This window comes from Ranitomeya variabilis, chromosome 4 (assembly GCF_051348905.1).
Source record: "Ranitomeya variabilis isolate aRanVar5 chromosome 4, aRanVar5.hap1, whole genome shotgun sequence".
Classification (NCBI taxonomy): Eukaryota; Metazoa; Chordata; class Amphibia; order Anura; family Dendrobatidae; genus Ranitomeya; species Ranitomeya variabilis.
The window spans coordinates 472,100,922-472,245,100 of NC_135235.1; the positions used below are offsets into that span (position 1 = coordinate 472,100,922).

Here is a 144,179-nt window from a genome sequence, read left to right on the forward strand (position 1 = left end):
AGCACTGTGGGTACCTGCTTGCCAAGGCCGGAACTGTCGAGGCTGCATCCTGTTTCCGGGGGAAGCAATAGCAAGCCGGACCTTCCTCCTGACTGTGCGGGCAGGGGCATATAAAGGTGAAAGTGCGCGCAGCAGATGGCAGTTTGGTGACAACCTGGGACAGCGCGCACTCAGGTGAACAGCGCATCCTGTCCTCCCCACAGGGTACCGGCGCTGCGACAGGCTGCATTGAGGGGGTTCCCTGCCTGCAGAGGGACCGCTGCGCTGAGGGGAGCCGTGCGCTCAGCAGCAGCTAAGAGAGAGACTTAGTGGGAACAGACAGTGGGCAGCAGGGACCAGTGAGTGCTGCGGTCCCGGAGCATCCGTACAGCGCAGGCCCGCGCCCAAGACCCGCTGACAAAGACTGTGAGGAGAGATGTGCAGGGTGCCCGTTGGTCACTACGGAGGTGTTGAACGTTCCGTGCTAGTGAGTACTGTGTGCATGCTGCCAGAGAGATCGGGTGCAGCACCCTACCGGAGAAGCAGCGCGCCAGTGGTTTTCCGCTGCGAAAACGCATACACAACACAGGTTAAAAATAATAAATAAATCGCAATATTCTTACCTTCCGGCATCTCGCGCGTTACCGATGCTCGCGATGATCCCGGCAGCTGGCGTTCCCAGTAATGCCTTGCGTGCAATGACCTCTGATGACGTCGTGGTCTTGCGAGACCGCGAAGTCATCGGGTCATTTCGCAATGCATCCATGGGAACGCTAGCTGCTGGGAGCATCGATAATGCTGAGAAGGATGCCGGAAGGTAAGAATATTGTGGTTTTTTTTTTTTTTGTAAATTATTTTTAACATTATATCTTGTTACTATTGATGCTGCATAGGCAGCATCAATAGTAAAAAGAGAGAGAGAGAGCGAGAGAGAATTTCCCTGATGGGAAATTCTTCCGCACATGCTCAGTTTCAAAAGACGGCATCCGTCGCTGTATTCCTGCTTTTCACAGTCAGCGACGGATCCTGCGTCCATAGGCTTCCATTATAGCCAATGACGGGCAGCGCAGGACCCGTCTATGAGCGATTTTCCGACGTGCAGAAAAAACGTTCCTCTGAACATTTTCTCCGCCCGACGGACAGCAGTTTTCCGACGGATCCAGTGCACGACGGATGAAACGGATGGCCATCCGTCACTAATACAAGTCTGTGAGAAAAAACAGGATCCAGCAGAAAAATTTGCTGGATCCTGTTTTTTCAAAAATCGACAGATTGTGACGGGAGCTCAAAGACGGAAGTGTGAAAGAGGCCTTAGGCTACTTTCACACTAGCGTCATTTGCAATATGTCGCAATGCGTCGTTTAGGAGAAATAACGCATCCTGCAAAGTTGTCTGCAGGATACGTTTTTCCCCATAGACTTACATTACCGACGCATTGTGACGTATGGCCACACGTCACATCTGTCGTGCGACAGTTGTGTCGTGTTTTGGCGGACCGTCGGCACAAAAAAGTTACATGTAATTTTTTGCGCGTCTTGTCCACCATTTTCGACCGCGCATGCGCGGCCGAAACTCCGCCCCCTCCTCCCTGGACCTTACAATGGGGCAGCGGAAGCGTCGTAAGACTACTTCGGCTGCCCACGTCGGGCATTATTTTCACAATGCACGTCGGGCCGACGCATAGCGACGGCCCCGTGCCGACGCTAGTGTGAAAGCAGCCTTTTAGAGAGCGAGGTGCCGTGTGCTTCATGACCGTGAGTACAGCGCATGTGCCGCAAAGAGAGAACTGAGTACTGGATAGACTTGTGTGACCCACCTTACCAGCACAGACTTTCCCACCCACAGGAGACCCTGACTTTGCCCGTGTATATTTGCAGAGCCACGTTGGGCTTGTACAGGACTGTGGCCCACACCTTTGCAGGCACTGTAGAATATTGACTAGGGGTAGCGGAAGGTACCGGAGACCGACCGCTGCTGCCAGAAGACGAGGTATTGTTGTTTTCACAGAATATCACTGGAAAAGACACCGCGCCTGCCATTGTCGGCGCCATTGACTTCATAGTCTTAGGAACCACTGACTTTCATCTGAGCTGCCGTTATCCAAGCCGTTGTTCTTCAACTCTGCATATCCTTTTGCCATTTGAACTGTTTAACCCTTTTCCTCCCTGCGGAGTATTCCCGTTATTAAACTTGTTAACCCTTGCTCTGCCTCCTGTCCATCACTGCATTCCGCAACCCGCTTACAGCAGTGCCGGGTATTGAGGCGAGTTTCTCTCATTGCACTGGCAAGAGTGACCCTGGCCTTCTACACAGAATACGCTTAATTCAGATTTTGGGTGATGACAACATTACTGCAGACCACAAATTGCTGCAAAATCTGTATGACGACCCCCCTGATCCCACAGTTGCCACGTGTCACACACAAGAGCTGCAGTGGTGAGAGACTATCACGGACATGCGATCACTAGCACAGCCACACACAGACTTCAGCTATACTAGTACTGCAGCCTTTCCTAAAGCCAGACGGAGCACAAATTCTTCCCTAAACTACAACTCCCATGACGCCGCGCGGCACCCGCCTCCCTCGTCTCAGCTAGGTATTTATTGCGCGATGCGCCCTCTAGCGCTGAGCCACTCGCACTCCACAGCATTCCCTCAGTGCCTCGGAAGCACTTCTCATTTCCTTTCATGGCGGCCGCGCAGGCGCATTTGGCCTCCACCGCGGCGTTCCGCGTAGACCCAGCGATAAAAGGAACGGAGGAGGGAGGCCAAAGGATGTCTAAGGGCCCTGTCCCAAGTTCCCCGTCCGCCTCGGCTAGCTCCCCGGCAGCGGCGGCAGGCGGGGCGCTCCAGGCGCAGCCCGAGAAGCCTCAGCACTACACGTACGTAAAAAAAAAAAACAGCTCGAGACGGCTGACGTCAGCGGGGAGGCGTGAGTCACGCGTAGTGCCCCGCGCCTAGGCCGGCGGGAACCGGTCAAAGCTGGCTAGTGGAGGGGGCGGGGCCGGGGCCGCTGGGGCGATGCCTGCTCTGTGCCGCCCGCCTCACCAGTGTGCCGCCCGCCTCACCAGTGTGCCGCCCGCCTCACCAGTGTGCCGCCCGCCTCACCAGTGTGCCGCCCGCCTCACCAGTGTGCCGCCCGCCTCACCAGTGTGCCGCCGCAGGGCTGCGCACAGTAACACCTGTGTAGGCACCAGGAGCTGCTCTGCTGGTTTTACCACTGCTTATTTATTAAAGAGAGAATGCATGGAAAATGGTGGAGGCTCCTGCCACCTGAGAGCCTGCGGGACGGACCAATTTTTGGGCCATTAGAAATGAATAAACTTGATTACTGTTTTGTGTATGCAGGCCCTCTGCAGTCCAATGTGTCGCTATGGTACGGCCTATACGATATTTGCCAGGCTAAAGTGTATAAAGGAGTTGTGTCTTTTAGTTTTTAATCCCCCTGGATGCACCGCTCCTCCATGCAAATGAGCCCAGTGTTGTCCGTCACAGGGGTCCCAAAATCAGCCCCCTCTCTAATCACACTGGTCCTAAGGGGCCGGTAACCTGCATCACCAGATACCCGCTTTAACCCTGCAGACGATTTTTGTCTTTACGGTTGCATTTTTGCCTCCCTTTCCCCCCAAAAAAACATAAATTCTCTTTCTCCATCATCACAGCCATGCGACGGCTTGGTATTTTTTATTATTTTATTTTGTGGGGCGAGTTGTAGTTTTGAGTGACATCATTAATCTTACCATATAATGTACTGAAAAGTGGGGGAAAATCCTAAGTGGAATAAAATGCTGGTAAAAACATTGGCATTTATTTATTTTTTTTAGATTGTCTTTAATACGTTGATTGTGTGGTCAAAATGACCTGATGATATGGGTGTAGCGACAAGAAACTTGAATAGATTTTTTGAAATTTTTTTTTTTACATGTTAAAAAAAAAAAAAAAAAAAAAGCCAATTTTCCAAAGTACTGTAACAACATTTTTATTTTTCCATGTACTGACCTGTGTGGGGTCTTGTTTTGTGTGGTGTTATAGTGCTATGGATTTGGAACACACATGACATTTTGGTCACTGTGGCTTTTTTTTTTTCAGGGCAGTATAGTGACCAAACGGCCCCATTTTTTTAATGAGGGGGATAAAGAGGGTAATTACAATTTTTATATTTTAGCAATTTTTTTTGTTGCATTAAAGTGATCACTAGTTCAGGTCCCCTATCGAAAATACCGTATAGAGTGGTATATGTAAGTTTAGTTACCTCTGGGCAACATTACTCTGTTATTGTCAACAGTTAAGCAAGTTGATGATGAAATGATCTTTGAAAGGCCTAAAGTTAAAGATGACACATTTCCTTTGTATTTTAGGGAAAAAAAATATATCTATGTTTTCATCTTTTACTTAAAAAAAAAAGAAAAAAAAATTACAAAAAGGAAAATTGGCTAATGCAAAAGTTTTGGCACCCTTGGAGATTTGTGTGCTCAGATAACTTTGACCAAGTTTTCTGACCTTAAGTAGCCTGTTAGTACACAAGCCATAACCCTATCATTGTTAGGAAAGGCCAGGTGATGCAAATTTCCCAGCTTTATAACCTTGTTCGGAAAAAAAAAAAAAAGTAAAAAACCAGCTGTTTAGCACTATGAAAACGGTGGAGGCCCACAAAGCAGGAGAAGGCTATAAGAAGATAGCAAAGCGTTTTAAAGTTACCCTTTCCTCAATTAGGAATGCAAATTAAGAAATGGCAGTTAACAGGAACAGTGGAGGTCAAGATAAGATCTGGAAGACCAAGCAAAATTGCAGTGAGAGCTGCTCATAGGATTGCTAGAGAGCCAAATTACGCAAAAGAGCAGAAAAAAGACATCATATAGCAATGAGCACACGTAAGTGTAAGGGGCAATGGTTACACACGGCGAGACACGTCACTACCCCACATGGGTAAGAAAGAAAAAGCTCTTTTTTTAATCTGCACTATTATCGGCACTTTAGGAATCTTGCATGCATGATGACACAGAGTTTTGGCCGCATGTACACAGTGCATTTTTTGTTTTCTGCTCACATAGACAAGTAGCAGTCTCTGGACCTAATTGGGCTCCGTTTCAAAAGTAATCAATGCTATTTCTTGGTGCGTATTTTCTGAGGGACATGTCAACCCCGTAGTGCACCTATCCTCTGTTTCCTTCCCTTCTATGTACTCATCCTGTGTATTGGATTTAGGGTCATTGGTACCCGATATTTTATCTTGATGCGAGCTAATAAAATTTATATTTGATTATTTACAAAATGTTGTCTCACTATATTGAATCTTTGAGTAATTGAGCTCCATTTTTGTAGGTTTATATGTTATATAGGAGCTACTCTTTCTGCTTTTTGCAGGTCATTATCGTTGGTTATGTGTATCTGCAAAGTCAGTTTATGCTAAGTAAGTAAAGTATGCAAAAGTTTATTGAGAAGCATAGGCAAACATCAAAAACCCTTTAAAACCAAGCAATATTAGTAACATCCCCCTAGGCTATAATGTGCCAGTTATTCACACCACAATATATAACAAGCAATAATAGAGAGCAAGTATTATAAACAGGTTCCATTTGTTACCATAATATCAATTAAAGCCAGTAATAGTACAATTCATGTAATTATTAATGATCATATATACAGCTCTGACAAAAAGTAAGAGACCACTGCAAAATGTTCAGTTTGTCTGATTTTTCTCTTTATAGGTATATTTTTGAGTAAAATGTAAATTGTTCTTTTATTCTATAAACTACTGACAACATGTCTCCGAAGTTCCAAGCAATAGGTTTTGTATTTATTTTCTGAAAAGGAGAAATGGTCAAAATAACAACAAAAAAAACCCCAGTGCTTTCAGACCTCAAATAATGCAAAGAAAACAAGTTCATAATAATACAATAATACTAATATTTTGACTCAGGAAGAGTTCAGAAATCAATCTTTTGTGGAATAACCATGATTTTTAATCACAGCTTTCATGCGTCTTGGCATGCTTTCCACCAGTCTTTCACACTGCGTCTGGCACAAAAATGTAAACAGTTCTTCTTTCTTTGATGGCTTGTGACTATCCATCATCCTCTTGATTACATTCCAGAGGTATTCAATAGGGTTCAGGTCTGGAGATTGGGCTGCCCATGACAGGGTTTTGGTGTGGTGGTCTCTTTTTTATGCCAGAGCTGTAGAAGTACATGCCTGGTGCAATACCAAATAAATAAATAGCGACTCGTGTCTCTCTGCACCTTATGAGCTGCACATGTGGGTTATCAGATATCGGCAGATGAATAATTGGCACATTATTGCCTAGGGGTTTTTTACATTGTTACTTCTTGATTTTTACTGATTTTAGATGTTTGTCTATGCTGCTCTATAAACTTTTGCATATTTTACTTTATATTTAGCAGTGTGCATCATTATGTGGTGTCTTTTTTTTTTTTTTTGCCTCAAAAAAAAATCAGAGTCAGAAGTATACAAGCCTTATGCATTTTGGAAACAAGTCCTGTGGACCTATGAGGTTAAATTAAAACTATTTGGCCACAAAAATCAAAGGTGTGTGTGGAGAAAATGGGCACAGAGTTTCAGGAAAACATCGCACCAACCATTAAGCATGGAGGTGGATCAATCATTCGATGGGGTTGTGTTGCAGCCAATAGCACGGGGAACATTTCACGGGTAGAGGAAAAAATGGAGTCAATGAAATTTCAAGAAATTATTGATGCAAACATAACATCATCTGTTTAAAAAAGGATATGTTGTACAAAAGCCCATCAAAATCCACAATTGACTACCTCAAAAGGTGCAAGCTGAAGGTTTTACAATGGCCCTCACAGTCCTCTGATCTGAACATCATTGAAAATCTGTGACTAGACCTCAAACTAGCAGTGCATGCAAGACGACCAAGGAATCTCACAGGACTGGAAGAATATTCCAAGTAAAATTGATAAAAAATCCCTCAAACAAGAAATTAAAGACTCTTGACTGGCTACAAAAAGCGTTTACAAGCTGTGCTACTTGATACTAGCCATAGATGGTGTCCAAACTTTTGCATCTGCCCATTTTCTGTTTTGAAATGTAAAAGATGAAAATATATTATGTATATATATTTTTCTCCTAAAATACAAATGAAATGTCATCTTTTACTTTAGCCCTTTAACCCCTTCCCGACCTTTGACGCCACGTAGGCGTCATGAAAACCCGTGCCAATCCGACCTATGACGCCTATGTGGCGTCATGGAAAGATCGCATCCCTGCAGATCGGGTGAAAGGGTTAACTCCTATTTTACCCGATCTGCAGGGAGAGGGGGAGTTGTACTTCAGCCCAGGGGGGGTGGCTTCACCCCCCCGTGGCTACGATCGCTCTGATTGGCTGTTGAAAGTGAAACAGCCAATCAGAGCGATTTGTAATATTTCACCTATGAAAATGGTGAAATATTACAATCCAGCCATGGCCGATGCTGCAATAGCATCTGCCATGGCTGGAGACCCCGATCTGCCCCCCCCCCACCCCACCGATCGCCCCCCCAGTCGTCCTTTCTGCCCCGATCTCCTGTCCGCTCCCCTCCTCCCTCCTGTCCGCTCCCCCGGTCCTCTTGTCCGCTCCCCCGGTCCTCCGATTTCCCCCCCCCCCCCCCCCGTGTTCCGATCCCACCCCCCCATACTTACCTAGCTTCCATGTCCCTCCCGGTGTCCGGCCGTCTTCTCCATGGGCGCCGCCATCTTGGAAAATTCATTACAGATTCATTACAAGTACATTTTGATCGCTGTGGTAGGTTCTATCACAGCGATCAAAATAAAAAAATAATAAATAACCCCCCCCCCCCTTTATCACCCCCATAGGTAGGGACAATAATAAAATAAAGAAAATATTTTTTTTTCTTTTTCCACTAGGGTTAGGGTTAGAACTAGGGTTAGAACTAGGGGTAGGGTTAGGGGTAGGGTTAGGGTTACGGGTAGGGTTAGGGGTAGGGTTATGGCATGTGCACACAGAGCGGATCGGCCGCGGATCCGCAGCGGATCCGCAGCGGATTGGCCGCGGATCCGCAGCGGATTGGTCGCGGATCCGCAGCGGATTGGCCGCGGATCCGCAGCGGATTGGCCGCGGATCCGCAGCGGATTGGCCGCGGATCCGCAGCGGATTGGCCGCTGCGAATTCGAAGCAGTTTTCCATCAGGTTTACAGTACCATGTACACCTAAGGAAAACCAAATCCGCTGTGCCCATGGTGCGGAAAATTCCGTGCAGAAACGCTGCGTTGTATTTTCCGCAGCATGTCAATTCTTTGTGCAGATTCCGCAGCGTTTTACACCTGTTCCTCAATAGGAATCCGCAGGTGAAATCCGCACAAAAAAACACTGGAAATCTGCTGTAAATCCGCAGGTAAAACGCAGTGCCTTTTACCTGCAGATTTTTCAAAAATCGTGCGGAAAAATCTCTCACGAATCCGCAACGTGGGCACATAGCCTTAGGGTTAGGGTTGGAATTAGAGTTAGGGTTGGAATTAGGGCTAGGGTTTGATATAGGGTTAAGATTAGGCTTGTGGTTAGGGTTACGGATAGGGTTAGGGGTGTGTTGGGGTTACAGTTGTGGTTAGGGTTGGGATTAGGGTTACGGTTGGGATTAGGGTTAGGATTAGGGTTAGGGTTGGAATTAGGGTTACGGGTGTGTTGCGGTTAGGGTTGTGGTTAGGGGTGTGTTGGGGTTAGGGTTGTGATTAGGGTTATGGCTACAGTTGGGATTAGGATTAGGGGTGTGTTGGGGTTAGTGTTGAAGTTAGAATTGAGGGGATTCCACTGTTTGGGCACATCAGGGGTCTCCAAACGCAACATGGCGCCACCATTGATTCCAGCCAATCTTGCGTTCAAAAAGTCAAATGGTGCTCCCGCCCTTCCAAGCCCCGACGTGCGCCCAAACGGTGGTTTACCCCCACATTTGGGGTACCAGCGTACTCAGGACAAACTGGGCAACAACTGTTGGGGTCCAATTTCTCCTGTTACCCTTGCAAAAATAAAAAATTACTTGCTAAAACATAATTTTTGAGGAAAGAACAATTATTTTTTATTTTCACGGCTCTGCGTTATAAACTTCTGTGAAGCACTTGGGGGTTGAAAGTGCTCACCACACATCTAGATAAGTTCCTTCGGGGGTCTAGTTTCCAAAATGGGGTCACTTGTGGGGTGTTTCTACTGTTTAGGCACATCAGGGGCTCTGCAAATGCAATGTGACGCCCGCAGACCATTCCATCAAAGTCTGCATTTCAAATGTCACTACTTCCCTTCCGAGCCCTGACGTGTGCCCAAACAGTGGTTTACCCCCACATATGGGGTATCAGCGTACTCACAACAAACTGGGCAACAAATATTGGGGTCCAAATTCTCCTGTTACCCTTGTGAAAATAAAAAATTGCTTGCTAAAACATCTTTTTTGAGGAAAGAAAAATGATTTTTTATTTTCACGGCTCTGCGTTGTAAACTTCTGTGAAGCATTTGGGGGTTGAACGTGCTCACCACACATCTAGATAAGTTCCATGGGGGGTCTAGTTTCCAAAATGGAGTCACTTGTGGGGAGTTCCTACTGTTTAGGCACATCAGGGGCTCTGCAAACGCAACCTGACGCCCGCAGAGCATTCCATCAAAGTCTGCATTTCAAAACGTCACTACTTCCCTTCCGAACCCCGACGTGTGCCAAAACAGTGGTTTACCCCCACATATGGGGTATCATCGTACTCAGGACAAACTGGACAACAACATTTGGGGTCCAATTTCTCCTATTACCCTTGGGAAAATAAAAAATTCTGGGCTAAAAATCATTTTTGAGGAAAGAAAAATTATTTTTTTATTTTCACGGCTCTGCGTTATAAACTTCTGTGAAGCACCTGGGGGTTATAAGTGCTCACTATGCATCTAGATAAGTTCCTTGGGGAGTCTAGTTTCCAAAATGGGGTCACTTGTAGGGGAGCTCCAATGTTTAGGCACACAGGGGCTCTCCAAACGCGACATGGTGTCCGCTAACGATTGGAGCTAATTTTCCATTCAAAAAGTCAAATGGCACACCTCCCCTTCCGAGCCTTGCCGTGCACCCAAACAGTGGTTTACCCCCACATATGAGGTATCGGCATACTCAGGAGAAATTGCCCAACAAATTTTAGGATCCATTTTATCCTGTTGCCCATGTGAAAATGAAAGAATTGAGGCTAAAAGAAATTTTGTGTGAAAAAAAAGTACTTTTTCATTTTTGCGGATCAATTTGTGAAGCACCTGGGGGTTTAAAGTGCTCACTATGCCTCTAGATGAGTTCCTTGGGGGTCTAGTTTCCAAAATGGGGTCACTTGTGGAGGAGCTCCAATGTTTAGGCACACGGGGGCTCTCCAAACGCGACATGGTGTCCGCTAAAGATTGGAGCCAAATTTTCATTGAAAAAGTCAAATGGCGCTCCTTCCCTTCCGAGCCCTGCCGTGCGCCCAAACAGTGGTTTACCCCCACATATGAGGTATCAGCGTACTCAGGACAAATTGGACAACAACGTCCGTGGTCCAGTTTCTCCTTTTACCCTTGGGAAAATAAAAAAATTGTTGCTAAAAGATCATTTTTGTGACTAAAAAGTTAAATGTTCATTTTTTACTTCCATGTTGCTTCTGCTGCTGTGAAACACCTGAAGGGTTAATAAACTTCTTGAATGTGGTTTTGAGCACCTTGAGGGGTGCAGTTTTTAGAATGGTGTCACTTTTGGGTATTTTCAGCCATATAGAACCCTCAAAATGACTTAAAATGTGAGGTGGTCCCTAAAAAAAATGGTTTTGTAAATTTTGTTGTAAAAATGAGAAATCACTGGTCAAATTTTAACCCTTATAACTTCCTAGCAAAAAAAAAAATTGTTTCCAAAATTGTGCTGATGTAAAGTAGACATGTGGGAAACGTTATTTATTAACTATTTTGTGTCACATAACTCTCTGGTTTAACAGAATAAAAATTCAAAATGTGAAAATTGCGAAATTTTCAAAATTTTCGCCAAATTTCCGTTTTTTTCACAAATAAACTCAGAAATTATCGACCTAAATTTACCACTAACATGAAGCCCAATATGTCACGAAAAAACAATCTCAGAATCGCTAGGATCCGTTGAAGCGTTCCTGAGTTATTACCTCATAAAGGGACACTGGTCAGAATTGCAAAAAACGGCAAGGTCATTAAGGCCAAAATAGGCTGGGTCATGAAGGGGTTAAGAGGTCATTTAATCTTCAACTTTCTTAACTGTTCACAATAACAATAATATTGACCATGGGTGCCCAAACTTTTACATGCCACTGTACTGTGATACCACAATATTGCAGTATATAATGAAAATCTAAGTCTCCTTTGAGGCTGAGCTACCAAGATGGCAGCAACTGGGGCCCTCAGCTGCCATGGTATGCCATCGGTTCCCCACGACGATGTTGAGGGGGGCTGATGGGAGAGAGTGCTCACAAACATTTGCAACCAAACCATCTAAAGGGGGTTATACAGGATTTAACACGTTAATCAGACACTAATGGAGAAGTTAACTGTGTTAGGAGGTTAAAAAAAAACACATTACGTTTCCGCCTAAAACTTTGCCCAATTTGCGATTATTTCCTTGTAAATTCGCGCTCCTTTAATTTATCAATATCAAAACTCAAACATGAGCAGAACAGAGGGCGTAGAGCAGGACATGATTGTTAAGAATCGAAACACAAAGTACCGTATATAAACTTTCTTTCCGTAAGACTGGAAATCCCCTTTATGATCATTGTCTCATGACTCTGGTATTATGTTGGTGCATTGCTGATTTTTGGCTTGGAGAAAAGAGGCTTGTAGACTGACCTCTTTGCACCCTTTATGTCTTATTTCGGGCTGCCAATCCTTTTGTTTTCAGTGAGATAAGTTGGTATCAGTAGTCTGCCAGCATCTCTCCTAGGGAACGCAGGAGCGCTCAGCAGAGTGAGCCGACCGTTATCTATTGTGTATGGGGTCCCTTAGACCAGTGATTTTCAACCTTTTTTGAGCCGCGGCACACTTTTTATACTTAAAAAATCCCGAGGCACACCACCAACCAAAATGGCACAAAATGGTGCGTCCAGGTTTGAGATGAAAGTCTGCAGTCATTCTATGTGACTGCAGGCTTCTGAATTCTCACAGCGCAAGCACTGCACACTTTCAGGATTCTCCCTTGCCGGTGGCCAGAGTGGACGGTCATGACAGCACAAGTATGTGATTTGGATACTTCTGGTCACATTCTAACTAGACGTGTCCGGGCCTCAGTCAATTCATTTTCATTGAATGAGGCCACACATGTCTAGTCAGCACGTGACCGCATGTATGTAAATCACCAACATCAGAGAATTATGATAGCAGTGTGCACTGTGAGAATTCAGAAGTCTGCAGTCACATAGTATGACTGCAGACTCATCACAACCTTGGACATCCCCTTTAATGTTCCTAACAAATAAAAATGAGAATTAGTATCACAAAAAAAACACATTTACATCCATGTACCTGATAGATGACGTTGTTTGTGGAGTCGCCTCTTTCTTTTCATCTTCACCTTGTCCAGATGCCATGATGACTCTTCTCATCCACCGGCAGAGCTCGTTTCTGCAGACTTCCATCTTCTCCTGTCTTCTGCAGCACATCCCGACACAACACCCTTAAAGATAGCAGTGTTATTATAATGCTCCGGAATAACAATATCTGCCCTAGGCTGAGCCTCTGAGTAAATAATTGCCCCTCACTTTATTCCCAGCACATAATATGACCCTCACTGTCCCTCTTATGGTACATGCCATCCACACTACCCTCTCTCTCTTTCCCATACTTCACACTGCCTTCTCATACGGTGTCCCTCATAGAGAGCCCAGTCTCTCTACTGTGCCCCTTCATTACACTCCTCCTACTTGGCATACTGTCTCCTCCTGGCTGTTACCCTCACACTACTCAGTATCTATTATGTGTCCACTCACACTTTCATCCCCCCATACTGTCTGCACACATTTCTAATAGCCTCCTCCTGTACATCCCCCCCCCCTGCTAACATACCCCTTTGCTCTCTCCATATTTCCTCCTCACACATTCCCCCCTCACACATTCCCCCGACTCCCCATACTGTCCTCACACATCCCATCACCGTTGCTTCCAGTACTGTCAGCACACATTTTTCCCCTCGCTACTGTGTCCACCCCCATCTCCCCACTCACCCCCACAGAATATATCCACTGCCCTTCCGATAGAATAAATCCATCCCCTTCCATAGAATAAATGCACCCTGCCCCACACATGCTAAATAAATTCCAGCCCCCCCCCCCCACGTACACACTGAATAAATCCCCCACACACCCTGAATAAATCCCCCCACACACTGAATAAATCCCCCCCCACACTGAATAAATCCCCCCACACACTGAATAAATCCCCCCCCCACACTGAATAAATCCCCCCCACACACACTGAATAAATCCCCCCCCCACACTGAATAAATCTCCCCCCCCCCACACTGAATAAATCCCCCCACACTTAATAAATCCCCCCACATACTCCCCATAAACCCACCCCACGCTGAATCTTCGGTGTCTTCAGCTCCACAGCAAAGGAGCACTTACCACCAAGTCTCTTCTTTCTCCTGCGCGCCGGATAGTGACGTCAGCAGCGTGATCACATGACTTGATCACGCTGCTGGCGTCGCTCTGACCCGGCAGTCAGAGCCTCAATTGTACTCGCAGCTGGTAGATGTCTGCGAGTACAATTGATCTCCGGGAGCCGGCGCGCTGCAGCTTCTCTGTGCCGGCTGTCAGCTTGACAGTCGGCACAGAGAACAGCTGACTCCCGTTCCCCGCGGCACACCCGACCATGTGTCGCGGCACACTAGTGTGCCGCGGCACACTGGTTGAAAAACACTGCCTTAGACGAAGGCTAACTGGTGATATTTGGCATTGCATCTAATTCTTTGGAGTTGCATTGTGACCTAGTGTGACTGCAATGAAGAGTTACAATTGTTTTCGTAAGTGTTGTTTGCAAGTCACACATGATATACTGGCCATAGACCAGGGGTCTCAAACTCAGTTGGGTATATGGACTTCACATAGAAAAAATGTGAATTTAAAGGCCCACATTCTTTGCAAGGCCAGATTACATTTTTAGTGATACCATGTTATTTTTTTCTATGCACTTTTGATCATTGTATTTATTTATTTATTTTTTTATGGCTTTGATCGTATGGGTCATGGAACAGTTTTATAGCTTGGGTCACTTAGGCTAAGTGCACACGTTGCAGAATTGCCGCGGAAATTTCCGCGGCAATTCTGCAACTCCTGCTGCGGGTATATTGCATGCGGAATTGGCATGCATATTCCCGCTAAAAACTAGCGTTTTACAAGCATAATTAGCTTGCAGAATGCTAGCGTTTTCCGATCTGTAGCATCGCTTGGAAAACTAATTGACAGGTTGGTCACACTTGTCAAACATAGTGCTTGACAAGTGTGACCAACTTTTTACTATTGATGCAGCCTATGCAGCATCAATAGTAAAAGATAGAATGTTAAAAATAATTAAAAAAATGGTTATTTTCACCTTCCGCAGACAGCCAATCTCCTCAGCGGCTTCCGTTCCTATAGATGCTTTGTGTGCAGGACCTTCGATGACGTCACATGACCGCGACGTCATCGCAGGTCCTTCACACAAAGCATCTATAGGAACGGAAGCGGCCCCGTGCACCGCTGAGAGGCGGGAAGACTCCGGGGCCATCAGAGGGTGAGTATATCACGATTTTTTATTGTAATTCTTTTTTTTTTTTTTTTTTTACAATTATATTGTGCCCAGTCCGTGGAGGAGAGTCTCCTCTCTTCCACCCTGGGTACCAACCGCACATGATCTGCTTACTTCCCCCATGGTGGGCATAGCCCCATGCGGGAAGTAAGCAGATCAATGCATTCCTAGGTGTGCGGAATCCACGCGATTCCGCAAATTTAATGAACATGCTGCGTTTTTTTCTGGAACGCGATTCCGCTCAGGAAAACAGCGCAGCATGTGCACAAAAAATGCGGATTGCATTCTATTAAATAGGATGCTTAATGTGAGCAGTTTTTTTTCGCGGTTTTATAGCGTTTTTATAGCGAAAAAACGCACAAAATCTGCTACGTGTGCACACAGCCTAAGAGTGCGGCATAACAAACATGCACTTTTTTTTGTTTACTTTAGTTTATATATAAAAACAGCATTTTTATTGTAAATAATATTTACATACTTTATATTTTTAAAAAATCCTTCTCAACTGACCTTCGCTCTCTTGGCAAATGTCGTTCTCTTCTCTTCCTCCAGCCTACCGACGTCAGCTGCCAGCCTCCGATTGGCCACCGGCTCATATTGGTATTGCGGCACAAAGAGCTGGTGTCTGCACCATGATAGATTTCCAAGGATGCACATTCAATGAAAACAAAAAATCACTGACATCAACAGCCCACAGGACTGGGCCGTGGTCAACACTGGAGCTCTGTTGCCTGTGGGCTGCACGCGCCCCCCAGCTCACGTGTTTGAGACCCCTGCCATAGACTATGCAAGTCACATGCAACTTGTTAGCTGCTTTGTTTTCGATACTTCCTGGTATTTGGCTTTGAAATAACTTTGATATGTTTGATAATGGGCTCCGACTCCATGACTCCGACTCCACAGCCTGTTTTTTACCAGTGGAATTTCCACATCTAATGCACTTTTATGGGGAAAAGCCACACAAAACTATACCCACAAAATAAATTGACATGTTGCGGATTTAAAAAAAAAAACAAAAAAAAAAAAAACACACACACTGCGGGTGAGTTTTATGCAGCTTTAAATTTTTTTAAAAAAAGCACAGGGTGCATGATGTTTCTATAAATCTCATCCACTTTGCTGGAACGTTAAGATGCTGTGTCTTTTGCACAGTGAAAATACAAAGTGAAAAATTAATTGTGGGAATTTGCAAAAATTCTTCATACTAGTAGACCACTGCATCTACCTTGCAGGTCACTACTTAATAAAACAAGGAGTAAAATCCAGCGCTATGAAGTGAAAGTGCCAAATAGTGATGACCAAGTATACTCGTTACTCGGGTTTTCCCGTGCATGCTCGAGTGGTCTCCGAGTATTTGGATGTGCTCGGAGATTTAGGCTATGTGCACACGTTGCAGATTTCCTGCAGAACTGCAGCGGATTTTTCTGCGCAGAAAAGGTGCAGTTCCGCACTGTGATTTACAGTACAATGTAAATCAATGGTAAAATAAAAAAAGCTGTGCAGATGGTGCAGAAAAATCAGTGCGGAAGTGCATGTCACTTCTTTTGTGCAGTTCTGCAGCGTTTCTGCACCCCTCCATGATAAAAATCCACAGTGGTAAAATCTGCACAAAAACTGCACAAAATCCGCAACAAAAACGCACAAAAACTGCAGAAAATCTGCACCTGTGGATTCTGCCAGGAGATGTAGATTTAGTGCAGAAAATTCTGCACCACATTTCCTACGTGTGCACATAGCCTTAGTTTTTGTTCACACAGCTGCATGATTTACGGCTGCTAGACAGGCTGAATACATGTGGCAACTCCCTAACAAACAGGCAATCCCCACATGTGTTCAAGCTGTCTAGCAGTCGCAAATCATGCAGCTGCAGCGAGGAAAACCAAGGGTATGTGTCCACGTTGCGGATTCTGCTGTGGATTTTTCCACAGCGGATTTGGAAAATCCGCAGTGCAAAACCACTGCGGTTTTCACTGCGGATTTTCTCGCGGTTTCTTCTGCGGATTCCTCTGCGGGTTTTCAACTGCACTTTCCTATTAGTGCTGGTTGAAAACCGCTGCGGAATCCGCACAAAGAATTGACATGCTGCGGAAAATAATCCGCTGCTTTTCCACGCGGATTTTTCCACAGCATGTGCACAGCGGTTTTTTTTTCCCATAGGTTTACATGGTACTGTAAACTTTGGGAAAACTGCTGCGGATCCGCAGCGTCAAATCCGCTGCGGATCCGCAGCGTGTGCACATACCCTTAGTCTTCCAGCATGCCAAAATACTCAGAGACCACCCGAGTAACAAGTATACTCGCTCATCACTAGTGCCAAATCTATTGTTCCCCACACTAATTACCATTTTAATGCTATCATTAATGGCCAATTATTAGTAATACCAGAGTTACTGTAGTGAAAAGGTTAACATCACTGTTATTTAATGCTGGAGTCACTACATTTTTACTGATTTTTTTGCTCAACAACCCAAGTAAGAGCCCCGACATGTCGCGTCATCTGATACATCAGACACGTACAATATTACAACATGATATTTAGGGTAGCTCTATCCATTTCCTTTTTTACCTGTTTGGTGATTTCTTCTAACTATCTGCTCTATACTGCACCATAAAGTTGACGGCTAATTAAAGGGGCTTTCCTGTAAGGGTATGTTTACACAGACTGACCGGCAGCATATGACCGCTGATCCGTAAACTTTTTTGCCGATTTGGAGGTCATTTCACATACCAAAGTAAAGTCTGCACACTGAGTATACTATACTAGTATATCCCTCAGGGCTGTCCCACACGTCCAGATAATTCCGGTACCGGAATAAATCGGTACCGGAGTTATCCGTGTCCGTGTGCCTGGGAACTCACGGAGGCCATACCTGCGGCACACGTGTGCCGCCCGTATGGCGAGTGGGTACCACACGGAGCGTGTGGTACCCACTCTGCATGGTGCTGAAGCTGCGATTCATATCATCCCTGCAGCAACGTTTGCTGCAGGGAAAATATGAAGAATAGTGTTTAAAATAAAGATCCATGTGTCCGCCGCCCCCCCACCCCCTGTGCGCCCCCCCCGCTGGTCAGAAAATACTCACCCGGATCCCCCGTCGGCAGTCGCTCCTTCCTGGTCTGGCCGCGGCTTACTGTATGCGGTCACGTGGGGCCGCTCATTTACACTCATGAATAGGCGGCTCCGCCCCTATTGGAGGTGGAGCCACATATTCATGAGTGTAATCGGCCGCATACAGTAGGAGGCGCGGCCAGACCAGGAAGGAGCGACAGCCGACGGGGGACCCGGATAAGTATTTTCTGACCAGCGGGGGGGGGCGCACAGGGGGTGGGGGGGCGGCGGACACATGGATCTTTAGTTTAAACACTATCATTCATATTTTCTCTGTAGCAAACGGTGCTACAGGGAACATATGAATACCGGCTTCAGCACCATGTGGGGGGGACAGCGCTTACTGTAGCGCTGTCTCCGGCACGCCACACGGACCCCAGACGGAGAATGTCCGTGTGAGGTGCGTGTTTTACACGGACCCATTGACTCTATTGGGTCCGTGTAATCCGTGCGCTCCCACGAACACTGACATGTCTCCGTGTTTGGCACACGGAGACACGGTCCGCACACGGTCCGCACAAAATCAATGACATCTGAACAGATGCATTGATTTTTATGGGTCTACGTGTGTCAGTGTCTCCGGTACGGGAGGAAACTGTCACCTCACGTACCGGAGCCACTGACGTGTGAAACCGGCCTCAGTGTGTATGGGCTGCCATAGTTCTACCCAGTTTAGACAAGAATGATGCACCATCGAGAACGATGATCTTTTTGTGTTGCAGAGTGTCTTGCTCGTCGTTTGATCATCTGGGAATTCGACAGCCCGGTTTACACAGCAAGATAATCGTGATACAGGCGTCATACACAACTGTCTTGCAGTATAAATGCTCCTTAAGTAACATTTGTGTTTCAAGAATTTTTATTGAGTACCGTATTTACATTTTTATATGGGGAAGGAAAAGGGGAGAGGGAAGAAAAGGAAAGAAGGGGAAGGAAATATTTATTAACTGCTTCATGACCCAGCCTATTTTGACTTTAATGACCTGGCCATTTTTTGCAATTTTGACCAGTGTCCCTTTATGTGGTAATAACTCTGGAACGCTTCAACGGATCCTAGCGATTCTGAGATTGTTTTTTCGGGACATATTGGGCTTCATGTAGTAGTAAATTTAGGTAAATAATTATTGCATTTATTTGTGAAACAATCGGAAATTTGGCGAAAATGGCAATTTTGGAATTTTTATTTTGTTAAACCAGAGAGTTATGTGACACAAAATAGTTAATAAATAACATTACCCACATGTCTACTTTACATCAGCACAATTTTGGAAACAAAATTTTTTTTTTGCTAGGAAGTTATAAGGGTTAAAATTTAGCCAGCAATTTCTCATTTTTACAACAAAATTTACAAAACCATTTTTTCTTAGGGACCACCTCACATTTGAAGTTAGTTTGAGGGGTCTATCTGGCTGAAAATACCAAAAGTGACACCATTCTAAAAACTGCACCCCTCAAGGTGCTCAAAATCACATTCAAGAAGTTTATTAACCCTTCAGGTGCTTCACAGCAGCAGAAGCAACATGAAAGGGAAAAATGAACATTAACTTTTTAGTCACAAAAATGATCTTTTAGCAACAATTTTTTTTATTTCCCCAAGGGTAAAAGGAGAAACTGGACCCCAAAAGTTATTGTACAATTTGCCCTGAGTATGCCGATACCCCATATGTGGGGGGGGAACCACTATTTGGGCGCACGGCAAGGCTCGGATGGAAAGGAGCGCCTTTGACTTTTTGAATGAAAAATTAGCTCCAATCGTTAGCGGACACCATGTCGTGTTTGGAGAGCCCCTGTGTGTCTATACATTGGAGCTCCCCCACAAGTGACCCCATTTTGGAAACTAGACCCCCCCCCAAGGAACTTATCTAGATGTGTGGTGAGCACTTTGAACCCCCAGGTGCTTCACAAATTGATCCGTAAAAATGAAAAAGTACTTTTTTTTTCACAAAAAATTTCTTTTAGCCTCAATTTTTTCATTTTCCCATGGGCAACAGGATAAAATGGATCCTAAAATTTGTTGGGCAATTTCTTCTGAGTACAACGATACCTCACATGGGGGGGGTAAACCACTGTTTGGGCACACGGCAAGGCTCGGAAGGGAAGGAGCGCCATTTGACTTTTTGAATGAAAAATTAGCTCCAATCGTTAGCGGACACCATGTCGCGTTTGGAGAGCCCCTGTGTGCCTAAACATTGGAGCTCCCCCACAACTGACCCCATTTTGGAAACTAGACCCCCAAGGAACTTATCTAGATGTGTGGTGAGCACTTTGAACCCCCAAGTGCTTCACAGAAGTTTATAACGCAGAGCCACAGCCGTAACCCTAGTTCTAACCCTAACCCTAGTGGAAAAATAAAAGTATGTTTTTTCTTTATTTTATTATTGTCCCTACCTATGGGGGTGATAAAGGGGGGGTTTATTTATAATTTTTTTAAATTTTGATCACTGTGATAGCACCTATCACAGCGATCAAAATGTACCTGGAACGAATCTGCCGGCCGGCAGATTCGGCAGGCGCACTGCGCATGTGCCCGCCATTTTGGAAGATGGCGCCCATGGAGCGGACTGACACCGGAGGTCGGCAAGTAAGGGGGGGGGGGGATCGGACAGCGGGGGGGGGGAGATCGGACTGCGGGGGGAGAGGACAGAGGGGAGCAGAGGACAGCAGATGTCAGGACCGAGGACAGATAGGAGGAGATCGGTGGCGGGGGGCAGATTGCGATCTCCAGCCATGGCTGATGCTATTGCAGCATTGGCCATGGCTGGATTGTAATATTTCACCAATTTTCATTGGTGAAATATTATTACTATCGCTCTGTTTGAAAGTGAAACGTCAGTTTCAACAGCCAATCAGAGCGATCGTAGCCCCTTGGGCTCAAGTACCACTCCCCCTGTCCCTGCAGGTCGGGTGAAATTACAGTTAACCTTTTCACCCGGCCTGCAGGTCGGATTGGCACAGGTTTTCATGATGCATACGCTGTTTCAAAGGTCGGAAAGGGGTTAAGGAGTGAAAATCAAGGGAAATAAATGGAGAACTCAGATTATATAGTGATATTTGGTACAACTTGAAACAGAGTACAAATATGAAGAAAAGTTACAAATAAAAGCATTATTGCAATGTTTCAGGATAACAAAGCCATAATAACACAATGATCTAAAATAAATATCTTAAGGAAATGCTTGGTTCCGGAAATCCCATTTTTTAAATATTTTTTCAAACATGTTCACAATGACAAATTTTACCCATGTGGTAGGGGATGAAATGTAATCAATCACTGAGACCCCAATGATCATGTACATGGGTCTCCCTAATGAATAGAGAGGATGATGCACAGCTCTGGTCAGAAAGTAGGAAACACTTTGTATACATGACTTTTTTGTTGTGTGTTTTTTTTTGTTTTTTTTTTGTGATTTTTTTTTGTTTTTTTTTATTTTTTTTTTTAGATTGCAGAATGCCATAGAATTGCATTTTTATATTTTCTCATGGATCTGGTTTTTAATCCTGCTATAGGACAAATATATGCATGTGACTTGTGTTTTAACATTCCATCATGTAGTTTTTTGAAGACTCTTAGGATGACATGATCAATGAATCATATGATGCTTGAATCACAAGTATTGAAATAAAAAAAAAAAATGCAGGTACTTAAGCTAAGCAATAAAACCCATAGGAAAAATGACAAAAACAATAATATAGAAAAATGCTTCATTTTTTTTTTTTTTGCTTTTGAGTTTTTTTTGCATCCAAAGTACGAAGGTACAGCTGCTCCTCACAAAATTAGAATATCTTCAAAAAGTTAATTTATTTCAGTTCTTCAATACAAAAAATGATACTCGTATATTATATAGAGTCATAACAAACAGTGATCTATTTCAAGTGTTTATAAAAGCCCAAAAGTCATTATGTCAGTAAGTTAGAATAATTAACAAACTACACCTGCAAAGGTACCCTCGCTTAAAGGGAGAACTCTTCAGGGCCTCCAGGACTAGATTGAGATCCCAGGGATCCACGGGAACCCAGTACGGAGGAGCTGCATGCGCTACTCCCTGAAGGAAGGTCTTGACCTGCGGTCGGGAGGATAACGTCTTATGAAAAAGAATGGAAAGCGCTGATACTTGACCCTTTAGAGAACTAAGGGCAAGACCTGCGTCCAGTCCCGCCTGCAGAAACACCAAAATAGAAGGGAGAGAAAAGGACATAGGTGGGATGTGATTGGACTCACACCAGTTGAAATAGGCCCTCCAAGTTCAATAGTAGATCCTGGAGGACGGTGTGAATCACCCGATCTGAAAAACCGGATGCTTTCAGAACCGCGGTTTCAATAGCCATGCCATCAAAATGAGCGACCGAGAATTCGGGTGGCAGATCTGACCTTAAGACAGCAGATCAGATCTGTCTGGAAGCCACCAGGGAGCGCCCGCAAGAAGGTTGACGATCTCCGCAATCCAAGACCTGGGCGAATCCGGTGCGATCAGAATGACTGGCACCCCCTTCACCTTGAGGAAGGGGAGGGAACAGATACGGAAGCACGAACTGCGACCAAGGAATGGCCAGAGCATCGGTGCCCACCGCGAGAGGATTGCGCGACCTGGAGATGAACCGAGGAACCTTCCTGTTCAGTCTGGATGCCACATCCGGAGTAACCCCATCAAAGGCAAATCTGATGGAAGACCTCCTGATGCAGGGACCATTCCCCTGCCATGAGGCTCTCGCAGCTGAGAAAATCGGCGGCCCAGTTGTCCACACCCGGGATATGCACCGCGCATATCGCCGGAACTGTCACCTCTGCCCAAAGGAGGATCTTGGATACCTTGGCCAATGCCAAGGAACTCTGAGTCCCTCCCTGGTATTTGACATTTGCCACTGCCGTGGCATTGTCCGTCTGAATTCGGATTGGCAGACCCTTGAGAAGCATTTCCCAGTGAAGGAGGGACAGAAAGATGGCCCATATCTCAAGGACGTTGATCGGCAGAGCAGACTCCTGTGCCAACCAACGACCCTGGACAGTCAGGTGGCGAAAAACTGCCCCCCAGTTGAGAAGGCTGGCGTTTGTCGTCACCACCTGCCAGTGAACGGGAAGGAAGGACTGGCCCTGGAAGATGAGGGGTGATGTCAGCCACCAATTGAGGGACCGTTTGACCCGGGACGGGAGCTGAATCGGACGATCTAGAGAAAAGACAAACTTGTCCCACTGCCCAAGGATGGCTTGCTGAAGTGGTTTCAAGTGGAATTGCGCGAAGGGGATCACCTCCGATGTTGACACCATCCTCCCTAGGACCTTCATGGCTGATCGGAAGGATGGAAGCCGAGGGCTCTGAAACAAGTGAAATTCCCGCTAGAGAATTGTTCTTTTCTCTTCGGGGAGGAAAACCCATCACTGACGGGTGTCGAACAGCATGCCTAGGAACACGAGTTGCTGAGTTGGAACAAGGCAGGACTTCTTCCTGTTGACAAGCCACCCGAAGCAGTACAGGGTATCGAGAACGATGGTCAGACTTTCGTGACCCTGGGAAAAAGACGGAGCCTTGATGAGGATGTTGTCAAGGTACGGGAAGAGCATTAGACCTCTGATCCTCAAAATGGCCATCAACGCTGCCATGATCTTTGTGAAAACCCTGGGAGCGGTTGCGAGACCGTACGGCAGGGCGACAAACTGGAAATGCTCCTGATGTATCGCAAAACGCAGGACTTTGTGATGTCCCAGGAATATAGGGACATGAAGATAGGCATCCTGAATGTCTATGGAGCACAGAAATTCCTGCACCTCCATGGACGCGATTACTGAACGAAGGGATTCCATCCTGAAATGTCGCAGGCAAACTCTTTTGTTCAGTAACTTGGGGTCCAGAATGGGATGAACCGCGCTGTTTTTTTTTCGGCACCACAAACAGGTTTGAATAGAAACCTGTGAATCGTTGTCTTTCCGGAACGGGAACGATTACCCCCGAACTGAGGAGAGAGGCGATGGATGCAAAGAAACCCGGGACCAGAGCAGGGCCTCTTGGAGGGCAGGATTCAAAGAATCGATTCCGGGACCGAGAAACAAATTCTATTTTGTATCCTGAGTAGTGATGAGCGAGTGTACTCGTTGCTCGGGTTTTCCTGAGCATGCTCGGGTGGTCTCCGAGTATTTATGACTGCTCGGAGATAAAGTTTTCATTGCCTCAGCAGCATGATTTACAGCTAATAGCCAGCTTGATTACATGTGGGGATTACCTAGAAACCAGGCAACCCCCACATGTACTTAGCCTGGCTAGTAGCGGTAAATCATTCAGCTGCCGTGATGAAAACTAAATCTCCGAACACTAACAAATACTCGGAGGTCACCCGAGTGTGCTCGGGAAAACCCAAGCAACGAGTACACTCGCTCATCACTAATCCTGAAGACACAACCTCCCTGACCCATGCGTCTCTGAAGGAAAGGAGACGGCCGCCCAGCTTGAGAGATGCGCTGGGGTCTCAGTGCGAGTCATGCCGAGGTAGATCTTCCAGGTCTAGACCTGGTGGATCTACCTTGGGTGTAGCGGGAGCGCCAAGAAGGTGTGAGCCTAAAGGAGACCTTCCTATCCTGGCGAGCCTGCGGCCTCTGCTGTTGGGAGAAGGACTCTATCGCTGTGATACGTTCAAAGGACCGAAACTGCCGCTCCCGAAGAGAACGGTGAGATTTGGACTGGGGGAGAAGGGAGCTTGTACACCTGGTGACGTAATCCTTGAAAAGACAGGCTAGTGAGGGACTTCTTTGAAGACAAGTCCACCTTCCAGGCCTTAAGCCAAAAAGTTTGCCGGATAGCAACAACATTACTGGACGCCTGAGCTGCACAAGACGCGACATCCAGGGAGGCAGAAACCAAATACTTCCCTGCGTGAGAAATCTGGTTGGCGAGATCCGCAAGCTGTTCTGGTTGAGCTCCGGCCAGAATTCCTTGACGGAGTTGTTTGGTTCATTTGGCTACGGACTTTGAAACCCAAGTGGCATTGAAGGCAGGACAAAGAGTAGACGCAGCCGCTTCAGAAGCTGACCTTGCAAAGGATTCTATAATTCTGTCATTAGAATCCTTCAAAGATACTCAATCAGTAAGAGGGAGGACCGTGTTGGTAGACAGTCTAGAAACTGGCGGGTGCACGGAGGGAGAAGCTGTCCAGTTAGCGGTAAGTTCAAGAGAAAAGGTATATAACACGCCAAGGCGCTTCCCTCTTTGAAAGAGTCTGGTCGTCTTCTTTCTTCTTTTCTTCTTATCCTCTTCACCAGCACCTGGGGGGAAAAGTACCTCCCCGTCCAGGAAAAAAATCAGATGTCCGAAGATCTTACGATGTGGGACATTTGCATCTCCTCCAACCGACAGGCTCTGATGGGCGAGTGGGTGGGAGGGTAATGCAGGTCTGGGTCCGGATCACCTCAACACGCTTCTGTGTTAGGGGCTGGGGTCCTGTCGACTAGACATATGAGGATACGGGGTGGCAGTGCACGCCGTACTCATAGTCTTTGTGGGAGTACAGTTGTGACTATTCACACTGTATCCCTCCGGGTACCTGAAAAGAAACGATGCACACTGAGGTAGATATGGGTCTAGTGAAAGACCCATGTCCACCTCCTACTGACACTAAGCTAAACTGATTATAAGAATACCAGTCGGTGGGGTGTACACTGCAGAGGAGGAGCTAACCTTTTTTTGTGCATAGTGTCAGCCTCTTGTGGCAGCAGCATACACCCAAGCGATAGAGAAAAAAACCCTGTCTGTCTCCAGAAAGAAGGTTTTGTTTTTTTTGTCTTTGTTTTATTAATAAAACCACACCTTTTGCTTGACTCGCCGTTCCTGGGCCCAGCACAAAACCACTTCTGCTCCTGGTGTCTGTTTTTGGCTTTAGCGCTGACGTCACATTGATGGAGCTGAAGCTCAGTAGCCCATGCTGTCTACTCTGCCAGAGCTCTGCTGTTGGTTGCAGCGCTGACCTCATCAGCCCTCCAGACAATAACAGACAGCCGGGGCTGTGGCAGAAACTCAGTGCTGGACCTTGGAATGGTGAGTCAAGTAATGTTTGTTTTCATTTTTTAAAACACAATCTGGAGATGGGTTTCTGAAATCGAGGAAAGAAAATCAATTTTCTGAGACCTATAGCTTAATCTTGCCATCAATTAATCTGTGTGAGGGCTCGTTTTAGTGAGCAGAGACAATGTTTTTAGTGATCGTGTGAAGTACATATGATATTTTGATTGAATTTTTGGGAGTACCGTATATGCACTGCCTAAAATTGTAAATGTGTGGGTTTTTTTAGATTTGAATTCGTCACCATTTGATCACTTTTACTATATACTTCAGAATGGCAATGTTTAGCTAAATTGGTAACCCATTGGCCCCCTGCAGTCATGTCACAGCCAGTGATTGATAGCAGCATTCAAATGGATAATCAGCAGTGATCAGAACTAGCTTCATTGGCTGCTGTGTTAGTCAGATGCTGACTGTGTAACACAGCTGGCATCTGCTCCTTAAAGGGGTTGTCCGGTCCAAATCAATAAGTCTGCAGTCACTCTGTGTGACTGCAAACTTGTGAATTCCCCCAGCGCAATCTTAATGTAGTGGTTCTCCTCACTATTTATTTGCTTGTTTTCTCAGGTACCTGAAAGAGTTCCGGACTGAGCAGTGCCCACTCTTTGTGCAACACAAATGCACCCAGCATCGACCCTACACCTGTTTCCATTGGCACTTTGTTAACCAACGACGGAGAAGATCTGTAAGACGTAGAGATGGGACATTTAACTACAGCCCGGATATTTACTGCACAAAATATGATGAAACGTCAGGGCTATGTCCTGAAGGAGATGAGTAAGCTTCCTTACGGCTGCAGCATTTTAATATTTGCCAGAAGCCAAAAGTTCTTCAGCAGTAGTAGTTAAAGGGACTTCATGATGGCAAATACCTTTTTGAGCCACTGGACAGGCAGACTTTAGTTAAAGGGGTTTTCCCATCTCCAAGATCCAATATGTAGAAGGTGTAATAATATAAGCAAATACCTCCAATTAGAAATGTAGTATAGTTTTTCTGATTCACTATGTCTCTTTCCTCGTGCAGGGCATTGCAGGACCTTAGGTATGATTTGGACCTGCCTAGCACCTTTAGTATGCCGTATGTATCCCAAACTGTTGTCAACAAAAGCGTCAGTTCGTTACTCAAAAAAAGCCCTTATACAGCTGCATCTGTTGAAAAATAAAACAAATAATGTATGGGTCCCGGAAATTAGTAAAACAAATTAATTGTGTTTATTTTTTTTCATACGTCCAATTTTTTTTTCTTTCATTAGTTAAATGTTTGTTACTGGCATTACATTCTTTTTTTTTTTTTTACTATTGCATCGCATTTTCATTATTATATGGTAAAGTGAATAGTCTGCTAAAACTATAACTCATGCCGAAAAAAAAAAAAAAGTTATGGCTCTTGGAAGAAAAGGAGGCAAATATGAAGTCGCAAAAATAAAAAATAGTGTCATTAAGGGGTTCATAAAGATTAGATGTTAAACTAATACAAACAGAATTATATCTGAACTTCGAGTAGATAAATATTTGTTTGCAGAACAATGTGTGCTTTTCTAGTAAAGAATAAAATAACAAGCAATATGGTCAGACTTCCTGCTGCTGACTAAAACGTCTAGTTAGAGTAGTAGTAGTATGCCGGCTGCCGTCTTCTCGTGGGCGTGCAGTAGTAGTAGTATGCCGGCTGCTGTCTTCTCCTGGGCTCACCTTCCTGACCAGGCCTCAGAAATTTGGCAAATACTTTGCAATTTTCAAACTATTTAATTTTTGTGCCCTTAAGTAAGAGAGTTATGTCACACAAAATAGTTAATAAATGACATGTCACGTATGTCTACTTTGCATGAGCACAATTTTTGAAACATACAGTAATTTTTTTGTTAGGAAGTTAGGATAGGAAGTTGATCAGCAGTTTCTAATTTTTCCAGAAAAATTTACAAAACCAATTTTTTTTAGGGAGCTCATCACGTATGAAGTGACTTTGAGGGGTCTATATGACAGAAAATACCCAAAAGTTACACCATTTTAAAAACATCAGCCCTCAGTCTGCTCAAAAACCACATTAAAGAAGTGTATTAACCCTTCAAGTGCTTCACCGGAACTAAAGCAATGTGGAAGAAAAAATTAAAGTTTGACTTTTTCCCACAAAAATATTACTTTAGTCCCAATTTGTTTTTACTTTCACAAGGGTAACAGGAGAAAACGCAACATAAAATTTGTTGTTCAATTTGTCCTAAGTACACAGATACCCCATAAGTGGGGGGAAAACTACTGTTTGGGCACACGGCAGAGCTTGGAAGGGAAGGAGCACCATTTGACTTTTGGAATGCAAAAATTGGTTGGAATTGATAGCGGGCACAATGTCACGTTTGGAGAGCCCCTGATGTGCCTAAACAGTGGAAACCCCTGACAAGTAACATTTTGGAAGCTAGACCCCTTAAAGAATTTATGTAGATGTATAGTGAGCACCTTGACCCCCCCCCAGGGGCTTTTCAGAGTTTTATAATATTGATCTGTGAAAATTAAAAAACACATTTTTCGGATATCGCTGGATCATAGGCCAGATGGCGTCTCATTGTAGGGAATCTTGGGTTTTGTAAAATTCTTGAAAAAATTAGAATTACTGCTAAAATTTTAACCCTTCTAACATCCTAAAAAAATAAAATGACGTTTGAAAAATTGTGCAGATGTAAAGTAGACATATATGGGAAATGCTGTTTATTATTTTGTATAGCGTGACTAACTGGTCTAAGGATATGTAAAGTGAAAGTTTGAAAATTGCATGTTTTTTTCAGAATTCTTGCAAAAATGATGAGATTTAATAAAAAAATATTGACCTATATTTACCACTAGCATAAAGTATAATGTGTCACGAAATGACAGTCTCAACATCACTGGGATATGTTGAAGCGTTCCCTAGTTATTACCACATAATATAACACTGGTCAGATTTCTAAAATTTGGCCTGGTCATTGAGGTCAAAAGTTTAGCTGTGGCTAAGTTTAAGTTGTTCACTATGAATAGCCCCTGTATAATTATATTAAAAATAAGGGAACTTATTTTATTGTTAGGTGTGTTATTATGAATGTTTACTTTGCTTTTAGTTTGTTAGGGCGTGTCTATGAACATCTGGATTTCAGGTCTAAAATCCAATTTAATTATATCCTTTTGTATTTGTCCAGTTGCCCCTTCCTACACAGAACAACAGGTGACACAGAAAGAAGATACCACCTGCGCTATTACAAAACAGGCATCTGCATCCATGAGACAGACTCTAAGGGTCATTGTACCAAAAATGGTCAGCACTGCGCCTTTGCCCATGGTCCCCATGATCTCCGCTCACCAGTATATGACATAAGGTAGACATATGGATTCCCTTAGTGCCTTCAGTACTACACCTGTGTGATAACATGTTCCAGACTTTGTACTGTATTTCTGAATGCCAGAACTGTCTTACGAACTGTTGTTGGAGAGACCGTAATTACAGAATATTTGTCTCCTACTTCTCTACCATAGAGAGCTTCAGGCCATGGAGGCCTTGCAGAATGGACAACCAACTCTGGATGGAAGCTTAGAAGGACAAACTGCAGTGGCCGCAAGTCATGCCATGATTGAGAAAATTTTGGGAGAGGAACCCCGCTGGCAGGGTGAGGGGCTTTGTACAATATGTAAAGCATGAGTGATGTCTAAATTCAGTACAGGGAGCAAAATGAACCTTTCTTTGGCACATTTTTGCAGTCATACATTCAAAATGGATTTTACATCTTTGTATATCAGAATTAGAATCCAAAGACTTGCATTAACATATTGTCAACAGGTAGTAGCCAAGATTGATATGTAGCAGGTAGCCTTGGAATTAGCCATCTCTTTTGTGATCTCAATTTGGGAGTTGCATTACATGTGCAGAAGCAACTGGGTACCTTGGACCATTCACTCCTCATGACGTGATCATTTATTTGTGCCATCTTGCTTTTTTTTTTGTTTGTTTGTTTTTTTTACTTTTATTTGACTGTAGATGGTGGGTATATATAGTGGATGCAAAAAGTCTACACACCCCTATTAAAATGCCAGGTTTTTGTTATGTAAAAAAATTACACCAAGAAGAATAATTTCAGAATTTTTTCCACCTTTAGGCCATGTTCACACTTTGCGGGTTTTACCGCGGATCCGCGGCGATTTTGATGCTGCGGGTCCGCAGCAGTTTCCATAGCGTTTACATTTACATGTAAACCCTATGGAAACCGCAATCCGCTGTGCACATGCTGCGGGAAAAACCGCACAGAAACGCAGCGGTTTACATTCCGCAGCATGTCACTTCTTTGTGCAGAATCGCTGCGATTCTGCACACATAGGAATGCATTGATCCACTAACTTCCCACATGGGGCTGTGCCCACGATGCGGGAAGTAAGCGGATAATGTGCAGATGGTACCCAGGGTGGAGGGGAGGAGACTCTCCTCCAGGCCCTGGGAACCATATTAGTGTAAAAAAAATAAATAATTAAAATAAAAAATAATGATATACTCACCTCTCAGCGCTGCACGCGGCCGTCAGGTATCAGGGTTGGTGTGCGAGCAGGGCCTGAGATGACGTCGCGGTCACATGACCGTGACGTCACGGAGGTCCTTCTCGCACAGCATCTTTGGAACCGGGCCGCCGCGTGCAGCGCCGAGGAGATCGGGGCGTCAGAGGGTGAGTATAACCATTTTTTATTATTTTTAACATTACTATTGATGCTGCATATTGCTGCATATGCAGCATCAATAGTATAGGAGTAAACCCGCAGCGGAAACCGCAAAACAAACCGCGATAAATCTGCAGGGATGACCGCAGCGGTTTTGCCCTGCAGATTTATCAAATCCGCTGCGGGAGAACCCGCAGAGGACCCCGCAAAGTGTGCACATAGCCTTAATGTCATCTATTATCTGTACAATTCAATTAAAAATAGACTGAGGGTGGAAAAATAAAGAACTAAAATAAAGTGGTTGCATAAATATGCACATCTTTAAACTAATACGTTATTGAAGTACCTTTTGAATTTGACTGCATTCATTTTTTTTGGATAGGACTCTATCAGCATGGCACTTCTAGAATTGGCAATCTTTGCCCACTCTTTCTTGTAGGAGCGCTCAGTCTGTCAGATTGTGAGGGCATCTCCTGTGTTAAGTCCTCTTCAGGTCAACCCGCAGGTTTTCATTTGGATTCAGGTCTTGCCTTCAGCTGGGCCATTCCAAAACTCTGATCTTTAGTCAAAGCCAATTTTTGTTGACTTGGAGGTGTGCTTAGGGTTTTTGTCATGCAGAATGATTAAAGTCCTCTTCATCATCATCTTTTTAGCAGAAGCTTGAAGGTTTTGATGCAGAATTGACTGATATTTAGAACTGTTCATAATTCCCTCCACATTATCTAAAACCCCAATGAATGCTGCCTCCACCATGCTTCACTGTGGGTTTGGTGTTCTCTTAGTGATGCACAGTGTTGGCTTTGCACCAAACATACCTTTTGAAATGATGGCAAAAAAGTTGAAGTCATCAGACTATAACACATTTTCCCACATGCTTTGGCAGACTTCATGTAGGTTTTGGCAAAACATAGCCGGGCTTGGATGTTTTTCTTTGTAGGAAAAGGCTTTCATGTTGCCACTCTACTCCACAGACCAGATATTTAAAGAATACAGAAGATTGTCACATGCAGTATACAACCAGTACTTGACAAATTCTTGCAGCTGCTTTAATGTTGTTGTACACTTATTAAATAGCAGCCTCCTGGATCAATGTTCTCCTTGTCTTTTCATCAATATTTGTGAGACGTTCAGTCCTAGGTAATGTCACTGTTGTGCCAAATTTAAGTTACCGTACTTCTTGATGACCGTCTTCACAATGTTCCATGGTATTTCTAATGCCTTGGAACTTTTTGTTGTACCCTTCTCCAGACTGATAGTGTTCAACAATCAGATCCCTTTGCTGTGTTGTAAGCTGTTTACAGACCATGGGTTTTGCTGTAAAATGAAACTAAGACAATGTCAGGAAAATCCTACTATAAAAGCTTAACTTTATATGGGCTTAATCAGAAGCACTGCAAATGATGGCATCTGTGTACTGACTACTATTTAACATGAGTTTAAACGTAATTGGCTAATTCTGAACACAACCACATCCACAATTATAAGAGGGTGTTCACACTTTAGCAACCACATTATTTTAGTTTTGTTTTTATTTTCTTCCTCAAAATGATTTTTCTTTCTAAAACTATTTAAACAGTTTATAGATGATTTTAAAGGTTGAAAAAGTTCTGAAATTATTCTTTTTGTTACGATTTTTTTTTTTTTTTTTTCACAACAAAAACCTGGCAATTATTACCAATGTATATTTGCCATATACACTAACTGTAGTACTTGGCATAAGGTAAGTCAGCTAAAATGGAGAATTTTGAGCATTTTGGTCAACCATCAATTCAAAATCATACAGCAACATTTGCATCAATGGCCGAAGACAGGCTAGTGTTTGCCAAAAATTGTGATCTATCAGATTTTTTTTGTGCCTAATATTGGCTGAAGCTACACTTTTTTTCTTTTGTGATTTGTCAAATCATTTGCAACCTTGCTCAATCCCACTCTGTTGTTTTGCAGAGCAGATCTCGCTGATATGCCAGATTAGTCTAGCATGTTAGCGATCTGACGTCCCAATTGATTTGCCACATTTATTGTGATCCTTCTTTTATGTGTATGGCTAGCTGTAGCCGCTATTTACACTAGAATCATAGAATGTTAGAGTTGGAAGGGATCTCCAGGGTCATCGTGTCCAACCCCCTGCTCAATGCAGGATTCCATTCGCTAAATCATCCCAGACAGGTGACTGTCCAGCCTCTGTTTGAAGACTTCCAAGGAGAACTCACCACCTCTTGTGGCTGCCTGTTCCACTCATTGATCACCCTAACTGTCAAAAAGTTTTTTCTAATATCTAATCTGTGTCTCCTCCTGTTCATTTTCATTCCATTGCTTATAGTCTTTCCTTGTGCAAATGAGAATAAAGATGATCCCTCTACACTGTGACATCTCTTTGTAAAGAGCTATTAAGTCTCCCCTTCTCTTCTTTTTTGCAAGGTAAACATTCCTAGATCCTTTAACCATTCTTCGTAGGACATACTTTGCAGTCTGCTAACCATCCTGATAGCTCTTCCCTGAACTTCCTCCACTTTTTTTAATCTGGGCACAGTATTCCAGATGAGTCCTGATGAAAGGAGTAGAGGGGGATAATTACTTCACGTAATCTAGACTCAGTTCTTCTCATAATACATACTAGAACTTTTTTGCCTTTTTTGCTGCTGTGTCACACTGGTGACTCATGTACAGTCTGTGATCTATTAGTACGCCCAAGTCTTTTTCATGTATGCTGTTGCTTAGTTTCTATTCCTCCCATTCTGTACATGTAATTTTCGTTTTTTATTGCCCAGATGTAGAATCTTACTTTTCTCCCTGTTAAATACCATTCTATTAGCGGCTGCCCATTGTTCAAGCTTATCTAGAGCCTTCTGAATCCTTTCTCTGTCTTTTCTAGTGTTAGCTATCCCCCCTAGCTTTGCATCTTCTGCAAATATGATTAGTTTACCTTCAGTTCCCTTATCTTGATCATTTATAAAAAATATTGACCAACACTGGGGCCAGGACATAGCTTTGTGGTACCCCACTTGAATCACTCTTCCAATTAGATGCGTGTGTTATGAATCCACCTAACCGTAGCCTTGACAGTCCCCATACTTAGTATTTTTTTCAGGATGGTATGAGATACTTTATCAAAAGCTTTGCTCAAGTCGAGATATACATTATCTTCTGCATTTCGCTGAACTTCCCAGTCAGTGATTCCATCATAGAAGGAAATTAGATTAGTCTGGCATGACTTGTTTGCAAAAAAAAAAACATGTAAGCTCTGGTTTATTACTAGAGAACATACGGAAAAAAACATGGAGTTTTCACATTCCCCAATAAAAGCTAGTGAAAATATAATAATGTATGCCTAGACAAATTACTATAAAAATATAACACTCTTTATTAATTATATAGAAAAGACAAGGCACACAAATATATGGAAAAATCACATAAGGTATACAAAAAAGATACTACAACTATTGGACAGGTCTAAAAGCAAATGATGCAAAAAATCTGGCGTGGCAGGCTATCCATTACATGAGAGCATTCCCAATACCCACAAATATATATGTAAACCAGGGGGGAACCTCAAGGAATGAACCTATGAAGCTGGGTAAAGACCATGCTGGGCTTATCGATATAATGAACAAGCCATAAGGCTAGAACTAAGGTGCAATTATTATATGTGAAAAAATCCACCAGCCTGTCTTACCCATAGGATGCCAAATGCCACAGCTCAGGTACCCCAATGCGCGTTTCGCCGCTGCTTCCCTGGTTTATTACTGTATTCTTATCCAAGTACTTACATACATGCTGTCTAACCCCTTTCTGACCTCGGACGGGATAGTACGTCCGAGGTCAGATACCCCTCTTTGATGCAGGGCTCCGGCGGTGAGCCCGCATCAAAGCCAGGACATGTCAGCTGTTTTGACAGCGGCACGTAACCGGCGCATCCGGCCGGGCGGCCGGAAATGAGCGCATCGCCGACCCCCGTCACATGATCGGAGGTCAGCGATGCTTCTGTATAGTAACCATAGAGGTCCTTGAGGTGTTTGGATTAGGGTTTCAGTTATAATTGGGGGGTTTCCACTGTTTAGGCACATCAGGGGCTCTCCAAACGCGACATTGCGTCCGATCTCAATTCCAGCCAATTCTACGTTGAAAAAGTAAAACAGTGCTCCTTCCCTTCCGAGCTCTCCCGTGTGCACAAACAGGGGTTTACCCCAACATATGGGGTATCAGCGTACTCGGGACACATTGGACAACAACTTTTGGGGTCCAATTTCTCCTGTTACCCTTGTGAAAATACAAAACTGTGGGCTAAAAAATAATTTTTGTGGGAAAAAAAAGAATTTTTATTTTCACGGCTCTGCGTTATAAACTGTAGTGAAACACTTGGGGGTTCAAAGTTCTCACAACACATCTAGATAAGTTCCTTGGGGGGTCTAGTTTCCAATATGGGGTCACTTATGGGGGGTTTCTACTGTTTAGTTACATCAGGGGCTCTGCAAATGCAACGTGACGCCTGCAGACCAATCCATCTAAGTCTGCATTCCAAATGGCGCTCCTTCCCTTCCGAGCTCTGCTATGCGCCCAAAAGGTGGTTCCCCCCCCCCACATATTGGGTATCAGTGTACTCAGGACAAATTGGACAACAACTTTTGGGGTCCAATTTCTCCTGTTACCCTTGGGAAAATACAAAACTGGGGGCTAAAAAATAATTTTTGTGGGAAAAAAGAATTTTTATTTTCACGGCTCTGCGTTATAAACTGTAGTGAAACACTTGGGGGTTCAAATGTCTCACAACACATCTAGATGAGTTCCTTAGGGTGTCTACTTTCCAAAATGGTGTCACTTGTGGGGGGTTTCAATGTTTAGGCACATCAGGGGCTCTCCAAACGCAACATGGCGTCCCATCTCAATTCCAGTCAATTTTGCATTGAAAAGTCAAATGGCGCTCCTTCCCTTCCGAGCTCTGCCATGCACCCAAACAGTGGTTTACCCCCACATATGGGGTATCGGCATACTCAGGACAAATTGTACAACAACTTTTGGGGTCCATTTTCTCCTGTTAACTAAATTTTTTGTGTAAAAAAGTTAAATGTTCATTTTTATTTAAACATTCCAAAAATTCCTGTGAAACACCTGAAGGGTTAATAAACTTCCTGAATGTGGTTTTGAGCACCTTGAGGGGTGTAGTTTTTAGAGTGGTGTCACACTTGGGTATTTTCTATCATATAGACCCCTCAAAATGACTTCAAATGAGATGTGGTCCCTAAAAAAAAAATGGTGTTGTAAAAATGAGAAATTGCTGGTCAATTTTTAACCCTTATAACTCCCTAACAAAAAAAAATGTTGGTTCCAAAATTGTGCTGATGTAAAGTAGACATGTGGGAAATGTTACTTATTAAGTATTTTGTGTGACATATCTCTGTGATTTAATTGTATAAAAATTCAAAGTTAAAAAATTGCGAAATTTTCAAAATTTTCGCCAAATTTCCATTTTTTTCAAAAATAAACGCAGGTAATATCAAAGAAATTTTACCACTATCATGAAGTACAATATGTCATGAGAAAACAATGTCAGAATCACCGGGATCCGTTGAAGCGTTCCAGAGTTATAACCTCATAAAAGGACAGTGGTCAGAATTGTAAAAATTGGCCCGGTCATTAACGTGCAAACCACCCTTGGGGGTAAAGGGGTTAATAGCACCAAATCGCATATATTATGCTTCTTGCTGCATCTTCGAAGTTATGATCACCAACTGTAGAAGTGACAAAAGGATAATCGGGCACCAGAACACGCGTATCTTATTCCCCCATCCTGTAAATTCTGGAACTATCATCAGTGGAGTTTGCGAACTGTCTGTTACATTAGTGATTTCCCTACAAATCTAAAGGGCTCCCATACACATTAGACCAGGGGTCTCAAACTCGGCTGGGTATATGGGCAGCACATGGAAAAACATTTAATTATGGGGGCCGCATTATTTGCATGACAAAATGACATTTTTAGTGATGCCATGCCCTACGCCGGTCCCTATCTTGTAGTAATGCCCCATGCTGGTCCCTATCTTGTAGTAATGCCCCATGCTGGTCCCTATCTTGTAGTAATGCCCCATGCTGGTCCCAATCTTGCAGTAATGCCCCAAGCTGGTCCCCATCTTGTTGTAATGTGCCCCATCCAGGTCCCCATCTTGTAGATATGGCCCCATCCTGGTCCTCATCTGGTAGTAACGTCCCCATCCTGGTCCCATTCTTGCCGTTATGTCCCCCATCCACGTACCCATATTGCAGACATGTCCCCCATCCAGGTTCCCCCATATATTGCAGACATGTCCCCCATCCAGGTCCCCCCCCATATATTGCAGGTACATGTCCCCCATCCAGGTCCCCCCCATATATTGCAGGTACATGTCCCCCCATATACTACAGATATGTCCCCCATCCAGGTTCTCCCATATATTGCAGACATGTCCCCCATCCAGGTTCCCCCCCCATATTGCAGACAGGTCCCCCATCCAGGTTCCTCCATATATTGCAGACATGTCCCCCATCCAGGTCCCCCCCATATATTGCAGACAGGTCCCCCATCCAGGTTCCCCCCATATATTGCAGACATATGCCCCATCCAGGTCCCCCCATATATTGCAGACAGGTCCCCCATCCAGGTCCCCCCATATATTGCAGACATATGCCCCATCCAGGTCCCCCCATATATTGCAGACAGGTCCCCCATCTAGGTCCCCCCATATATTGCAGACATGTCCCCCATCCAGGTCTCCCCATATATTGCAGACATATGCCCCATCCAGGTCCCCCCATATTGCAGACAGGTCCCCCCATATATTGCAGACATGTCCCCCATCCTGGTCCCCCCATATTGCAGACATGTCCTTCATCCAGGTCCCCCCATATATTGCAGACATATGCCCCATCCAGGTCCCCCCATATTGCAGATAGGTCCCCCATCCAGGTCCCCCCATATATTGCAGACATGTCCCCCATCCTGGTCCCCCCCATATTGCAGACATGTCCTTCATCCAGGTCCCCCCATATATTGCAGACATGTCCCCATCCAGGTCCCCCCATATTGCAGATAGGTCCCCCATCCAGGTCCCCCCATATATTGCAGACATGTCCCCCATCCTGGTCCCCCCATATTGCAGACATGTCCTTCATCCACGTCCCCCCATATATTGCAGACATATGCCCCATCCAGGTCCCCCCATATTGCAGATAGGTCCCCCCATATATTGCAGACATGTCCCTCATCCTGGTCCCCCCATATTGCAGACAGGTCCCCTATTTTCACATAGACATAACAGAGAAGAAAAAAAAAGATTCTTCTCACCTGTCCTCCATTCACTCGGCGTCCTTTCTGCTCCTGTGGCCCGCAGGCACATAGACCCCTTGATGATCGCAGCCCGGTCCAGCTACTGAAGACATCCTCGCTGTAGTGCAGTGTATTGCCGCGCAGAGACCGGCTCTCGGCACAGCAATACTAGTGTCAGCCACCGGCCTATCAGAGGCCACCAGCTGACATCTGCATCCCGGCGCAACGGCGTATGACGTCACTGCCATGCGCGGATGTCAGCTGCTGGGCTCTGATAGGCCGGCGGCTGACACTAGTATTGCTGTGCCGAGAGCCGGTCTCTGCGCGGCAATACACTACACTACAGCGCGCGTGTCGGCGGCAGCTGGAGCGAGTGCGATTGTTATGGGGTCTATGTGCCTGGGGGCCGCATGCTGCCCCGCTGGCCACGTGTTTGAGACCCCTGCATTAGACTAATGTCAGCTACACCTGTGATATATGAAGGCCTTCCATCTAACTTCTCCTGCCTAAAACTAGCTAATTGGCCTTCTTCCTGCCTCCCTCTTCTTCATCTGCCCTTTTTTTTTTCCTCTTGCCCTCTGCTTCTTCCTTATCCTCCCGCCCTCTGCTTCTTTCTTTTCCTCACTCTTCTTCCTCCTCCCTCCCTCTTCTTCCTCTTTTTTTTTATTCTTTTTAATATGTAAACTTTTTAACATTTTTCTACCTAATCTATAGATGTAATTGTCTAAGGTCCACTTCCGTCTGTTTGTCTGTCACGGAAATCCCGTGTCGCTGATTTTGTCACGGCCGGCTGGGCGCAACCAATCAGCGACAGGCAGTCCGGCCGCGAATTGGCCCCTCCCTACTCCCCTCCAGTCAGTGCCCCCTCCATACTCCCCTCCAGTCAGCACCCACATAGCGTTTTAGCAGTCCATTAAACGCTGCCATTAACCCTGTTACCGGGCGCGTCGCCAGCGCATGCCATACTGGGCATGCGCCGTCATTCTTGATGGACCCGGAAACGCTGCCTGCAGTATTTCCGGGTCCGTCACCGCTTTTGACAAGTGTGACCAACTTTTTACTACAGTATTGATGCTGCTTATGCAGCATCAATAGTAAAAACATATAATGTTAAAAATAATTTAAAAAAATTTGTGATATTCTCACCTTCCGGCGTTCCCGGCAGCTTTTCCCGCTCCTCGCGATGCTCCGGTCCCTGTAATGCTTTGCGGTAATGACCCCAGATGACGTAGCGGTCTAGAGAGACCGCTACATCATCACTGGTTATTGCCACAAAGCATCACTGGGAACGGACCTGGCAGGAGCATCGCTAAAGGCCTGGGCTGGATCCGGGGGCCGCCGGAAGGTGAGTATATAACTATTTTTCATTTTAATTCTTTTTTTTAACAGGGATATGGTGCCCACACTGCTATATACTATGTGGGCTGTGTTATATACTTCGTGGGCTGTGTTATATACTTCGTGGGCTGTGTTATATACTACGTGGGCTGTGTATATACTACGTGGGCTGTGCTATATACTACATGGGCTGTGCTATATACTCCGTGGGCTGTGTTATATACTGAAAAAAACAAGATGGCCTAGGTCTAGTATCAAGAGAAAAAACAAAGCAGTGTCCCATCCCGATGTGTTTCTCCCCAAAGGAGATCCCAAGGGATTCATCAGGGGAATGCCTATTACTGGCATTCCCCTGATGAACCCCTTGGGATCTCCTTTGGGGAGAAACGCGTTGGGATGGGACACTGCTTCCCTAAGATAAGTGTACCGTGACCACACACTTGTGCTGTTGAACTGGCTGCCTGCCATTATGTCTGTGCTGCACCATTTTAGCTATGTACATTACTATATGGCCTCCTTACTCATTTGATTCATATGCTATTGCTTGGTGATTATATATATATATATATATATATATATATTACTCTTCTGGCGGGGATGCCATCATCTATCTATATTGACGGATCATTATATCTCTGGTTGTGATGCCATCACTTATATATAATTATTGAATATGGTACCAAAACATCTGAGTTTTTGGTAACCTCACCACTATCAATGTATATGCCATCATGTGTATGTAACTATTGGAACATCATAATAATGGTTCTATTCTGGCGATGATGCCCATATGATTCTGGCGGTGATGCCGATACTTGTCTTGATGACTAAGCATCTGAGGTATTGGTAATTTTACCATGATGAGTGTACATTACCCATGCTACCAATATAAGGTATGATTTCTGAACAGGTGATTATATCCTTTATTTATAAACTCTATCAGTAGCGAAGGTTTACAGTATCATATAAGATGTGTCTCCTGTTGAAGTGACAATATTTTCCTCTACCGTCTCAGACAATCTGCTAATGACGGAGACCCCAATCTTTTTCTTTTTCTATGATTATTCACTGCTGTATTTATAAATAATAATGTTAAAAAGGGAGTATTATTTATTGTTTAATATATACATCCTTCTAAATCACTCATCCTTCCAGATTTGATATCACTCATAGTTAATACATTTCCTCAGATGGAATTTAACAAGGCTTACTAACGTCATTTTGCATTGACAGCCATTAGCAGCAACAGCACATAAGTGTATCAATTCATCTTGTGTTTTTGTTTTTTGTGGTGTGTTTTTTGGGTGGTGGCTTTGGTAGGGATACCTTTTAGGGTTAGTCGACGTTGAGCTTGGGCGCCATATCGTATCCCAGGGTGCCAACCTCCGCTGCAAGGAAGGGATTCCAGTAGGGTGAGGCACGTCTATCTTCCCTAGCCCTTTCCCTATTAGTAATTATATCTATTTGATTATCTGTATTCAACGACTATCTGATCCTATTTTTGGGTTCCCTGCCATTGGTTGTTTGCTATGTGTGGTTTCTAGTCCAATATTTTAATTATTGCTATTAAAGAGTATTTTTTAGGTCTTTTTTGTAATTTATTGTTTTTTTCACTGTGTTATATACTGCATGGGCTGTGTTATATACTACGTGGGCTGTGCTATATACTACGTGGCTGTGCAGTATACTACGGGGCTGTGTTATATACTACGTGGCTGTGCTATACACTACGTGGACTGTGTTATATGCTACATGGGCTGTGCAATATACTTCGTGGCTGTGTTATATGCTACGTGGCTGTGCTATATGCTACTTGGGCTGTGTTTTATACTACGTGGGCTGTGTTATATGCTACGTGGCTGTGCTATGTGCTACTTGGGTTGTGTTATATACTACGTGGGTTGTGTTATATGCTATGTGGCTGTGCTATATTTTTCTGCTGTATCTGTGCATCATGAATCGAGGTATGTGTTAAAGGGGGGGATAAGATTCTTTCGCCCGGGGCCCTCAAAAACCTGTAGCCGGCCCTGGCTTCACTGATTGGTCGCACCCGGCCGGGCACGACCAATAAATCAGCGACAGGCGCAGTCCTGCCACGAATTGGCTTGGGATTTGAACCACACTTCACTGATTGGTCGCACCCGGCTTGCCGAATCCTGTGTATTCATTGCATTATTCTTAAATCTTCATAAATAAACTACATACAGATTCTAGAATACCCGATGCTTTAGAATCGGGCCACCATCTAGTATATAATATATGGAGGAGTCTGATTAGTATTCGTGCATATAAAATAATTATAAATAACACAATATAGAAATATCAAGAAATTCTTATTCTGGGTACCATGTCCTCTTGCATGTAGATACCACCTATGTGCTTGGGCACTACAAGACAGAACAGTGCAAAAAGCCTCCCCGTCTCTGCCGTCAAGGATATGCGTGTCCCTATTACCACAATAGTAAGGACCGCAGGAGGAGTCCACGCCAAAATAAATACAGGTATGTATAAGGAAATATATGATTGCAAAGTATGTGCACTAAACTCTGAAGTTCTTTCATCTTCTATGGATTACTGACATGAGAAAGACTTTATTTCCTAAATGTTCTCATACACATTAGACTAAAGTCATCCGCACCCACCGATATTGAGACCTACACTCTAATAAGTATGGGGGTGCAGGCCAAAAGAGTGTCAGTAGAGATGTCAATCAGGCATGTCCAATTATGAAATGCCTATTGCTTTGTTCTCCTGGGGATGAGCTGCTGGCTAACATGTCTGCCAACAGCTTTCTTATAGAAAATACAGGAGTGCTTAGCTGAACGAGCGCACGCGTGTTTGGGAGAGACGGCCCAGATGGCTGTTGGCTGAAGCATCGTTCATCCGACAGCCATCTAATGTATATTGTTGGCTTTAGTGTCGGGGAAAAACATTTGCCTGGGCCATGATGATACTGTTCTTCTGTCTTCTAAAAAGAATATGTTCACCTTGTACGCATTAGTCTACATTATTTGCATTAGTCTAGATTATACACATTTTGAATTACAGTGAATTGTGTTCTTCACTTGGTTCACTAAAGAACCGGAGAATCCGCCTTGCCGTCAGCTTTCTAGTACAGTATCGATGCTCAGGCACATTGTGATCCTACGGCTTCAGCACTCATCACTGACACGTCTGCATTACTTGCTGCTGGTATTTATCGCTTAGGTCATTTCACCTCTCATTCTTATGATAACCTGACACACATCATCAGAGTTTACAATGCAGTTAATTAAAAGTGCACATAGGCTTCTGTAAAGCTGTTTAGATAACACAGGCCAACAAAAAACAACTTTTTTTATGTTTCTTTGATGAAAATAGGCAAATATTACTAATTTTGGGTCGAGAAACTCAAATATACCCACAGAATTGTTTAATTAGCTCTCGTTTTTTAGATACACGCCATGGAAGTATGTGCTGTAGGTAGCGAGAAGAATTCATTACAAGAGTATAAATTGCACAGTACAGTACACATATTTAGTATCGCCGCGTCCGTAACGACCCAACCTATAAAACTGTCCCACTAGTTAACCCCTTCAGTAAACACCGTAAGAAAAAAAAAAAAAAAAAAACGAGGCAAAAAACAACGCTTTATTACCATACCGCCGAACAAAAAGTGGAATAACACGCGATCAAAAAGATGGATATAAATAACCATGGTACCGCTGAAAACGTCATCTTGTCCCGCAAAAAACAAGCCGCCATACAGCATCATCAGCAAAAAAATAAAAAAGTTATAGTCCTCAGAATAAAGCGATGCCAAAATAATTATTTTTTCTATAAAATAGTTTTTATCGTATAAAAGCGCCAAAACATTAAAAAATGATATAAATGAGGTATCGCTGTAATCGTACTGACCCGACGAATAAAACTGCTTTATCAATTTTACCAAACGCAGAACGGTATAAAGAAATTCATGAATAGCTGGTTTTTGGTTATTCTGCCTCACAAAAAACGGAATAAAAAGTGATAAAAAATGGTCACGTGTCCGAAAATGTTACCAATAAAAACGTCAACTCGTCCCGCAAAAAACAAGACCTCACATGACTCTGTGGACCAAAATGTGGAAAAATTATAGGTCTCAAAATGCCACGTATATAAGTGCCACGTATTTAAGTGCCACGTATAAGTGCCACGTATTTAAGTGCCACGTATAAGCAAAGTAATGATGGTAAGCAGTCTTCACAAGTGGAGTAATTGGTCTTCTTTGGTTGGCAAATGTCACATAACCACACACGTAACAAAAATTGTTAACAATATTTGCACATTTACGAGGCATTTTCAAAGTGTAAATTCTCTCCACAAAATTACTGCAACAAGAGAAAGAGACTTCAATTAGTACAAACTATGCAGACACAATTTATAAAATGGCTGACATTGGTTCAACAGGTCTGTAATCAGGTTTACCAATACACATTTGTTGAAAATTCAAAATTTCCCTATTTTCCTGCATAATAATCTTAAATGACCTGTATCTCAGCAACAAGAGCTAATAATGATTTTTAAGTAACATATTCGTTTTTAGGATGCTAAAATTATTACAAACCAGCTATTTTCATTTCAGAAACATTTTCACTGTTGGCCAGTGTAATTTAATCTGATGAGCCCAAAGTGTCTATTGTATACTTTCTTCTACACCTAGAGCTGTTAAGAGGAAAACGTTAGACTTCCCTTTTAAGATGTTTCCACCAGTTTCTGTGTTTTTGATGGTCGTTTTCTTCTGCTGCAGTGAATATTTTTTGTTCATGCTTTCAAGTGAATTTAGTTTTCTTTAATATGACTGTATGTTGTAGGTCTTCCCCTTGTCCAAGCGTGAAACACGGAGATGAATGGGGAGACCCGAGCAAGTGTGAAAGTGGGGACTCCTGTCAATATTGCCACACCAGAACAGAACAGCAATTTCATCCAGAGGTAATTGCCTTTCTTGTCTCGTTTCCATTGTTGCCCTGATTCTAGATGGTGTGATTGGTAATCTCCTGCCATCCCCTACAGATCTACAAATCCACGAAATGCAATGACATGCAGCAGTCTGGAAGCTGCCCACGTGGGCCCTTCTGTGCCTTTGCACACATTGAACGTACGTTGTTCTACTTAAATTGACACTATACCCTGGAGTCCTTCATATACAAATTAGGACATGTGATCATTTTTTAATGCAATGAATCTCTTTGAAATTTTTACATTTGTTTCTTCTTTGTCCCAATCCTCCTAATAATGTGCCAATCTTGTTACAGAATCTCTTCTTTGTGATGATCTTCAGTCTTCTTCATCTGTGTCGAGCCCTACACAGTCCGGACCTATCATGTATATGCCATCTGCGGCAGGAGACTCTGTCCCTGTGAGCCCATCTAGTCCACATGCACCAGACTTCAGCAGTGTATGTCTTCTATTCTCTATATGCCAGCATGACCTATTCAGTGTATAGTGCACGGATTTTGCCAGTTTTGCTGTAAATAGTCATTTGTCTTAATTATTTCTTGTTACTTTGCGCTTGTCATTTTTGTTTGAAGGGCTTCTTTGTTGTAAGTTGATCAATGGATATTCTGCTGCTGGAGCCCTCAGTGATCAGCTGTAGACTAAGGCTACTTTCACACTGGCGTTTTCTGCAATACGTCGCAATGCGTCATTTTGCCGAAAAAACGCATCCTGCAAAAGTGCTTGCAGGATGCGTTTTTTTTTTGCATTGACTTACATTAGCGACGCATTTGCGACGCATTGCCACACGTCGCAACCGTCGTGCGACGGTTGCGCCGTGTTGTGGCGGACCGTCGGGACCAAAAAACGTTACATGTAACGTTTTTTGCTCCCGACGGTCCGCTTTTTCCGACCGCGCATGCGCGGCCGGAACTCCGCCCCCACCTCCCTGCACTTCCCCGCACCTCACAATGGGGCAGCGGATGCGCTGGAAAAATGCATCCGCTGCCCCCGTTGTGCGGCGGAGACAACGCTAGCGTCGGGGACCTCGGCCCGACGCACTGCGACGGACCGAGCCCGACGCTAGTGTGAAAGAAGCCTAAGGAGATCACACATTGGCATTCACTTGAACAGGAGCTGAGCTGCCATACCCAGGGGCCACTACAGTGGACAAAGTTGTGCCATTCTAGCTCCATTCACAGTTTACATCTGACCGCCACTGGAGCTGGTAACAACGGATTGGTTAGGGTCCAACAGCTGGTTTCTCCAATAATCTGATAGTGATGACCTATTCTAAGGATGGGTCATAAATTGTAAAATTAGTGGACAACCCCTCTAGTTTCAAAAGTTTTGATGTACAATCTTCAGGGGAAAGATGTAGTCAGTTATAATGCAGTGCGCTAATCTCAACAATTCCCATGCATGGGGTCAAACAATAAAAAAAAAAAAAAAAAAAGATGTACATGGGAAAAAAAAGAGTGAAAATAGATGAGCAGGAGCAAAGAGCCCAATTGCATTGTATTTATTTTGAAGGCCACTAAGGGCCCTAGGAGAGTGTTTTTGTCAATTCAAGAGTATTTTAGAGTCTTGGAAACAAATTTAAAGGTTCTCTGTAGCGCAAATTGATTGGTATATCTGATGCATGATGCCCAGATAGCACCAAAAAGATTTTTGATGTCATGTTTGGTTTCTTCACTGTGTTCATAGATCATAAGGTTACTTAATAGCCAGGAAGTAGAGAGAGAGATTGGATGATCTCCACTTGAGTGCAATATGAGTCTTTGCCTCCATAATCTAGAATTGAATCAATCAATGTGTTTTATAACTAATCTACTTGATAAATAACATGCTCAAAACAGTTCTTTTATTAGCGGACTGGTCCACTATATATGTGTCACCAACAGAGTCCCAACCCCTGAAACATCTGTTAGACAAAATCCTAATAGATCAGCGGTCCAAGCCCCAAAGTACGTGTTTCCCCATACAACTTCACCGCCGCTTAAAAGAGAATGTATACATATATAATTACAGTATACCACTGTTGCGAAGCTAAAATATACTATAAAAAGACCAATATTACCAAATTACTACTACATAAGGCCAAAATAATACTGCTACACAATGTCCTCTACCATCACCACTGCACAGTGAGTACCTAGTATTATATGACCATTTCCTCTACATAACACACACTGTACAAAGACCAATATTCTTTATTTTTATATAGCGCTAACCTATTCCACAGCGCTTTACAGTTTGCACACATTATCATCGCTGTCCCCATTGAGGCTCACAATCTAAATTCCCTATCAGCATGTCTTTGGAATGTAGGAGGAAACCGGAGTACCCAGAGGAAACCCACGCAAACACGGAGAGAACATACAATCTCTTTGCAGATGTTTTCCTTGTTGGGATTTGAACCCAGGACTCCAGCGCTGCAAGGCTACAGTGCTAACCACTGAGCCACCGTGCTGCCCAGTAATGCTGCCAATAATGCGGCCATACACCTATCACTGCATAACTGAAATGCATTAAGAGGTTACTAAATAAAAAAAGAAAAAACGCTATTGAAAAGACCGATATTAACGCCGTACGGTGACCATATAGTGACAGATACCAGTCCTGAGAAGAATATTAGAGATTACAGTACAGATATATACAGTATAGGGACTTACAGATGATCTTTCTGACGGAGTCATTTTCTTTTCGCATCTTTTTTATTTGGCCCAGACCGTCATGACAACTTCTTCCTGCCAGCACTCGGATGCACAGATTACAGCAAAAACTCTTTTGACTACTCACATTTCCAGCACCGTCCCCATCTATTCCTAACCTGCACAAACTCCCCAACTTGTCTGCTCTTCCAGCGTGAAGCAGTGACCGCAATACTTCAAATATTATGTCATATCCATGATTACCCCTCCACAAATTAATGCTACAAAGATAATGTGCCAGATAGAGGGGCCTATAAAAATAATAGTGTCTCAGAGAAACACTGTGCTACCGAACAAATAATAATGCCAGATATGCGCTTCTATAATATCAGAATTGTCGCCTCCAAGCAACAAGTACCTTTGAGTATCCCCTTTAAGTAATGATGCCCCTCTCCAAAAGTAATAAAACCCCCTCAAAGCCACAATCAAACTAATAATATACCCATTTTAAAATAATGTCCTGAGGGCCCCCACATACCCCTTACATACTGTATGATGGTCCCTAATGTAAGTTCCCTGCCTCCAGTCTTATACTTACCAGCCGCCGAGTTCAGCTCTTCCCGATTCAGCTCCTGTCCTCTATCTTGTGACCGCGACATCAGACTGGCCTTAAAGGGAACCTGTCACCCCCAAAATCGAGGGTGAGCTAAGCCCACCGGCATCAGGGGCTTATCTGCAGCATTCTGTAATGCTGTAGATAAGACTCCAATGTCACCTGAAAGAGAAGAAAAAGAGGTTAGATTATACTCACGTGGGTGGTCCGATACGGTGGGCGTCGCGGTCCGGTCCGGGGCCTCCCATCTTCTTACGATGACGTCCTCTTCTAGTCTTCACGCTGCGACGCAGGCGTTCTTTGTTTGCCCTGTTGAGGGCAGAGCAAAGTACTGCAGTGCGCAGGCGCCGGAAAAGGTCAGAGAGGCCCGGCACCTGCGCACTGCAGTACTTTGCTCTGCCCTCAACAGGGCAAACAAAGAACGCCGGAGCCGCAGCCTGAAGACCACAAGAGGACGTCATCTGATGAAGATGGGATGCCCCAGACCGCAACTCCCATTGGACCGGACCGCCCCCGCGTGAGTATAATATAACCTCTTTTTCTTATCTTTCAGGTTACATCAGGGGCTTATCTACAGCATTACAGAATGCTGTTGATAAGTCCCTGATGCCGGTGGGGTTAGCTCACCCTTGATTTTGGGGGTGACAGGTTCCCTTTAAGTCAGCGGTGACAGTCACAGGGGCTCAATATAAGTCTACGGGATTCTTATTGTGGCCTTGTTCTGCCTCTTGTAGATTTACAATAAGTTGTGACCTCCGGATCGGCCATCAAATACTGCAGCGATCCAGCAGGTCACAAACTGCTGGAGACCGACCGGAGCAGTGCTGGGAACAGATGATGGTATCAGCTGGTAAGTATAAGGCCACAGTCACACGTTCAGTATTTGGTCAGTATTTTACATCAGTATTTGTAAGGCAACACCAGGAGTGGGACAATCCGAGGAAAAGTATAATAGAAACACGTCACCACTTCTGCATTTATCACCCACTCCTGGTTTAGGCTTACAAATTCTGAGGTAAAATACTGACCAAATACTGCTAGTGTGAATGTGGCCTAAGACTAGGGTCAGGGAACTTAGATTAGTGGCACCACTCCAGCTCTGCACTAAAAATGTACTGTATTTATTAGCCCCCTTAGGTGACCTAAACCTGTGTTTGTGTGATCGCTTGTCCTATGTACTGTTTGAAGCCCAGACACAGCGAGTTTCAAAAGAGCTCTGTGATGGCAGGCATGGGGGCTTCAACAGACTCCCTGCTGTCATTGTAAGTCATTAGAGCCTCTGCAGTCACTGTATGCGACTGAGACTTCCGAATCATTTTATCACATGTGGGGATTCTCCGGTGTTCACCGTAAGAGTGGGTGGTCATGTGACCACAAATACTTGATCTCCGCACTTCTGGCCATATTCAGGCTAGACGTGTGTGGCCTCGCTCAATAACCTCTAGCTGGAATATGGCCGGAAGTATAGAAATCACATACTTATGGTCACATGACCACCCACTCTTGTCATCAACAGCAGAGCAAGCCTCACAGCATGACTGCAGACCTTTAGCATAAGACTGGATAACTTCTACAACTGGACTGAGCCTGCAGAATAATGCTGAACTATAATGCGGGCTCAGCCTGTGAGCACACTCCATGCACCCGCCCCCAACTTGCACTGTACATGTACGACGAATGTCGGGAAGGGGTTAAAGTGATCATGATGCTTGATAATAGATGTGAGCGGGGGCTGATTTTGTGCTTTTTAGTGGTGAAGCAGCTATTTGATTTTTGTGCTGATTTATTTATTTATTTTTCATTTTATTTAACTTCTTTTTACCATTTCACCTAGTCCCACTCTGTGACATGAATATTTTTTACTTTGATCGCCGGACTCATACACTGCAGGACTTTTGTACTGCAATGCCTGAGATCTCTCCATTCTGCACTGATTCAGCCTGATAGAACCGATTTATAGTTGGGTCTAATAAGCTGCTGTAGTCTGTGGTCATCAGATGACCTCGGGGTACCATGGAAACGATCAGCACTCACGAGTAAGATCGCGGGGAACTATGGTGTTAAAGGAGGTGTTTTCATCCCTTTTTAACCACTTGGATGTTGCTGTCGCAATTAAGAGCTATATACAGCTGTCACCATGGGATTTTCGCCCACTGGGGGCGCGTTACATGTAATCCTAGGCGCCTTGAGAAAGCGGCGCTGAGAATTAAGGTCCCTTAATGACCACCGTAATAAGACATATCGGTGGTCATTAAGGACTGGTGCTTATACATATATCATGTGCTCCTGCCTATTACATGCTAAAAGTCGGTTTCTATAAGTCTTTGCACACGAGTATTATTGGGAACATGTGTTTTTTTGATAATTTAACTCTTGGTATTTCCTGAATAATATGTATTGCGGATTAATCTATCCAGTTGTTTTAGTATACAGGTTTTGGTAACTCCTGGAATAATATTTAATTGCAGATTAATCCATTTAGTTGTGTCAGCACACAGTTGAGTGTGAATTAGTGTGTTCAATTAATTGTTTGTCAGGTGTTATTATTCAACACCATTTTTTAAATACAATTTATTAAAAGTTAAATTTTAACTTATTGGTCCCACCCTGCTTTTCTCACATATTTTGGATCGGTGGTCACAGCTACAGTATATCTGCCTATTACATGCTACCATAAATCCACACACTCGCACGTAGAAACACACATTAACATATAAAAATATAAATAATATACACACAGTGATATACACACACACCAGAGTATACACTCATATACACTCAATGATATATACACACAGTCACACCAGTATATATACTCATATACTTACACAATGATATACACACACCAGTGTATACATTCATATACACGCACAATGATATATACCCACAATGAGACACATTCACACATACTGATATACAAACCAACACACATCAGGATATACACACAATGAGAAAATAAATATATATATATATATATATAATTTATTAGTACAGACCAAAAGATACAGACCAAAAGATTGGACACACCTTCTCATTTAAAGATTTTTCTGTATTTTCATGACTATGAAAATTGTACATTCACTGAAGGCATTAAAACTATGAATTAACACATGTGGAATTATATACTTAACAAAAAAGTGTGAAACAACTGAAATTATGTCTTATAGTCTAGGTTCTTCAAAGTAACCACCTTTTGCTTTGATGTCTGCTTTGCACATTCTTGGCATTCTCTTGATTAGCTTCAAGAGGTAGTCACCGGGAATGGTCTTCCAACTATCTTGAAGGAGTTCCCAGAGATGCTTAGCACTTGTTGGCCCTTTTGCCTTCACTCTGCGGTCCAGCTCACCCCAAACCATCTTGATTAGGTTCAGGTCTGGTAACTGTGGAGGCCAGGTCATCTGGTGTAGCACCCCATCACTCTCCTTCTTGGTCAAATAGCCACTACACAGCCTGGAGGTCTGTTTGGGGTCATTGTCCTGTTGAAAAATAAATGATGGTCTAACTAAACGCAAACCGGATGGAATAGCATGCCGCTGCAAGATGCTGTGGTAGCCATGCTGGTTCAGTATGCCTTCAGTTTTGAATAAATCCCCAACAGTGTCACCAGCAAAGCACCCCCACAGCATCACACCTCCTCCTCCATGCTTCACGATGGGAACCAGGCATGTAGAGTCCATCCGTTCACCTTTTCTGTGTCGCACAAAGACACGGTGGTTGGAACCAAAGATCTCAAATTTGGACTCATCAGACGAAAGCACAGATTTCCACTGGTCTAATATCCATTCCTTGTGTTCTTTAGCCCAAACAAGTCTCTTCTGTTGCCTGTCCTTAGCAGTGGTTTCCTAGCAGCTATTTTACTATGAAGGCCTGCTTCACAAAGTCTCCTCTTAACAGTTGTTGTAGAGATGTGTCTGCTGCTAGAACTCTGTGTGGCATTGACCTGGTCTCTAATCTGAGCTGCTGTTAACCTGCGATTTCTGAGGCTGGTGACTCGGATAAACTTATCCTCAGAAGCAGAGGTGACTCTTGGTCTTCCTTTCCTGGGGCGGTCCTCATGTGAGCCAGTTTCTTTGTATCGCTTGATGGTTTTTGCCACTGCACTTGGGGACACTTTCAAAGTTTTCCCAATTTTTTGGACTGACTGACCTTCATTTCTTAAAGTAATGATGGTCACTCGTTTTTCTTTACTTAGCTGCTTTTTTTCTTGCCATAATACAAATTCTAACAGTCTATTCAGTAGGATTATCAGCAGCTGTGTATCCACCTGACTTCTGCACAACACAACTGATGGTCCCAACCTCAATTTATAAGGCAAGAAATCCCACTTATTAAACCTGACAGGGCACACCTGTGAAGAGAAAACCATTTCCGGTGACTACCTCTTGAAGCTCATCAAGAGTGTGCAAAGCAGTCATCAAAGCAAAAGGTGGATACTTTGAAGAACCTAGAATATAAGACATAATTTCAGTTGTTTCACACTTTTTTGTTAAGTATATAATTCCACATGTGTTAATTCATAGTTTTGATGCCTTCAGTGTGAATGTACAATTTTCATAGTCATGAAAATACAGAAAAATCTTTAAATGAGGTGTGTCCAAACTTTTGGTCTGTGCTGTATACACTCATATACACATCCACCCACAATAATATACACACTAATACACAAGCGCATACACTCATATACATACACACACACTCATAGAGTCACACTCACACACTCACCTAAATCAGATGTCATGCTGGGCAGATCAGTTTCCTGTCTCATCCTCCTGAGCTCTGTTCTCCTGTGACTTCTGCCCCGTCCCCTCCTGAGCCAACACTAGAGGCTGCCCTGATTACTGAGACAGGAGGATACAATGTCCGGCAATGTCCTGTGTGCAGCCGGGCACCTCTTCTCACAGCGAGGAGAGGTAACAGGCAGGGATTACGGTATTGGGGTGGCAACGTTCAGTGCACAGGCAGCGCAACTTTCACCTGACTCGCTGTCTCCCCCACTGTGACTGGAGATTCGTGGCTCTGAGCAAAACATTCGGGGCAGGAGCCCCGGCTGTTTGACCCTAGTGACATCCCTGCATTTGAGCATATTCTATGGAGGAGTGTGGAGATTTAATGTATATTATGTAGTAATCAAACTGAAGTTTCCACTAAAGAGACTTGTTGCCTACCTTTTAGATAATACCTACAAAGAACGAACTATAGAGTAGCTGAAAAATCTATGTAATATTGTAATAATTATAGGGGATAACTCAGGAGACTCTTTGCGTGGAACAAGACAACTACAGGACACAGTTTTATAAGTGGTAAAATCTATATTATCACACGGTGATTCAAACAGGTGCAGAGGGAAATTCAAGTCCACAACACTTGGTGCAAATATCATATGCAGCTCAGCAGTCTATAGGAAACTTAAGAGGAAAATGCAATCACGCAGAAAGTCTATGAAGCACAATTATTCTTGAGGATACTTGACACGAATAAGTCCTTGCTTAGTCCAAAACACAGATAGATATGCTTATAAGGCAGTTCAAATAATATCTTAGCTCAACCAAGGAGGTCTGGGTAATAGTCTCAGGTTCTTGCAGAGCAGAAACAGCTTACATGTCCAGCAAATGCAGATGGAAGCAAACACGAGCAGCAGATGAAGGAGGATTGCTGGAACTGGTGTATGCAGCAGGAACTCAGAGTAGAGTAGTAGGATAACCCCACAGGTTCACAGGAGCAGGTATATAGCCAGGGAGTCACCAGAGGTCAGCAGCTGGATGCAAGGCAGAATACTCTAGCACAGACTGAAGGCTGGGGTGGAGTTTTATAGCAGGAAGACAGGGTGCACATGAGACCAAAGACGCCATCTTGGAAAAGGGCAGTAATGCTCAAAAAGGTAATAAAAAAATGTTCAGAGTCCTGACATTTATATAAGAAAAACATGATGTTTATGAAATGCCATTAAAACATTACTTATACAATAAGAGATCAATGAAAGCAGAATTCAAGTAAAGGAAGGAGGAAAGTTTCACAGCAATCAAATAACACGATCAAGCTCACGTAAGATAAATAGTAAAATCCATCCATCCATACATTTACCAATGCTGACACCATTCATATATAATGACCCTAAAGTAGAACTAAATGTAACTGATACAGTGAGGGAAATAATTATTTGATCCCTTGCTGATTTTGTAAGTTTGCCCAGTGACAAAAACTCAAACAGTCTATAATTTTAAGGGTAGGTTAATTTTAACATTGAGAGATATAATATCAAAAATATATTCCAGAAAATCACATTGTATAAATTATATAAATTTATTTACATTTTGCAGTGAGAAATAAGTATTTGATTACCTACCAACCATTAAGAGTTCTGGCTCCTACAGACCAGTTGCACACTCCTAATCAACTCGTTACCGGCATTAAAGACAGCTGTATTACAATAGTCACCTTTATAAAAGACTCCTGTCCACAGACTCAATTAATCAGTCAGACTCTAACCTCTACAACATGGGCAAGACCAAAGAGCTTTATAAGGATGTCAGGGACAAGATCATAGACTTGCACAAAGCTGGAATGGGCTACAAAACCATAAGTAAGAAGCTGGGTGAGAAGGAGACAACTTTTGGTGCAATAGTAAGAAAATGGAAGAAATACAAAATGACTGTCAATCGACATCAATCTGGGGCACCATTCAAAATGTCACTTCGTGGGGTATCCTTGATCATGAGGAAGGTAAGAGATCAGCCTAAAACTACACGGTGGGAACTTGTTAATGATCTCAAGGCAGCTGGGACTACAGTCACCAAGAAAACCATTGGTAACACATTACGCCGCAAAAGGTTTAAAATCCTGCAGTGCCTGCAAGGTCCCCCTGCTCAAGAAGGCACATGTGCAGGCCCATCTGAAGTTTGCCAACGAACACCTGAATGATTCTGTGAGTGATTGGGAGAAGGTGCGGTGGTCAGATGAGACAAACATTGAGTCCTTTAGCATTAACTAAACTCGCCATGTTTGGAAGAAGAGAAATGCTGCTTATGACCCAAAGAAACAGTCCCCACTGTCAAGAATGTAGGTGGAAACATTATGTTTTGGGGGTGATTCTCTGCTAAGGGCACAGGACTACACAGCATCAACGGGAGAATGGATGGAGCCATGTACCGTAAAATCCTGAGTGACACACTCCTTCCCTCCACCAGGACATTAAAAATGGGTCATGACTGGGTTTCCTGCAAGACAATGACCCAAAACACACAGCCAAGGCAAAAAAGGAGTGGCTCAAAAAGAAGCACATTAAGTTCATGGAGTGGCCTAGCCAGTCTCCAGACCTTAATCCCATAGAAAACTTATGGAGGGAGTTAAAGCTCCGAGTTGCCAAATGACCGCCTCATAATCTTAATGATTTAGAGATGATCTGCAAAGAGGAGTGGACCAAAATTCCTCCTGACATGTGCGCAAACCTCATCAACTACAAAAAAAGTCTGACTGCTGTGCTTGCCAACAAGGGTTTTGCCACCAAGTAATAAGTCTTGTTTGGCAGAAGGATCAAATACTTATTTCTCTCTGCAAAATGCAAATACATTTATATACCGTATATACTCGTGTATAAGCCTAGTTTTTCAGCACATTTTTTTTTGTGCTGAAAATAACCACTTTGGCTTATACACGAGTCATTGTCCCAGTTTATGGAGGGGGAGTGACGGAGCAGTGGGTCACAGGAGGTAGGAGCCAACTGCTGCGGCTAAAGCCTATGCCCACTGCTAAAGAGAAATGTTATTCATTTCTCTTATAAGCGTGAGCACAGTTCTAGCTGCAGCCGCCGGCTTCCAGCAGCTGCAGGGCTCCCTCGGGTGCGTTCTCTTTAAGGTAATGAATATTCACTTCTCTCCACTCCTATAGGCTGGAGAGAGGTGACTATTCATTCCCTTAATGAGCGGGAACATGTGATCGCACGGCCGCAGGAGCTGCTGGAAGCCGGAAGGAGATTCTGCGAGGGCGCGAAGGGAATGTGTGGGATTCTTTTTTTGTTTTGTTTTTTATATGCTTTTCTCATGGGAGCCATACATACATGTATGGGGATGAGGAGCCATGCATACAAGTATGGGATTAAAGAGCCATGCATACAAGGATGGGGATGAGGAGCCGTGCAGACAAGGATGGGGAATAAGGAGCCGTGCAGACAAGGATGGGGAATAAGGAGCTGTGCAGACAAGGATGGGGAATAAGGAGCCATGCAGACAAGGATGGGGAATAGGGAGCTGTGCAGACAAGGATGGGGAATAGGGAGCCGTGAAGACAAGGATGGGGAATAGGGAGCCGTGCAGACAAGGATGGGGAATAGGGAGCCGTGCAGACAAGGATGGGGAATAGGGAGCCGTGCAGACAAGGATGGGGAATAGGGAGCCGTGCAGACAAGGATGGGAAATGAGGAGCCGTGCAGACAAGGATGGGGAATGAGGAGCCGTGCAGACAAGGATGGGGAATGAGGAGCCGTGCAGACAAGGATGGGGAATAAGGAGCCGTGCAGACAAGGATGGGGAATAAGGAGCCGTGCAGACAAGGATGGGGAATAAGGAGCCGTGCAGACAAGGATGGGGAATAAGGAGCCGTGCAGACAAGGATGGGGAATAAGGAGCCGTGCAGACAAGGATGGGGAATAAGGAGCCGTGCAGACAAGGATGGGGAATAAGGAGCCGTGCAGACAAGATTGGGGATGAGGAGCCACGCAGACAAGGATGGGATGAGGAGCCATGCATACCAGGATATGGGGATGAGGGGACAATGCATACCAGGCTTATACTTGAGTCAATAAGTTTTCCCAGTTTTTCAAGGCAAAATTAGGTGCCTCGGGTTGACGTATATACGGTAATTTATACAATGTGATTTTCTGGATTTTATTTTTGATATTCTATCTCTCAATGTTAAAATTAACCTACCCTTAAAATTATAGATTGTTCATGTCTTTGTCAATGGGAAAACTGAGGAAATCAGCAAGGGATCAAATGCTTATTTCCTTCACTGTATATGGCAATATTTATTATATAACAATCATGGACTAGTGTACAGTTCAGTACTTACCCATGATGGCAGTGATTGCTGTGCCCTTAACACTACCCTGACCTGCTTCAATACATTGGTAACCTATTAAATTGTCAGGGGACAGGAGCAGAATTGGGGAAATTATCAGACATTGTATATAAATCCATTTAAACTCAAAATAACTTATAAATCGCACAAAATTAAACATTGCATTTTTGGATATTGAGCTACAGATTGAGGAAGATGGGCTGATTCACATAGATTTATTTAGATAAATACTGTGGTTAACTCACTGCTACATACTCCTTCAGCCCGCACATCATCTACTGTAAGAGCTAAAAAAAAGCTGAGCTAAATACAGTGTACAAATCCCTGACCCCCATCAATTATTATTATGCTTTTTTTTGTTTTTGACTGAGTCGCTTTATTACAGAGATACTCACATTAGTTGCTTTTGAAGCACAATATGTGAAATCTCTACTTGTAGTGCAACTGGGGGGGGGGGCATGTGCTAGGCTGATAGATTAGCTTCTGTGCTGTGATTGGCAGAGACAGGGAGAGTTGAAAGAACATGCCTGCATAGAATCTCTAAAGAAATCTCTGCTTGTAGAGCAACAAGAGATTTCACATACTGCTTTTGAAAATCAACAAATGTGAATATCTTTGCAGTCGCACAATGCAGCTTAAAATGCAAAAAAAAACAAAAAGCTGTAGAATCAGTTGAGCACAGATTTGTTTTTTTTTACAAGGTATTTAACTCAGATTTCTTTTTGAGGAATTGACAGGTCCTCTTTGAATAGTTAAATCAAAAGGCAAGCCTTATTTCAAGAGTGTGGCAAGTGGAACAAGGCGAGATATGCTATCAAAAGCTTTTTCGATGTCAAGGGATAGCAAAGTGAGAGGTGATTTTGATATATTGAATGGCCTATTAATAAATTACTCGTAATAGATATTAATTAATACAATGTGTAGTGTATTAATATTTTCTTACAATTGACACAAGACCTAATAAAATAAAAGAATACGAAAACAAAGGCGGATGGAGAATTAGATACAATGCATTACTGTGATGAAACACCAGATAGCTGCAAAGTTGATGTATCAATATTAACATAAGAAAAGCTAAATATCTAGGAGGCAGTGTAATGTAATACTGTAAAAAAAAACAGTTTGTAATCATGAAGTGCATAAGTCTGTTACTGTTTTGTCATTAATGTTTGTTTAAAGCAGAACTGTATCATTAAATAGGAAAAAAATCATAAACCATATTTGATGATTTTTTTTTTTTACAAATTGTTGTATGAATGTACAGAGTTAAACAGAAATGTATAAGGTATCATAATGACAATGTTTATTCCAGTGCTAATTACTGATTACAACAATCTCAATGTCTTTATTTTGGTGAAAATCTTTAATAAAAATAGTTACATAAAATAATGAGCAAGCACTAAAAATGTCTGGCAAGAGTAAAAAGCATTCTTGAAGCAGAAGGTTTTGGTGCTCAGTGTCTTTAACATCATCTCTCCTCTCATTTTATTTTGAAGGTATGGGGCAAAATGAGCCATCTTCCCACAAGTCCAACGTCAGCAACTGTAAGTATTACTGTAGTTATTTTTTTATTTTTATTTTTTTTACGTTAAAGTGAGGGCAGGGAATTATTTAAAGTGAATGAAATTTTGGGCATATTTTCATAATTGGTAAAATTGGTCCAGCCAGTGCCATTGGACAGAGTCAAATTTGTAAGTTATGTCAATTCTCTGTACACTATATACAGCGGGGAAAATAAGTATTTGATACTCTGCCGATTTAGCAAGTTTTCCCACCTACAAAGACTGGAGAGGTCTGTAATTTTTATTGTATGTACACTTCAACTGTGAGAGACAGAATCTAAACAAAAAAAAACAGAAAATCACATTGTATGATTTTTGCTTATTTAATTTGCTTTTTATTGCATGGAATAAGTATTTGATACAATATAAAATCAGAACTGAATATTTTGGTACAGAAACCTTTGTTTGCAATTACAGAGCTTAGATGTTTCCTGTAATTCTTGACCAAGTTTGCACACACTGCAACAGGAATTTTGGCCCACACCTCCATACAGATCTTTTCCAGATCTTTCAGGCTTTGGGTCTGTCGCTGTGCAACATTGAGATTTAGCTCCCTCCAAAGATTTTCTGTTTTGTTTAGGTCTGGAGACTGGCTAGGCCAGTCCAGGACCTTTAAATACTTCTTATGGAGCCACTCCATAGTTGCCCTGGCTGTGTGTTTTGTCATTGTCATGCTGGAAGACCCAGCAATGACCCATATTCAATACTCTTACTGAGGGAGAAGGTTGTTGGCCAATTTTTGTGATACATGACCCAATCCATCCTCCCTTCAATACAGTGCAGTCGTTTGTCCCCTTATCAGAAAAGCACCCCCAAAGTATGATGTTTCCCCCACCATGCTTCAAGGTTGGGACAGTATTTTTGGCGTTATACTCTTCTTCTTCTTCCTCCAAACTCGGTGAGTGGAGTTGATACCAAAAAGTTCTATTTTGAGCTCATTTGACCACATGACCTTCTCCCATGGTTACTCTGAATCGTCCAGATGGTGTCACCAGTATGTCACACCAACCTGGGAGTTCTGGGGGTAGAAGATCACTGCGTGTTGTGAATTGCAGGTCTTCCATTTTTCCTGTTTTGTCTGAATCCCATATTAAATTAATTTGGTTTCCTTTGGTGCTGAAGAGGTTAACGACCCTTTGTATGCTGGTCAGAAACATGCCACTCCATTTCAGCTGCTTCTGATCTGGTTGTTAACTTTTCCTATAAAACCTGGCCAGATCCTCTCTGTCTTGCCAGTGAAAGCGCTGCTTCCTTGCACTGAGGAGACGCTATGCTGAATAGGAGTTCCTTCAACCTCTCACTCTCAACAGATGTCTTCTCCTCATCCTTCAAACATGCCAAGATCACACCCATCCTCAAAAAGCTCTCCCTCGACCCATCCTCTGTGTCTAGCTATCGCCCGATATCTCTTCTCCCTTATGCCTCAAAATTACTGGAACATCACATCCATCTTGAACTGTCCTCCCACCTTTCCTCCTGCTCCCTCTTTGACTGGTTAAAATCTGGCTTCCGACCCCATCACTCAACTGAAACTGCCCTAACTAAAGTCACCAATGACCTGCTAACTGCCAAGAGCAAGCGACACTACTGTCCTCCTCCTGTACCTGTCTTCTGCCTTTGACACTGCGGACCACTCCCTTCTGCTACAGATCCTCTCATCTCTTGGCATCACAGACTTGGCCCTATCGTGGATCTCGTCATATCTGACAGACCGAACATTCAGTGTCTCCCTCCCCCACACCACCTCCTCACTTCGCCCTTTGTCTGTCGGTGTTCCTCAGGGCTCTGTTCTAGGACCCCTACTCTTCTCCAGCTACACCTTCGACCTGGGACAGCTCATAGAATCCCACGGTATGCAGTATCCTCTCTACGCCGATGACACGCAGATCTACCTATCCGGACCTGACCTCACCTCCTTACTTACCAAAATCCCACACGGTCTGTCTGCTATCTCGGCCTTCTTTTCTGCTTGCTTTCTAAAACTAAACATGGACAAAACAGAATTCATCATCTTTCCCCCTTCTCACTCTACCCCTCCACCAGACCTATCCATCAATGTCAATGGCTGCTCACTTCCCCAGGCACACACGCCCGGTGTCTCGGGGTGATCCTCGACTCTGCCCTCTCTTTCAAACCACATATCCAAGCCCTTGCCTCCTCCTTCTGTCTCAATCTCAAAAATATTTCCCGGATCCGCGCATTCCTTGACCGCGACTCCACAAAAATACTAGTGCATGCCCTTATCATCTCCCGCCTTGACTACTGCAACCTCCTACTCTCTGGCCTCCCCTCTAGCACTCTGGCATCACTCAAATCCATTCTACACTCTGCTGCCCGACTAATCTACCTGTCTCCTCGCTATTCCCCAGCCTCTCCCCTATGCCAAGCCTTTTACTGACTTTCTGTTGCCCAGAGACTGCAGTTCAAAACCCTTACAATGACATACAAAGCCATTCACAACCTGTGTCCTCCATACATCTGTGACCTTGTCTCCCAGTACTTACCTATACGCAACCTCCGATCCTCACAAGATCTCCTTCTCTACTCCCCTCTCATCTCTTCTTCCCACAACCGCATCCAAGACTTCTCCCGTGCTTCCCTCATACTCTGGAACTCTCTACCCGAATTCATCAGACTCTCGCCTACCATAGAAACCTTCAAAAAGAACCTGAAGACTCACTTCTTCTGACAAGCCTACAGCCTGCAGTGATCCTCAACCTACTTAACTGCCACACAACCAGCTTTACCCTCTCCTAGTGTATCCTCACCCATCCCCTGCAGACTGTGAGCCCTCGCGGGCAGCGTCCTCCCTCCTTATGTACCTGTGTGCCTTTTTCTTTGCTCATGTTTATATTTGCCCCCTTTTTCACATGTAAAGTGCCATGAAATAAATGACGCTATAAAAATGTATAATAATAATATAAATAAACACGGTACTGCTGAAAACGTCATCTTGTCCCGCAAAAAACAAGCCACCATACACAGCGTCATCAGCAAAAAAATGAAAAAGTCATAGCCCTCAGAATAAAGCGATGCAAAAATAATTATTTTTTATAAAAAGTAGTTTTCATTGTATAAAAACGCCAAAACATAAAAAAGATATAAATGAGGTATCGCTGTACCCGAATAATAAAACTGCTTTACCAATTTTACCACAACCAGAACGGTATAAACGTCCCACCCAAAAGAAATTCATGAATTGCTGGTTTTTGTTAATTCTGCCTCCCAAAAATCGTAATAAAAAGCGATCAAAAAAGGTCATGTGTCCCAAAATGGTACCAATAAAAAGTCAACTCGTCCCACAAAAAACAAGACCTCACATGACTCTGTGGGCCAAAATATGGAAAAATTATAGTTCTCAAAATATGGTGATGCAAAAACTATTTTTTGCAATAAAAAGCGTCTTTTAGTGTGTGACAGCTGCCAAACAAAAACCCCCTATAAATAGTAAATCAAACCCCCCTTCATCACCCCTTAATTAGGGAAAAATAAAAAAAAAATGTATTTATTTCTGTTTTTCCGTTAGGGTTGGGGCTGAAGTTAGGGTTAGGGTTGGGGATAAAGTTAGGGTTAGGGATGGGGATAAAGTTAGGGTTGGGGCTAGAGATTGGGTTAGGGTTTGGATTACGTTTACGGTTGGGATTAGGGTTAGGGGTGTGTCAGGGTCAGGTGTCTGGTTGGGGTTGGGATTAGGGTTAGGGGTGTGTTGGAATTGGGGTAAGGGGCGTGTTGGGATTAGGGTTGGAGTTAGAATTGGGGGGTTTCCACTGTTTAGGCACATCAGGGGCTCTCCAAATGCGACATGGCGTCCGATCTCAATTCCAGCCAATTCTGGAAAAGTAAAACTGTGCTCCTTCCATTCTGAGCTCTGCCGTGCGCCCAAACAGTGTTTTACCCCCCACATATGGGGTATCAGCGTAATCAGGATAAATTGGACAACAGCATTTGCTGTCCAATTTCTCCTGTAACCCTTATGAAAATAAAAATTTGGGGGCTAAAAAATCATTTTTGTGGGAGAAAAAATGATTTTTTATTTTCACGGTTCTGCGTTATAAACTGTAGTGAAACACTTGGGGGTTCAAAGTTCTCACAACACATCTAGATAAGTTCCTTGGTGGGTCTAGTTTCCAATATGGGGTCACTTATGGGGGGTTTCTATTGTTTAGGTACATCAGGGCCTCTGCAAACGAAATTTGACGCTCGCAGACCATTCCATCTAAGTCTGCATTCCAAACGGCGCTCCTTCCCTTCCGAGCTCTGCCGTGCGCCCAAACGGTGGTTCCCCCCCACATATGGGGTATCAGCATACTCAGAACAAATTGGACAACAACTTTTGGTGTCCAATTTCTCCTGTTACCCTTAGGAAAATACAAAACTGGGGGCTAAAATATCATTTTTGTGGGGGAAAAAAATGATTTTTTTATTTTCACGGCTCTGCGTTATAAACTGTAGTGAAACACTTGGGGGTTCAAAGTTCTCACAACACATCTAGATAAGTTCCTGGGTGGGTCTAGTTTCCATTATGGGGTCACTTATGGGGGGTTTCCACTGTTTAGGCACATCAGGGGCTCTCCAAACGCGACATGACATCCGATCTCAATTGCAGTCAATTTTGCGTTGAGAAGTCAAACGGCGCTCCTTCCCTTCCGAGCTCTGCCATGCGCCCAAACAGTGGTTTACCCCCACATATGGGGTATCAGCGTACCCAGGACAAATTGCACAACAACCTTTGGTGTCCAATTTCTCCTGTTACCCTTGGAAAAATAAAACAAATTGGATCTGAAATATTTTTTTTGTGGAAAAAAAGTTAAATGTTCAATTTTTTTAAACATTCCAAAAATTCCTGTGAAGGGTTAATAAACTTCTTGAATGTGGTTTTGAGCAGCTTGAGGGGTGCAGTTTTTAGAATGGTGTCACTTTTGGGTATTTTCTATCATATAGACCCCCTCAAAGTGACTTTAAATGTGATGTGGTACCTAAAAAAAAAAAAAAATGGTGTTATAAAATCGCTGTTCAACTTTTAACCCTTAAAACTCCCTAACAAAAAAAAATGTTGGTTCCAAAATTGTGCTGATGTAAAGTAAACATGTGGGAAATGTTACTTATTAAGTATTTTATGTGACATATCTCTGTGAGTTAAGGGCATGAAAATTCAAAGTTGGAAAATTGCGAAATTTTCGGCAAATTTCCATTTTTTTCACAAACAAAGGCAAGTTATATAAATTTTTTTTACCACTACCATGAAGTACATGGTGACAATCCAACAGCTGTAACTGACAACTTGCTGCATTAGCCACGATCCGCATTAAGCACCATCCATATCTGTTTAACCCCTTAGATGCTGCTTTCAAAAGTGATTGCATCATATAAATGGTTAACAGAGTGTGGGGAGTTCCTATTTAACCCCATCGGCACCCAGAGATCATGATTGTGTGATCCTGATGTTTGTGATGGCAATTCATGGCGAAATAGCGGCCTTAGAGTCCTCTGGCTACAGCGGCCTCATTCCTGTCATGTCACTTTGCATTAATTCCTGAAAATCACCTGAAGGGTGAATAAACTACCTGACAGAAGGTTTCAATATGTCGGGGGTGCTGTTTTAAAAATGGTATTACTTTTGGTGTTTTTCCAATATACAGGACCACGAAAGTCACTTCAAACCTGGATAGGTCGCTAAACAAATACATTTTGTACATTTTCCTTGAAAAAGTGCAAAATTACTTTTACATTTTTATCCCCTTCATGACCTTGGGATTTTCCGTTTTTCCGTGTTCGTTTTTCACTCCCCTCCTTCCCAGAGCTATAACTTTATTTTTCCGTCAATTTGGCCATGAGAGGGCTTATTTTTTGCGGGACGAGTTGTACTTTTGAACGACATCATTGGTTTTAGCATGTCGTGTACTAGAAAACGGTAAAAAAATTCCAAGTGCAGTGAAATTGCAAAAAAAGTGCAGTCCCACACACGTTTTTTGGTTGCTAAAACTGACCTGCCATAATGATTCTCCAGGTCAGTACGAGTTCATAGACACCTAACATGACTAGGTTATTTTTTACCTAAGTAATGAAAAAAAATTCCAAAGTTTGCTTTAAAAAAAGAAAAAAAAAATCGCGCTATTTTCCGATACTCGTAGCGTCTCCATTTTTCATGATCTGGGGTCGGTTGAGGGCTTATTTTTTTCCGTGCCGAGCTGACGTTTTTAATAGCATTTTGGTGCAGATACGTTCTTTTGATCGCCCGTTATTGCATTTTAATGCAATGTCGTGGCGACCAAAAAAACTTTTTTCTCGCTACGCCGTTTAGCGATCAGGTTAATGCTTTTTTTTTATTGATCAGGCGATTCTGAACGCGGCGATACCAAATATGTGTAGGTGTGATTTTTTTTAATTTTTTTATTGATTTATTTTGATTGGGGCGAAAGGGGGGTGATTTAAACTTTTATATTTTTTTTATTTTTTTCACATTTTTTTTAACTTTTTTTCTTTACTTTTGCCATGCTTCAATAGCCTCCATGGGAGGCTAGAAGCAGGCACAGCACGATCGGCTCTGCTACATAGCAGCGATCTGCTGTTTGCTGCTATGTAGCAGAAAATCAGGTGTGCTGTGAGCGCCGACCACAGGGTGGCGCTCACAGCTGCCGGAGATCAGTAACCATAGAGGTCTAAAGGACCTCTATGGTTACTATTCTGAAGCATCGCCGACCTCCGATCATGTGACGGGGGTCGGCAATGCCATCATTTCTGGCCGCCCGGCCGGATGCGGTAGTTAAATGCCGCTGTCTGCGTTTGACAGCGGCATTTAACTAGTTAATAGGCACGGGCGGATCGCGATTCTGCCCGCGCCTATTACGGGCACATATCAGCTGTTCAAAACAGCTGACATGTCCCGGCTTTGATGCGGGCTCACCGCTGGAGCCCGCATCAAAGTCCCAGGTCAGAAAGGGGTTAAACCTCCTAAAATGCAAACAAAATAAAATAACATTTTACAAATGGTGACAATGTAACGGAGACATGTGGCAAATGTTATTTATTAATGTTTTTCTGTGGTATATCTACCTGGATTAAAGGGATAATCATTTAAAGTTTTGAATTTTAAAAATTTTTTTTTGTCAAATTTGTGATTTTTTTTTTTTTTTTAATAGATAAATACAAAACATATTGACCTAAATTTACCATTATTATAAATTATAATGTATCATGATAAAAACAATCTTAAAATCAATGGGATTTGTTGAAGAATTTCAGAGTTATTACCACACAAAGTGACACTGGTCAGATTTAAAAAATGTGGCCCGGTCACTAAGGGGTTAAATTACTTGTAAATAATGTAATATATTATTTACATATAATTTATTATTATTTACATGAAATATACTAATAATAATGTTTTCAGTAACCTATGAAAATGTGCCCAGAATCTGACTGAAAGGCTATCTACACATTTGTAAAAAGTTACAAATCAGTCAGGGCTCCTGCTTGCTGCTCTAGCCCTCCCTTTCTATTTTGTTAGAGATAGCAGCAGGGAGTTGTAGACAGATTTCCACACACTGGCCTGGGGAGAATGCACGTACACTCTTGAGCGGGGTTCCGAAAGCCATGTTGGAAATTGGGCAAGTTGAGACCACAAATTGCGGACGTGACTGACTTGGTGTGAAACTCCGAATTCTTGTTTGCATTGCAGATGGGTGCAGTAGCCGCCTTTACATTGCATGCATTACTCTGGTCCATGAATTATAGACCAAAGTAATGCATGTTGTGATTAGTGTTCCATGCAAATTGTCAGTCCACATGGAAAATCTGCAGACTGGGTATAACGGTTCCATACAGATGTCTGAACATGCTCTAGGGACAACCCCTACTCAGTCCCTATGTTTGACCCAGTAAAATAATAATACTTACACTTGCCTCTGTTGTTTGGCACCATTCCAGCATTATCAGTACTGGTTTTCCCGGGAATCACAAAGATCTCTTTGACCAATCGGCACAGAATTTACTCTCCCCACCTTCAGACGTGTCACATACATTTTGCAGTTTAGGACAGGTTTTGAGTATTTTTTTAACATAGAAGCTTGTGCATGAAATTTCCCATTGTAAATGATGGTGTGTGACTGCATCATCAGACTACACATATTCTGTTACTATGGATGCACATATTTCCATATAGGGTGTAGTGCAGCGGTAGCACCCTATGCAGTGATGAGGCAGTGACCCAGCAATGTTCAAAGCAAAACCTGTTTTAATATCCAACTTCCAGTAATACGCAGTACACGATATCCTCTTGATCGCAGACGGGAACCATATCCCCCAGTTTGCAGCCGATAAACATGCAAGTCCACCTCCGAGACCAGTTGCCGTGGACGACTGCACCGCTGTGTACTCTGTGGGTGCCAGGCCTTTCAACTGCCTTAGCTGTTTGGCTTCGCTTGCCTGTGTTGCCTCACACAGGTTGAGCTCTGTAGAGCCTTCTGCTCTGTACCCCAGCAAACACCAGACTGACTCTGACCCTGCTACACCTAAACCCTTTACTGCAGGGTTTTTAACTGGAATCTGTGGCCTTCAGCCACATGGAAAACCTGGCCAGGAAGTAAACGGACTGCCCCAGTACCATCTTGAAGTCCAGTTAAAAAATAAAAGCCCAACTAAGGACGGTTGAAGGGACTGAGATAGTGGACACAGAGGGCATTCTGGGGGAGTTTAGAAGGTTTTATGAACAATTGTATGCATCTGGACTGAGGGCCACATCAGGGGATATAGAAGGCTTCCTGGGAGCGGCGGGACTTCCCAATATTAAGGACTGTGATAGGAGGAGGTTGGAAGAACCTATAACGGAAGAAGAGATTAAAATTGCTATCATGTCAATGACAAATATTAGGGCCCCTGGAGCTGATGGACTCCCAGTTGAGATATATAAAAACTTGATGGATGTATCGGTGGCTAAATTAAAGGTAGTCTTTGAGGAGGTGTTAAAGGAAGGGGAGCTGCCGGCGTCCATGAGAGAGGCAGTAGTGGTGGTTATTCCGAAGGAAGGTAAGGACCCAGGGTTGGCAGAATCTTATAGGACCATTTCGTTGCTGACTGCAAATGTTAAGATATTGGCCAAGGTAGTGGCTAACCGCTTGGCGAGTGTGGTCCAAGACTTGGCCATCCTGATCAATCCGTTTTTATGCCAAATAAGTCTACAGCGATTAATTTGCATTTTGCACAGACTCTTTCTGAACTTGCAGCTGCCATCGGATAAGGAGGATAGTAGGGTTGTGGTATCGCTGGATGAGCGTAAAGCGTTTGACAGTGTTGAATGGCGTTATCTTTGGGAGGTAATAAGAGTTTTTGGATTTGGGCCGACTTTTATATTGTGGGTGCGACTATTATATACATCCCCTACTGCTAGGGTTGGAGTTAAAGGGAACCTGTCACCCCCAAAATGGAAGTTGAGCTAAGCCCACCACCATCAGAGCTTATCTACAGTATTCTGGAATGCTGTAGATAAGCCCCTGATGTAACCTGAAAGATGAGAAAAAGAGGTTAGATTATACTCACCCAAGGGCGGTCCCGGTCCGGTTCTGGTCTGATGGGCGTCACGGTCCGGTCCGGGGCCTCTCATCGTCTTACGATAACATCCTCTTCTTGTCTTCACGCTGCGGCTCCGGCGCAGGTGTACTTTGTCTGCCCTGTTGAGGGCAGAGCAAAGTACTGCAGTGCGCAGGCGCCGGACCTCTCTGACCTTTCCCGGCGCCTGCACACTGCAGTACTTTGCTCTGCCCTCAACAGGTGGGCTTAGCTCAACTTCCATTATGGGGGTGATAGGTTCCCTTTAATGGACAGTTGTCTGAAAGTTGTCAGAAAGTCTAAATCTTTATAGGGGGACCAGGCAGGTGTGCCCACTGTCCCTGCTACTTTTGCATTGGCAGTGGAGCCCCTGGTGCAGACAATTAGAAATGAGGTCTGTCAGTGGGTTTAGGTATGGCCTAGTAGAAGAGAAAATAGCCTTATATGCTGATGATGTGTTACTTTTCTTGGAGGACTCTGGGGAGTCATTGTTGGGAGCGATGAACATCCTTAGGACGGGGGGCGTGTCCTAGCTGGCCATGTGAGCGGACGCATAGGAGAGCGCTCCCGCTGCCATTAATGCTGTAATCCTGTGCAGACACTGCTATCTGCCTCAAATTGTGCCGTACCGGTTGGCTGAAGATTCCGGGAGCGGAGGAGCACTGTGGGGACCCCCGGTGGAGGAAAAGATGACTCGGAGGATGCAGAAAGACGTGGGCGCTGGAGTGGCTGGCGTGATCCAAGATGGCGCTGCGGACAGAGAGGACGCTGAAAAAGCAAACGCCGCATGTCAGCGACGCTTGGATGCTGCTGCAAAGTTAAGAAAGTTTGCTCGGGTGGACGGAGGGGAGGAGGCACAGGCACCTGCTGAAGAAGGATCTGAAGGAGAGGAGGATGAGACGATTCATAGAGTGAAGGAGGTACAGAAGGGGGAGGGAGAAGGTGGCATGGCTGCAGGCGCAGAGACTCAACAAGAAGTGGAATTGGGAGAACCGACCCCGAGGGATATTTTTATACTTGTATCCTCATGTAAACAGTCCCTAAATGGTTTGACCCTTCAGATGCAGGAGGTTAAAGGGGAGATTACACAAATAAAAGCTGCCCTACAGAAGATGGACAAACGCATGGGGGAGATGGAAGAGAGGGTGAGCACTGCAGAGGATCATGTTGTAAAGTTACAAAAGGCAGATAAAGTTTGCTCAAAAGATTTCAGAACTGGCGGCAAAAAATGAGGATCTGGAAAATAGATCCAGAAGAAACAATCTCCGAATAGTGGGACTGCCTGAAAAAACCCAGAGGGGAGAAATCCTACTGAGTTTATTGAGAACTGGCTGAGGGAGAAGATTGGTGTCGAGGTTCTGACAAAAGTTTTTGCCATGGAAAGAGCTCACAGAGTTCCACCGCAGCCCCGTCCCCTGGAGCTAACCCCCGTACCATGTTGGCCAAGATATTAAACTATAGGGACAGAGACGTTGTTAGGAAGGCCAGAGAAATGGAGAATCTCACGGTTGGCGGACAGAGGATTGCCATCTATTCGGATTACTCTGCTGTGGTCCAGAAACAGAGAATGCAGTTTACTGGTTTCAAGAGGTGACTGAAAGAGTTGGGGGTGCAATACTCCATGTTTTTTCCAGCGAGGTTAAGAGTGGTGGCTTTTGACAGAGTTCATTTCTTCACGCTACCCAGTGGATTGATGTTAATGTTAAGAAACTGCAGGCTAAGGCTGCTTTCACACTAGCATCGGCCCGATGAGCCGACGCGCGTTGTTAAAATAATGCCCGACGTGGGCAGCGGAAGCAGTCTTACGACGCTTCCGCTGCCCCATTGTAAGGTCCAGGGAGAAGGGGGCGGAGTTTCGGCCGCGCATGCGCGGTCAAAAATGGCGGACACGACGCGCAAAAAAACATTACATGTAACTTTTTTTGTGCCGACGGTCCGCCAAAACACGACGCAACCGTCGCATGACGGTTGCGACGTGTGGCCATACGTCGCAATGCTTCGCTAATGTTAGTCTATGGGGAAAAAACGCATCCTGCAGACAACTTTGCAGGATGCGTTTTTTCTCCTAAACGACGCATTGCGACGTATTCAAAACGACGCTAGTGTGAAAGTAGCCTAAAGGAGACTGAGAATCCATTGAGACATGGGATATGATATGTGCTTATTTTTGAAAGAGGAGAATTGGGTTAATTATATGTTTGCTTACCGCTTATGTTACTTTCAATTCTGGTGGAGTTGAGTCTGGCCAGTCCGGTTATTTTGCCAGTGTTGGGATAGATAATATGGAGGGTGGTGGGGTAGTTAAAAGGGTGTTCTGTGACTGTGTTTTGTAATCTCTTTATCTTGTTGTATGCTTTGAAATGTTTTTGATAAATGTAAAGAGGTGTGGTTTTAATGGTAGCGGAAGGAGAAGGTAACCTAAGGGAGAGTGTCTCTAATGGGCAGAGGAGCCCAACTCTCGATGAGAGGAAGAAGCTTTAATTTGGGGGGGAGTGGGGAGTTTAAAGGGTGGGGGGGAGGGGTTAGACAGCTCAGGCTAGGGAGGAAGGAATCTTGGAAGGATCATGAGCACTGTGATGAGGGACCGTATTAAAATACTGAGTTGGACGAGCGGCGATTTTACAGTATGCTCGAGATCAAAGGGCTTCATTGATATGTCTGCTAGAGACACAATTGGTGCGCGAGAAGGTCGATGTCTTGTGTAGGCGCTGGTTACAGAAAACGTATCACTCTACCTTCTCTACGTACTCAAGGGGAGTTTCGGTATTGGTCTGCGGGTGTGCGTTATGAGGAGGTGAAGGTTGATGTGGATGGGCAGTATGTGGTGGTGAAATGCAAATTCTTTGGGGTATTGATGTGTGTGTGGTGGCTATGTACCGTATTTTTCGGACCATAAGATGCACTTTTTTCCTCCAAATTTGGGAGGAAAGTGTGTGTGTGTGTCTTATTGTCCGGATGTAACATGTGGGGAGGGGGGGCAGTGGGAGTGGAATCCACTATCCCACTCACAGGAGGCAGAAAAATGTCCTGGCTGCAGTGCTGGGGAAACCATGTGATCCCGATGATTAAAGTGCAGTGAATATTCATTAGCCGCTTCCCCGCCCACCTGTCAGCTCAGAGCAGAGAGTGGGGAGCAGCAAATGAATAGTCCTTTACTTACACAGGGACACACATGGTTTCCCCAGCACCGGATTCCTGCAGCAGCTGGGAAGATCTGTGTGTCCAGTGGAGGAGGGGGCAGCAGCAGGGGCCAGAGGAGACAAGATCGCTGCATACCTGACAGGCTGTGCAGGATGCTAAGGCATAAGGACATGTGTGATGTCATGAAGTGGGCAGGCTGGAGCATCACATGGCAGCACAGAGCCCTCCCTCTTCTGATGTCATCACAGGTCCTTCAGACACCTCACTAGAATCTGCAAGCTTCCTCTTATGACCTGTGCTGTGGAGAGGCAACAAGAGGGAGGGCTCCGTGCGGTCATGGGTTGCTCACAGCCTGAACAACTAAGAAATACTTAGAAGGTTAGTCAATACAACACACAATAAAGCACTCTGACACTCCTGTGGTGAACTATAACTCCCAGCATGTCATAGGATCTGCAGGACAGGCTGGGATTTATAGTTCTCCCATGGGTTCTTCAGGCAGCACTCCAGTGCTATTTTTCAGTGCTGGAGTGGTGCTTTAACCCCTTCCCGACCTGTGACGCCACGTAGGCGTCATGAAAGTCGGTGCCAATCCGACCTGTGACGCCTATGTATAGCCTTTTCAGAAATGACCGTACAGATAAGCGAGGGGGAGGGGTGTGTCTGTATGTAAAATCCACCTTAAAACCCATCCTGCGTGATAATATAGGTGAATCTAATGAAAATGTAGAGTCCCTGTGGGTGGAGATAAGGGGAGGGGGAAAAAATAATAAATTACTGATAGGGGTTTGTTATAAATCTCCAAAAATAATGGAAGCAATGGAGAATATCCTCGTAAAGCAAATAGATGAAGCTGCGACTCAAGGAGAAGTCATTATTATGGGGGACTTCAACTACCCTGAAATAGATTGGGGAACAGAAACCTGCAGTTCCAGTAAAGGTAATCGGTTTTTGACAACTATGAGAGACAATTACCTTTCACAACTGGTTCAGGACCCAACAAGGAGGGGGGCACTGCTAGACCTAATATTAACCAACAGGCCAGACCGCATATCAAATATAAGGGTTGGGGGTCACTTGGGGAATAGTGATCACAAAATAATAAGTTTTCAGGTCTCCTTTAATAAGATGTGTAGTAGAGGGGTAACAAGGACACTAAACTTCAGGAGGGCAAATTTCCAACGGATGAGAGAGGATCTTGGTGCAATTAACTGGGACTATATCCTGAGACATAAAAGTACACAAAGAAAATGGGAGACGTTTATTAGCATCCTGGATAGGACATGTGCACAGTATATACCGTATGGGAATAAACATACTAGAAATAGGAGGAAACCAATATGGCTAAATAGAGCTGTAAGGGGCGCAATAAGTGACAAAAAGAAAGCATTTAGAGAATTAAAGGAAGTAGGTAGTGATGAGGCATTAAATAAATATAGAAAATTAAATAAATTCTGTAAAAAGCAAATCAAGGTAGCAAAGATTGAGACAGAGAGACTCATTGCCAGAGAGAGCAAAAATAACCCCAAAATATTATTTAACTACATAAATGGTAAGAAACTAAAAAATGACAGTGTTGGCCCCCTTAAAAATAGTCTGGGTGAAATGGTGGATGAGGATGAGGAAAAAGCCAATATGCTAAATGACTTTTTTTCATCAGTATTTACAAAAGAAAATCCCATGGCAGCCAATATGACTAGTGATAAAAATTCCCAATTAAATGTTACCTACTTAACCCAGCAGGAAGTACGGCGGCGTCTAAAAATCACTAAAATTGACAAATCTTCGGGCCCGGATGGGATACACCCCCGAGTACTGCAGGAACTAAGTACAGTCATTGATAGACCGTTATTTTTAATCTTTAAAGAGTCCATAATAACAGGGTCTGTACCACAGGACTGGCGTATAGCAAATGTGGTGCCAATATTCAAAAATGGGACAAAAACTGAACTCGGTAATTATAGGCCAGTAAGCTTAACCTCTACTGTGGGTAAAATCCTGGAGGGCATTCTAAGGGATGCTATACTGGAGTATCTGAAGAGGAATAACCTCATGACCCAGTATCAGCACGGGTTTACTAGGGACCGTTCATGTCAGACTAATTTGATCAGCTTCTATGAAGAGGTAAGTTCCGGACTGGACCAAGGGAGCCCAGTGGATGTAGTGTATATGGACTTTTCAAAAGCTTTTGATACGGTGCCACACAAAAGGTTGATACATAAAATGAGAATAATGGGGATAGGGGAAAATATGTGCAAGTGGGTTGAGAGCTGGCTCAGGGATAGGAAACAAAGGGTGGTTATTAATGGAGCACACTCGGACCGGTGTCGCGGTTAGCAGTGGGGTACCACAGGGGTCAGTATTGGGCCCTCTTCTTTTTAACATATTTATTAATGACCTTGTAGGGGGCATTCAGAGTAGAATTTCAATATTTGCAGATGATACTAAACTCTGCAGGGTAATCAAGACAGAGGAGGACAATTTTGTATTACAGGATGATTTATGTAAACTAGAAGCTTGGGCTGATAAATGGCAAATGAGCTTTAATGGGGATAAATGTAAGGTCATGCACTTGGGTAGAAGTAATAAGATGTATAACTATGTGCTTAATTCTAAAACTCTGGGTAAAACTGTCAATGAAAAGGACCTGGGTGTATGGGTGGATGACAAACTCATATTCAGTGGCCAGTGTCAGGCAGCTGCTACAAAGGCAAATAAAATAATGGGATGTATTAAAAGAGGCATAGATGCTCATGAGGAGAACATAATTTTACCTCTATACAAGTCACTAGTTCGACCACACTTAGAATACTGTGCACAGTTCTGGTCTCCGGTGTATAAGAAAGACATAGCTGAACTAGAGCGGGTGCAGAGAAGAGCGACCAAGGTTATTAGAGGACTGGGAGGTCTGCAATACCAAGATAGGTTATTACACTTGGGGCTATTTAGTTTGGAAAAACGAAGGCTAAGGGGTGATCTTATGTTAATGTATAAATATATGAGGGGACAGTACAAAGACCTTTCTGATGATCTTTTTAATCATAGACCGGTGACAGGGACAAGGGGGCATCCTCTACGTCTGGAGGAAAAAAGGTTTAAGCATAATAACAGACGCGGGTTCTTTACTGTAAGAGCAGTGAGACTATGGAACTCTCTGCCGTATGATGTTGTAATGAGTGATTCATTACTTAAATTTAAGAGGGGACTGGATGCCTTTCTGGAAAAGTATAATGTTACAGGGTATATACACTAGATTCCTTGATAGGGCGTTGATCCAGGGAACTAGTCTGATTGCCGTATGTGGGGTCGGGAAGGAATTTTTTTCCCCATGGTGGAGCTTACTCTTACCACATGGGTTTTTCAACCTTAATAACTATGACTATGACTATGTGGCGTCATGGAGGGATCGCGTCCCTGCAGATCGGGTGAAAGGGTTAACTCCAATTTCACTGCAGGGACAGGGGGAGTGGTACTTCAGCCCAAGGGGGTCTTCACCCCCCGTGGCTACGATCGCTCTGATTGGCTGTTGAAAGTGAAACAGCCAGTCAGAGCGATTGTAATATTTCACCTATGAAAATGGTGCAATATCATCGGCCATGGCTGGAAACCCTGATCTGCCCCACCGCCACCGATCGCCTCCCCAGGCCTCCGTCCTGTGCTCCGCTCCCCTCCGTCCTCCTGTCTGCTCCCCGTCCTCCTGTCTGCTCCCCCCGTGCTCCGATCCCACCCCCCCCGTGCTCTGATCCCCCCCGTGCTCCGATCCCCCCCCCTCATACTTACCGAGCCTCCTGGTGTCCGTCCGTCTGCTCCATGGGCGCCGCCATCTCCCGGCCGGCAGATTCGTTCCAGGTACATTTTGATCACTGTGATAAAACCTATTACAGTGATCAAAATAAAAAAAATAGTAAGTGAACCCCCTCTTTATCACCCCCATAGGTAGGGACAATAATAAAAATAAAGAAAATATATTTACTTTTATTTTTCCACTAGGGTTAGGGTTAGAACTAGGGTTAGAACTAGGGTTAGGGCTAGGGTTAGGGTTGGAGCTAGGGTTAGGGTTAGAATTAGGCTATGTGCACACGGTGCGGATTTGGCTGCGGATCCGCTGCGGATTGGCCGCTGCGAATTCGTAGCAGTTTTCCATCAGGTTTACAGTACCATGTAAACCTATGGATAACCAAATCTGCTGTGCCCATGGTGCGGAAAATACCATGCGGAAACGCCACATTGTATTTTCCGCAGCATGTCAATTCTTTGTGCGGATTCCGCAGCGTTTTACACCTGTTCCTCAATAGGAATCCGCAGGTGAAATCCGCACAAAAAAACACTGGAAATCCGCGGTAAATCCGCAGGTAAAACGCAGTGCATTTTACCTGCGGATTTTTCAAAAATGGTGCGGAAAAATCTCACACGAATCCGCAACGTGGGCACATAGCCTTAGGGTTAGGGTTGGAATTAGAGTTAGGGTTGTAATTAGTGCTAGGGTTGGAAATGGGGTTAAGATTAGGCTTGTGGTTAGGGTTAGGGGTGTGTTGGGGTTAGGGTTGTGGTTAGGGGTGTGTTGGGGTTAGGGTTGTGATTAGGGTTATGGCTAGAGTTGGGATTAGGGTTAGGGGTGTGTTGGGGTTAGTGTTTGAGTTAGAATTGAGGGGTTTTCACTGTTTAGGCACATCAGGGGTCTCCAAACGCAACATGGCGCCACTATTGATTCCAGCCAATCTTGCGTTCAAAAAGTCAAATGGTGCTCCCTCCCTTCCGAGTCCTGACGTGCGCCCAAACAGTGGTTTACCCCCACATATGGGGTACCAACATACTCAGGACAAACTGGGCAACAACTATTGGGGTCCAATTTCTCCTGTTACCCTTGCGAAAATAAAAAATTGCTTGCTAAAACATAATTTTTTAAGAAAAAAAATGATTTTTTATTTTCACGGCTCTGCGTTATAAACTTCTGTGAAGCATTTGGGGGTTCAAAGTGCTCACCACACATCTGGATAAGTTCCTTGGGGGGTCTAGTTTCCAAAATGGGGTCACTTGTTGGGGGTTTCTACTGTTTAGGCACATCAGGGGCTCTGCAAACGTAACATGATGCCCGCAGACCATTCCATCTAAGTCTGCATTCCAAAGCGTCACTACTTCCCTTTCTGAGCCCCGACGTGTGCCCAAACAGTGGTTTCCCCCCACATATGGGGTATCGGCTTACTCAGGACAAACTGGACAACAACTTTTTGGGTCCAATTTCTCCTGTTACTCTTGTGAAAATAAAAAATTGAGGGCTAAAAACTAATTTTTGAGGAAAGAAAAATGATTTTTTATTTTCACGGCTCTGCGTTATAAACTTCTGTGAAGCACTTGGGGGTTTAAAGTGGTCACCGCACCTCTAGATTAGTTCCATGGGAGGTCTAGTTTCCAAAATGGGGTCACATGTGGGGGAGCTCCAATGTTTAGGCACACAGGGGCTCTCCAAACACGACATGGTGTCCGCTAACGATTGGAGCTAATTTTTCATTCAAAAAGTCAAATGGCGCTCCTTCCCTTCCGAGCCCTGCCGTGTGCCCAAACAGTGGTTTACCCCCACACGTGAGGTATCAGTGTACTCAGGAGAAATTGCCCAATAAATTTTAGGATCCATTTATCATGTTGCCCATGTGGAAATGAACAAATTGAGGCTAAAAGAAAAGTTTTTGTGAAAAAAAAAATAAAGTACTTTTTCATTTTTACGGATCAATTTGTGAAGCACTTGGGGGTTCAAAGTGCTCACTATGCATCTAGATAAGTTCCTTGAGGGGTCTGGTTTCCAAAATGGGGTCACTTGTGGGGGAGCTCCAATCTTTAGGTACACAGGGGCTCTCCAAACGCGACATGGTGTCCGCTAACGATTGGAGCTAATTTTTCTTTCAAAAGTCAAATGGCGCTCCTTCCCTTCCGAGCCCTGTCGTGCGCCCAAACAGTGGTCCCCCCCCATATGGGGTATCGGCGTACTCAGGACAAATTGTATAATAACTTTTGGGGTACAGTTTCTCTTTTTACCCTTGGGAAAATAAAAAAATTGTTGCTAAAAGATCATTTTTGTGACTAAAAAGCTAAATGTTCATTTTTTCCTTCCGTGTTGCTTCTGCTGCTGTGAAGCATCTGAAGGGTTAATAAACTTTTTGAATGTGGTTTTGAGCACCTTGAGGGGTGCAGTTTTTAGAATGGTGTCACTTTTGGGTATTTTCAGCCATATAGACCCCTCAAACTGACTTCAAATGTGAGGTGGTTCCCCAAAAAAAATGGTTTTGTAAATTTTGTTGTAAAAATGAGAAATCGCTGGTCAAATTTTAACCCTTGTAACTTCCTAGCAAAAAAAAATTTGTTTCCAAAATTGTGGTGATGTAAAGTAGACATGTGGGTAATGTTATTTATTAACTATTTTGTGTCACATAACTCTCGTTTAACAGAATAAAAGTTAAAAATTTGAAAATTGCGAAATTTTCAAAATTTTCGCCAAATTTCCATTTTTTTCACAAATAAACGCAAAAATTATCGACCTAAATTTACCACTAACATGAAGCCCAATATGTCACGAAAAAACAATCTCAGAACCGCTAGGATCCGTTGAAGCGTTCCTGAGTTATTACCTCATAAAGGGACACTGGTCAGAATTGCAAAAAACGGCCAGGTCATTAAGGTCAAAATAGGCTGGGTCATGAAGGGGTTAAATATAAGCCCTGTGCCCCCATTCTTATACTCGCCCTCCAGCGTCTTCATATAGTACTTTACCGACACCCACATTGGTCCCGCAGCACCATCTTCTACCCGTAGCTGCCAACATAATAACCGACTATTATATATAATAGCAATACATATAATAGTATGTTATTTATGTTATTAAATATTTTACCACATTTTTTTGCTTCAAATATTTTTTTTCCTATTTTTCACCTCTAAAACCTGGGTGCGTCTTATAGTTCGGTGCGTCTTATAGTCCGAAAAATACTGTCTATTCCAGCAAGAAAATTAGAGAAGTTTTGGAGCTGGTTGTACGGGAGAACTCAATAATATATGTGATGACTTTTGGGACAGAAATAAAAACACACAGTATAGGTCTGAAGGCCATACTACTGTGTTTGGAACATATGTCCCGGAAATTGGTGTGATTGTTTTGTGGAGAGTACAACATGTTGGGGAGAGGGGGTACTCTTGCTACTCGCCGGCTTATGATACCCTATCTAGAATAGACATGGCTCTTGGAAATGACACGTTTGACACAATGGTGGGGGATGTGAGGTACTTGTCACAGGCATTCTCGGATCATAATCCGATTGAGGTAGAGTTGCGGCCAATGGGAACACAAGCCATGCGCAGGGGAGAGTGGAAAATTCATCCTAACAGGTTGTATAGTGTGAATCCAGGGGACATACAGCTGGAGGTAGAGGAGTTTTTTGAGTTTAATGAGGGAAGTGCGGATATACCTACTATTTGGGAGACTATGAAAGCGTATCTGAGAGGATTGCTGTTTAGGGATATCAGTAGATGTAAGCAACGGACAAAACAAGCTGAGAATGCAGCAAGGGAAAGGCTGAGAGTAGCTGAAGATGAGTTGGTTACACAGGGTACCCCTGAGGCAGGGAGACGGCTAAAAGAAGCTCAGAATAATATCGATAAAATTCTCTTTAAGAGGGCACAGAGGAAGAAAGAGTTTCAAAGAAAAGCTTTTTACCAGGAGGGGGAGGTGGTGGGGCACATGCTGTCATTGGTGGTTTCTGCCCAGAGGAGTACATTGTTCGTGCATTCATTGGTTCTTGACAACAGTACGAAAGTGTCAGAGACCTCTGAGGTCTTAGAGGTCTTTATGGACTTTTATGCGGACATGTACTCCTCTCGGGTGGACTCATCGGTGGGAGACAATGTGGCATTTCTAGAGGGACTTGTTTTGCTTAAGCTGATGAGGATGATAGGGAAAGCTTGGAGGCACCTATTACGGATGAAGAACAGTTGTGCATTAAGGGCAATGGTAAGGGGTAAGGTGCCAGGAGTAGATGGACTACCAGACGATATTTATAAAGATATCACTGCGGATGTCAAGCTTCTGGCCAGGGTGTTACCGACCCGGCTGATGGGTGTGATTTCTAAGTTAATACATCCGGATCAGTCCGGCTTTATGCCTGACAGGTCTACGGCAGTCAATTTAAGAAGGCTTTTTCTGAATGTACAGCTGGGGGGCTGACAACTGTGGTCAGAGAGTTATCGCATCCTTAGACGCCCATGAGGCATTTGACAGTGTGGAATGGGGTTATCTTTGGCAGTTTTTACACTGTTTAGGCTTTGGTCCACAGTTCGTGTCTTGGGTTCAACTGCTGTATGTGCAACCATTAGCTAGAGTTAGAATGAATGGAGAGCTTTCTCGTACGATAAAGTTACAAGGAACAAGACAGGGGTGTCCGCTCTCCCTTCTTTTGTTTGATTTGGCTGTGGAACCGTTGGCCGCCAAAATTCAACAGTCTGCTGAAGTTTCTGGATTGAAGTATGGATCAATAGAAGAGAAGATAGCGCTATACGCGGACGACATACTGCTGTTCCTGGGTGATCCGCATGACTTACTGGGTAATGCTATTCAGCTTATTGAGAGATTTGGAGCTTTGTCGGGGTTAAGGATAAACTGGAATAAATCAGCTTTGTTCAAGGTGGATGATGTAGGGGATGAGATGGGAGATTCCACGGATAGGGGTAGACTTAAAGTGGCAGATCAATTTAAGTATTTGGGGATGCAAATCTCTTTTGCCGATTATGGACTATTTGCATAAGAATTTGATGCCTGTGTTGGCAGTTCTTAAGGCAAAGGTAGGGGCTTGGTCTAAATTGCACTTGTCAGTGGTGGGCCGAGTTAATCTTATTAAAATGATTCTGATGCCTAAGATATTGTATGTTCTCCACAACGCACCTATCTGGATACCACGGGGGAAATTTAAACAGACTAACTCCTTATTTAGGAGTTTGGTGTGGGGGAAACAGCATCCCCGTATCAGGTTGGAACCGCTTCAGCGACCTAAAGATGAGGGCAGTTTGGCTATGCCTAACCCCGAAATATACTTTCTGGCGGCCCAATGTCAACATTTTAAGGCTATGTTCACACGCTGCGGATTTTGCTGCGGATCTGCAGCGTTTCCGCAGCTGCGGGTCCGCAGCATTTTCCCATGCGTTTACAGTACAATGTAAACCTATGGGAAACGCAATCCGCAGTGCACATGCTGCGGAAAAAAACGTGCGGAAACGCAGCGGTTTACATTCCGCAGCATGTCAATTCTTTTTGCGGAATCTGCAGCGGTTTTACACCTGCTCCATAATAGAAAACCGCAGGTGTAAAACCGCAGTGGAATCCACACAAAAACCGCTGTAATTCCGCAGGAAATCCGCAGGAACTTTTGTTCTGCATTGCAATCACAGCTACGCCTGTGACTGCAATGCACTCCCATGGCCTCAATACGCCTCCTTGAGCATCCTGGGGGAAACACACAGTGACACTCACATGTGACACCGGTGACTGCCTCACAAGGGGCGGTAAACCCAGATCAGTAGAACCTTTTTCATCCAGAAGATTTGCAGAGTTGCTTTTTATCCCATTGTGATATCTTTCAACTGAGAAATGTGAAAAGAAAAATCATCTACTTGCTTTGGATGAGCTGCAAAGAAACCGATCCATTGTTTAGCAGATATTTGTGATATCTAATGCAAGCTTTGATCTCTTCTCTCTCAGATGCTATGTGCCAGTTTAGGAAGCCCAAATAACCCATGTGGATCTCCTCCTGGATCTCTTGGCAAACCTCACAGTTTAGATAACCTTGGTTTTCATGGTGACCTGCCAGGCAGCTATAAAAAAGCTCCCGGATGTGAGAGAGAAGACTCCATAGGAACAGATTATCTCAAAAGCTTTAAAAGCCAGGTCAGTAGTCCAATCACTTTCTGGTATGTCTTGTGTCCACAGGCTGTACGCTGATGTATGACCCCGGCTGTTTCCAGAGCGCTGTGGATCAGCTGCTATGAATAGGTTGCTCAGAGCTTTCACATCTCTCTGTTGTTTTACTAAGGCAAAGTTAAAACCGCATTCATTGGAACACAGAAGCCAAGAACAACCTCTACTGCAGACTAAACAGGTGAGGCTGACCATCGATCCACCTAATAATTCCTTTATGGCAACAAATGTGTGTTTCCAGCCTTTACATTGATGTTTTTATTGCTGTTTAAAGTTTTCTACTGAAATTGGGTTCCCCATACAGTGCTTTTCCCATCAGTTACTTCTATGCATATGTTTAAGCCTCATTCAGACGACCGTGAATCATGAATGAGTTCTGTCTTTGGTTTTCATGGTCACATACTCCTTCTAATCCAAGGGGCTGTTCCCATGTCCATGTTTTTTGGATTTTTGGGGGGACCATGTGTCCACAAAAAATCACAGACACATATTTGTTTTTGATCAAAGTAATGAACCAAAATCACCCATACAAGTCTATACGTCCTTAAAAATCACAAACTGCACTTGGACTCTTTTTTTTGCATACATGAAAAATCAGACATCATAATGAGGCCTAAGCCATATGCAAATTGTAGGGGTAGATTCCATGCTTTTAGCCCCTAGCCCCTCCTCACATGTAAAGCGCCATGGAATAAATGGCGCTATAACAATAAATAATAATAATCTCTCTATGTACCACAATGGTCTGGTGGACTCCATGTATTATTTGGAAAATTGAAAGTTCCTCCATCAACATCTGCTTTTTTGGGGTGACCTCAGAAGGTGGACCTGTATTAAAGTGGTTGGCTATAGTAAGACCTTTCAGGAGTTTGTATTGAACATAAGCATTACAAAATTATGCACCATATTAATGACATTGTGGAAATGTTAAAAGGTATTAAAAAAAACCAAAACATCCTGCTCCCTTACACTGGGTGGTGCTGAAACTCTCTGAAGGGTGTAGTGCATTCTTTCTGGTCCTTAATTGAACAGAGGAGGGGAAAGCTTTCTGGTGTTAGATTGCACCCCTCCAGTTCGTTCCACATTTGCTACTGACAATAAACATGTGGGAGTTAAAGTATGTTCACAGAAATCCTTTTTTTTTTTTTTTCAGATTTCTGTATGTATTTCCCTCGATTCAATACAAAAACCACTGACCTAAAAGGTCTTCATGCAAATCGTGGCACAAATCGGATTGTTGCCTTTGATTCCAAAGCAAATGCAGATTGAAATTTTGCACAATAAAAATACTCAGTCTGATCATACCCTAAATCTCATGGATTTCTATACCTACCTTACTGCCAGCTGTACATGTTAAGAACATGCATGTGTAACAGAGGTCTGTGATGGATGCCATGTATTGGTATCCATCACCTATAATTTATAATTACTCCGTGGTACCTTCCTGTACTGGTAAATAAAAGGGATGGTGATGGAAGGTAAAAGGACACTCTTTTGGTGTCCATCTGGTTAGTGGAGCCCTGTGGAAACATTAGCATATAATACAGGATGTTTTCCCAGCGTATACATTCAGCTAACTGCTGCATTATTCAGCCTTGTTTTTCTTAGTTCTATATAATACAGGTCCTTCTCAAAAAATTAGCATATAGTGTTAAATTTCATTATTTACCATAATGTAATGATTACAATTAAACTTTCATATATTATAGATTCATTATCCACCAACTGAAATTTGTCAGGTCTTTTATTGTTTTAATACTGATGATTTTGGCATACAACTCCTGATAACCCAAAAAACCTGTCTCAATAAATTAGCATATTTCACCCGTCCAATCAAATAAAAGTGTTTTTTAATACCAAACAAAAAAACCATCAAATAATAATGTTCAGTTATGCACTCAATACTTGGTCGGGAATCCTTTGGCAGAAATGACTGCTTCAATGCGGCGTGGCATGGAGGCAATCAGCCTGTGACACTGCTGAGATGTTATGGAGGCCCAGGATGCTTCAATAGCGGCCTTAAGCTCATCCAGAGTGTTGGGTCTTGCGTCTCTCAACTTTCTCTTCACAATATCCCACAGATTCTCTATGGGGTTCAGGTCAGGAGAGTTGGCAGGCCAATTGAGCACAGTAATACCATGGTCAGTAAACCATTTACCAGTGGTTTTGGCACTGTGAGCAGGTGCCAGGTCGTGCTGAATAATGAAATCTTCATCTCCATAAAGCATTTCAGCCGATGGAAGCATGAAGTGCTCCAAAATCTCGTGATAGCTAGCTGCATTGACCCTGCCCTTGATGAAACACAGTGGACCAACACCAGCAGCTGACATGGCACCCCACACCATCACTGACTGTGGGTACTTGACACTGGACTTCAGGCATTTTGGCATTTCCTTCTCCCCAGTCTTCCTCCAGACTCTGGCACCTTGATTTCCGAATGACATGCAAAATTTGCTTTCATCAGAAAAAAGTACTTGGGACCACTTAGCAACAGTCCAGTGCTGCTTCTCTGTAGCCCAGGTCAGGCGCTTCTGCCGCTGTTTATGGTTCAAAAGTGGCTTTACCTGGGGAATGCGGCACCTGTAGCCCATTTCCTGCACACGCCTGTGCACGGTGGCTCTGGATGTTTCCACACCAGACTCAGTCCACTGCTTCCTCAGGTTCCCCAAGGTCTGGAATCGGTCCTTCTCCACAATCTTCCTCAGGGTCCGGTCACCTCTTCTCGTTGTACAGCGTTTTCTGCCACATTGTTTCCTTCCAACAGACTTACCATTGAGGTGCCTTGATACAGCACTCTGGGAACAGCCTATTTGTTGAGAAATTTCTTTCTGGGTCTTACCCTCTTGCTTGAGGGTGTCAATGATGGCCTTCTTGACATCTGTCAGGTCGCTAGTCTTACCCATGATGGGGGTTTTGAGTAATGAACCAGGCAGGGAGTTTTTAAAAGCCTCAGGTATCTTTTGCATGTGTTTAGAGTTAATTAGTTGATTCATAAGATTAGGGTAATAGGTCGTTTAGAGAACCTTTTCTTGATATGCTAATTTATTGAGACAGGTTTTTTGGGTTATCAGGAGTTGTATGCCAAAATCATCAGTATTAAAACAATAAAAGACCTGACAAATTTCAGTTGGTGGATAATGAATCTATAATATATGAAAGTTTAATTGTAATCATTACATTATGGTAAATAATGAAATTTAACACTATATGCTAATTTTTTGAGAAGGACCTGTATAATACTGTAGTAAAGAAATTTGGGAGGCATATATATGGTCCCTGAAAAAAAAATTATAATATTTTTATTTTTTTCAGGGGCCATGTCTGGTCACTGGGTGGCATTGCCTGTGTCCTAGCTTAGTTAAATGAGCATTGTAATATTCGTTGATGAATTTTGCTGCTGATGCGTAAGTGACCAGCATCATGTTGTAACCCTTTCAGGTGCTCACATTCCTACTTTTGTTATTGCTCTAGGATGCCCTAGGAATCCTGCCCATGGGAAGCCCGTTGACCTCAAGCATTTCCTCTAGCATCACGTCTAGCCTGGCTGCTACACCTCCCAGTCCGGCAGCTATAAGTGGTACCTCCGGTATGAATGCCAATGCCCTTCCCTTCTACCCAACCAGTGACACTGTAGAATCAGTAATAGGTGAGAATTTTGTTGCCTTTGCAAAATCTCATGGAAGTAGTGCTGCGAACCTGCTCAATAAATGTGGAGAGATCTTTCAGTACAAGAAGCTGTACGTCAGTCAGAAAATAAAACATATTTCTAGTTCCCCCTGCAAGGGAGCATAGCGAAGTTAGATCTGCTTTTGTCTATTTCTCGTTTTAGTAAGGCCACATTTAAATTTTTTTTTTTTCATTTGTTGGTTAAAATATCACTTGTGCCATTAAAACCAGTGATGGACTCTCATAAAGTCGGCTTCAATGCCATTTTTTCATTGCAGTTACAGTGGATAAAGGTACTAATTGACAGTGGATATGTATTAATAGACTAGGCGGTTCTCGAATGTAAGGAAGAAGGAATAATCATGATTAAGGGTGCTGCGCCACCAGAAACGCGTGGATGCCGGCACTAATATAGCATGAAAATTTCTCATGTGCCCGCTGTATTATATTCATCTGAATAAAAAAGATTGTTTGTTCATCAAGCTGGATTAGTCCTTCTTTCCCAACAATATCATGGTGAGCTAGAGTCTTTTTCTAGTTCTAAAATTCACCAGATTTAGGAAAGTGGCTGAAGCTAAGTGATAAACTTTGAACATATTTAGACTGTCTAGCCCAACTTTATACCACCTATTAGTTGGCATACTTTTGTGGTGGAAATTTGCATCAACCTTTTGACACCTTTTGGTGTTGGAATTCAAGCAAAGCCTCATTTCCAGGAAGATATAGAATGTGTCTAATATAAATAAATGTAATGACAGACAAGTGTAGATGCAAACTAGGGCACAAATCTGGCCCAATTAGCTTTACAAAAAATCTCCCCCCTTATGTTTTGTATGAAGAACATGTGAATGGTAAACCAGTTACTGCCTCTTTTTATCCTGCTCTCAAGATTTTGTAGAGGATTTTTTTTTAAGTATTCAAGATCAGATTTTCCAAGTCTTTAAAAAGTCAAACATACTTTTGATATTTTGTGTAATAAAAAGATTCCTGGGTGTGAGAGCTCCTTTACAGAGCCCCAAATCCTGAAAGTATTAATAGGAAATCTCAGGCCACCACTAGGTGGTGCACGCTGCCATGGATTTATACTGTTTCCATTGAACTTACTGAGAACTGTATAAATCTGCAGTGAGGCCTCCCTACAGCATGGCTGCTGTAGCGGACTTTGTCGCCTATCTGAACAATAATAATTTATTTAATGCCTAGCTTTCATATTTAATTTTTAGATCGTTATTTATCCAGTGACTCCAATACCTGTAAAGTTCACACATCTTTATATAGAAAAGAAGTCATTGTCAATACTAGATTATCATTATTATGATCATCGAGCTGTCATCCACATCATACCATAAAAGCTACCCTTTATGGTGAATTTGTCCAAGTCAGGCAGGTCTGTTCCGATGACACTACCTTCCTTCCGGAGGAAGCTGGCATCTGAAACAGACTTTCCAGCAGAGGTTCCATACAATCTGCACTTGAAAGCCAAACTGAGAAATTCAACCTTATACAATGATGTTCCAAGCACAATGATACTCCCCTTCCTGTCACATTCAGCACATCTTATAGGTTACAATTCAATGAATTTAAACACATTGCTAAATATTTGCCAGTCATCAGTGGCGTAACTACAAAGTTATGGGCCCCGGTGCGAACTTCCAAATGGGGCCCCCCCCCTACCCCCCCACCTTCCCCCGCCCCCGCAACCCCCCCACCTTCCCCCGCCCCGCTTCCCCTAGATACGCCTCGGACTGTTGCAGGAATCTCCTGCACTGCAACATGGTGTTGGGTGCCAGCACAGCCCGCACAGTGGTATATCCAGCACAGCCCGCACAGTGGTATATCCAGCACAGCCCGCACAGTGGTATATCCAGCACAGACCGCACAGTGGTATATCCAGCACAGACCGCACAGTGGTATATCCAGCACAGACCGCACAGTGGTATATCCAGCACAGCCCTCACAGTGGTATATCCAGCACAGCCCGCACAGGGGTATATACAGCACAGCCCGCACAGGGGTATATACAGCACAGCCCGCACAGGGGTATATACAGCACAGCCAGCACAGGGGGTATATAGAGCACAGCCCTCACAGTGGTATATCCAGCACAGACCGCACAGTGGTATATCCAGCACAGACCGCACAGTGGTATATCCAGCACAGCCCGCACAGTGGTATATCCAGCACAGCCCGCACAGTGGTATATCCAGCACAGACCGCACAGTGGTATATCCAGCACAGACCGCACAGTGGTATATCCAGCACAGCCCGCACAGTGGTATATCCAGCACAGACCGCACAGTGGTATATCCAGCACAGACCGCACAGTGGTATATCCAGCACAGCCCTCACAGTGGTATATCCAGCACAGACCGCACAGTGGTATATCCAGCACAGACCGCACAGTGGTATATCCAGCACAGACCGCACAGTGGTATATCCAGCACAGCCCGCACAGTGGTATATCCAGCACAGCCCGCACAGTGGTATATCCAGCACAGACCGCACAGTGGTATATCCAGCACAGACCGCACAGTGGTATATCCAGCACAGCCCGCACAGTGGTATATCCAGCACAGACCGCACAGTGGTATATCCAGCACAGCCCGCACAGTGGTATATACAGCACAGCCCGCACAGTGGTATATCCAGCACAGCCCGCACAGTGGTATATACAGCAGAGCCTGCACAGTGGTATATCCAGCACAGACCGCACAGTGGTATATCCAGCACAGACCGCACAGTGGTATATCCAGCACAGCCCTCACAGTGGTATATCCAGCACAGACCGCACAGTGGTATATCCAGCACAGACCGCACAGTGGTATATCCAGCACAGACCGCACAGTGGTATATCCAGCACAGCCCGCACAGTGGTATATCCAGCACAGCCCGCACAGTGGTATATCCAGCACAGACCGCACAGTGGTATATCCAGCACAGACCGCACAGTGGTATATCCAGCACAGCCCGCACAGTGGTATATCCAGCACAGACCGCACAGTGGTATATCCAGCACAGACCGCACAGTGGTATATCCAGCACAGACCGCACAGTGGTATATCCAGCACAGCCCTCACAGTGGTATATCCAGCACAGACCGCACAGTGGTATATCCAGCACAGACCGCACAGTGGTATATCCAGCAGAGACCGCACAGTGGTATATACAGCACAGCCCGCACAGTGTTATATACAGCAGAGCCCGCACAGTGGTATATACAGCAGAGCCCGCACAGTGGTATATACAGCAGAGCCCGCACAGGGATATATACAGCAGAGCCCGCACAGGGATATATACAGCACAGCCCCCACAGGGGTATATACAGCAGAGCCCGCACAGGGATATATACAGCACAGCCCCCACAGGGGTATATACAGCACAGCCCGCACAGGGGTATATAGAGCACAGCCCACATCTCATCTCATCCCCCCCCCCCCCCCCCCCCGATAATGGCCCCACAGTCCGGTTAAAAAGAAAAAAAAAAAAAAACTCCTCACCTTTCCTTTTGCCCGCGCTGCTCCTGGCGGCTGCAGTCTGCCCAGGACACTGCAGGTGCGCGATGATATGACGTCATCGCGCACCCGCAGTGTACTGTCAGAGGCAGAGCGGGGAATGATGGGAGAGGAAGCGTCAGGTGACGCTCTCTCCTCCCATCATTGCATTGAACTATACCGGTGTCATAGACGCCGGTATAGTTAAATGCGGCGGCGGCACTGGGGGGGGTTCCGGGGGAGGAACAGTGCAGCGGCCCACTACTGGCATCGGCTCTTCTGGCATTTGCCAGAAGTGCCCGATGGCCAGCCTGGCCCTGCTCAGACCTGCCGGCCCGGGGCCCCTGACCTGCGGGGCCCGGTCGCAATGGCGACCGCTGCGACCGCGGTAGTTACGCCCCTGCCAGTCATCCATCAATCAGTATGACAAATTGAAAAAGTAATAGCTGCAGGTTGCAGGTATAGAGCCAGGAGAGTCCAACGCCTAGACAGTATTCTCTCCCCCAGTCTTTTGTTACAAACAATCGTCGATTCCCAATTGGTTGTCAATTGCGCAGGTAGTCTAGTCTAAGGGGGTCAGATCGGGAGACCTTGGTGGCCTGGGATGTGGATTGGTCATCGTGGGCCAGTTGAATGGCCACCAAGATCTCCCGATCTGACCCCCTTAGACTTTTATCTTTGGGGTCATCTGAAGGCAATTGTCTATGCTGTGAAGATACGAGATGTGCAGCGTCTGAAACAATGGATACTGGAAGCCTGTACTAGCATTTCTTCTGCGGTGTTGCTATCAGTGTGTCAAGAGTGGGAAAAAAGGGTTGCCTTGACATTCCAACACAATGGGCAGCACTTTGAACACATTTTATAAGTGGTCATAAACTTGTAAATAACTCATGAAAGAATAAAGTTATGTTGAAACCAAGCACACCATGTTATGATAGGGCTAGCGGAACGCACCTAATGAAAGTATATATTTTATTAGGATAGATGCGTTCGCAGCCCGGGGTCCACCGTGCAGGAGAACCTGCTGCTAGTAAATAGCGGAACTAATAGCAGTGTTAGCTAACTCTGTTACTTCACAGAGCAGCCGTGAACTCAAAGCGCTGCGCCCTGTTAGACTCCACAGAGGCACAGGCTAACTGTCTAAACAAGAGCAGTCAGTGGTCTTGCACGCACACGAAACTCCTCTCCGGAGGTGCCAGCATTCTAGGGGCTTATTTCGGCCAGGTCCCTGAACACACAAGCATATGAACTCCTCGCCGGAGGTGCCAGCATTCTAGGGGCTTATTTCAGCCGGGTCCCTGAACATACAAGACCACACTGGCGCAAAGTACATAAATGAAAGCAATACTAGCGCATGGCCGTGCGGCCATGCGAGCCTTATATAGCTGCAGCAAGTAAAAGACCTTCCCAGAAGGACCAATGAGAGGCTGCCATACCTGAGCATGTGACCCTAAATCTCCACTGAGAGATCTTGCCCTGGGCATGCTCAGTGTGTGCCAAGCAGGACTTAGTCTTACCACCTACAGGACCTTCCTGAAAGGACCAATGGACTTAGCTGCAGTATCTGACCATGTGACCCTCGATCTCCACTGAGAGATCTTACTCAGGGCATGCTCAGAACGAGAAGAGCAGGACTTAGTCCCAGAAGCGTCTGCTCGCCGCTGCCCATCACTGACTTCAATGGCAGAAGCAGGAAAAGCAGCAGTAACTCTTTGTACAGAGTGGAACTGAGCAAGACGCTGGGACCGACGTCTCCGCTGAGCAGGCTCCACTGCGGCAGGAGAAGAATGGGAGACCGCAGCGGAGATGGCCCGAGATTCCCCCTGTGCAGAGGCGAGAACTCGACCCCTAACACACTATTGTTTGTCTTGTGAACTTCTCAATAAGTTTGATGTCACATGACCCTCTTCCCATTGAAAAAAATAAAGTTGGATCCAAAATGGCCGACTTCAAAATGGCCGTCATAGTCACCAACCAACTTGAAAAGTTTTCCCCCTCCCATATACTAATGTGCCACAAACAGGAAGTTGATATCACCAACTATTCCCATTTTATTTAGATGTATCCATATAAATGGCCCACCCTGTATATTTATTAATGTGTGGTTATTTTTTATGTTAATTTTTGTTATTCTTTTTTTAATTCCTTTTTGTTATTCCTTTAATCCAATTTAATCATTATATCAACGCATGTCCATTTAATCCGCTCACAGCAGTATTGCTCAGTGCAAATAATTACCATGTGATTGGTCTATATGTGTTTAAAACAAACTCCCCATGATTCCTTGCACCATACTATGGCTAAGGGCGCCAGAAACGCGTCAGTTTTAACATATCTTCCAGATAGATCAGTTTGAAAGATTTTTTCAATAAAGGATTTGTCGTTATACTGGAAGATTGTGCCTCCTTCAATCCACTTCTCCTTCAAGACGCCAAAGCCCATCGGCGCAGGGAGGACCATGACTGGGGGAGAGGCAGACCATAACTCATGGTTGAAATTTTCCATTTCATAGCTGTGTAATTGTTAGGTAAAGGGTCCTACATTGTAGGTGGAGCACAGGATGGATGCTGGGAGCATTGAGTTTATCAGGGGGTGGAATTACTTTATCTCTTTGTTCACTTTCTTTTACCTGGAGGACAACAGGAAACAAATAATAATGATAATAATAATGTACAATGTGGCTTTCATTGTCTTATTTGAATTGTCACAGCTGTGGATTAGGAGTAAGGTGGAAGTTGCAGGAACTTATGGTGGACTAATCTGATCTAATAAAAGGTGTACAATCTCATGGTGAACAGGCTCGGCTATGGGGGCCGGCCTGCATTATTTAATATGGTAATGCTTTTGGCTATCCGGCCTGGTAAAGTAGCTGGGATATCACAGTATCCAGGAATCCCTGCGACCGATGACTCCACCTGACTCCAACTATGGTTGTATAATCCGGTGAATTAAATAAAGCTGTGGCCATTTTTGACATCCAAACCTTTTGTGTCTTGTACTTTACTAGGGTTTAGGTTTACCAGAGTCACGATTTGTTTTATGGGGGAGTGAAGGTCCATCCAGTCCCGTATCTATCAGTCATGAGTTCTCCCTAGTGGTGTTTTACAAGTTAACACAAGTTAGTCAGTGAGAAGTCATAGCCGGTCTCACCTTGAGCACCATTATTAGCAGTGTAATTTGCCTCCTATGTTTGGTGTCCCTTTTTTTTTTACCTTTTAGTCACCAAATGTAAATTGTATAATTTTTTAGGTAATAGGGTATAATGGATTGGTGTAATACTGCACAAAATCTATCAGATTCAGCTTACTATAGTGTTGCTTTGTTCATCCAGATCAAGAAAAATATTTTATATATTCCAACCATTAACATGTCTAATTTTAATATTTACATAGAAAGTTGGGTATACTTGTAAATACACTGCAGTGCCCATTGTGTTCAGGGGTGAAGCTTGTATTCTACTCCAGGCTGAAATTGCTTTCTTATTGTAATGTCTACTGGTAGCTGACCCTAATAATTTACATCCTGGAAAGTCTGAACACACTTTAATAATGGGTTTTAGGAACAATCTAGGGAGAAAGTTTAGTTGATTTTCTAATGCCGAAATTATGAAGGAGTTAGCTGTAACAGCATTAAAACGTTTTCTCTCCTTTTCAATTTTCAAGAGCGCATTGCTCCCTTGCTTCCTGTTTGACGGGAAGTGGGGTGATGCGTTCCTAATGATTGTCAGGTCTAATGATTGACATGGCTGTGCTGCTGGCCTGAACTGTGCTCTCTCCCATGTTGCAAGTAAAAGCAGCTTTGTCTCTGCAGCATCGATGGAGAAGGGGTCACCGAAGCTGGCCAGATCCAGTGATTCAGCTAGCTTCAGAGCACTTACAAGTGCTGCGCTCCTTGCCTATGAGACAGGCCACCCTGATAGTGGTAGTGGTAGGCAACGAATGGTAAACAATTAAAATTCGCTCTGCTTTTGAGAACACAGAATTTATAATAGAAGGTAAATTGTAAAGTGTCTGTAAACGGCACCATAATTGTTTTCCATTTGACAAGATGAAACAACCCTTCCTTGCAAAATAACGATTACAGTTCATTACTCTTCAGTCGGGAACATGAACTGCAGCTGGTCGGTAGCAGATTGATAGGATCTATTAGGTTCCCAGATGCTGTCCCCTAAGAATCTCCCAATCTCATTTAGTGAAGGAAATATCATATCAAAGTCTTCCTATCCATCCCATCCAATAGTAGTTGTATGAAAGCCTCGGCTTAGGACCAAATTTCAGACAATTTCGTCAGGACCTCTTTAGGATTGCCAACCGTCCGGAAATTCTAGGACTGTCCATAAAAATAAGACACTTTATTGAGGTGTCCATAAAATAATGTGAGGCATCCTTGATTTTTTTTTTTTTTTAAAGATGAAGAAACTTATACAGATTATTTCGATTCTAATTATCATCGTTTTGCAGTGAACACAGCTGATGTCTTCATATGAGAATTATGGGCTGTAGACATGGATCACTGATTGTAATGATTTAGTACATATTTTCCAATGTGTCTGTAAAAATTGTCTGTCCAAACCTTTTTGATAAGCTGTCCAGAAAAAATAGTCAGGTTGTCAATCCTGGACCTCTTTCATGTTTTCATTAATCTTGCATACGTTTTTGTATTGCCTTAGAAAATCCTGCCATGCGCTTTGGTTAATGTATTTCTATAGCACTTTTTTCCCACTTATTTGCTTGAAATGTTATACCTTCTATTTTTTATTTTACGTTTTTCAGAATCCGCTCTAGATGACCTTGACCTTAATGACTTTGGAGTTGCTGCTTTAGAAAAATCATTTGACAACAGCTCAGTGGCAGCTCCAGGAGGCATCATGATAGGTAATGCCTATTCCAGCTGGTCTCGTCGTGTGTTAGTGTATAAGTGTGTACACTATGATTGTTCTCCTCTTCTTTATTCAGGTGGAAGTTTAATGCAGAGCTCGGCTCCCGTAAATATCCCGGGCTCCTTGGGGAGCTCGTCGTCCTTTCACTCTACCTCGCCATCGCCCCCTGTCAGCATTTCCTCACATTTCCTTCATCAAACACCGGGGCCTCATAGCCAATCAGAAAATACCTTTCTTAATACGTCAGCTGCACACGGTTCATTGGGTGAGTGCCTGGATACAGTGAGAAAATAAATACAAGTATTCTGAAGGCTGGATGTACAGAAACATTGTGGACTGAAAAATTAAATTATTGTGTGAATTTCTCTGCTAATAGTTCTTCTACACTAACTACGTAAATTTTGTGAAAGTACGGGAAGCTGAACGCCTGGTAGGCAATTGTGTGGGTTTATATCTCAAGTGAAAATGGAATTCAAATTTGATTCAGATTCCCCTCCTTCATTATTAGAAGTTTGGTCATTATCTAATAGCACTATAAATGTGTGAGATTTACGACCGATCCTCATAAAGTGGTTTCTTACATTTTAAGAGTTGTCTGGTACTTAACAATGAATGCCTTCTCCTTGCGACTGGTCATCAATATCAGGTGAATGGGAGTGCCGGAGCAGAAATCTGTGGCGGCCAAATATAAGCAATATAGTGGGCGAACACTGCTGCCCCGCACATTGCTTAGTGGCTGCTCCGCAATATTACTTGGCAGTGACCAGGAAGCATCTGTCTTCTGCGCTGTGCGTTGCTTGCATCCGGACGGAGTACTTTTCAACTGGATGTCGGCTTTCAGATCTCCACTGATCTCTGGACAGTTCATCAGTTGTAAAGACATAAACAAGCCCTTTAAATTGACCCCATTCCAGAAGGATCTGTGCACTTGCCAATGTGGTGCATTATCATATTCCTCATTTTGTTGTGCTGCTCTTATGTTTTTTCCTCTGAAAAATCTATAACCAATTGACAGCTGGATATTGACACTCCTGCACCAGACAATATTGGCAAGAGGAATTCCAAAGTTTGTTCCAATGATAAAGGAAATAAGAAGTAATAACGCTACTTGCTCATAGTGAAAATAGTGAAACACTGTACTGAAACGCCCACATAAATTAAATATAAGGCACTGTACAGATGTGTGAACCGAATCCCCTCTAATATTCATGTACATTATAGTATATAGACTTGTCTAAATTGTGCGGTGGATACGCCAACCTGTTTCCACATGAGAGTTCACATGTCCAGTTTCTTATTTGAAATGTGTCATGGACAACTTCAGTTAAAATCCAAAATGAAGCGTTGAGTAATTCGGGTAGTGCCCCGGCCGTCGGCTACGACCTAAATGTCTGTCTCCACGAGTGACGCTCCCGGTGGCTGATAATGACGTTAAGGCCGAGATCACACACAGCGAGATACGGCCGAGTCTCGCAGGTTAAATCCAAGCTCTGGCACCGGCACTCCAGAGGGGAGCGTGCGGCCGCATAGCAACACATGGAGCCGCACGCTCCACTCCGGAGAGCCGGTGCCAGAGCTTCTTTTTAACCTGCGAGACTCGGCCGTATCTCGTTGTAGTGTGACTCCGGCCTAATTGGCAAACTATGATATGCAGCTTGGACTCTCTACCATTCCTACGCGTTTCAGAGAACTCCTGTTTCCTCCTGCAGTTCCCTGATGAAGGAGACATTTTGGATTTTAACTGAAGTTGTACATGAAATATTCCACATAAGAAACTGGACTTGTGGAAACACGTTGGCGTGTTATTACTTATTATTAATTCTGTGGTGGTCAGGATTGTTACTTTGCCGCAGGTGATTTGTATGGTGGTAACAAGGTAATTTTAATAATGGAAAAACCCATCTGTCAATTTATTCACACTTTTCCAGGGAGGAACAGCTGACGGAGAATACAATAAAGAAAAGATTTTTCAGCATTATTATTTTATTGGGAATACAAGTATTTATTATGCAGTCGGTCATTAATTTATTGATGCCTAATCCATTTTCTATGTGTGGCAAGACCTCTCCTTTCTGGTGAAGAGTACAATCCTGGATAGCTGGAGAGCATATTAGTGTTTTGGTTACAGTTTTTCTTTTGATTGAACATAACTAGCTACGTTTCCCTAGTAATACGGTATCTTGGCTATCTTACTATCCATGCAGGTCTGAATGGGATGAATAATAGCATATGGGAGCACTTTGTATCTGGCAGCTATTCCCCAGGAACATCCCCAGCATTTCCATCAGGCCCAGGAGGAGCTGAATTGGTAAGGCTCCGACAGGAACTGGAGGAAGCCAGTAACACCATCAAGCAATGGGAAGACTCATGGAAACAAGCTAAACAGGTACCCTATGGAGCATGTTGCCGTCTGCCCAATATGTTTTTCCTTAAGGGGGAATTTGTGTAGTGAGCAGTGACTATAAGGCTAGGCTCACATTGCGTTAGGGCAATCCGTTTAGCGCTAGCGGATTGCGCTAACGCAATGTTTTTTTCGGGGCCGCGTTTAGGGGTCGCGTTAACGTCCCCGCTCTAGCAGATCCCCGATCTGCGAGAGCGGGGAACGGACCTCGGGCGCGCCGCGGACGCTGCAAGCAGCATCCGCGGCGCATCACAAAAGAACGGCACATCGCTAGCGCGAGCCGAAAAAGGCACGCGCTAGCGATGCGCTACAGGCGAAATTTACATTGCTGTCAATGGGTGCGCTAACGGACCCGTTGCACGGCGTTAATTGCGACATTTTCGCCATGCAACGCTGTCCGTTAGCGTGCACACATTAACGCAATGTGAACCTAGCCTAACAGCCTATGCCCCGAATTCTGGAACTGAGCAGCTACAGGGGAGAATTATACTTTTTTTCACTGTAGCTACTGCTCCATGAAGCAGCCACAAGGCTTTAAATGCTGTTTTTCTACACATTACCCCTATTTCTATAGGTAAATATGGGTTCTAAACATGAGTTTAATTTTATATCTCAAGTATCTGATCTACAGGCACAATTTTTCTATAGATTATAAACCTTTTTTTCTCCATCAACACATTGGGGGACACAGGACCGTGTGTGTATGCTGCTGCCACTAGAAGGCTGACACTAAGTGATACAAAAAGGGTTAGCTCCTCCTCTGCAGTATACACCGCCCACTGGCTGCGGATAATACCAGTTCTTGCTTAGTGTCCGTAGGAGGCACACTGTGTCTGTTTTTCTCCAGACGTTCTTATTTTTTTATTTTATTTCTAATTTTTTAACTTTGTGCAAGAGCATGATGGGGCGACGGACCCCTTTAAGGGGGCCGATCTCCCCCAAAACATCAACAGGCAAGCACGGTGAGTTTACTCCCCGTACCCTCTCCTGCGACATGGGATGTTCGGCCGAGAACTAGCCCTGTGAAATCCTAGGGGAGAGAACCCTTAGGATACACAGAGGCCACCTTCCATGAGCACAGTCCGGCCGCCCTCCCTCTGCACCATCACTGAAGAACAGCGGTGCTGCATGGAGCTCCTCAGTCCCTCTCCACCTCCTCATCAAGAGGGCGGCAGATCGAGGTTGACTGCACCTCCTTTCATACCTTGCCTGAAGAGGACCATAAGCGGTGAGTCTGGCAGGGGTGGGGGGCTCCCGAGCGCACTGCGAGCTCGGCCGCATCTTGTGGCCGGGCATCGCTAATTTAGTCCCCTGGTTCGGCTCCAGCTAAGCCGTGTCTACGCCTACAGCGCGTGTTACGCGCGAGGCCCCGCCCACCGTTTTAGCGCTTCTCACACACTGCGAGAAGCGCTCCACATACTCTCGGCGGCCATCTTTGATGCGAGGAAACCTTCTGGACGCCGTCTCCTCCCAGTCACAGCGCTGCGACAGGACACAGGACCTGGGTAGGTGAGCTGCAAAATAATACAAGCCCTCCTCCTCCTGCACACAGAGTACTCCGCTTTTTTAGCTGCACATAAGTGCCCCATTGGAGGTTAGCAGTACAACATGTCTCTGCCTAAACCATCCAAAAGTCTGCACCTCCTGTCAGGCTGCGCTACCAAGTGGGCATACTGCTCCGCTCTGTAATGCTTGTGACCCTAAATGCGCTCAGGAGCCCCCCGCCGCAAACGAGCCCGCGGTGACCAGTCCCCCTGAGTGGGCTTTGTCACTTTCGCAATCTATGGCTTCTTTGACTAAAGCTATCGAGTCCCTCCAGGATCCAACCAGGAGCAGGACCACTAATCCACCTATTCAGGAAACTTCCCCTATGGCTGCGGAATCTTCAGCCTGCAGGGGCCGCTCTCATTCTAAGCACAAGCTGCCATCTAGGAAGCGCGCCCGTAGCTCGTCCCCCTGGCTCTCTGGTGCCTCGGCGTCCGTTAGCTCCGCTCTCGCTCCCCAGGCACCTCCTCCGACCAGGTCTAATCCTGAGTCTGATGGGCCTCTAGATCTGGAATCGCCAGGTTTTCAGAGCTCTATAGATAGTCTCATTGAGGCCGTCAACCAGTCCCTTCAGGTTGATGAGGAACCGGAGACCTCCATTACAGATAATTCTGTGTCCTTCAAAAGGACCATACGTACTCATAGGGTGTTTGCCAATCACCCGGCGTTCCAGGACACAGTCCAGCAACATAGGGAGCATCCAGACAAATGCTTTCAAGGCCAGAGATCTCTGGAGTCCAAATATCCTTTTTCTCCTGATCTCCGCAAACAATGGACAGAATCCCCTCCTGTGGATCCTCCTGTTTCACGTTTGTCCTCTGAAACCCTTCTATCCGAGCCGGACGGATCTTCTATCAAAGATCCCACAGATCGCCTAGTTGACATTCTCGCCCGTTCAGCTTTTGAGGCTTCAGGCTCGGCACTCTTTCCCTCCTTCACCGCCACCTGGGTAGCCAAAGCCATGACTTGTTGGGCAGGCTCTCTGCATAAGGCCTTACAGAACAGTGATCTATCTTCTGACATAGCGGAGCTAGCAAATCAAATTTCCTTGGCTGGCGATTACTTAATAAACGCTTTCCAGGACGCGGCGAACTGCTCTGCACTTACGGCTTCAAACGCTGTAGCGATTAGGAGAGCGCTATGCTAGAGGAACTGGCGAGCGGACTCCACATCTAAAAAGTCCCTCACGTCCCTGCCATATCTCAGTGGCCGTCTATTTGGTGAAAAGCTGGACAAGCTGATTTCAGATGCTACAGGGGGAAAAAGTACTTCCCTCCCCCAGCAGAGATTCAGACAACCGTTCCGACGACAGCCGCAGGCTCGTTTTCGGCCCTTTCGTGGAACTTACACATGGCGTTCCTCGGCCAGTTCCCCTGGTTTGGGGCGCAGCGCCAGCAGAGACAAAAGCCCTCAGGCTTCATACCAGCCCAACCATTCCTGGAGGGGCCGCTCCACACAGTCTAGGTCCAGGGGATCCAGACCCCAACCATCTTCTTCTAAATGACTCGCAACCTCGTCAGGACGACACTGGCAAAGTAGGCGGACTCCTTTTGTTTCGTCATGCCTGGCTCCTTCACGACGAGTGGGTCAGTGTAATAATTATAGGGGATAACTCAGGAGACTCTTTGCGTGGAACAAGACAACTACAGGACACAGTTTTATAAGTGGTAAAGTCTATATTATCACACGGTGATTCAAACAGGTGCAGAGAGAAACTCAAGTCCACAACACTTGGTGCAAATAATAAACGCAGCTTAGCAGTCTATAGGAAACTTCAGAGCAAAATGCAAACAAGCAGAAAGTCTATGAAGCACAGTTATTCTTGTGGATACTTGACACGAATAAATCCTTGTCTTAGTCCAGACACAGATAGATATGCTTATAGGCAGTTCAAATCATATCTTAGCTCAACCAGGGAGGCCTGGTTAATGCAAAGCAGCAGCAGCAGCTTACATGTCCAGCAAATGCAGGTGGAAGTAAACACGAGCAGCAGATGAAGGAGGATTACTGGAAACTTGTGTATGCAGCAGGAACTCAGAGCAGAGTAGCAGGATCACCACACAGGTTCACAGGAGCAGGTGTATAGCCAGGGAGTAATCAGAGATCAGGAGCTGGATGCAAGGCAGAATACTCTAGCACAGACTGAAGGCTGGGGTGGAGTTTTATAGCAGGGAGACACAGTGCACATGAGACCAAAGACGCCATCTTGGAAAAGGGCAGTAATGCACAAAAGGTAAAAAATGTTCAGAGTCCTGACATTACTCCCTCCTTAGAAGCGGCCTCAGGACGATCCTGGACCTGGTTTCTCAGGGAATCTCTGATGAAAACAAGAAATCTTCTGTTGGGCATTGATGTTTTCCACAGGTTCCCAAGAGTCTTCCTCAGGGGGATATCCCTGCCATCTTATCAGATATTGGAGCCGATTCCTGCGAATCCTGGAATCAATAATTTCCTCCACCACAAATTGTTCTTGCCCATCAATCACCACAGGCTGCGGAGGTGGCACAACACGTCCCTGGAAGGTATTAGGAGATACAGGCTTTAGTAAAGATACATGAAAAACTGGGTGTACCTTCATTGTCCTAGGCAGCTTCAGTCGGCAGGCCACAGAGCTCCCAATACCATTGATCTTGAAAGGGCCAATGAATTTCTGTCCAAGTTTTTGTGAAGGAACGTTTAACTTCAGATTCTTAATTGCTAACCACATGGAATCTCCTACCTTGAACATGGGTGCAGGTTTATGGAATCTATCAGCCGATCTCTTATAACGTTCTTGAGCTGTGGTCAGGGATTCCTTCAGAACCTCCAGATTTTGTCTCATCGCAGTCAGCCTTTCCTCTACTGCCAGAACCGGAGAATTAATTGGAGACCTAGGTAAAATACACGGATGATAACCCAGATTGGCAAAGAAAGGTGTAAATTTAGTGGAGGCGCTCTGAGAATTATTATATGAAAATTCGGCTAACGGCAACAACTCCAACCAATCCTGGAGATGGCTGACATAGCATCTTAGATATTGTTCCAGCGTCTGGTTGGTACGCTCAGTCTGACCATTTGTCTGGGGATGGTAAGCAGAAGAGAGACAGACATTAATATTGAGTGCAGAGCAAAACCCCTTCCAGAATCTTGAAGTGAACTGTACTCCACGGTCAGAGATGATCTCATCCGGAACCCCGTGCAACCGAAAGACATTCTGTATAACCAAGTTCACTGTATCTTTAGCTGACGGGAGGCCGGTGCACGGAACAAAATGAGCAGCTTTAGTCAGGCGATCAACTACCACCATGATTGTATTCATGCCCCCTGATGTAGGCAGCTCCACAATAAAGTCCATTGATATAGACCCCCAAGGGCGGGACGGAACAGGTAATGGTTGTAGAAGACCCGTAGGTGCCACATGAGGAGTCTTGTAACGGGCACATAGTCCTGACATAGAGTCCTGACAGTCAGGGATCTGGTGTCCTCCGGTTACAAAATTGATTTTGCCCTCCCCAAGCGGGAATGCGCGCTCAGGCTTTTTCCCAGGCCATCGAGTCGCTCCACCAAGACGGAGTGATTGTCCTTGTCCCAGAGGACGAAAGGTTCTGCGGTTTTTATTCAAATCTGTTTATGGTCCCCAAAAAGGATGGAACAGTCAGGCCCATCCTGGATCTAAAGCTCTTGAACAGATTTGTCAAAGTCCGTCATTTCAGGATGGAATCCCTCCGTTCCGTCATTGCCTCAATGGAACAAGGCGAATTCTTAGCATCCATTGACATCCGGGATGCGTACCTCCACATCCCAGTCTTCCCACCTCACCAAAGGTTTCATTGCTTTGCCGTCGGACAGGAACATTTTCAGTTCACGGCCTTGCCTTTCGGCCTCGCCACCGCCCCCAGAGTTTTCACAAAGGTCATGGCGGCGGTCATGGCCATTCTGCATTCTTGGAGTCTAGTCGTGCTTCCCTACCCAGACGACTTATTGGTCAAAGGCCCATCTTTCTGAGCCTGCTAGGAGTGCGTCCGCATTTCTTTCTCGGCTGGGCTGGTTGATCAATTTAAAAAAGTCATCTCCTGTTCCAGCTCAATGGATCTCCTTCCTGGGCATGACCCTGGACACCTCCCTAGGGTTGGTGCTTCTTCCTCGGGACAAGGTCCTGGCTCTTCAACAGGGTCTGGAGGCTTCTTCAGCTGTCCCCCTGTTCCGTTTCGGCATGAGGATTCTCGGGCAGATGGTGGCCGCAATGGAGGCGATTCCATTTGCGCAACTATACCTCCGTCCCCTCCAGCACGCTCTACTGGACGCATGGGACGGGAGTCCGTTTTCCCTCGACCGACTATGTCCTCTCTCTCGGGTCAAGCAGACACTCCAATGGTGGATGCTCCGATCCTCTCTTCTCCAAGGGAGGTCCTTCCTCCCAGTCCATTGACTGGTAGTCACTACCGATACCAGCCTCCTAGGCTGGGGAGCGGTCTTTCGCCATCACACTGCGCAGGGAACCTGGACTCATCACGAGTCTCGCCTTCCAATCAATATCCTGGAGATACGTGCGATTTGGCTGTCCCTAAAGCGGTTCCATCATCTCCTAGCAGGCCACCCCATCCGTATCCAGTCGGAGAATGCCACGGCTGTGGCTTATATAAATCATCAGTGGGGGCACCCGCAGCAGAGCTGCAATGCGCGAGGTAGAGCACATCCTTCGCTGGGCCGAAAACAACCACTCGGTCATATTGGCCGTTCACATTCCAGGAGTGGAGAATTGGGCCGCGGATTTCGTCAGCCGGAAAGGTCTTGCCTCAGGAGAGTGGTCTCTCCATCTGGACATATTCCAACAAGTCTGCCTTCGTTGGGGTACTCCGGACGTAGACTTGATGGCTTCCTGGTTCAATGCCAAGGTACCTTAGTTTGTGGCCCGGTCCCGGGACCCCAGAGCAATCGGGGCGGACGCGCTAGTTCTTCCTTTGAGTCAGCTTCGCTTTCCTTCCCTGTTTCCCCCCTGCCCCTGCTTCCCAGAGTCATCAGGAAGATCAGGGCAGAGGGTGTCCTGGTAATTCTCATTGCCCCGGATTGGCCTCGCCGGGCGTGGTATGCAGAGCTGGTCCAACTCATCGCAGACGTTCCTTGGCGACTACCAGATCATCCAGATCTACTTTCTCAGGGCCCGATCTACCACCAGAACTCAGGGGCCCTGTGTTTGACGGCTTGGCCATTGAATCCTGGATTCTGACTCAAGCAGGTTTTTCCCGTGAGGTAGTTTCCACATTGATCAATGCCCGAAAGCCGGTGTCATCACGCATCTACCATCGGACCTGGAGGATCTTCTTTGATTGGTGCAGAAGCAGAGGTCGCCCTCTGATGGTTTTCAACATCCCTACCATCCTGGATTTCCTCTAATCCGGTCTGGACTTCGAGTTCCTTAAAGGGCAGGTCTCAGCCTTGTCAGTCCTTTTTCAATGAAAAATTGCTTCCAAACCTCAGGTCAGAACATTCTTTCAGGGAGTCTCTCACGTGGTGCCTCCCTACAAAGCGCCTCTAGAGGCTTGGGACCTTAATCTGGTCCTAGGTGTCCTGCAGGAATCTCCCTTCGAGGCATTGCAGGACATCTCTCTACCTCTCCTTTCATGGAAGGTGGCCTTTCTCGTCGCTATTACCTCGATCAGACAAGTCTCGGAGTTGGCTGCTCTTTCCTGTCGGGCACCGTTCCTTACGTTCCGCCAAGACAAGGTGGTCCTCTGACCGTCCCCTACTTTCCTCCCATAGGTGGTGTCTTCCTTCCACCTCAACGAGGATATTGTACTTCTGTCATTTTGTCCTGCTCCAATATACCACGTGGAGAAGGCTCTTCACTCCCTGGATCTTGTCAGAGCCCTCAGGAAGTACGTGTATAGAAAGGCACCTTTTCGACAGATGGATGCTCTGTTCTTGCTCCCAGCGGGACACTGAAAGGGACTGGCCGCTTCTAAGTCGACAATCGCCAGATGGATTCGGTCGACTATTCAAGAGGCTTACCGCGTCAGAGGCAAGCCTATCCCTGCGGGTCTCAGGGCACACTCCACTCGGTCGGTGGGTGCTTCCTGGGCCTTTCGGAATCAAGCGTCTGCAGAGCAGCTTTGCAAAGCTGCGACCTGGTCTAGCCTGCACACCTTTTCAAAGCATTGCAATGTCCATACTCAGGCATCTTCAGATGCAAGCCTGGGTAGGGGTATTCCTCAGGCAGCGGTAGCGCACCTGTAGACAGCAGGTGCCATAAGTTTACACTGTTGGGTTGTTATTTCCCCCCAGGGACTGTCTCACCCATTGTGGCGATGGAGAAATAGGGATTTTTGTGTATTCACCGTAAAATCCTTTTCTCCGAGCCACTCATTGGGGGACACAGCACCCACCCCTGTTTTGGCTTGTTGCCTATGATGAGTGTTTTAGTCTCTGACATGTTGTTCCTATGGTTAAATCTTGTTAATCTCCTACTGCTTTGCTACGAACTGGTATTATCCGGAGCCAGTGGGCGGTGTATACTGCAGAGGAGGAGCTAACCCTTTTTGTATTTACTTAGTGTCAGCCTCCTAGTGGCAGCAGCATACACCCACGGTCCTGTGGTCCCAATGAGTGGCTCGGAGAAAAGGATTTTACGGTGAGTACACAAAAATCCCTATATGACCATGTGATTTTCCATTTTTGCGCTTTTGTTTTTTCCTCCCCTTCTTCCAAGATCCATGACTTTTTTTACTTTTCCATCAATATATCACCATATGAGGGCTTGTTTTTTGCTAAACAAGTTGTACTTTTGAATGATATGATTCAAGGTCAGAGCGAGTATGCAGATAGCAAACATGTAGAATGTTTTTTTTGCATTTTATTTCAATTTTACGACGGCCAAAAAGAAATGTAATTCTGTAATTTTGATTTTTTTTTTATCGTTATGCAGTTTATCGATCAGATTATTTGTTTTTATATTTTGATGGAGCCTACATCAAAGGCTGGGACAAGACCTTTGACGTAAATATGTCAAAGGTCGTGGAGGGGTTAATATGGCATATAAAATGTCAAAAATATTTTGGATTAAAGTCAATGAACCATATATAGCATGGAAAAAACAAAGTTCTCTTCTGTTCTGTCACCAGGCATGTGATGCGTGGAAAAAGGAAGCCGAGGAGGCCAATGAAAGAGCCACAGCAGCCAGCATGGAGTGTGAATTAGCCCGGGAGCAAAGAGACGCTCTAGAGCAACAGCTGAAGAAACTGCAGGAAGAGCTGGAGAGAGTCCCAGGTGCACAAGACTCCAAGCTACATGGTGGTGCTGTTAATGAACTGGAGGGTCTTCCTCTCTCTACTTTATTTAGCATTCAGAAGCAGCTACATGCCAACCTTGAAAGGGTTGATAAGGTTAGTCTGAGGGAGTGGGACATTGAAAGGTACCTTATGATTACATACAGTCATGGGCGTAAGTGTTGGCACCCCTCAAATTGTTCCAGAAATGAAGTATTTCTCTCAGAAAATTATTACAATTACTGCAAAAAAAGGCAATTCGGACATAATTTCACACAAAACCCAAAAATGGCACAGACAAAATTGTTGGCACCTCTCCAAAAATTTTGTGTTAACTTTGTTTTAAGCATGTGATTCTCATTCAAACTCACCTATGGCAAGTAACAGGTGTGGGCAATATGAAAATCACACCTGAAACCAGATAAAAATGGGAGAAAGTGACTCAATCTTTGCAATGTGTCTGTGTGCCACACTAAGCATGGAGAACAGATAGAGGAGAAGAGAGCTGTCTGAGGACCTGAGAACTACAATTGTTGAACAATATTAACAATTTCAAGGTTATAAGTCAATCTCCAGAGATCTTGATGTTCCATTGTCCACGGTGTGTAACATAATCAAGAAGTTTACAACCAATGGCACTTTAGCTAATCTCCCTGGACAAGGACAGCAGAGAAAATTGATGAAAGCTTTTAACGTAGCATAGTCCGGATGGTGGATAAGCAACCCCAATTAAGTTCCAAAGAAATTCAAGCTGTCCTGCAGGCTCAGGGTGCATTGGTGTCAGCGTGAACTAGCTGTAGACATTTGAATAAAATAAAATGCTATGATAGGAGACCCAGGTGAGCCACACTGCTGATACAGAGATATAATAAAGTTAGACTGCAGTTTTCCAAAATGTACGTGAGTAAGCCAAAATCCATCTTGGAAAAAGCATCTTGTGGGCAGATGAGACCAAGATAGAGCTTTTGGTAAAGCACATCATTCTACTGTATACAGAAAATTGAATGAGGCCTACAACGAAAAGAACACAGTACCTACAGTTAAATATGGTGGCGGTTCAAAGATGTTTTGGGGTAGTTTTGGTGCCTTGACTGTGCACAAGGCATCATGAAATCTGAAGATTGCCAAAGGTTTTTGGGTTGCAATGTAGTGCCCAGTATCCATAAAGCTTGGTTTGCTTCCTGGCATCCAGCTGGACAATGACCTCAATCATACTTGAAGAAGCACCCATAAATGAATGGAAACAAAGCACTGGAGAGTTCTGAAGTGACCAGCAATGAGTCCTCATTAGTGATGAGCGAGTGTACTCGTTGCTCGGGTTTTCCCGAGCACGCTTGGGTGGTATCCGAGTATTTATGACTGCTTGGAGATTTAGTTTTCATCGCCGCAGCTGAATGATTTACAGCTACGAGCCAGCCTGATTACATGTAGGGATTCCCTAGCAACCAGGCAACCCCCACATGTACTCAGGCTGGGTAGTAGCTGTAAATCATTCAGCTGAGGTGATGAAAACTAAATCTCCGAGCAGTCATAAATACTCGGAGAACACCTGAACACATGTGGAGAGATCTTAAAATTGCTGTTAGGAGAGGTGCTCTTCAAATATGAGATATCTGGAGCAGTTTGCAAAAGAAGAGTGGTCCAAAATTCCAGTTGAGAGGTGCAATAAGCTGTTTGATGTTTATAGGAAGGGATTTACAGGTGTAGTGACTATTTTGACTCCATGAGTGTTTTACAGAAACAAGCAGCAGTGGATGTTGCTGAGCGAAAATTGCAAACTGCCGTTGTAGTGACTGGTATATTGTAGTGGCCAGTTCATAGACTCGCATCTATGAATTAGGTGGGCTCTCATCGCTGCAGAAAATGCCAAACATGTGGACACTAAATGTGGTTTAGGTTACACTATGGGGCTCGAATGGGATCTGGCATTTGGATTTGGAAGCACAGAATGTGCTAAATTTCTTTTGGGGAGGCAGGAGCCATTTTGCTTTTTCAAAGCCTTAGTGCTACCAGTAGCGTGGAAGCCCCCTATATTTCCATTGACAGATAATGTACCTGAGTGGGGACTTTTTTGTAGTTTGAATTGACGCTTTTATTGGGAACATTTTATTTAATTTTTGACATCACATTTATCCTGTGATCTACGCTGAGCACTTACTTTGGGGTTTCCATCTAAATGTTCGAGTGACGTGATTCAGATGAAACTCCTGAAAAAAATCTATTCACTGTAATGAGGCAGACAGGGGGAGGGAAATGAATCCAAAAAAGATAGCCTTATGTCTTTTTAATAAAACTGCTTTATTAGTAGTGCAAGGCAGGAGGGCAATGGTAACAACATAGTCGCCCAACAATAATTAAAAACAAGTATTGCACTAAGAACACCGGGAAAACGCCTGCTGACCCATGATGAAAATTATTTTAATTGTAACCATACACATTTAGGATCCAAATAGCAGTGCAATCATAGGGGAGCTCAGCTTATACATTTAAAGTCCATTACGGAAGTCACACTATTCAATACTTAATACTGCCACATTGGCATGTATCCTAATCCAACATAGTGCACAGGAAAAGAAAGCGGTAACAAAGATTAATACATCACCCTATAATTATAGTATCCGGCAGGTACAGTGTCCCGGTGTCCGCCCCAACGCGCGTTTCGGCACACCTTCGTCAGGGGGCGCTTAATACAGAGTAAGAGATGTGCGATATAAATAGACCGAAAACCGGAAGTAAAGGTGAGACGTGAACCGGAAGTAGCCGCACGTAACCCAGCAACCGCCTGTGCAACAATGGGAGATGGCAAGATTCAGGATATGCGGACCGATACACGTGGGGCCCCACATGATCCGCCCACAGTGACCACCGAACCGCCATTCACCAGAGGATCCACAAGCGGGCGCATTCGCGGTAAAAAAACGGTCTATTGTAGCGTCATGAAGGTGCAAGGGGAAAAGAAGAGGGAAAGGAGAGGGAAAAACAGAAACAAATCACAGCGCCATATAGTAAACATTATTAATAGACTAACAAAACCCATAATTATTCATATTTATATGCTCAGCTTTAAAACAGTAGGTAAATACTATGTAGTAGCAAAGACAGCATAAATACACAACATGTTGTTATAACAATCAAATATGAGTAGCTTTTTAACAGAATACATATATCAATAATAGATAGAAGGGAGATGTTGCCCTATAATAACACAGGGATTCAGATTTTTATATAAATACAGTACAGACAATGTCCACTAGATGGTAGTATAGAGACATATCTTTGCTTATAGTCAAAGTCTTTTTTTCTTTTTTATTCTCTTTTAAATTTTTTCTTTTTTCTTCCTCTTTTTCTCTTTCCCATTTATCTCTTCATTCAGCGTCGCAGATAATTCTCACCAAAATATGCGACAGAATGGAAAAAACCTCGCGGGCATGGCCAAGACAACATCCACAATACTCTATAGCTAAAAGACAGGTAAAAAGCATTAAAAATAGCTGGGTACAAAAATGCTGTCAACACGAGAGCTCAACAGTCTGACGATCACAGGAAAGGAGCGAAACTTAAAGTTTCGTTGAGGCCAAGGGGATGAGTCGTCTGTAAGGTCCAGATCCATTTCGCCTCAAGGCGTGCAAGTTTGGAGGTTATTTGACCACCCCTAATACCAATATCCACACTATCGATCCCCCTAAACCTAATCAATTTTCTATCACACCCATGATGTTCCCTAAAATGTCTAGGGAGTGTTTTTAGTTTAGTGGGATCTAATGTAGGATCAGCAGCTGCCTCGATTCCGCGTACATGTTCACGTACACGGATCTTAAAATGACGTGATGTAAGCCCTACATAAATTAAGCCACAAGGGCATGTGGCATAATAAATAACACAGCGTGTTGTGCAATTTATTACTTTTTTGATATTAAATGTTTTTTCACCACTGGAATCAGAAAAAACCCGAGTACGATCCATATTCGCGCATGCCACACAGTGGCCGCAAGGGGAGGAACCAAATCTGAGGGGAGCATTATCGAGGAAAGTACCTTTCGGTAACCCCTCGTAATGACTCCTTGTCAGATGATCTTTAAGGTTCCTCGCACGTCTGAAGGAGATCAAAGGGCGATCAGGCAAAATCTTAGAGAGGGTTTTGTCTACTCTCAAAATTGGCCATGATTTTTAAAAAGGCCTATAATAGAGCTAAATCGGTTTCCCGTGATTCGTTGATCTATAATCAAACCACAAGTGGTGCAAGACAGTCTGACAGACAGCCACGGTTTGTGACAAACTTCAATTCCCAGTCCCATAATATCCGTGAAGCCCTTTCCAAATCATGGCCAATTTTGAGAGTAGACAAAACCCTCTCTAAGATTTTGCCTGATCGCCCTTTGATCTCTTTCAGACGTGCGAGGAACCTTAAAGATCATCTGACAAGGAGTCATTACGAGGGGTTACCGAAAGGTACTTTCCTCGATAATGCTCCCCTCAGATTTGGTTCCTCCCCTTGCGGCCACTGTGTGGCATGCGCGAATATGGATCGTACTCGGGTTTTTTCTGATTCCAGTGGTGAAAAAACATTTAATATCAAAAAAGTAATAAATTGCACAACACGCTGTGTTATTTATTATGCCACATGCCCTTGTGGCTTAATTTATGTAGGGCTTACATCACGTCATTTTAAGATCCGTGTACGTGAACATGTACGCGGAATCGAGGCAGCTGCTGATCCTACATTAGATCCCACTAAACTAAAAACACTCCCTAGACATTTTAGGGAACATCATGGGTGTGATAGAAAATTGATTAGGTTTAGGGGGATCGATAGTGTGGATATTGGTATTAGGGGTGGTCAAATAACCTCCAAACTTGCACGCCTTGAGGCGAAATGGATCTGGACCTTACAGACGACTCATCCCCTTGGCCTCAACGAAACTTTAAGTTTCGCTCCTTTCCTGTGATCGTCAGACTGTTGAGCTCTCGTGTTGACAGCATTTTTGTACCCAGCTATTTTTAATGCTTTTTACCTGTCTTTTAGCTATAGAGTATTGTGGATGTTGTCTTGGCCATGCCCGCGAGGTTTTTTCCATTCTGTCGCATATTTTGGTGAGAATTATCTGCGAAGTTGAATGAAGAGATAAATGGGAAAGAGAAAAAGAGGAAGAAAAAAGAAAAAATTAAAAAGAGAATAAAAAAGAAAAAAAGACTTTGACTATAAGCAAAGATACGTCTCTATACTACCATCTAGTGGACATTGTCTGTACTGTATTTATATAAAAATCTGAATCCCTGTGTTATTATAGGGCAACATCTCCCTTCTATCTATTATTGATATATGTATTCTGTTAAAAAGCTACTCATATTTGATTGTTATAACAACATGTTGTGTATTTATGCTGTCTTTGCTACTACATAGTATTTACCTACTGTTTTAAAGCTGAGCATATAAATATGAATAATTATGGGTTTTGTTAGTCTATTAATAATGTTTACTATATGGCGCTGTGATTTGTTTCTGTTTTTCCCTCTCCTTTCCCTCTTCTTTTCCCCTTGCACCTTCATGACGCTACAATAGACCGGTTTTTTACCGCGCATGCGCCCGCTTGTGGATCCTCTGGTGAATGGCGGTTCGGTGGTCACTGTGGGCGGATCATGTGGGGCCCCACGTGTATCGGTCCGCATATCCTGAATCTTGCCATCTCCCATTGTTGCACAGGCGGTTGCTGGGTTACGTGCGGCTACTTCCGGTTCACGTCTCACCTTTACTTCCGGTTTTCGGTCTATTTATATCGCACATCTCTTACTCTGTATTAAGCGCCCCCTGACGAAGGTGTGCTGAAACGCGCGTTGGGGCGGACACCGGGACACTGTACCTGCCGGATACTATAATTATAGGGTGATGTATTAATCTTTGTTACCGCTTTCTTTTCCTGTGCACTATGTTGGATTAGGATACATGCCAATGTGGCAGTATTAAGTATTGAATAGTGTGACTTCCGTAATGGACTTTAAATGTATAAGCTGAGCTCCCCTATGATTGCACTGCTATTTGGATCCTAAATGTGTATGGTTACAATTAAAATAATTTTCATCATGGGTCAGCAGGCGTTTTCCCGGTGTTCTTAGTGCAATACTTGTTTTTAATTATTGTTGGGCGACTATGTTGTTACCATTGCCCTCCTGCCTTGCACTACTAATAAAGCAGTTTTATTAAAAAGACATAAGGCTATCTTTTTTGGATTCATTTCCCTCCCCCTGTCTGCATATGTTTTGGATAGCTGTCTTGATCCGATATTAGGGTGAAAATAAACTCATTTGGGAATTATTTATTATTATATTAGTTTGTTTATTAATTTTCCCAAATGCTATTCTATAGATATTGTTTACCCTTGGTTACCCCTATTTTTCTTCACTGTAATGAGGCAGCAGAGTTACTCTGTACTCCGCCTGGCCTCTGTACAGCGATGTGTTTTTTTTTTTTTTTTTTTTTTTTTTTCAGAATCGCCCAAAACTTCAGCGGACCCAGTTTTTATGCACATCTAAAAAGACTGACACCGCTGTATCATAGGCCAGTAGCTCCATCTGCCTCCATATAGGGAATTTTGAGCCAGGGGTTCCGTCTGAATCGTATATTTCAGAGATTTACACAGAAACCCTGGTGTAAGCGCAGAGTGCAGGATGCATGTGTGCCGAGCCTTACTGCAGTGTTTGGGAGGCAGAATGAACAAATCAACAGCAGGTGAAGAATTTGTTTTATTTCTTTTATACACCGTGATTAGACGACTTTATTCTTCGGGTCGGTGCGATTACAACTATACCATATTCATATTGTGCTTTTATGTTTGACTGCTGCCACACACTAAAAGACACTTTTTATTTCAAAAACTTTGCATCGCTATATTTTGAGAGATATAATTTTTCCATTTTTTGGCCAGCACAGTCATGTGAGAGCTTGTTTTTCGGAAGATGAGTTGACTTTTTTTATTGATACCATTTTCGGACACATGACATTTTTTGATCACTCTCTATTAAAATTTTTCGGTCAGTATGATTACAGTTATACCACAATTTTTTATATTTTTTTTTATATGTTTTGTCTCTTTTACACAAACAATTTTTTCCTTCGCCTCATTGGTGGTCACAGACCGTGGGTGTGTGCTGCTTATTTTTTGCATCGCTTTATACTGAGAGATAGAACGTTTTTTTATTTTTCCACTGATGGAGCTGTATGGCAGCCCTTTTTTTGCGGGACAAAATGATGTTTTCAGCTATATCATTTTTACTTTTATTGCGTTTTTATTCCACTTTTTGTTCGGCAGTATGATGTTAAAGCATCGTGTTTTGCCTCTTTTTTTCGGTGTTCACATAAGGGGTTAACTAGTGGGACAGTTTTGTAGGTCGGGCCGTTCCGAATATGTCGATACCAAATATTCTGCATGAACATCCAATCTTGCTAAACCATGCTCTGAGCATGTGGTAGCAAGTTTGCTAGCTCTGGTGACCCAAATGTCGTCCTAATGACATTGGGTCACCATGGCAACAGTCGGCTGATCGGAGAGCAGATGGAGATCCCTTGCTTGCCTGCTAAATACTGTGATGGATTTCGATCACAGTATTTATTGGGTTAAAGTTGGGCACCGCTCCTGCACTCAGTGCTGGGTGTCAGCTGTTAGAATCATCTGACATCCAGCGACGATACGATGTGCACAGCTTCTGTGCGGGGGAGATCGCCATGATGTATCCATACGTCAAAGGTCAGAAAGTACCAGCAAACCATGACGTATGGATATGTCCAATGTCGGGAAGGCCTTAAGGAAACAACACATGTATATAGCCAAAATGGTCAGACCTCCACCCTATCTTTCATATTGAATGATCTAATGACCCTGTGTAAAGATCATTGTGCAGGGAGAGGTTGTAGGGTCAACTCTGACATAACCTGTTGTAATTGGTAGATATGTTATCTGTGTACAGAGGTGTTACTTGTCATTGTTATCCTTCCTCTGATGAGGAAACTGCTGAAATTTCTTCCTTTAAAGAAGCACTGCTCCCATCTAAGTTGTTATCCTCTTAATATATTGCAATCATATTCTATAACACTGTGTTCTTAAAATAGCTAATTTTCCTTTCTTATGAATAAGAACCATGGTGGTTCAAAACATATCATCCTCCTAACTTTTTTAGTTTTTTTATTTGCTTTCCTTTTTTTCACCATGTTTTTAATCATTTTCTTTAAAATGTAAAGTATATATATGTTATATATTTTTTTTCTTTTTTGTAGTGTTGGATCTTTTGTCTGTTTTAGTGTTGTTGTAATGTCAGCTTGTGCAGGAGCATAATTGTATGTTTGTACAGTTCTTTTCATAAGTTGTTGGTCTAATAAATAATAATCTATTATATTGCAGGCTGTTTTCCAGCTCCAGACCATGAAATGTCACAAATGTCAGGACCAGGACAGAGCAATGTTACAGTGCCAACATGGCGTGCTATGTGAAGTTTGTGCGGCTGAGGAAGGAGAGTGCACTAACTGTCAGCTTTCTATACAACCTGTTCTGCAGCCATGACCCTTGCAGGCCTGGACCCAGGCTTAACAGAACTCACCTGTTTTTTATAAACTTCTATAAATATATGTATAAATATATTCATACAATGAAATCTAACAAAAGCTGAGCACTTTTAACAAAAAGTTTTTCATTCCTTTGGAAATTGCCACAAAGCCTCTAAATTAAATCCGTTTGGAATCCTCCATGTTGGGGGTGGCTGTCCAGGCAAATGGCTTATTTGTATGCAGCAAGTCTGTGCTATGTGATCTTTATTAATGGGACCAATTGGTGTATATTTTTCCCACGTACAGTCCACACGATGAGAAGCTCTCCAAAGTCTTGGCTTTTGGGCAGATGGGAACACAGAACTTCAATGAAGATGGCAAATAAGGGCTTCCCTGTGGCAAGAGACCAGATGGGCCATGAATTTGGACATATTGTATTAGCAGGAATTTCTACTTTTGCTCCCCATTCACCAGCGTTTTATAGGCGTACAGGCATCATAGAAATGTTGGGTTTATGGACCGTGTCAATTTTTCCCAGATAAAGACATTGTGTGAAACATCAGATCCTTAGCCCTAGAAGTAATTCTTACAGTATTGTGCCCTAAGGAGGGTTTTTTTTCTTAATCTCTGCTAAAACTAATCTCCTTCAATGAGAAGCATAAAGGCAGTCCTAATCTTGTATGTAAAATGCTAGCCTCCTTCCTTTTAAAGGTGTATTCCCTTTCAGCTAAGCAGTGTGTCCTGCTGTTGGTGCCCCATCAAATAATCGGGCACCCACAGTCCAGCTTTTCTGCAGCACCGCCACAGTTGAAATGAGGCATAACACTTTTGCTACTGAGAGCGAATCTGACCGCTTATTATTTCTGCCCAAACCATGGGCAGCATGATTCAGAGACTGGATTTACAATCACAGGCTGGTATATTTGTGTCTGAAAAGCCCCGGCATTTCAGAAATGGTATAGTTTGAAGTTTTGGCCCGGGACCATAATGCGAGACGAGACTAGTCTGGCAACACCGCTGGCTGGATTCTCTCCTCACTGTTTTAGGTAATCATCAGGTTTTTACCATATGTAGACATGAGGAGGGACCTGTCAGTCACCTGGCGCGGTGCTGGAAAATGGAAAAGCTGACCGGGAGCACACCTGACTAGTCTTGTCGCTGCCGATAGTACCCGGACGGCTCTACAAAATATGCTTAATTTATCTAATATACCTAACTTCAGTCATACAGCCAGGCTTTAATTCAGGCTGTTCAGGATTTGGGCAGCATGAATCGGCTGACAGGTTACCTTTAAACCTCTGGATTGTTTATGAAGTGCATTGATATGTTCAGACCCACAGATCAGGCATCTACTTAGCTGTACTCTAAAAATGGATAACGGTTGTAAGGAGGGACCATCATGGTGAACATGCAGTTCAGTCTGTTCGCACCATGTTAAAGCAGGAGAAGTTGAGGAGATTCATGTAGTTATATCAGAAAAGATTCAGTATAATTTTTTTTCTGTTCCTTAAAGGGGTATTCCCGTCTTCAAGATCCCATCCCAATATGTAGTAGGTGTAATAATATTAGCAAATACCTTCAATTAGAAATGTAGTATAGTTTTTCTGATTTGCTTTGTCTCTTTCCTCATGTGCAGGGACCTTAGGTATCCATGGTTACAACCACTGATATAGTGACAGTTAGTTAGCTAGCTGCTAGTGGTCATAACCATGAATACCTAAGGTCCTGCAATGCCTACACATACGGAAAGAGACATAACGAATCAGAAAAACTAGACTCCATCTCTAATTGAAGATATTTGCTAATATTATTACAATATTGTTATATTATTACACCTACTACATATTGGGATAGGATTTTGCAGATGGGAATAACCCCTTAATTCCTGCCCAATTTAGGCTTATATCGTAAAGGGTTGTCCCAGGAACAAAAGTTCATTTTAATCAGTAGATCTTGCAATAAACTTCCACAATTGGATGTGTTTAAATAAAATGTTCCTGTGCTGAGATAATCTTATAACTGTGCCCCTGCTGTGTGCTGTGTAATGGCCGTGTCTGACCGTGCAGGAACATGGTCTGATCATACCACAGCTCCTGGGCAGGGGGAAGAAAAAAACTATACAGACATTACAGCAGGGAATCACAAATGATTCTTTCTTTTTAAGTAAAACGCAGTTTAAAAACATGCAATGTTTTACCTTACAAAAAGAATCCGCTGTGATCACCTGCTGTCCTGCCTGTATACTCTTTTGCTTCCCCCTGCCCAGGAGCTATGGTATGATCAGACCATGTTCCTGTACGGTCAGACACAGACATTACACAGTACACAGCAGGGGCACATTTATAAGATTATCTCAGCACAGGAACATTTTACTTAAACACATCCAATTGTATAAATTATTATTACAAGATCTATTAATTAAAATTAACTTTTTTTTGTTCATGGGAAAACCCCTTTAAGTGAATGACTTGTATGTTTGTGAATGTTTAAAAGAAAGGCTGGTACTTATGGATAGCTCCGCCCACTGGACTCCTAAATTCAGAAGGAGCAGAAATTGAAACCATTGATCATAGTTATAGTGTATCTTTTCTGACAACACTATGTAACTGATGTAATTTTCATTCCTGCTCATTATGAAGTTTGATTTCTACTGGCTAGTGACAGCTTAGTCATTGTGGAGGCCAGTCCACTGGACTCCTGAGCCTAAATTTAATCAATATGTCTATTTTATCATGAATCTTTTTGTGCAAACTTAAATAGAACTTTTGAACTTCTTGCTCTAAACCAAGCTCACCATATATTGGACTTTCTATGTTTAGCATGACAAACATGACAGGTTCCCTTTAAGTTAGAATGCTCTAAAAGGGCTTTTGGAGAAACTTGACAACCCCTTTAACCAGCCTAATAATAAGAGTCACACGTGATTGTTTTTTTTTTTTACAAAAAAATAATTTCAACTAGTATTGTAGCCTCCTTAGTGAGGTTTATGCGTTAAAGGATTTGGGGATGTATATTTGTAGCTGTTTATACTGTGCGCTTTGTACATATAGGTATACAGATAATAACAACGTAGAACCTTGTAGTCCCAGCAGTCATAGGAAATGTATGTGCACAAAAAACATTATGTAGAGATTTGCAAACCAACCTGACTTTTTTTTTTTTTTTTAACTTTACATTTGTTACTAACCACACCGAGATTATAGTAGTATATGGGGACCGTATGCATGACTGGAAGCAGTAAGAGAGTGCATGGGAGACATTTGCTTGTGTATTTATATATGTTTGAGGAACATAAATCCTTCATTCATTTCATTTTAGGTCAGGGGATTGTCTTTCAAACCATATACCCAAGAGTGATGATAGTTTACTTTAAAGTGTGATGTTCATTGCCACATCTGCCATGTTGGAGATATAGACGGAAATCATTTGCATACAGGAGTTATGACCAGTGGACTTTCTTTGAAAATTCGTATATATCCTCACTAAAAGTTTTGATTTGTCAGAAGTTATTGTAAGTTGCCAACGCTGATAATGTTCAGAAGTCTTGTTTTTATTTGTATTGTTCTTTTGATACTACAGAACATTCCACATCTGTCCCAATGACCCTTTCTAGCAATGTCCCAGTTTTTTGGCCAATAATGATTAACTTAAGGCCTCCCTTTCCCCCTAGGATTATTATTTTTTGTACCCTGAGATTGCTTGTCTAGCATGATCAGAAAAGGTTTGTATCAAAATCTAAACATGTGAATTTTCATTTTTTATATATATGAAATAAATCTATGTGAAAAATCAACTTTTTCTTGATTAGTAAACAATAAAATGAATTTCTTCTGAATGATTGTTTATTTTTATGGTTTAGATGATGGTACCAAAAAATCTCTTGCAGGCAAAAAGCTTTCCTGGCTCTTTTCTGAACTTTTCCCATGGTGCTCGCGCTGACATTAGAAAGGTGAAGTGAGTTAATTGGCCGTGAACTCGCACGACCTGTCAGAAAGCACCGTGATCAGGAGAACTTTCTCACGCTCGCGGTGCCGTCAGATAGATAATAGGAGTTCACAGAGAGACACTGAGCACACAGTGCTCAGTGTCTCTGCTGGATGACAGGCTGCATGGTCGCATCATGCAACCATGCAGCCTGCCATCTAGATGTAGCAGAGCTGGACCTGTCCTGGGACAAATTAATTAGCAGCATCTCTGCGGAAAGGTGATGAGGAATATTGTTTTGTTTTTTGTTTTTTTTAAACTCTTTTGCAGATGACGAGGGCATCGGGGGAATGAGCGAGGTCGTAAGTATGGTTTAATTAAGATTATTAAAGGAGTCTGTCATTCTTTCAATTAAAGAACATTTTTCTGGGTGTCTGTGTTTTCTTACAATGTGACTATGGGGTTAGTAATGGGGCGTCTTACTGATGTCTCTCCATTCCTGACCTCGGTGCTTGATGTCACCTGACAATACAAAGGTGACCTCAACCCTCCAACTATCACCCTACTTGCCACCGCTGCAGGGCAAGTGGGAAGAGTGAGGCTAAGTGCCAGAATTGGCGCATCTTAAAGATACACCTTTTCTGGGGCGGCTGAGAGCTGGTTTTGTTAGCCTAGGGGGCTAGTATCCATGGCCCCTTCCTAGGCTATTAATATCAGCCCGCAGCTGTCTGCATAGTCTTTACCGGTTATTAATTATAGGGGGACCCTATGTTATTTTTTTTATTGTCCCCATTTTAATAGTCAGTTAAGTCTAAGTATACAGTTGTGAGCTGATATTAATAGACTGAGAAGCTCCATGGGTATTACCCCCTTGCCAGGCTATAAACATCTGCCCTCAGCCGTAGGATTTTCATCTGCTGGTTATGAAAATTGTGCAGGAGCCCACACCATTTTTTCCAAAAAGTAATCTTTTATTAATTAAATACGTGTATAGTAATTTGCACACACACTGCACTAATTGTATTTGTCACTGACATCTATATAGCTACCATATATACTCGAGTATAAGCCGAGACCCCTAATTTTGCTACAAAAAACTGGGAAAACTTAATGACAAGTATAAGCCTAGGGTGGAAAATGCAGCAGCTACCGGTAAACTTAAAAAATAAAAATAGATCCCAATAAAAGTAAAATTAATTGAGATAGCAGTAGGTTAAGTGTTTTTAACCCCTTCATGACCGTGGGATTTTTCGTTTTTCCGTGTTCGTTTTTCGCTCCCCTACTTCCCAGAGCCATAACTTTTTTATTTTTCCGTCAATTTGGCCATGTGAGGGCTTATTTTTTGCGGGACGAGTTGTACTTTTGAACGACATCATTGGTTTTACCATGTCGTGTACTAGAATACGGGAAAAAAATTCCAAGTGCGGTGAAATTGCAAAAAAAAGTGCAATCTCACACTTGTTTTTTGCTTGGCTTTTTTGCTAGGTTCACTTAATGCTAAAACTGACCTGCCATTATGATTCTCCAGGTCATTACGAGTTCATAGACACCTAACATGACTAGGTTATTTTTTACCTAAGTGGTGAAAAAAAATTCCAAACTTTGCTAAAAAAATAAATAATAAAATTGCGCCATTTTCCGATACTCGTAGCGTCTCCATTTTTCATGATCTGGGGTCGGTTGAGGGCTTATTTTTTGCGTGCCGAGCTGGCGTTTTTAATGATTGAAATTTGGTGTAGATACGTTCTTTTGATCGCCTGTTATTGCATTTTAATGCAATGTCGCGGCGACCAAAAAAACGTAATTCTGGCGTTTTGATTTTTTTCTCGTTACGCCGTTCAGCGATCAGGTTAATGCTTTTTTTTATTGATAGATCGGGCGATTCTGAACGTGGCGATACCAAATATGTGTAGATTTGATTTTTTTTTTTATTGATTTATTTTGATTGGGGCGAAAGGGGGGTGATTTAAACTTTTATATATATATTTTTTTTTTACTTTTTTTTTTTACTTTTGCCATGCTTCAATAGCCTCCATGGGAGGCTAGAAGCAAGCACAACCCGATCGCCTCTGCTACATAGCAGCGATCTGCTGTTCGCTGCTATGTAGCAGAATTGCAGGTCTGCTGTGGGCGCCGACCACAGGGTGGTGCTCACAGCTACCGGCGATCAGTAACCATAGAGGTCTCAAGGACCTCTATGGTTACAATACTGAAGCATCGCCGACCCCCGATCATGTGACGGGGGTCGGTGATGACGTCATTTCCGGCCGCCCGGCCGGATGCGGTAGTTAAATGCTGCTGTCTGCGTTTGACAGCGGCATTTAACTAGTTAATAGCGGCGGGTGAATCGCGATTTCACCCGCCGCTATTGCGGGCACATGTCAGCTATTCAAAACAGCTGACATGTCCCGGCTTTGATGCGGGCTCACCGCGGAGCCCTGCATCAAAGCAGGGGAGCTGACATCGGATGTACTATACCGTCCGAGGTCAGTAAGGGGTTAAATATCCATATTGAATCAGGAGCCCCATATAATGCTCCATACAGTTCATGATGGGCCCCAAAAGATGCTCCATATTAAAATATGCCCCATATAATGCTGCACGCACAAAGGTTAATAATGGCTCCATAAGATGCTCCATAGAGACATTTGCCCCAAATAGTGCTGCACAAACGTTGATTATGGCGCCATAAGATGCTCCATAAAGATATTTGCCCCATATAATGCTGCACAAATGGTGATTATGGCCCCATAAGATGCTCCATAAAGATATTTGCCCCATATAATGCTGCACAAATGGTGAGTATGGCCCCATAAGATGCTCCATGAAGATATTTGCCCCATATAGTGCAGCACAAAGGTTAATAATGGCCCCATAAGATGCTCCATAGACACAGTCGCCCCATACAGTACTGCATAAAAGTTAATAAGGGCCCCATAAGATGCTCCATAGAGATATTTGCCCCATATGCTGTTGCGGAGATTAAAAAAAAAAAAAATGACATACTCACCTCTCGTCGCTCAGGCCCCCATCACTTGCAACATTCACCTGTCCTTCCGGCACCGCTATGTCTTTTGCGTCCTCTGCACTAACGTTCAGGCAGAGGGAGCGGCCTAACCACGTCATCACGCCCTCTCACCTGAGCGTCACTGAAGAGGACGCGGAAGACGGGGCGGCGCCGGAACATGGGACAGGTGACTATCGCGCAATGCACCCCCTCCCCATTATACTCACCTGCTGCTGGCGCTGTCCCTGCATGTCCCTGGTTTTCTGGGCGCTGACAGCTTCTTGTATTGAGCGGTCACATGGTACCGCTCATTACAGTAATGAATATGCGGCTCCACCCCTATGGGAGTGGAGTCTGGTCCATATTCATTGCTGTAATGAGCGGTAATATGTGACCGCTCAACGCTGGAAGAAGCTGTCAGAGCTCAGAGAACCAGGGATTTGCAGGGACCGCGCCGGGAGCAGGTGAGTATGTGACAGCCGCCGCTCCCCCGCCAACCTCTCCAGGGACAATGACTCGAGTATAAGCCGAGAGGGGCACTTTCAGCTTAAAAAAATGGGCTGAAAATCTCAGCTTATACTAGAGTATATACGGTATCTGTTTTATGTGTATTTACTGTATGTAATCCATTTATTCTATCCTGTTGGCTCCTGCTGTGATTTTACAGTACACGGCACATGAATTGCTGGCTTTTCTTCTATCTATGTAATATACAGTGGGTATGGAAAGTATTGATACCCCTTTAAATTTTTCACTCTTTGTTTCATTGCAGCCATTTGCTAAATTCAAACAAGTTCATTTTTTTCTCATTAATGTACACTCTGCACAAATTGACTTGCACAAATTTCTACATTTCTGTTTTTTTTTATTTATTAACAAAGACAACCTGAAATATCACATGGTCTGAAGTATCCTTTTGAGCTAGTACAGCCATGAGTCTTCTTGGGAATGATGCAACAAGTTTTTTCACACCTGGACTTGGGGATCCTCTGCCATTCTTCCTTGCAGATCCTCTCCAGTTCCGTCAGGTTGTTTGGTGAACGTTGGTGGACAGCCATTTTCAGGTCTCTCCAGAGATGTTTAATTGGGTTTAGGTCAGGGCTCTGGCTGGCCCGTCAAGAATGGTCAGAGTCCTTTGTTATTTTAGCAGTGTGCTTAGGGTCATTGTCTTGTTGGAAGGTGAACCTTCGGCCAAGTCTGAGGTCCAGAGCACTCTGGAAGAGGTTTTCAGCCAGGATATCTCTGTACTTGGCCGCATTTATGTTTCCTTCAATGACAACCAGTCGTCCTGTCCCTGAAAAACACCCCCATAGCATGATGCTGCCACCACTATGTTTCACTGTTTGGATTGTACTGGGCAGGTGATGAGCAGTGCCTGGTTTTCTCCACACATACCGCTTAGAATGATCACCAAAAAGTCTATCTTCATCTCATCAGACCAGAGAATCTTATTTCTCATAGTCTGGGAGTCCTACATGTGTTTTTTAGCAAACTCTATGGAGGCTTTCATATGTCTTGCACTGAGGAGAGGCTTCCATCAGGCCACTCTGTCATAAAGGCCCGACTAGTGGAGGGCTGCAGTGATAGCTGACTCTGTGGAACTTTCTCCCATCTCCCTACTGCATCTCTGAAGTTAAGCAACAGTGATCTTGGGGTTCTTCTTTACCTCTCTCACTAAGGCAACTTCTATGATTGCTCAGTTTGGCTGGACGACCAGATCTAGGAAGGGTTCTGGTGGTCCCAAACTTCTTCCATTTAAGGACTATGGAGGCCACTGTGCTAGGAACCTTGAGTACTGCAGAAATGTAATTGTAACCTTGGCCAGATATGTGCCTTGCCATAATTCTGTCTGAGCTCCTTGGCCAGTTCCTTTGACCTCATGATTCTCATTTGGTCTTTCATGCACTGTGAGCTGTGAGGTCTTATATAGACAGGTGTTTGCCTTTTCAAATCAAGTCCTATCAGTTTAATTAAACACAGCTGGACTCTAATGAAGGAGTAAAACCATCTCAAGGAGGATCACAAGGAAATGGACAGCATGTGACTTAAATATGAGTGAGAAAAGGGTCTGAATACTTATGACCATGTGATATCAGTTTTTCTTTTTATTAAATTTGTAAAAATGTCTATATATATATATTTTTTTTTTCAGTCAATATGGGGTGCAGAATGTACATTAACCCCTTTCTGCCATTGGACATACTATTCCGACCATGTGGGGTGGGCCCTAATTCCCAAGTACGGAATAGTAGGTCCAGCGCGATCGGCCGCGCTCACGGGGGGAGCGTGGCCGAGTGTCAGCTGCCTACCGCAGCTGACATCCGGCACTATGTGCCAGGAGCGGTCACGGACCGCCCCCGGCACATTAACCCCCGGCACATTAACCCCCGGCACACCGCGATCAAACATGATCGCGGTGTGCCGGCAGTACAGGGAAGCATCGCGCAGGGAGGGGGCTCCCTGTGGGCTTCCCTGAGACCCCCGGGAAAACGCGATGTGATTGCGTTGCTGCGAGGGTCTCTTACCTCTCCTCCCTGCAGCAGGCCTGGATCCAAAATGGCCGCGGCATCCGGGTCCTGCAGGGAGGGAGGTGGCTTACCAAGTGCCTGCTCAGGTAAAATAAAACAAATTGGAGCTGAAGTAAATTTTTTGTGAAAAAAAGTTAAATGTTCATTTTTATTTAAACATTCCAAAAATTCCTGTGAAACACCTGAAGGGTTAATAAACTTCTTGAATGTGGTTTTGAGCACCTTGAGGGGTGCAGTTTTTAGAATGGTGTCACACTTGGTTATTTTCTATCATATAGACCCCTCAAAATGACTTCAAATGAGATGTGGTCCCTAAAAAAAAAAAATGGTGTTGTAAAAATGAAAAATTGCTGGTCAATTTTAACCCTTATAACTCCCTAACAAAAAACAATTTTGGTTTCAAAATTGTGCTGATGTAAAGTAGACATGTGGGAAATGTTACTTATTAAGTATTTTGGGTGACATATCTCTGTGATTTAATTGCATAAAAATTCAAAGTTGGAAAATTGCAAAATTTTTAAAATATTCGCCAAATTTCCGTTTTTTTTCACAAATAAATGCAGGTAATATCAAAGAAATTTTACCACTGTCATGAAGTACGATGTCACGAGATCTGTCACCAAGATCTGTTGAAGCGTTCCAGAGTTATAACCTCATAAAGGGACAGTGGTCAGAATTGTAAAAATTGGCCTGGTCCTTAACGTGCAAACCACCCTTGGGGGTAAAGGGGTTAATGTGAAAATAAATTAACTTTTTTTGAATTTACCAAATGGCTGCAATGAAACAGTGAAAAATTTAAAGGGGTCTGAATACTTTCCGTACAGGCTGTATAATGTAGACCCCCATAGAACATAATGTAGCCCCCTCAGAATATAATGCAGCCTCCTTCCAATCGTATAATATAGAATATAATGTAGTCCTTTCATAGAGTATAATGCAGCCCCACATAGAATAGAATGTAGCTTCTTCAGAGTAAAATCCAGCCCATCAAAGAATATAATGCAGCCCCCCTAATATAGTATAATGTAGCCCTGCAAAAATGCCTCCATTCTTCAAAAGCCAATTTTATGGCTAATAACTCCCAATTCTTGACAAAGTAATTTCAGCAGGAGAAAATTTCTTGGAGAAAAGGGCACAAGGTCTTAAGTTAGTCAAAGTGATGGGTCCCTGAGACAGCACTGCCCCCACTTCCATCTTCTATGCGTCCACCTCTACAATGAATGGTTCCGATGGATCAGGCTGGACCAACACAGACATAAAACATTTTTTCAATGTAGAAAAGGCTACAACTGCCAGAGACGACCAGTTTTTAATATCAGCCCCCTTCCGGATGAGATCAGTGAGGGGCTTGACCACCTGAGAAAACCCCTTCATAAATTTGTGATAGTAATTGGCAAAACCCAAAAAAACGCTGAAGACCCTTGAGGTCTCTGGGTTGCAACCAATCCACAATGGCATTTACCTTTCCAGGGTCCATACGAAACCCCTTGGTAGAAGGGATGAACCCCAGAAAGGACAGCTCTTGGACACAAAATTAACACTTCTCAGGTTTAGCGAGCAGAGAGTTGTCCCGTAACCTCTGAAGAACTGCACGTAAATGACCCATGTGAGATTATTTGTCAGATGAAAATTCAAGAATGTCATGTAGATATACTAACATAAAATGCCCAATGAAGTCATAAAATACATCATTAATGAAATTTTGAAAAAACGCTGAAAGAAAAAGGGCATGAACAAATTTTCAAACAAATCCTCAGAGGGGAGAAATGCCGTTTTCCACTCATCCCCATCTCGAATACGGATAAGATTATACGCTCCCCTAAGGTCCAACTTGGAAAAACCACTTAACCCCAGATAATTGGTTGCAAAGATCAGGAATAAGCGGAAAGGGGTAGGTATTTCTCACCGTAATTTTATTTAGTTCCTGAAAATCGAGGCAAAGGTGTAACCCACCATCTTCCATCTTTTTTTTACAAAAAGAATCCAGCAGCCACCGGACAGAGGGAAGAATGTGACCTTTACATAAACTTTCTGAGATATAATCTTTCATAGCGATAGGTACCGGGCCGGAAAGATTGTACAAACGGGCCTTAGGCAATTTAGCACCCGGAATGAGATTAGTAGTACAATTATAGAGGTGATGTGGTGGCAAGACCTCAGTCTCTTTTTCGGAAAACACGTCCTTACAATCTTTCAGGTACTTTGGAATACCCTCCAGATTAACGGACGACACCAGAACAGCAGAAAGACAATCATTTAAGCAATTAGGACCCCATTTCACAATATCCCGAGATTCCCAGTCAATAATAGGATTATGCAACTGTAACCAGGGGAATCACAACACCAGTCCTGCAGAAAGATTATTCAGAACATAACCTGAAATGTGTTCCTGATGCAAGGAACCCACCTTGAGGAGAAACTCCTCAGAGACAAGCTTAACAATATTCTTAACCAGCGGTGTCTTATCAATGGCAATGATATGAATTGGGGTTTTGAGCCTAACTGTCCCTATCTTACTCTTGGACACCAAGCTTGAGTCAATGAAGTTCGTGGACGACCCACAGTCCACAAAAGCTGAAGTGGGTGTGTAACCATCCCCACAACAAAGTTCCACCTCCAACAAAATCTTTCGAAATGAGGAAAAAGGTACCTGAGCGTCTGGGTGACCTCCTCGGCAATCACCCAGACTTAGGCATTTCCCGGCAACTTGTTAGTCGGTGGGCAATAGGGGCAGTCCTTTTTCCAATGACCAGAACTTCCACAATAAAAACAATCTCCCTTCACGTTGTTGCTTCCTCTCCTCCTTGAGGTTAGTGGCCCCAATCTCCATAGGTTCTGTATATGGCATCACATCAGAATTAGCAGGATGTAAAGGAACCGCTCGCTGAATTACACCTCTCACTCAACCTCTGATCCATACGAATGGCCTGAGTCATGGCCTCCAAGGGGCTGGGTGGCGGATGGAGAGCCAGAGCTTCCTTAAGATGATCCAACAGTCCTCTCCTGAACTGACATCTTAGAGCAGAGTCATTCCGGGTCACTTAGGTACCACCGTCTAGACTCTAAACAATACTATTCGGTAGTGAGTTTACCCTGGGAGAGCCCCTTGATCGTGTCCTCTGCCACCCTGACCCGGTCTGGTTCGTCAAAAATCAGTCCTAAAGCTTCAAAGAACCTATCCACAGACACACGTAAAGAAAAAGCACAAGTTTGAGGACCCTCCCGGAAAAAAGAAATAATAACCCCCACCATTTCAATCTCATCAACTGAGGATCGGGGTCTAAGGGAGAAAAGCAGCTTACAACTCTCCCTGAATGTACGGAACCTCTCCTTTTCTCCGGAGAAAGTATAAGGGAGCCTGACCATAGGTTCAGGAGAGTGTAAAAATACATCCATGGGGTCTGAGTGCCTACAGGCTGATTGTGTAGTAGAACCCTGAAAAGACTTAACAGTCCCAGCAAGATCCCTCTGGAGTTGATTATGGGAAGTGCCCAGAGCTATATGTTCCACAGAAAATTCCTGCATGTGTGTTTTTCTGGAAGTGTGTTTATGTAAAATCATCCTTAAAATCCATCCTCCATGATAATATAGGTGAATCTAATGAAAATGTAGTCCCTGTGGGTGGAGATAAGGGGAGGGGGAAAAAATAATAATTTACTGATAGGGGTTTGTTATAAGTCTCCAAAAATAATGGAAGCAACAGAGATTATTCTCGTAAAGCAAATAGATGAAGCTGCGACTCAAGGATAAGTCATTATTATGGGAGACTTCAACTACCCTGAAATAGATTGGGGAACAGAAACCTGCAGTTCCAGCAAAGGTAATCGGATTTTGACAACTATGAGAGACAATTACCTTTCACAACTGGTTCAGGACCCAACAAGAAGGGGGGCACTGCTAGACCTAATATTAACCAACAGGCCAGACCGCATATCAAATATAAGGGTTGGGGGTCACTTGGGGAATAGTGATCACAAAATAATAAGTTTTCATGTAACCTTTAATAAGATGGGTAGTAGGGGGGTGACAAGGACACTAAACTTCAGGAGGGCAAATTTCCAACGGATGAGAGAGGATCTTGGTGCAATTAACTGGGACGATATCCTGAGACACAAAAATACACAAAGAAAATGGGAGACGTTTATTAGCATCCTGGATAGGACCAGTGCACAGTATATACTGTATGGGAATAAACATACTAGAAATAGGAGGAAACCAATATGGCTAAATAGAGCTGTAAGGGGCGCAATAAGTGACAAAAAGAAAGTATTTAGAGAATTAAAGGAAGTAGGTAGTGATGAGGCATTAAATAAATACAGAAAATTAAATTCTGTAAAAAGCAAATCAAGGCAGAAAAGATTGAGACAGAGAGACTCATTGCCAGAGAGAGCAAAAATAACCCCAAAATATTCTTTAAAGGGACTCTGTCACCTGAATTTGGAGGGAACAATTTTCAGTCATATGGGCGGGGTTTTCGGGTGTTTGATTCACCCTTTCCTTACCTGCTGGCTGCATGCTGGCTGCAATATTGGATTGAAGTTCATTCTCTGTCCTCCATAGTACACGCCTGCGTAAGGCAATATTGCAGCCAGCATGCAGCCAGCAGGTAAGGAAAGGGTGAATCAAACACCCGAAAAACCCCACCCATATGACTGAAAATTGTTCCCTCCAAATTCAGGTGACAGAGTCCCTTTAACTACATAAATAGTAAGAAACTAAAAAATGATAGTGTTGGCCCCTTAAAAATATAGAAATAGTCCACGGCACTCAAGGTTCCTTGGTGGTGCACAAGTAGGGTATCCAACCCATATACAAACAAAAAAGCACTTGGCACTCAGAGATTCATTTGCAAAAAAACGTGAGAGTTTTTTATTTATTTATGCGACCAGTTCAAGAGTGTTAAACGTTTTCGGTCATAAGACCTTCATCAGAAACATCTCTCATGAAACTGGAGGCAGGATTGCGCAATACATAAGCCAGAGAGGCCCACATGTATGTAAGAGGGACCTTGCAAAAACACCTCGGGGATCCTGGGGGATGTGTGGGAGGAAGAGCGCTCTGGGAGGGCAAACAGCCGCTGCAGGGATTGGCGCAGGAGAATCCAGGTCCGGGGTGCCGAGGTGCTGGGGGTCCGGTATAGGCAGAAGCGGCTTCTGCCTATACCGGACCCCCAGCACCTCGGCACCCCGGACCTGGATTCTCCTGCGCCAATCCCTGCAGCGGCTGTTTGCCCTCCCAGAGCGCTCTTCCTCCCACACATCCCCCAGGATCCCCGAGGTGTTTTTGCAAGGTCCCTCTTACATACATGTGGGCCTCTCTGGCTTATGTATTGCGCAATCCTGCCTCCAGTTTCATGAGAGATGTTTCTGATGAAGGTCTTATGAACGAAAACGTTTAACACTCTTGAACTGGTCGCATAAATAAATAAAAAACTCTCACGTTTTTTTGCAAATGAATCTCTGAGTGCCAAGTGCTTTTTTGTTTGGCCCCTTAAAAATAGTCTGGGTGAAATGGTGGATGAGGATGAGGAAAAAGCCAATATGCTAAATGACTTTTTTTCATCAGTATTTACACAAGAAAATCCCATGGCAGACAATATGATCAGTGATAATAAAAATTCCCAATTAAATGTCACCTGCTTAACCCAGCAGGAAGTACAGCGGCGTCTAAAAATAACTAAAATTGACAAATCTCCGGGCCCGGATGGGATCCACCCCCGAGTACTGCAGGAACGAATTACAGTCATTGATAAGCCATTATTTTTAATCTTTAAAGACTCCATAATAACAGGGTCTGTACCACAGGACTGGCGTATAGCAAATGTGGTGCCAATATTCAAAAAGGGGACAAAAACTGAACTCGGAAATTATAGGCCAGTAAGCTTAACCTCTGCTGTGGGTAAAATCCTGGAGGCAGTAGCATAGCTACTGGGGGGGTAGAGGGGACCATCGCCCCAGGCCCTGTCACATGAAGGGGCCCACTGGGAGCCGACACTGCCACTTCTGTGATGAGGCACAATACAGCACAGGAGGAGAGCAGTAAAATGCCTGCTCTCCTGCCTGAAGGAGACTCTGCACACTGGTCGGACAGTGGCCATTTTCAGAATCTCCCTCCTGCACTGTATTGTGCTGACCCTCAGGAGCCTCTCCCAGGCGGCTGCAGGTTTCTTCCCTCAGTGTGTGTGCATGCTGGGACTAGCTCAGGGCAGGCACGCTGGGTCCTAGTGCCCACCTGCATTTCACTCACTCAGATACTTCCTTGACCTGCTGCAAACTTCATTGGTAAGTGGGGATAAAATGCATTAGATTGATAGGCATGTCATAGTCACTGGGGGGTAAATGTGAGAGGATGGGGGTATTGTGGGGGCTTGGGAGGGGGACAGGGAACTGGGGGTGTGAATGTGAAAGGGTGGGTTTGTTGTGGGGGAGGGTCGACAGGGCACTGGGGGGGTGAATGTGAGCAGATAAGGGTATTGAGAGGGCTGAGGTGGGTGAGGGGCAACGGCACTGGGGGGCTGATTATTATATGGTTTTGTTACGAGATTATTTGCACTCCATCACATGTAATAGTTGTTCTCTGGGATGGGGAGGTAGGGGCTTATTATACTTACCAGCTGGGTAAGCCAGGAGCTGCATCACATTAAAAGCATCACTCCAGCATTTTTTTGTTATTTCACCGCTGGAGTGGCGCTTTAAGGGTCTGTGCACACGTTGCAGATTTGGCTGCGGATCCGTAGCTGATTTGACTCTGCGAATTCGCAGCAGTTTTCCATGCATTGTACAGTACCATGTAAAGCTATGGAAAACAAAATCTGCAGTGCACATGCTGCGGAAAATACCGCGCGGAAACATAGCGTTGTATTTTCTACAGCATGTCAATTCTTTGTGCGGATTCCGCAGCGTTTTACACCTATTCCTTATTAGGAAGCCGCAGGGGTAAAAATGCAGGCGAATTCTGCACAAAAAACACTGTAAATCCAGTAAAACGCAGTGCGTTTTACCTGCGCATTTTTCTAAATCTGCACAGAAAAATCCGCACACGAATCCACAACATGTGCACATAGCCTCAATCCAAGACCAACTGTCTGATACTCACCTTCCAGCGGTTTCACCTGTTTTCTCCACTGCACCGCTTGGGTCCATCTCCTGCAGTTTGTGACCTCTCGGCTGCTCCAGTGTTTCATGGAGCGGTACAGAGGTCACTAGTCAATGTGAGTCTATAAGAGCCTCGCTCTGGCCTCTTTCTCGCCTCTTCCTGGCCCTCATAGATTTACATTGAGCGCTTGTGATGCAGCTTCTAACTTCTGGCCAATCAGAAGCTGTGCTCACAAGATGGAGCCGCGAGACTGGAGCGGTGCCAAAAAGCGGTGAATACGGCGGAGGATGAGTGTATGACTGGGGCAGGGGACTTGTGCTTAAAGCACCACTCCAGCCGTGATAAAAAAAAACCCTGATAGAGTGGTGCTTTAATAATTTAATAACACAGGTCAACAAAAAAAAAAAAATTTTCTGGTGTCCAAAATATTTTAATGAATTTGGGGTATTTTTGGGGTGCTGATTCTGAATATGCTATCAGTTTTGCCAGATTGGCTCAAGTTTTTGAGATTTTTGGTATCTTATTTATAGCACTTGTTGGTAAATGCGACGCATCATCTCATTAATTTCTTTGGATTAGTACTTGAACTGAGCAGGTCTCAATATAGTTTTGTGTTAATTAGTGTTCTAAAAGTTTGTTCATAGCTTGATTTTTGCACTAACTTTATGTTGTTGTCTGTTTTCCAGTGAAAAGCATGAACTCATCAAGAAGAAGTTGTCTTAACGATCCAGACTCATTCTGTTACATTTGTGGTGAATACACACTGCCAAAACATAGAAGAAACATAACAGACTTCGTAAAAAAAGTGTATTTTGCCTATTTTGGGGTTATGCTTGGGGACCAAGACAAGTTTTGGGCACCACACATAGTGTGCAAAGCATGTATCGAATTATTATGAAAATGGAGCAAAGGACAAAGAAAAAGCTTCAAATTTGGTGTTCCAATGGTGTGGAGAGAGCCAAAAAATCATCATGATGACTGTTATTTCTGTGCAGTGCAAGTGCAAGGATTCAATAAGCATAAGAAACGAAAATGGGAGTAACATGGAATCTGCAAGAAGGCCTGTCCCTCATTGTGAAGATGTGCCTGTACCTGTGTTTACCATAAATAACAGTCATCATGATGATTTTTTGGCTCTCTCCACACCATTGGAACACCAAATTTGAAGCTTTTTCTTTGTCCTTTGCTCCATTTTCGTAATAATTCGATACATGCTTTGCACACTATGTGTGGTGCCCAAAACTTGTCTTGGTCCCCAAGCATAACCCCAAAATAGGCAAAATACACTTTTTTTACGAAGTCTGTTATGTTTCTTCTATGTTTTGGCAGTGTGTATTCACCACAAATGTAACAGAATGAGTCTGGATCGTTAAGACAACTTCTTCTTGATGAGTTCATGCTTTTCACTGGAAAACAGACAACAACATAAAGTTAGTGCAAAAATCAAGCTATGAACAAACTTTTAGAACACTAATTAACACAAAACTATATTGAGAACTGCTCAGTTCAAGTACTAATCCAAAGAAATTAATGAGATGATGCGTCGCATTTACCAACAAGTGCTATAAATAAGATACCAAAAATCTCAAAAACTTGAGCCAATCTGGCAAAACTGATAGCATATTCAGAATCAGCACCCCAAAAATACCCTAAATTCGATGAAATATCTTTGGCACCAAAAATGCTGTTGACCAGTGTAATCAGACTGCCAAATCATGGCACGGAGCGCCTGCTGTTATGAGCCCCCAATATCACTGGCGTTATCAGGCGGTCATGAGACCATGTTTACTATGTGCTTGTGTCGACTAGAAAGGTTTGGTTTCTTTCAATAGAAGAGAATTGAGAGAAGCCGAAAGAGTCGTCACATGACCGCCTGCTGACATCAGCGATGCTGGGGCCATTGTTACTGTACATGGGGGGACTCAGGGGACATTATTAAATGTCAACTGGGCACTTAAGAAGCATTATTTATAGGGGCATCAGTGTGCATCTACTGGATGGTAGAGGCTGCTGAGCCGGCTGTCAGTCGCAGCAAGGGTATGTGCACACGTGGATTTGGCTGCAGATCTGCAGCAGTTTTCCATGTGTTATACAGTAGCATGTTAACCTATGGAAAACCAACTCCGCTGTGCACATGCTGCGGAAAATTCTGCGTGGAAACGCAGCGGTTTATTTTCCGCAGCATGTCAATTCTTTGTGCGGATTCTGCAGCATTTTACACCAGTTCCTTAATAGGAATCCACAAGTGTAAAAACGCAAGCGAAAACTGCACAAAATCCGCAGTAAATCCGCTGAGAATCTGCAGTTAAAACGCAGGACGCTTTACCTGCAGATTTTTCTCAATCCGCACGGAAAAATCCGCAGTTGGAATCCGCAACGTGTGCACATACCCTAAGAGGCACAGTTACAGCTGCTCTCTATACACAGCGCGGTGACTGAAACCGTGCCGGCGCCGCCCCCGAAGCTGCAGTGAGGAATAAAGTTAATTTCCTCCTGGCAGTGTGACTTTCGGTGCAGCCAACGCACGGTGTCAGAACGCTACTATTATACAGTGTTTTGGGGGACCAATAGGGACATCATTGTATGTAAAGGGGAACTCTAATAGACATCATACTGTATGTACGGGAGCTGTGGGCTCATCATACTGTGTAGAGGGGAGCTGTGGGCTCATCATACTGTGTATAGGGAAGCAGTGGTGACATCATACTGTGTATAAGTTAGCGGTTAGCCCATTATACTGTGTACAGGGGAATTGTGGGGGACATCATACTGTATATACGGGAGCTGTGGGCTCATCATACTATGTATGAGGGAGCTATGAAGGCATTATACTGTGCATAGGTGAGCTGTTGGCCCTTTATACTGTACATAGGGGAGCTCTGGGGGGCATTATACTTTCTATAGTGGAGCTCTGTCGGCATAAAACTGTATAGGGGAGCTGTGGGCTCATCATACTGTGTATAGGGGGGAGCTGTGGGCTCATCATACTGTGTATAGGGGAGCTGTGAGCTCATCATACTGTGCATAGGGGAGCTGTTGGCTCATACTGTGTAGAGGGGAGCTGTGGGTTCATCATACTGTGTATAGGGGAGCAGTGGGGACATCATACTATGTATAGGGGAGCTGTGGGATGATCATATTGTGTATAGGGGAGCTGTGGGAGCATTATACTGTGTGTAGGAAAGCTGTGGGCTCACCATACTGTGTATAGTCAAGCTATACATGGAGGCTACTTAGGGGACATTAGTAAATGTTAAGTGGGCACTTAAACATTATTGTTATAGGGGCACTCAGAGTACTGAGACCATCAAAATTTCATATGTGGTATTATTACTTTTTAGGGACAAAATGTGGAGGGCACTAGCACAGGGCATTAATGTTTTCTAGGGGTGAATTTTATTATCTAGAGCGCACAAAGGAGTCATTATTACTATGTAAGCGGCACAGTGGTGGCATTACTATGTGGGGCGGCACCATGATTGTACCACACAGCAGGTGTTGTAGGGCACATACGGCAGCAGCACTCAGTATTGGGGTATCAGCAGGATGAGGAGTTTGTGCAGGTTGGGGGTAGATGGGGACGGGGCTGGAAATGTGAGAAGTCTGATGTGTCGTCATAATTTCTGCAGACGAGTCCTGGGTGGAGAAGTTGTCATGTCGGTCTGGGCCAGATGGAAAAGATGAGAAAAGTGAACGATTTCCATCAGAAAGAATGTCAGCGGTAAGTCATTATCTATAACTGTGCTGTGATCTCTTATATGGTCTGCAGGAATGGTATCTACCAATATATGGTTTCCATATAGGAATATCAGTGTTCGTTTTTGTATATAGATGTATTTTCAGTCACAGTGCGGTCATCTGCTGATGTTCCCCTATCCTCACAATTAGGGTGCACCACGTAGCTGTAGTCAGGGGTACCTGGTTAGGGGCCCACTCAGATTTTTCGCCCCCCCCCCCCCCCCCCCTCCCTAAGCTGAAACCCTAGCCTGGAGGGTATTCTAAGAGATGCTATGCTGGAATATGTGAAGACGAATAACCTCATGACCCAATATCAACATGCGTTTACTAGGGACTGTTCCTGTCAGACTAATCTGATCAGCTTCTATGAAGAGGTAAGTTCCGGACTGAACCAAGGACACGCACTGGACGTAGTGTATATGGACATTTCAAAAGCTTTTGATACTGTGCCACACAAAAGGTTGATACATAAAATGAGAACAATGGGAATAGGGGAAAATATGTGTAAGTGGGTTAACAACTGGCTCAGGGATAGGAAACAAAGGGTGGTTATTAAAGGGAACCTGTCACCTTAAATTGGCGGGATATTTAAATGAGTTTTTACCGGTCCGATGGGTGGCGTTTCATCTTCATTTCTCCACCCCGTTCGTCCCTGTTGTCCGCAATATGTTAGTGAATTAGAGTATGTGAGCACCATAGTTGGCGCGTGCGCAATGCAATCTTTGGTGGCGCACGTGCAGTATGCTTTGCCCAACTGCGGGCAAAGCCGAAAAGCATTACTGCGCATGCGCCGTGCACTGTGTCCCACAACACAGTGAAATACTTCCGGGACATAGTTCCTCCCACCTATCCCTAAATTCAATATCATCAATGGGAAGAATGGAAATACCTGCACCCTTAACCCCCTATGGATTAACCCATTCTGAAGATATTTATCTAAAAATGTGTGATTCCACCAAACTCGAGTCATTTTTCTCTAAAGATCCTTAAATTTCACAATTGTTCCTTGCAGCCCCTTATTATTTCCCTCCGTGCTTAAATCACTGGTGTCCTTAACCCCTTCCCGATATCGGACGTACTATACCGTCCGATGTCGGGTCCCCTGCTTTGATGTGCGCTCCGGCGGTGAGCGCACATCAAAGCCGGGACATGTCAGCTGTTTTTTACAGCTGACATGTGCGCGCAATAGCGGCGGGTGAAATCGCGATCACCTGCCGCTATTAACTAGTTAAATGCCGCTGTCAAACGCAGACAGCGGCATTTAACTACCGCATCCGGCCGGGCGGCCGGAAATGAGCGCATCGCCGACCCCCGTCACATGATCGGGGGTCGGCGATGAGTCAGGAAGGTAACCATAGAGGTCCTTGAGACCTCTATGGTTACTGATCACCGGTGGCTGTGAGCGCCACCCTGTGGTCGGCGCTCACAGCACACCTGCATTTTAGCTACATAACAGCGATCTGATGATCGCTGCTATGTAGCTGAGCCGATCGGGCTGTGCCTGCTTCTAGCCTCCCATGGAGGCTATAGAAGCATGGCAAAAGTAAAAAAAAAAAAGTTAAAAAAAAAGTGAAAAAAATATAAAAGTTTAAATCACCCCCCTTTCGCCCCAATCAAAATAAATCAATAAAAAAAATATCAAATCTACACATATTTGGTATCGCCGCGTTCAGAATCGCCCGATCTATCAATAAAAAAAAAGCATTAACCTGATCGCAAAACGGCGTAACGAGAAAAAAAATCGAAACGCCAGAATTACGTTTTTTTGGTCGCCGCGACATTGTATTAAAATGCAATAACGGGCGATCAAAAGAACGTATCTGCACCGAAATGCTATTATTAAAAATGCAAGCTCGGCACGCAAAAAATAAGCCCTCACCCGACCCCAGATCACGAAAAATGGAGACGCTACGGGTATCGGAAAATGGCGCAATTTTATTTATTATTTTTTTTGCAAAGTTTGGAATTTTTTTTCACCACTTAGGTAAAACATAACCTAGACATGTGAGGTGTCTATGAACTCGTACTGACCTGGAGAATCATAATGGCAGGTCAGTTTTATCATTTAGTGAACCTAGCAAAAAAAACAAACAAAAAACAAGTGTGGGATTGCACTTTTTTTGCAATTTCACCGCACTTGGAATTTTTTTCCCGTTTTCTAGTACACGCCATGGTAAAACCAATGGTGTCATTCAAAAGTACAACTCGTCCCGCAAAAAATAAGCCCTCACATGGCCAAATTGACGGAAAAATAAAAAAGTTATGGCTCTGGGAAGGAGGGGAGTGAAAAACGAAAATGGAAAAACGAAAAATCCCACGGTCATGAAGGGGTTAAACACATCATCTATTTGCGAGAGCCATGTACCACCATGGGCTCTAAAGTCTGATAACTAGTAAGCAAAAGTACAAACCACACCCATTGCTACAACCATAACTATGTAGTTTAACCCCTTTCCGACATCGGGCGAAATAGTACGCCGATGCCGGAGTCCCTCCCTTTGATGTGGACTCCGGCGGTAAGCCCACATCTTTCCAGGGACATGTCAACGGTTTTGAACAGCTAGAAGTGATTGAAAGGATATCCAAACTATCAGATTCATAATGGGATATTTAGAACAATGTTCCTTCATAAAATATATACTAAACAAACAAAAAAAAACACTGTTAGGGGTCGAGTTCCCGCCTCTGCACAGGGGGAATCTCGGGCCATCTCCGCTGCGGTCTCCCATTCTTCTCCTGTCGCAGAGGAGCCTGCTCAGCGGAGACGTCGGTGCCAGCGTCTCGCTCAGGCTGATTCTGTGCAAAGAGTTGCTGCTGCCTTTCCTGCTTCTGCCATTGAGGCCAGTGTTGGGCAGCGGCGAGCAGACGCTTCTGGGACTAAGTCCTGCTTTCCTCGTTCTGAGCATGCCCAGAGTAAGATCTCTCAGTGGAGATCGAGGGTCACATGTTCAGATACTGCTGTCAATTCTATTGGTCCTACTAGGAAGGTCCTGTAGGTGCACAGGCTCTGTAGCAGCCTCTCATTGGTCCTTCTAGGAAGGTCCTGTACGTGCTGCGACTATTTAAGGCTCGCATGGCCGCTCGGCCATGCGCTAGTATCTTTTCAAGTTATGTGCTTTGCGCCAGTGTGGTCATGTGGTTGTATGTGTTCAGGGACCTGGCTGAAATAAGCCCCTGGAATGCTGGCACCTCCGGCGAAGAGATTGTGTTTGAATGTCTTCAGGGACCCAGCTGAAATAAGCCCCTAGAATGCTGGCACCTCCGGCGAGGAGTTTTGTATGCATGCATGACCACTGACTGCTGTCATTTGGGTAGTTAGCCTGTGCCTCTGTGAAAGTCCAACAGGGCACAGAGCTTTGCTTTCTCGGCTGCTCTGTGAAGCTAACAGAGCTGGTTCATACTGCCATATAGTGCCGCCGTTTCCTAGCAGCAGGTTCTCCTGCACGGTGGACCCCGGGCTGTGAACGCATCTGTTTCAATAAAACATTTATATTTACTCGGTGCGTTCTGCTAGCCCTAACAACCATAGTTAAAATAAAATATCAAAACCATGATCATTAATCCAGAGATGAATGGCACACTATAAGAAGGAGGAGAAGCTGAATTGCTCATTTAATCCTGTAGGTGCTATTCTAAGGTCACAATCCACCTACATTCTTTTTGCGTTAGTATGCGTGAGCTATCACCACCTCGAATTCCCATAGGTACACAATCAATGCCCCATATTTTCAAATCCCCTGAGTTACATTTATGTTTTAATTTAAAGTGTGTGGGTGTCATGATCCGTTCCGGAGTTTAGTCCTGTCTGCTTTTTCTCTGGGTGGATCATGTCAAGGGTTAACTTCGCTCTGCCTCATTTGGGGCTCGGGTTTGCTATTTAGCTCCCAGGTATCCTGAGGGTGGTGTCAGCTATAGCTCTGTCTTCGGCGTGTGAACCTGACTCTGGAAGCCCTTGATTTGTCCTACTGTGAACCATGACTTGTCCTGTGTCTATTATCTCCCTGCCTGCCCTTTCCCAGCGTCTCTTTGTTTGACGGTAGATTTGACTCTCTGGTTCTGACCTCCTGGCTTGGCTTTTGACTACGTTTCAATCTTATAATACAAGACCTGTTTGTGGAACAGAGGGCCTTGTGCTCATCTCATAACCACCTGCAAAGGGAGCTTTCTGACACAGTTAAATCTTTGCAGACTGACTGTAAGCGCTCTGACACTGTTGATGTCTCTTTGCACTCTCCTGAACCTACAGTCAAGGTCCCAGATACCTTCTCTGGGGAGAGGGAGAGATTTTTTACTTTTAAGGAGAGTTGCAAGCTTTTTTTTTCTCTTAGACCCCGATCTTCTGGAGATGAGAGTCAGCGGGTGGAGATAATCATTTCCTTACTGTGGCAGAAGTTTGAGAACTTGGTCATGCCCTTTGGTCTCACTAACGTGCCCGCGGTGTTTCAAAACTTCATGGATGATGTATTTTCTGATTTTATCGGGCGCTTTATGGTTGTATACCTGGATGATATCCTTGTTTTCTCGCCTGACAAGGAATCCCACATTGGTCATTTACGTGCTGTTCTTCACAGGTTAAGGGGAAATTCTCTGTTCGCTAAACCCGAGAAATGTTTGTTTTGTGTCCAGGAGCTTTCTTTTCTGGGGATCATCCTTTCTGCCAATGGGTTTCGGATGGATCCCGGAAAGGTACAGGCCATTGTTGATTGGGTGCAACCCATAGACCTCAAGGGGTTGCAGCGTTTTCTGGGTTTCGCCAATTATCGGAAATTTATTAAGGGGTTTTCTCAGGTTGTCAAGCCACTCACCGATCTTACTCGCAAAGGGACTGATCTCAAAGTTTGGTCATCCTTGGCAGTTGAAGCATTTATTACATTAAAAAAGTGTTTTAAGACTGCTCCTGTATTAGTTCAGCCCGATCCAACTGAACCATTAATTGTAGAGGTGGACACATCAGAGGTGGGAGTAGGGGCGGTGTTGTCTCAGGGACCCGTTACTTTGACCAATTTAAGACCATGTGCCTTTTTCTCCTGGAAGTTTTCTTCTGCAGAGAGGAACTATGATGTTGGGAAGCGGGACTTATTGGCCATAAAATTGGCTTTTGAAGAATGGAGGCATTTTTTGGAGGGGGCGGTTCATCGGATCACGGTGATTACTGATCACAAGAACTTGTCTTGTATTGAAACTGCCAAACGGTTAACCCCTAGACAGGCTAGGTGGTCGCTATTTTTCTTTCGTTTTCATTTTTCTATCACTTCCTCCATTCTTCAAGCTCCTCCTGGTGGAGGTTGCGCTGTACTGCACAGCAGCTGCATGACAGTGGGTATTGTTTTGAAAGAATACACGTCATACACGTCACGGCGGCCTCAATATCCCTAACGTGTTCACGGGTTCTCACACACAACTCCTGTGATGTTAACCCAATGTAAATTAGGTTACAACTGCATGTAGCATAATATACTACATGTGTGGTAGTACATGTGATATAATCCCTAATATCAAAGGTCTTGAGGCCGTCCAATGACGCGAAGCATGTGGATCTTTTATGATTTTTACAAGCCAGGCAATTGCCATATGGAAAGAATCCTTTCCTTTTCCCCTTACTCTTAAAAAAGGAGGGAGATTTTGAAACATAATGACTAGACACCAATGTGTCTTTCAAATTTCTGCCTCTGCGTGCCATCATCAATAGGGTAGGTGATAGATGTTAACACAATATGGGATTTGTCAACAAAATAGACCAATGTTTTTTGAGAGTGGTTCGCATCATTTCCCACTGCTGATTCTATATGGAGATAAAGCGTGTATCTTCATTTTTTTCTTTATATTTTCATCTTTGTGGGGCTAAGGCTGGTTTCACACTTGCGTTTTGATCTGCATGCGTTTTTGAAAAAACGCATGTGGTGAAAAAACGCATCTAATCGCGGCAAAACGCCGCGTTTTTTAGACGCATGCGTTTTTTTTGTTTTTGTTTTTTTTTCCATGAAAAAATCAACTAGAAAATCCACTAATAGTAGAATTAGCTAGGGTTAGGGTTAGGGGTAGCTTTTTATTAGAAGAATGTCCTGGTCACCCTAACCCCTAAACGTAACTGAAATACGTGGCACTGAAATACGTTGCACTGAAATACGTGGCACTGAAATACGTGATACGTGGCACTGAAATACGTGGTACGTGGCACTGAAATACGTGGTACGTGGCACTGAATACGTGGTACGTGGCACTGAAATACGTGGCACTTAAATACTTGGCACTGAAATACATGGCACTTAAATATGTGGCACTGAAATACGTGGCACTTAAATACGTGGCACTGAAATACGTGGCACTGAAATACGTGATACGTGGCACTGAAATACGTGGCACTGAAATATGTGGTACGTGGCACTGAAATACGTGGCACTGAAATACGTGGCACTGAAATACTTGGCACTGAAATACGTGGCACTTAAATATGTGGCACTGAAATACGTGATACGTGGCACTGAAATACGTGATATGTGGCACTGAAATACGTGGCACTGAAATACGTGATGCGTGGCACTGAAATACGTGGCATTGAAATACGTGGCACTGAAATAAGTGATACGTGGCACTTAAATACGTGGCACTATGACTGTCAGAAAATGTTCATTAAACGGTTAGGGGTAGAGTTAGGGTTAGGGTTTGGATCCCTTTATCACCTTGATGGTGGTGGGTGGCTTTTCAGTCTGTTTTCTGGGTTCTTTCTATAAAAACGCATGCGTTTTTAACGCAAACAAACGCATGTGCTTAAAAACGCATGCGTTTACATAGACAGCAATGCATTTTTTTGCCGCGAAAAAACGCATGCGTTTTTTCGCGGCAAAAAAAAGCGCAAAAAAATACTACAGGTTGCATTTTTGAAAAAGAACGCATGCAGAAAAAAAACGCATGCGTTTGAAAACGCGACCAAACGCGTACAAAAAAAACGCATGCGTTTTCAATGTTAAATATAGGGGGAAAAACGCATGCGTTTTTTGTGCAAAAAACGCTGCAGACAAAAACGCAAGTGTGAAACCAGCCTTAGAGATCCACTCTTGATTTTTTTTAGCTCTTAAATAGCCTTTTTTTTAATACTCCTGTTGCTGTATCCCTGAACTCTGAATCTCTGCCCAAGGTCTCTGGCCTGTCCCTCAAATAAAAAAGGCAGCACTCTGTAGAGCCAAAACTTGCAAACATGAAATATCAAAATTGAATTGCATTACTGCACTAGAAATATGAAAAATTTAGAAAGTTTAGCGCATAAATTGGCCAATTCATGTGTATCTGGTAGCCACGATAAGGCATTTCTCGTATACCAGGGCCTAGCAATGCCTTTCCTTACATAGAATAACGTCTTCATCTGTATGGGAACATGAATCCTCTGTTAGACTAAAATCTATATCTCTGTGAAGGGCTAGTGGACCTCCTGTGATTAAAACACCTGTGGCTCTAGGTTCAGCACCTGTTCACACTTAGTCTATATTTGGATGTGACGGTCAGTTTTTGAAATTTGTCCCTCAAACAAAGCATCTGAAGAGCAAATTCTCCCAGCCTGAAGAAATTGGCCAGTAGGAATAGCATTGATTTTGGAGCCCAGATGTGCAGAAGATGCATGTAAAAGTGAATTGACAGATGTTTTTAACGATACATATTAGTATATACTGAACCATCATCCTGCACTCTGAGCTACACATCAAGGAAAGAAATTACCCTTCGATCATAGTGGTAGGTGAGTCTGATGTTGGACTCATTGCGATTCAAACCCATCATAAAGTCCATGGCAGAGCCCTGTCAAATAAAATATCATCTATAAATCAAAGCCACCCAAGGATCTGCGGAGCGGCGTATGCACCATCCATCAACAAACCCCTATCCCAAAATACAAGAAAGAGGTTTGCATATGAGGGCGCACATGTCGCTCCCATTGCTGTACCACGCCTCTGTAAGAAAAAACGATCCTTGAATGTAAAAAAATTGTGTGTGATTATGAATCGCAACAAGTCCAACACCAGCTCACGAATATCCAGATTACTGGCTTCCAAGTAAAATTGTGAAGACTTAAGACTGTCTGTTGATTGATGAGCATGGTAGCAGGCTAGCAGGCACAGGATAGGCATAGGGTGCGCATGAAAGGATTGGTCAGGAAGAGGTTAATGAAATTTACTTAGCAGAAATGAAGGCCTGGATATGTGGAAAATGCAGTGTATGGATCGGGTAGTAGTGCAAAATATGTGTTTCGCGGATGATGTTACAGTTCCTAGTGGAACAGTGGAAAAGAAAGTGTGTCCAACTTGCCCTTATTCCTTGGAAAAAAAAATATTATGTACATAACACTAAGTATGATCACCTGTGCTCACCGGTCCTATGTTTAACCCCTTAGTGACAGAGCCAATTTGGTACTTAATGACCGAGCCAATTTTTACAATTCTGACCAGTGTCACTTTATGAGGTTATAACTCTGGATCGCTTTATCGGATCCCGCTGATTCTGAGATTGTTTTTTCGTGACATGTTGTACTTCAAGTTAGTGGTAACATTTCTTCGATATTACTTGCGATTATTTATGAACAAAATGGAAATATGGCGAAAATTTTTAAAATTTTGCAATTTTCAAACTTTGTATTTTTATGCCCTTAAATCAGAGAGATATGTCACAAAAAATGGTTAATAAATAACATTTCTCACATGTCTACTTTACATCAGCACAATTTTGGAAACAATTTTTTTTTTTTGTTAGGGAGTTATAAGGGTTAAAAGTTGACCAGCAATTTCTCATTTTTACAACACCATGTTTTTTTTAGGGACCACATCACCTTTGAAGTGATTTTGAGGGGTCTATATGATAGAAAATAACCAAGTGTGACACCATTCTAAAAACTGCACCCCTCAAGCTGCTCAAAACCACATTCAAGAAGTTTATTAACCCTTTACGTACTTCACAGGAACTAAAACAATGTGGAAGAAAAAAATGAACATTTAACTTTTTTTTGCAAACATTTTACTTCAGAACCATTTTTTTTAATTTTCACAAGTGTAAAAACAGAAATTTAACCACAAATTTTGTTGTGCAATTTTTCCTGAGTACGCCGATACCCCATATGTGGAGGTAAACCACTGTTTGGGCGCACCGCAGAGCTTGGAAGTGAAGGAGCACCGTTTGACTGTTTCAATGCAGAATTGGCTGGAATTGAGATCGGACGCCATGTCGCGTTTGGAGAGCCCCTAATGTGCCTAAACAGTGGAAACCCCCCACAAGTGACACCATTTTGGAAACTAGACCCCCCAAGGAACTTATCTAGATGTGTGGTGAGCACTTTGAACCCCCAAGTGCTTCACAAAAGTTTATAACGTAGAGCCGTGAAAATAAAAAATCGCATTTGTTTTCACAAAAATGATTTTTTCGCCCACAAATTCTTATTTTCACAAGGGTAACAGGAGAAATTAGACCACAAAAGTTGTTGTGCAATTTCTCCTGAGTACGTCGATACCCCATATGTGGAGGTAAACCACTGTTTGGGCGCACCGCAGAGCTTGGAAGTGAAGGAGCACCGTTTGACTTTTTCAATGCAGAATTGGCTGGAATTGAGATCGGATGCCATGTCGCGTTTGGAGAGTCCCTGATGTGCCTAAACAGTGGAAACCCCCCACAAGTGATACCATTTTGGAAACTAGACCCCTTAAGGAACTTATCTAGATGTGTGGTGAGCACTTTGAACCCCCAAGTGCTTCACAGAAGTTTATAACGTAGAGCCGTGAAAATAAAAAATCTAATTTTTTCTACAAAAATGATCTTTTTGCCCCCAAATTTTTATTTTCACAAGGGTAACAGGAGAAATTAGACCACAAAAGTTGTTGTGCAATTTCTCCTGAGTACGTTGATACCCCATATATGGGGGTAAACCACTGTTTGGGCGCACCGCAGAGCTTGGAAGAGAAGGAGTGTCGTTTTACTTTTTCAATGTAGAATTGGCTGGAATTGAGATGGACGCCATGTCACGTTTGGAGAGCCGCTGATGTGCCTAAACAGTAGAGACCCCCCACATATGACACCATTTTGGAAACTAGACCCCTTAAGGAACTTATCTAGATGTGTGGTGAGCACTTTAAACCCCCAGGTGCTTCACAGAATTTTATAACGTAGAGCCGTGAAAATAAAAAAATCGCATTTTTTCTACAAAAATGATCTTTTTGCCTCCAAATTTTTATTTTACCAAGGGTAACAGGAGAAAATGGACCCCAGAAGCTGTTGTACAATTTGTCTTGAGTATGCCGACACCCCATATGTGGGGGTAAACCACTGTTTGGGCGCATGGCTGAGCTCGGAAGCAAAGGAGCGCCATTTGACTTTTCAATGCAGAATTGGCTGGAATTGAGATCGGACGCCATGTCGCGTTTGGAGAGCCCCTGATGTGCCTAAACAGTAGAAACCCCCCAAAAGTGACCCCATTTTGGAAACTAGACCCCCCATGGAACTTATCTAGATGTGTAGTGAGAACTTTGAATGCCCAAGTGCATCACAGAAGTTTATAATGCAGAGTCGTGAAAGTAAAAAATATATATTTTTTAACAATAAAGATTTTTTAGCCCCCAAGTTTTTATTTTCACAAGGGTAACAAGAGAAATTGGACCCCAAAAGTTGTTGTCCAATTTGTCCTGAGTATGCTGGTACCCCATATGTGGGGGTAAACCACTGTTTGGGCGCACGGCAGAGCTCGGAAGGGAAGGAGCGCCATTTTGGAATGCAGACTTTGATAGAATTGTCTGCGGGCGTTATGTTGCGTTTGCAGACCCCTAATGTACCTAAACAGTAGAAACCCCCAACAAGTGACCCCATTTTGGAAAATAGACCCCCCAAGGAACTTATCTAGATATGTGGTGAGAACTTTGAATGCCCAAGTGCTTCACAGAAGTTTATAATGCAGAGTAGTGAAAATAAAAAATATTTTTTTTCCCACAAAAAAGATTTTTTTAGCCCCCAAATTTTTATTTTCACAAGGGTAACAAGAGAAATTGGACCCCAAAAGTTGTTGTCCAATTTGTCCTGAGTATGCTGGTACCCCATATGTGGGGGTAAACCACTGTTTGGGCGCACGGCAGAGCTCGGAAGGGAAGGAGCGCCATTTTGGAATGCAGACTTTGATAGAATTGTCTGCGGGCGTTATGTTGCGTTTGCAGACCCCTAATGTACCTAAACAGTAGAAACCCCCACAAGTGACCAAATTTTGGAAACTAGACCCCCTAAGGAACTTATCTAGATATGTGGTGAGAACTTTGAAAGCTCAAGTGCTTCACAGAAGTTTATAATGCAGAGTAGTGAAAATAAAAAAATATTTTTTTTTCCAACAAAAAAGATTTTTAGCCCCCAAGTTTTTATTTTCACAAGGGTAACAGGAGAAATTGGACCCCAAAAGTTGTTGTCCAATTTATCCCGAGTACGCTGATGCCCCATATG

The 144,179-nt window shown here is 43.9% G+C and overlaps 1 protein-coding gene across 4 annotated transcripts; it reads left to right on the plus strand.

Annotated features, from left to right (window-relative positions):
• The first annotated feature begins 2,613 nt into the window (after nt 1-2,613).
• Nucleotides 2,614-116,265, plus strand: UNK (unk zinc finger). Of its 4 annotated transcripts, none has more exons than XM_077251766.1 (17): nt 2,614-2,861; nt 26,462-26,671; nt 29,055-29,231; nt 29,389-29,519; nt 41,556-41,691; nt 44,023-44,140; nt 44,222-44,306; nt 44,464-44,606; nt 57,979-58,026; nt 80,465-80,650; nt 80,796-80,861; nt 84,152-84,326; nt 92,610-92,711; nt 92,793-92,981; nt 94,921-95,102; nt 103,760-104,020; nt 112,294-116,265. In XM_077251766.1, the coding sequence occupies exons 1-17, from the start codon at nt 2,668-2,670 to the stop codon at nt 112,450-112,452; spliced, it is 2,562 nt and encodes an 853-aa protein (XP_077107881.1). In that variant the 5' UTR covers nt 2,614-2,667; the 3' UTR covers nt 112,453-116,265. The 4 variants fall into 4 exon arrangements, with proteins under 4 accessions (XP_077107881.1, XP_077107882.1, XP_077107883.1 ...); XM_077251767.1 differs by having other exon boundaries at nt 2,634-2,861; nt 84,152-84,266; XM_077251768.1 differs by lacking the exon at nt 26,462-26,671 and having other exon boundaries at nt 2,634-2,861.
• Nucleotides 116,266-144,179: the final 27,914 nt, after the last annotated feature.

What these genes read in the sequence shown, in the direction of transcription:
- UNK (XM_077251766.1), top strand. Translation starts at nt 2,668, where the DNA reads ATGGCGGCCGCGCAGGCGCATTTGGCCTCCACCGCGGCGTTCCGCGTA. An exon ending in GAGAAGCCTCAGCACTACAC is followed by an intron (nt 2,862 to 26,461) that starts GTACGTAAAAAA and finishes TTGTTTTCTCAG; the next exon opens with GTACCTGAAAGAGTTCCGGA. An exon ending in CATGGAAACAAGCTAAACAG is followed by an intron (nt 95,103 to 103,759) that starts GTACCCTATGGA and finishes TTCTGTCACCAG; the next exon opens with GCATGTGATGCGTGGAAAAA.